General features: G+C 41.5%; 3 protein-coding genes across 4 annotated transcripts in view; 2 read left to right on the forward strand and 1 right to left on the reverse strand.

Moving 5' to 3' along the window:
- Nucleotides 1-12,326, forward strand: part of tubgcp6 (tubulin gamma complex component 6) — a 71,532-nt gene extending 59,206 nt beyond the window's left edge. For both annotated transcript variants that reach the window (XM_080737643.1, XM_080737644.1), the window contains exons 23-29: nucleotides 1,314-1,455; nucleotides 2,119-2,313; nucleotides 5,026-5,158; nucleotides 6,212-6,291; nucleotides 7,476-7,609; nucleotides 8,723-8,916; nucleotides 9,899-12,326. In XM_080737643.1, the coding sequence (XP_080593769.1) occupies nucleotides 1,314-1,455; nucleotides 2,119-2,313; nucleotides 5,026-5,158; nucleotides 6,212-6,291; nucleotides 7,476-7,609; nucleotides 8,723-8,916; nucleotides 9,899-9,990 (970 nt within the window). In that variant the 3' untranslated portion in view covers nucleotides 9,991-12,326. The remainder of the gene's footprint in view (nucleotides 1-1,313; nucleotides 1,456-2,118; nucleotides 2,314-5,025; nucleotides 5,159-6,211; nucleotides 6,292-7,475; nucleotides 7,610-8,722; nucleotides 8,917-9,898) is intronic.
- Nucleotides 12,327-22,634: 10,308 nt separating this feature from the next.
- On the reverse strand, nucleotides 22,635-79,457 carry appl2 (adaptor protein, phosphotyrosine interaction, PH domain and leucine zipper containing 2). Its single transcript, XM_080736792.1, has 21 exons — nucleotides 79,334-79,457; nucleotides 72,355-72,453; nucleotides 71,811-71,870; nucleotides 68,026-68,097; nucleotides 65,887-65,974; nucleotides 64,895-64,936; nucleotides 63,580-63,638; nucleotides 61,886-62,032; nucleotides 56,140-56,222; nucleotides 54,169-54,321; nucleotides 47,961-48,149; nucleotides 47,433-47,475; nucleotides 45,579-45,635; nucleotides 41,873-41,967; nucleotides 37,614-37,775; nucleotides 36,240-36,292; nucleotides 29,034-29,208; nucleotides 27,554-27,590; nucleotides 26,389-26,544; nucleotides 25,266-25,313; nucleotides 22,635-22,927 (listed from the first exon to the last, which is right to left on the reverse strand). Exons 1-21 carry the CDS (start codon nucleotides 79,388-79,390, stop codon nucleotides 22,793-22,795), a joined length of 2,010 nt encoding a protein of 669 aa, XP_080592918.1. The 5' UTR covers nucleotides 79,391-79,457; the 3' UTR covers nucleotides 22,635-22,792.
- A 35,071-nt stretch (nucleotides 79,458-114,528) lies between these two features.
- Nucleotides 114,529-131,967, forward strand: c25h12orf75 (chromosome 25 C12orf75 homolog; the record flags this gene model as incomplete). Its single annotated transcript, XM_080737058.1, has 5 exons — nucleotides 114,529-114,571; nucleotides 125,553-125,577; nucleotides 126,871-126,906; nucleotides 131,445-131,524; nucleotides 131,954-131,967. The coding sequence occupies 5 exons, from the start codon at nucleotides 114,529-114,531 to the stop codon at nucleotides 131,965-131,967; spliced, it is 198 nt and encodes a 65-aa protein (XP_080593184.1).
- Nucleotides 131,968-144,179: the final 12,212 nt, after the last annotated feature.

Here is a 144,179-nt window from a genome sequence, read left to right on the forward strand (position 1 = left end):
TGGACTACTTCTTCTAACATCTCTTTATGCTCCATCCCCAGTGTGTCTCTGGTGAACAAGGCGGTGGTGGACTACTTCTTCTAACATCTCTCTATGCTCCATCCCAGTGTGTCTCTGGTGAACAAGGTGGTGGTGGACTACTTCTTCTAACATCTCTCTATGCTCCATCCCCAGTGTGTCTCTGGTGAACAAGGTGGTGGTGGACTACTTCTTCTAACATCTCTCTATGCTCCATCCCCAGTGTGTCTCTGGTGAACAAGGCGGTAGTGGACTACTTCTTCTAACATCTCTCTATGCTCCATCCACAGTGTGTCTCTGGTGAACAAGGTGGTGGTGGACTACTTCTTCTAACATCTCTCTATGCTCCATCCACAGTGTGTCTCTGGTGAACAAGGCGGTGGTGGACTACTTCTTCTAACATCTCTCTATGCTCCATCCCCAGTGTGTCTCTGGTGAACAAGGCGGTGGTGGACTACTTCTTCTAACATCTCTCTATGCTCCATCCCCAGTGTGTCTCTGGTGAACAAGGCGGTGGTGGACTACTTCTTCTAACATCTCTCTATGCTCTATCCCCAGTGTGTCTCTGGTGAACAAGGCGGTGGTGGACTACTTCTTCTAACATCTCTCTATGCTCTGTCCCCAGTGTGTCTCTGGTGAACAAGGCGGTGGTGGACTACTTCTTCTAACATCTCTTTATGCTCCATCCCCAGTGTGTCTCTGGTGAACAAGGCGGTGGTGGACTACTTCTTCTAACATCTCTCTATGCTCCATCCCCAGTGTGTCTCTGGTGAACAAGGCGGTGGTAGACTACTTCTTCTAACATCTCTCTATGCTCCATCCCCAGTGTGTCTCTGGTGAACAAGGCGGTGGTGGACTACTTCTTCTAACATCTCTCTATGCTCCATCCCCAGTGTGTCTCTGGTGAACAAGGCGGTGGTAGACTACTTCTTCTAACATCTCTTTATGCTCCATCCCCAGTGTGTCTCTGGTGAACAAGGCGGTGGTAGACTACTTCTTCTAACATCTCTCTATGCTCCATCCCCAGTGTGTCTCTGGTGAACAAGGCGGTGGTAGACTACTTCTTCTAACATCTCTCTATGCTCCATCCCCAGTGTGTCTCTGGTGAACAAGGCGGTGGTGGACTACTTCTTCTAACATCTCTCTATGCTCCATCCACAGTGTGTCTCTGGTGAACAAGGCGGTGGTGGACTACTTCTTCTAACATCTCTTTATGCTCCATCCCCAGTGTGTCTCTGGTGAACAAGGCGGTAGTGGACTACTTCTTCTAACATCTCTTTATGCTCCATCCCCAGTGTGTCTCTGGTGAACAAGGCGGTGGTGGACTACTTCTTCGTGGAGCTGGGGATGGAGAGACACTTTGAGGCCTTGCGCCACTTCCTGCTGATGGAGGACGGCGAGTTCGCCCAGTCCCTCAGTGACCTGCTCTTCGAGAAGGTGAGGCAGGGTTTCGAGTTGGGACGACTCAGGTGCTGTTCAGACGATGCCGTTTCCACGAGAAAATGCCAAAATGAAATGTCAGATTGATATGCCTTCCGTTCAGACGACAACGGCATTTTCGGGGGTTGGAAACGCAAAATCTTTGAAACGATCCTCCTTACGTTTCCATCTAAACAGAGTATACAGGGAATCCGCAAAATGTGTGATGTCATGGCTGACGCTGCAAAGTCGACAGCCTGTGCTGCCTTGGTGATTATGTAAACAATTGCTGAGATAGGGAGGATCGCGGACAGATGTCACACACTGCCACATAGTGCGCCACCGCCACCTAGCGACATAGCATGCACACTACATCGTTTTAGTCATTGTTGCGTCTCCGTCTGAAAGCTGGATTAAATGAGAGAACGCAAGGACATTTTGCCGCTTTCTCTATAGACCGTTGTCGTCTAAACGTTGCCTCAGACACAGGAGGATAGGATACATGGGCACAAAGTCACATTGAAAGTATTGGAACAGTTTGCATTGAAATCTTCACTTCTGAACACAAACATTTTCAAACGGGGAGTGGTCCATGGCCAAATACATATACATTTGGGGATCCCTTTTTGAGAACCACTAGCTTAATGAAGCCCTCTCTGTCTGTGTGGTCTCTCCCTACAGCTGGCCAGCGGTCAGACTCCAGGCGAGCTGCTGACCCCTCTGGTGCTGAACAACATCCTGAGCAAGGCCCTGCAGTACAGCCTGCACGGAGACATCGCCCAGGCTGCCAACTTCACCTTCGCCCTGCGCTTCCTGCCCGAGACCTTCCACCCCCACGCCCCCGACTCCCTCAACTGCCTAGAGCTACGCTACAAGGTACAAGGCTAGCGATGGGACCATAATCGTTATTATCGTTTATCACGATTAAAAAATAAATACAAACACTCACGATAATCATATTGTGGAGATTTAAATTTATCGTTAAATTATCCTCTGTCATGCACTGGGATCAATTCACCTTTTATTTGCCGAGCTGCATATTATCCGGCACCATTTAAACCCTTTTAATCTATAATTACTACTACTGGTAAAATGCACCTGGAAATAACGTACTTGATACAGTCTTTTTTTCTCTTTTTCTCTTTTTTTCTCTTTGCCAAAAGAGAAAACAACACGTTGCGTTGCGACGCGACGCGTTGTGAGCTTGTAGATCGGCTTGTAGATAGACAAATGAGCAGCCAAACTTAGGGCTGTCACGATTATGACATTTTACATGACGATTAATTGTCACTCATATTATTGCGATTAACAATTGAATTGTGTTTTTGTCGTTGACGATTACATTCCTGTTTGGCTTTTAGGCTTTGAAGTTGCACATGGCAATTATGACACATAACCTAAATATACAAAGAAATTACTGACATATTTGACAACTCTATACTTAAAAAAGAACATTGATAGTGGAAATAGCCGATCTGCTATTTCCATTACTTTTTGAAAGTGTTTGAAACTATATTAACATTCCTCAAAATGGAAACGATTATGAAAAAGAATTGCCATTACGCCGTTATGTAATAAGCCCTAGCCAAACTTAACACTTACTCGAACTGTAATCGAGGCAAAAGTTTATAATAATCGCTGTGATACTGATCCGAAGTCACATCACCCAGCTCCAGTGTGAGTAGATAAAAAGTTTGAGATGAATCGGGGTGTGTGTGTGTGTGTGTGCGCGCGCGTGTGTGTGTGCGTATGCGTGTGTGTGTGTGTATGTGCGTGCTTGTGTGTGCTTGTGCGCCAACACCACTGTGAGTGGAACCACAGTGACAGCTTTAATGTGACAAGCTGTCGCGCGGTGACGGACTGCCGTGGGGGTGGAAAATGAGCTTGTCATGCACCTAAAGTGCTTGATACTCTCAAATTGATTGGATTTGGGAGTTTTGGGTGGCGTGAACAGTGAGTAATGTCCCCCGCACACACATTGTCTTCAGCTCTCTCTCGCTCTCTCTCTCTCTCTCATCCTGTCCTTGGGCATAACTCCTGTGACCGCTCCTCCCTTATATCTCCTATATCAGGGGTCTTCAACAGGGGGTCCGGGACCCCTAGGGGGTCCTCAGCGTTACTACAGGGGGTCCTCCAAATCTTCCAGTCCTTTTTATATTAACAACTTGAACCCTAGTGTCCATATTCTGAGAACTGTAGCAGACCTACAAGAATAGCAGACCTACAAGCTCACAAACGCCTGAGACACTACTTTTGACTGAAACCAAGTTTAAAATTAGAATTGAATACTCTAAATAACAATAAGAAGCAACTGAATTTCAATGGTAGTGGATGGAGAGAAAGGACTTTTGTCCCACCAAGACACAGCAGCCAATGGGTGCGAAGAGGGGCGGGACAACGGGCGGTGAATTGTAGGAAAAGTTGAGAAAACTGGAACAAATAAATGTTGATGAAAAAGGTGATTCTCCCACACACTGTTCTTACTAGCTAGGCTACTATAAGTCAGTCTGACTCTTTCTTGTCCTCTCCTCACCTCAACACTTAGTTTTTAATCTCCCTCTCTCTCCGCACATGTTATCCATGCATCCATCTCAACTCTTATCTCCTTCCACTCCGTCTTCTCCTCTTCGCGTTTCCCCTCCTCTGCCCCATCCTTTATCACTGTCTCCTTAATAATATGCCTGGTTTATACTTGGCTCGGGCGCCGCTTCGCTCGTCGGAAATAGCCGATATACAAGCTCACAACCTTGAGCTCGGGCCTTACCCATCTCTCCCCGGTCCCTATCCTCTCCCCCTCTTTCCCATTTCTACTCTTCTATCCCTTTACTCCCCCCCTTCGCCCAAATTATTCTCTATCTCTCTCTTTCTCTCCCTCTCTCCGTCTCTCCTTTCTGAATCCATTTGCATGACTGAAGTAAAGGAAAGTGATAAATCGAATAGAAAAGGCGAAGAATTTGCTAATAAAATGCAGGCCGAGATGGTGCGTGATAACCCTCTCTCCTGCGGGGGATTTCTTACTGGAAGAAGAACGTCTCTCCTCTAAAGTTTTCTATCTTTCATCTTTTGTTCTCTTTCTCTCTCTCTCTCTCTCTCTCTCTCTCTCTCTCTCTCTCTCTCTCTCTCTCTCTCTCTGGCTCCTCACGGTGTTCATGTAGACAGCAAATTTTGATTCAGTTTAGTTTTAGTCATAGTCTTTTGAATAAAATATTATTTCGTTTTAGCTGCGATACCGCTGGTGACCAAGTGGCGCTGTTGCGTCACACACACACACATACACACACTAAGCTGCAATGCCGCTGGTGACCAAGTAGTGCTGTTGCGTCTCGCATGCACGCATGCACGGTTGCACGCACACACACACACACGTGCGGCCACCGCTCACTTCAAACTTGGTTTGAATTTAATTAACTTTCGTCAATGAAAAACGGTAGTGCAGGGCGAGACGAGGTGCGATAACCTTTTTTCTCGTGGGTGTTTTTTTTTTTTTTTTTTTGCTGTAAGGAGAACATCTCACCTCTAAAGTTTTCTCCTATATTTTGTTCTTATTCTCTGAATCTCTTTCTCCTTGTGGTGTTTCTGTTCCTCCAGGTGGACTGGCCGTTGAACATCGTCATCACAGACAGCTGCATGAACAAGTACAACCGTCTCTTCTCCTTCCTGCTGCAGCTCAAGCACATGGTGTGGAGCCTGCGGGACGTGTGGTTTCACCTCAAGAGGACGGGTGAGGAACTCTATGTAGGGCAAAGGGGTGGAAAGTTTTACTTTACTTAAAAGTCATACTTAAAGTCTCACGGAATAAAGTAAGACCACGACCGATTTTAGCCATTTTGGATTCCATAGAAGCATGCATGTCCTTTATTGGGAAAATAGCTCTACAAGCTCTCATCGCGTCGAGCTTGTACATTGATATTTTTAGATTAGGGGATTTTAAGTAGTCAGACTTTACTAAAACATCAGACATTGTTAAATCTTACATAATGTGTTAAATGTTTGGGAAGCAGCGCTAGCGTTTGTGGGGGCTCCTTTCATGCTGTTTCACAAATCGCACAAACTTTCAGTTGTCAGATTTGATCTTGCTTTAATCCATGTAATTGACACTTTGCACAGATTTCACCAAAGTCCCAAAAAAAGGGGGAAAAAAATCAAGAAGGTTATAATTGTTTTGGATTTTTCATTATAGTTTAAAGAGGGTTTGCTAAAAGTCTGGGTTTCCGAGGCTATTATTTTTGTGACAATACTTAGTTTCAGTAGTGATTCCTTCATGGTTTATGTATGCTCCTAGCAGTGGGATCAATGCAGTCCCTAGTAGATAGGACCGTTTTCTCTACTGATAACCAGACTGGAAGTTGATCTTGTTATTAGATAAAGTATCGTCACCAAAACCTTGTATCTCAGTCATTTCAACTCCCTATTTTTAAATGCCCTACTTTATAAGGACAAAAGTGATGCGTTATTTTGAACATATATTGAACATGAACTTTTTGATCAGTATTTGCTAGGCAAAATGAAAGAGTCCGATAAAGGGGCTACATGGATTCAGGGGGACTGCCCATAAGTCCGACATCTCATTACTCCGATGGTGGTTAGGTTTAGGTTTAGGCATAGTTTTACTGGCGTTAAGGTTAGGATTAGGTATCATCGGACTAATGGGACGTCGGAACAATGACACGGCACTGGATTCAGAAAGCAGGGAAAGAGGGGATACAGACGCAGAACAAAGTCTCAATCAGCATTATTCTTTATATAATATGTCCATGTTCTTGTGCCCACACAGCCCTGCTGAAAGGAGCGGGTCGCTCTGTGCAGTTCCGCCAGCTGCAGCTCTACAGACACGAGATGCAGCACTTTGTCAAGGTCAGTACATTTACTCAAGTACTGTACAATGTTGATGTATTTTTTATTAGTTACTGGAGTATTTAAAAATGTCAAACCTTTTACTTCTACTCCACTACATCTCCGAGGCAAATATTACTTTTTACTCTGAAGTTTAACAATTGAAAACTTTACTTTGTAGAGTTTAAATATTATTACAAAACATACATTAACCACTTCAGCCCTACAGTATATAGACTTCGGCCTTTTGAAAATAATCCATCTACAAGCTCACAACGCAAGCTCACATGTACAGAGCTTGCAGATCTATTCTATACATTTTGAAAACATGAAATGGAAGATTTCTGAATAACAAGCACTTTTTTTAACTTTCGGTACTTTTAAGTACATTTTGATGCCGATACTTTTGTACTTTACTTGAGTAAATTCAGAATACCAAGACTTGTGCTTGTAACAGCAGGTATTGATACTTTTACTTAAAGGAGAGTTTCTGGGTAAAATATACTCCCATACCTTTTTAAATGTCTTCTCCCAAGCTTGCGAGATGGTCCAGACACCCCATAGTCCAAAAGAAGCATTATATTCCATTTTTGATTTCAGCTTCTACTCGACCATGGCTCCATAATGGCCCGCTTTCAGTCAATGTCTAATCCGGTTATTTCGCTCGCTTCAAAGTCAATTTTTCTCCAGGGCGAAGCCATTGTTGTTGTGAAAAAGCTACTCTTTTCGAGTCTCGTTCAGCTTGAACTCCCGCCGTCTCTCGCGGGACAAGACTGAGAGTAGAGCAGCAGAGCAGCAGCAGCAGAACCTGTGGAAAGCTGTTGTCCCGCGAGAGACGGCGGGAGTTCAAGCTGAACGAGACTCGAAAAGAGTAGCTTTTTCACAACAACAATGGCTGCGCCCTGGAGAAGAAAATGCTTCGATGAACTATATACAGTACGGGAAACAGGTACGGAGCGAAAAAATTGACTTTGAAGCGAGCGAAATAACCGGATTAGACATTGACTGAAAGCGGGCCATTATGGAGCCATGGTCGAGTAGAAGCTGAAATCAAAAATGGAATATAATGCTTCTTTTGGACTATGGGGTGTCTGGACCATCTCACAAGCTTGGGAGAAGACATTTAAAAAGGTATGGGGGTCTATTTTACCCAGAAACTCTCCTTTAAAAAAAACGTGCGTCCTCCTTTCCACCACATGGTCCAGGTGATCCAGGGCTACATCGCCAACCAGATCCTGCAGGTGTCCTGGAGCGAGTTCACCGCCAAGCTGGCCTCCGCCAGCGACCTGGACGCCATCCACCGCATGCACGCAGACTACCTCAACAGAGCCATCTTCAGGTGAGGGGGTGGAAGTGCATGCAAACTCCCAAAGATGATTGAACCACTTTTTCTACTGGGGAACCACTTGCCTCTTTAGCTTTTGGGCATGTCTAATAAGGTCATATTAATAATTGTGGTTTTAATTTAAAACCACATTTATTTTAAATAAATACATAATCCAAAATAACAAAAATCTAACTCACGACAAGGGCTGTCACGACTATGACATTTAGCATGACGATTAATTGTCACTCAAATAATTGCGATTAGTGATTTAATTGTGTTTTTGTCGTTGACAATTACATTTCTGTTTGGCTTTTAGGCTTTGAAGTTGCACATGGCAATCATGACACATAACCTAAATGTACAAAGAAATTACTGACATATTTGACAATTGACAAATTGACAAAATATGAACGAAATAAAAAGAAAATAAACAAAAATAAAACAATTCAAAAAAAGAACATTGATAGTGGAAATAGCCGATCTACAAGCTCACAACGTGTCACATCGCGACACGTTGTGAGCTTGTAGAATTGCTATTTCCACTACTTTTTGAAACTTTACATTTCTCAACATGGAAACGATTATGATGATTATGCAAAATAATTGTGATTACGTCAAATAACTGCCATTAGACGATTATGTAATATTTGTGACAGCCCTACTCACAGCGTGTTGCACTGCTGCACGTTTAGAGCTTGTACATATTTTTGAATGTTTTTGAAAAATATCGAAAACATTTTTTTTTTTTTACATAAAATCTCTTTTGGAGCCCCTGGCACAAAACCTTTGAGATGGGTTGACCGTGCCCAAATACATATCGTCGTCGTCGGGTGAAAACCGTTCCTTTTGCATTTTTCATTTTAAAAATGATTTAAACTAGTGAAAAAAGCCGATCTACAAGCACACAACGCCTCGCGGTGCGAGACGTTGTGTGCTTGTAGATCTGCTGTTTTCACTACTTTTGTGCGACTGCCTTGTACGATGAAGCAGGGCTTTACTTTGCGAAAGAACATACAAATTTGAAACTTGGGAGACAACGATGATATCAATCTGAGAGTCCTTGACATGGAAAAGGTTTTAAAACCACTGGCCTAAAGACCCCCCTCCCACCACCCTCTCCCCCAGGGGTCTGCTGACGGAGAAGGCTGCTCCCGTCATGAACATCATCCACAGCATCTTCAGTCTCATCCTCAAGTTCCGTGCCCAGCTGATCGCACTGCCCTGGGACCGCCAGCAGGGGGAGGCGGTGCACCCCAGCTTCATCGCCATGCAGCAGTCCTACAACACCTTCAAGTACTACTCTCACTTCCTCTTCAAGGGTAAGGACACCTGGAGCTGCAGTCTGTCTCTAGTTATTTCACTGGAACTTGTTCTTATTTTTTGTGTATTCTCTGTGTTCACCAGCATTTCTTTAAAATGTACAGGCTGCCGTAATACTGTGGTAGATTTTATGGCTATGCCGGTGAACTGGGCGCTAAAATTCCTAAAGTTGTTTATTCTTAGTTCTCTCTTGCCCCCCATGTAGAGATGCACGATCATAAAATTATGGACGATATCCGATAACCCATATTTTACAGGCTCATATCTGTCGATACCGATTCCGATACCGATATGTTTTACATAATTATATTATAATGAAATATATATCTTATCAGAATCGGTATCGACAGATATGACACTGAAAAGTTGAAAAGCTTTCCCAGAAAACCCTGATTGAATCGTCAGCCTTCATCATTACAAATGGCTTTTTCAGCTTCACATTCAATGTGAATATTATAAAACGAAATATCGGCTAAACCGATCTGTCATTTTGATATCGGTTCGATACCGATAATGCATTTTTATGGCCGATATTGCCAATACCGATATAATGGCCCGATTAATCGTGCATCCCTACTGTCTGATGCTGTCTGGCCGCTGGATGCATATCAATGGTCCATTGTGTGACCTGGTAAGTACTGTAGTCTGTAGGTAGGCATAGGCTACTGACAGATGTATAATGGTCCTGGATTTATGAATTGAATTAGAGAGGCGACTAGCTGTTGTGCAATTATACACAGTGAGATGTGTGTGTGTGTGTGTGTGTGTGTGTGTGTGTGTGTGTGTGTGTGTGTGTGTGTGTGTGTGTGTGTGTGTGTGTGTGTGTGTGTGTGTGTGCACGTGCGTGTGCACGCGCGCAGTACAGGAAGTAAATACCAGTCTTAGTTTTTTCCCATGCTTAGTAGTTACCGTTTCCACTTAGTACGCTAAGAAACAAAGCACCTGATAAGTATTTCTTTCTGTTTTTTTGTGTTTTTCCAGTGGTAACCAAGCTGGTGAACAGAGGCTACCAGCCTCACTTAGAGGACTTCCTGCTACGCATCAACTTCAACAACTACTACAAAGACTCCTGAGTTTTAACGCATTTTCCGCCAGGTAGTTTTTATAATTCAGAAATGCAACTCCGCCAGCGATTTTCATCGCCTTATTTTGAAGGACCCACGGAAGTCACAGCTTTGGTCCGTTGAAAAAAAGCTTCTTTGGACGATCAGCACAATCTGGAAGTGGAATCCTAGATAAATGCACTTGTCTGAATTCTCTACCGTTGGTCTGGATGGAAAGCCAGATACCCCGGATGACTGCATCTCCTGAAGGATCACGGGAAATTGAGCCCTTCTTTACTGCGGGGTGTATCAGACGGGCCGTCTGATAATAAACAATTGAAAGACCGATTAATGCGTTTTGGCGTATATGGCGGGTTAGTGCGGTAACATTTTTGAAAAGGCATTTTGGCGTAAATGGCGGCCAAAGCGTTAACAGTACATCGCAGAAAGCAACAACGTTGGGCATTAAGCTTGTGAAACATACGGTCATGCTTTTTGCCTTCCTTTCAACGCACAAAGTATGTTTTTGTACAAGCACTGTATATAATATGTGGCCTAGATTATTTTTGAAAAATATATCCCTTCCAGGTGATCCAAGAGTCTTAAAGCATTATAAACATACAGTACAAAGCTGCAACCCATTCAGAACGGGTACACATTATAGTGTATCATTATTTCATGCTTTAACTATTGAAAAATAGCAGATATACAAGCTCACAGCGCGGCACCGAGTGCCGCACTGTGAGCTTGTCGATTTGCTATTTTTGACCCGATTCTATAAGTGTCTTTTGAATCCTTCTAAGATTTTTTGAAAAACCTATGTTTCTATGTCAGCAATCTGGCCAGCCATCATCAAAGAAAAGGTCCTTTTCACTTAACTGGAGCTCAGTTAGTCTGTTCTTGAGAGACTGCTATGTCAGTGGTTCTCAAACCTTTTCATGTAAAGGACCCCCAAAATGATATGAATTTGGCCACGGACCCCCATCTCAAAATATTTAGTTCCAGGGACCACCCAGAAGCAAAATTTGAGTTACAAATGTTCGCTTAAAAAATACATATATTCAAAGATTTGCAAATATTTTCACGACTTTTTCAAAAAGAGTGCCGCGCTGCGAGCTTGTATATCTGCTATTTTTCACTGGTTAAAGCATTCAATAATTCTAGGCCTAAATGGGTTAAAAGTCCCACTATGTAACTTTCTAATAACTACAGTATATAGAACATTATGCCCCCATGCAAATAAAAAGTTGCATTTATAAGCTATAAATACCACCCTCTCCTCTGATGGGGATCTCACTGCTGGATACAGGTGCAGTGGGCAGCTCTGACATCACGCTCTGACATCACTGTGATATCAGGGGAACCAAATCCCTTTTATGCCGATATATGGAGATCCCTGTGATGCTAGGGGAACCAAATCCCTTTTATGCCCATATATGGAAATATGGAAACCCTGTGATGCCAGGGGAACCAAATCCCTTTTATGCCCATATATGGAGATCCTTGATGTCATCAATATTAAGCCCATATCTGTGAATATATATGGGTACCAGGGGTCTCCATATATGGGTAACTGGTCCGATATACATCACTGGCCAGATGGCTAAGACATGGCGCGACCTCGCCCTTTAGGGCATGGTCGCTTTTTGCCATTAGGCGTCTTACTGGTAGTTACAAAAATGTACATAGTGGAGCTTTTGGTGTGAGCTCAATAGTTGGTTGTAAGCTTAGGTAACCTGGATGGATGGACAGTAGGGGGCGATGATTAGAAAAGGAAATAACACGCTCTCCATTGTGTTGCCAACACTGGGCTGATCTACGTACAGTATGTAAAAGTAATCAAGCCTCTGGCTCTGGTGAGCCACTCGCCATGCCAATTCCAAGCTTGCCTGCCAATTCCAAGCTTGCCTAGCCTGTGGGCTGTGTGTAAAATAATAAATATTTCATTGTAGAGAAAATAAAAATGCAAGAGTGCTTTAACCATTCTGTGGTACGGTATTTTGGTTTTAAATGTAGCATTGTTATGCCTTTATTGATAGGATAGTGGGTTGACAGGAAATGGGTAAAGAGATGGGGAGTGACATATTATGCCAAAGGCCTTCGGGACTTGAACCGCCGACGCGCTGTCAGGCTACATTGGAGTCCGGGTGCACGGACCGCTACGGCAGTGGTCCGTGCCCCAGAAATGTAGCACACATAGGCTACATGAATATTGCATTAACATGCATAACAGCATGTAGGCCTACTGTTTTCCTAACTGTGCCTTTAAACAGCTTAAAGGACGACTTCAGACATTTTCAACCTATCTTTGTACAATTGGTCCTCACTAATTATAATATGGCACAATGTTTGGACAGTGGAGGATAACTGGCTGTACTGTGACTTGTGTCCAGGTGCATTTCCACATGAACGAGCGCTTTGAAACTCCAGAGGGACATTTTGATGGGGCAGTGTGTCCTTCCTCATAAAGCTGTTTTTTAAATTTCTTTTAGCTGAAAGCACCTTTCTGAGAGGCATTTGTATCGTCCAGCCAAGCCTGATAGATCTTGCGAGGGAAATGAGCAACCAGGGAAATCCAGCCTATTTGAAAATAGCTGGCTGATCTTTGTTGCGAGCTTGTAGATTGCTTGGAAATGTATGATATCTCTTGAAACATTTTAAATGCGCACATTTTGTATGGAGGGGTCCCCTATTCATTTGGGGGTCCTTGATATGAAAATGTTTGAGAATCACTGGTTTAAACAACATTATAGGAAGTAATAAAACAACTACACTTTAGAAACAAGCCCCAAAAAAAGAACGCAACCTGCTGCCACCAGTATTTACAAGCAACCTTTACAGAAGAAACATTGGCTGAGCACTCCGGAAAAGATCTCCTTGAGTAGAAATGAGTTAAAAGTTTTGGGAGAGGAGCTCCTCATCATCAAGTTCAAAAGCTTTTGTTAGAATTGCAACATGGGCGCAAAGATGGCTGCCAAACGGACCCTTGAGACGATACTATTTCAAGTTGGGAATATCAAAATACCTTTTACTAAGACGCCCTTACAAAGTTAGAAAAAGATATATTCATGGGGGATTCATTGGGGACCTTAACTAAACCCATCTGCGTAGGAAAGTGACATTGATGAGAGGAGTTTCTGACGAATTTCTGCTAGACAGTGGAGCGGAGAACTCTGCCAAAGAAACGCTGGACATGAAGAGTGCTTGGCTGCCGGCTAGAGGAGCTCGCTCCACCGCCAGCCTTTACCGTACATAAGGAAGGTGCTGGCAGCTACAGAAACACTTCATGGGGACACGAGGCCCCCGATAAAGGTGTGCCAACTGTTTCCTTCTGTAGCAGCTCTTAAAACCAGCATGAGAGAAAGGGAAAGTAAAAATAAATGTCAGGAGTTTTTCTTTTTAGTTTTTTTCTTTTTAAATAAAAGAAACGTTTTAAAAACTCGGTAACAGAAACAAGTTTGTTATTTTGTTGTGAAACTTCTCTAAATAGCGAATTCACTGTCATTAGAGGATGACCCATTTTCAACTATCTTCCTATAATTGGTCCTCAGCAGGCCTGGAATTTCGTCATTTTAGGGACAAGGCCACTTCGCCTTTGGTGTTTTGGTGCCATTTTTTGAGGGCATAAAGGCCAAATGGCAGGGCAGGAAGGCCATCAAATAAGACACGATTTTAGTCCATTGAAAGAAATTGTTGAATTTAAGGTCTAGGGATGATAACCTAAATTTCAGTGAAATAGATAAATGATGGCATTTACAATCTGATCCATGCTCAGCCCTGCATCAAACAAAGACACTGGATTGGTTTAAAGATGGGGACTAAGATTTCAGAATCTCAACAAAAGTAACTGGTGTCTACATATTGACAAGAAAGAGAAAGAGGAGAAAGTGGTACAGTCAGCTCATCTGAGGGCTGTGGACCGTTCACCCGTCTACCAGTGATGGAAATGTCACTTTTTAACAAGATTTCAAATTTCAGTAAGCAGACCATCAGGGGCGTTACTGGGGCCCAAGGTGGAGGGGCCCTAATAACTTTATCTATTGAAAAATAGCAGATATACAAGCTCACAGCGCGGCACTCGTGCCGCGCTGCGAGCTTGTAGATCTGCTATTTTTGAAAAGTTGTGAAAATGTGTGAAAATCTTTGAATATATGTATTTTTTAAGCGAACATTTCTATCTCAAATTTTGCTTCTGGGGGTCCCTGGAACTAAATATGTTGAGATCGGGGTCCGTGGCCAAATACATATCATCTTGGGGGTCCTTGACATCACGATTTTTCAAAAATAGCAGATATACAAGCTCGCAGCGCGGCACTCGGTGCCGCGCTGTGAGCTTGTATATCTGCTATTTTTCAATAGTTAACATTCATGGGGGGCCCGCAGTGAATCCTTATACCCAGGGCCCAGAATTTGGTGTGACACCCCTGCAGACCATACAGTATGATACATTACGTCGATAGATGATTTTTAGTTCAAAGACATTAACAATCTGTCTTTCACATTCTGGATAGCCGGCCCTTTAAAATATACTGCACTAAAACTTGTATGCAAGAAAATATAGTGTTCAAGGTGCAACTTTGTATTTTCAAGATTTCAAAGGTTTCAGAGATTTCATTTTGTCATGCTCATATAATGTATGTCTGTCCATGAATGAAGCGGCAACCAAACATAGAATAATGCCGCTTGTTTTAGTTTGTTGTAAATTAATTCCTTAGGCCTATTTCATCATACAAGAGGGTTGCACAATAATAGCGAAAGTAGATCACCTATTGTCACTATATATATACTGTGTGTGTGTGTGTGTGTGTGTGTGTGTGTGTGTGTGTGTGTGTGTGTGTGTGTGTGTGTGTGTGTGTGTGTGTGTGTGTGTGTGTGTGCGTGTGCGCACATGTATGTATGTATGTAGCCTATGCATGTATGTATGTATATATACCGTATATATATATATATTTTAATGTAGGAATCTCGGAAGTAATGTTGGAGAACCCAGATTGGTGCCCGCTGGGCTGAATATCACCATTGATGTCCAGTTGTGCAATACCCGTTGTATCCGTCTGTCTGGCTGGCACTATTTTATGCCCATATATAGTGTTCCGTGTCCAGGCCAGTCTGTGATGTCATCTCCAAATTTGGCACTGTAGTGATGTCAGTCAGTATGGTCAGTTAGGCATGGTGACGACACTGTTTAGTATCAGTGATGTCAGCATGCAGACAGACGGTCAGACGGCGGACGGACAGACATTGTGCAATCTCCAAATTTGGGCATCGTTTCAGCATGCGGCTGTTACCATGGTGATGACACTGTGTAGTATCAGTGATGTCAGCATGCAGACAGACATTCACTAATATATATATATATATATGTCACATCCATTAATCGCAATTGAGGAAAAAGTTAGATAATTTTTACTGTAGACTGTATGGACAGAAGAAGCAGTGAAAGCCCATTGGAATTCAGTGTGGGAGCAGTCATGGATTTTAACAGGTCAACGACTCGCCCCCTCACTTTGTTCACGTTCCATTGTGATTAGAATTCATAAGGGGTGAGTGACGAGAAAATTGTTTTTTAGTTGTTATGGGGTTCAAAACTCACAATCAACATTTTCACTGTCCATTTGAATTCTAAAAGGTGGGTTAAATATTACTTTCCTGATTGATTCCTCATGTCAGCATGGCACAAGACATAAGTCGAGGGTTTATATCAGCATTTTCACTGTCCATTTGAATTCTAAAAGGTGGGTTAAATATTACATTCCTGGTTATTTCTCCATGTCAGCATGGCACAAGAGATGAGTCAAGGCTTTAAATATGAAAGTTATGGGGTTCAAAACTCACAATCAACATTTTCACTGTCCATTTGAATTCTAAAAGGTGGGTTAAATATTACTTTCCTGATTGATTCTTCATGTCAGCATGGCACAAGACATAAGTCGAGGGTTTATATATGAAAGGTCTGGAGTTCAAAACTCACAATCAGCATTTTCACTGTCCATTTGAATTCTAAAAGGTGGGTTAAATATAACATTCCCGATTGTCCTCCTGTGCCAGCGTGGCTCAAAAGATGAATCAAAGGTTCATCTATCAAAGGTTGTAGGTTCAAAGCTCAAACAAAACTAAAAGTCAACTCAAATAAAACAACTCAAACAACAACAAAAATCTCTAAAGTACAAGAAAGGTTGAAGTAAAGACTTGCAATGGGGTACAAACATAATTACACACTAACAAATGCCTAAAAAAAAACATACAATAAAAATAATTAATTATATAATTAATTAATATGTTAATTTCCTAAACTCCTCCCCCAAGAGGGGGGCTATATCTATGCTCCACCTTATGCTCCACCTTCTCCTACCGGAGTTAAAAGAGGGCGTGAAGAAAAGGTTAGGCTCCTCCCTCTCCTACCAGAGCTAAAAGAGGGGTTGACGAGGGAGGTGGGCTGATTCCATGCGCTTCGCCTTAAAAAGACCAAATTTAAAGACTTTCCAACAGTCAGATTCAAACCCACAACTTTCAGGTTGTGAGTCCTCTGCTTTACCACTGCACCACCAGGATTTTCACACTAATAACATGTCGGAGGTTATATTTATAGTAAAAAGGATAGCCGACAGGTCAATAGATGAAAATCCACAGCAAACACCTCTACCCCTGACAGAGTGACTGAATCTACTAGATACACCCTCTTATGACCAGGGTTCATTATGACAACTGCAATTTAGGTTCTTTAAAACCATCTTATTAGAACATCCAGATGTACACGTTCATTGAAAGCACATTTTATTATTTTCAGATGATCAAGAAAGACTATAGCAGTTTCAACCAAGTTATTTTTTTAAAATGTTTTTTGTTAAATCAAGTGCATTTGCGGTTTTCACTTTTGAATAAAAAATATGACGATGTTTGCAACTAGTTTCTCAATGTGGTATCATAACCATAGCTTCATTGATTATCTAAATTAAGTTTATTTCGAGAACACTTCTGAACTGCATTGCTTTGAGCTGTTCTAATAAATTACATAAATTGAAAACTACCACTTCCATTTTATGTATTTATTGCAAAAAACACCAATTATTTAAACAAACAACTGATAGCTGTACTGCAAACAATTTAGCCTCACAAGAAGGTATGACATTATTTTTTTAGCATGACATTGTGACATTTTTCATAGATTACTCCCATAAAACATACTAAACCCCTTTTAGTCAGGGAGGGTGTGACTCAAGTGTTAGTCAAGAGGCAGAGTAGATCTAATAGATAATGTTTTTTTTCCATCAAACACAGGATCACAAGAATAAACATAGGCATATATTGAGACCACTAAATCGTAGCTACTGCTACTGAACACTGTGTAAGCATTTAACTACTGGCAGAGATCTCAAGAAACTGAGGGTTTAAAATACTCACAGGGTTAACCAGACACAGGTGAACACAACTGACAATCAACACAGGGATTGGCTAAGAGACTAACAGGACACAGGTGGGGAAAACTAGCAAGCACAGGGAGGTGAGATAAGACGGTAACAGAGTAGAACAGGAAAAATAGGACTATAATGCCTACGGAATGAAAGGAACACAAGAATAAAAAAAACAACAGGACACACTGAAATAATGGTACAAAATAAAACAAGGTTTTTTAACAACACTAGCCAAATGTTAAATTTCTCTAACAGATTGCATCCTAACATTAAGCAATATCGGACGCACATCAACAGTTATATGATTAAGACCTGTGTGCTCTTCCATGGTACTGACTAACTAGTAACTACTATGGTGATGGTTATTGGCAAGTCTTTTCCATGCTTCTGTGGCAGCAGACCTATGTCAGTGGTTTGTAAGCTCATCGTTTGCGGTTCTAGACCACATTTGTCTTTGATACTATGGCGCCACGCTAATCTTTTCTGTATCGTTCCAATTTTAGCATGGCACCATACTTGTCTTCTCTGTATCGTTCCAATTTTAGTACCACTTTACCTCATGGTTCCACCTCATATAGGCCTAGTCTCAATAAAATATAGCATCCCAAAAAGTATCGCCCCCTTCTCGAGGGGGTCCAATAGGAAATGGGCCCTGGTGTGACATCACACCAGTCCCCTTTTCAGGAGAGAACTGTTCGGACACACTCACTCAGAAAATCACAGAAATGAAAACCAAGCCTTAAAGTTAATGAATTGTATTTTTTGGGGTGGAAAAATACACTGGGAATAATAAAAATAAGACATTTTTGGGCATAAAACGACAAGGGCGGAATTCAAGTGTGACTCGCATCACGGCAACCACACTTCTTCTTTCTATTCTATTCATGAAATTACTGAGAAAAATATCAGAGCCTGCTTACCGTCCAGAACATGATGAAATACTGTAGGTCTGTAGCGGTGATGAACAGGCAGTAGACCAGTTTGTGATTTGAGGCATTTTGTCCAAAATGGACCAATCTTAGAAACTTTGAAAGCCAATCTCAGCCAATCAGGATGGAATATGGACAATCAGACAGATCCATGTCGATCACATGACTGTAGAGATACTGTCTACCGATTTGTGTGATTTTTGGACAAAATCTGTAGGAGTAGGCCTACAAAATCTGTAGGACTTGGTCAAAGTTGATCCCATGTCAAAGCGTGTGTATGTTCGCAAACTCTTAATAACACCATATTCTACAGTTTTTTTTTGTGATGTCGCTTGCCTAGATGTTTGAATGTTTATGAACCACAATGGAAACAAGCTTCTGGCTTTTCAGTCATAATCCATTTTATCTGAGATTAATTAAGCCTGCCTGGGGAACAGGAGGTCACAGGTTTGATTATTAGCTCTGGCAATGTGTCAAGGTTTTCTCAACATCTTGAAGAATCTTTCTTGACACATTTTGATGTATTTGTATTTGATTATAATACAAATCTTTCTCATGGCATAACATCTTTTCTGATCTGAAGGTCTGCAGTCCTTGATGTTTGAGAACCACTGTGCTGTTGGGAGAAGCAGGCTATCTCAGTGGATAGAGTCACTGCAGACTGAAGATTAGATAGCAGGATCAAGTCTCAGTCCGGACAGTGATAGACTGTCTCTTAGCACTGAAATGTACCCCTGCGGACATAATTCAGCTGGGAAAAGCTGAAAATGCCATTTCCCTTTAAGTCACCCATTTTTTAACTTGACCAATTTTACTGTAAACACCATGCTGGTGCTGGAGGAGGCAGAACAGGAATATTGGAATTTGGCTTGAGATATTTTCCTTCCATTTGTGACCAGCAGAGGGGGCTGTGTTCCCACTATCAGCCCAAATATGCTCTGTCCAGATGTGAATCGTTTCTAAACAGCAAAACAAACATGGAAACATGTTTCTTTTTTGTATATTTGAGTCATATTCCTCAGCCTTGTTCAGACTTTTTTCAAACGCAAATCTTGTATGGGGATCCCATTCCCTGGCACTAAATATTCAGATGGGGGTAAACATTGAAATAAATATTGACAGGGAGTTTCTTCCTTGGCCTACTGTCATGTGCAAAACACTGACTGATCCAGAAGTGGGTGAAATTACCCACAAACACTCACACAAGCTACAGTTTAAGTTGAGTTTGTCGTCTAATACATTCCAAAGGTAATATTCACAAGTTTGTTTAGTTTCTTTCTTGTATACATTATATTAATATAAACAAATAACAAATGTACTGTAGCCTATAACCATGAAAGTTACAAGATACATTTGCATTTCTGAGTGAAACACACATTGTGATAGAAATAAAAGCCATGAACACAGCAAATAGCTACAAAGTTTCTCCAACTTTTTAATTGTGTATTTTCCATTCACATGCATTGACAGCCGATCAAAGCCATTTGATTCACTGTGTGTGAATTAACTCTACTACACATCCTTTTGTGTATTTTTTGTATTACTTTAATTGAAATGTTTTAAGATCCCCGCACAAAACAACTCCAATAATGCCGCACTCATCCACCCTTCAAGACACTTAAGTATTAATTTCAAGCTATGCAACAGTCAATGCCTTGCAAACAATAAGGTTATGGACGTTTGAGTCTGAAAGTTCTCTTACTATATCCTTCATCGTATACTAATAAATCATACAACCCTGTTAGTGCATTCTACTGCAATCTCACCTTTTTACACCTTTCATTAAATAGCTATCAACAATGGAAGTGCAATAACATTGTCCTCGAGAGAAATGCCAAGAAATATAATCACACAATCCAGAAATATCTCATGACAAGTTGTAGTTGTTGATGTATACTGTAACTCGTGTATTAACCTGTACATGTACAATACAGGGTCATCTTTTCCAAGAAGACTGAAAATAGACTTTGTAAACATACGTACGCTGAAGCAAAGGGGCTAAGCAATATTAGCTCCACCAGGGAAAAAGGACAGAATAACGCGCCATCCCCACCGGACATGATAACTATAACCGTATCTTATTATATTTAACCATTGTTGCGACCCGACCGTAGGTCGCAGTTTAGTATACGAACGGTCACAGCTTGACCGTGTCTCCGTCTATAACGCCTGTGGTTCCCATGACACATCACATCATGTGACATCACAGTGATGTCAGATCCTCAGAGCAGGGATCTCCATATATGGGCATAAAAGGCTGACACATCACTGTGACATCACAGGTGACTTCACAGTGATGTCATCGCAGGGATCTCCATATATGGGCATAAAAGGGATCTCCATATATGGGCATAAAAGGGATTGTATGTATGATGTCAGACGACAGAATCCATATATGGCCAAGACAGATGGTGCTTTTCTCCCTTAGGCTTATATCGTCGTTGTCGGGCAGAAACCTTGTGTCTCCAAGTTTCAAATGTTTCGCAAAGTAAAGCCCTGCTTCATCGTACAAGGCCGTCGCACAAAAGTAGTGAAAATAGCCGATCTACAAGCACACAACGTCTCGCGGTAAGAGGCATTGTGTGCTTGTAGATCGGCTGTTTTCACTAGTTTAAATCATTTTTAAAATGATAAATGCAAAACGAACTGTTTTGGACATACAAGGTTTTCATCCGACAACGACGATATGTTTTTATATTGTCAGTGTGAACACTGCCAACCACTATTTGATCACAGAATTTTAAAACTATATTTTTATAGTTATAGTTACAGTATAGTACTCGGTGTGAATGGCCCTTAAGACATTAATAACACCCATTACAGCGTCCCTTTATTGTAACAAAAATAAGAGTCGCTACCAACCCAAAAGGCCTACGCTGAGGCTCACCTTGTACCGTCGACGGTACAATGGATTGTCCATTAGAAGTGCTTTTCTTTTTTTGGTGTCCAGGACAGGCATCCACCTGCCGGTGCCTAGGACCACCTCTCACATTACTCATGCAGGCCATCTCCAACCCCGGACCACCAGTTTCCTTACCTTAACCCAGCGTTTCTCAAACTTTCACATTTCAAGGTCTCCCCTTAACTCTGGCAGTGTACAAATGGAACCAAATGAACCTGTGAGGGTTCATTTGGTTCCATTTGTACACTGTCAAGAGTTACAGACCTGTATGGGTCAATTTAGACCCCCATAAAGGAACCCACAGAGTCCCTGGAATCCTCTTTTATTTGAGAACCTCTGCCTTAACCCATGTAGACTGGAAAGCATCTGTGTCACTTTGGATTTTTACCACTTTAGCCATTGTTTTATACTTTTGCTATTCAAAAATAGCAGATCCACAAGCTCACAGCGCGGCAGTGAGTACTGCACTATGAGCTTGAAGATCTGCTATTTTTTGAAAAATCATGAAAATGTGTGCAAATAATGTTTTTAAAGCAAAAACGTAAATCTTTCTCGAGGTCCCTGGAAGAATGTATTTTGACATGGGGGTCGGCAGGCAAATAGATATAATTCTAGGGGTCCTTGACATTAAATTGAGAACCACTGATATAGAAAGATTATTATCATAAAGACATTTTTAGGTATTTTTCAGGTCTTAGTAAGAAAACGGGTAGTCCGGAATCCTCCTTTAAGCACATTACTTAGCGCCGCTGTCTGGGCAGAAACCTCATTTGGTGTAGAAACAGGAACTCTGTTTGGCCCCTCCCCTTTCTTAGTCCACTTCCTGCACCCGGTACCTCTGTGTTCATTCCTATACTAACTACAACACAACATGTTTAGTGCAGTGGTGCCTGAAAGGTAATGGGTTTTGGACATAAAAGGTTTCCAGCCGACAGACAGCGACGTTAACGCTACTCGGAACAATAGTACTAGGGCAGGGGCGTCACAAGGGGGGGGGAAGGTGGGACTGAGTTACTAGGGCCCAAGGTGGAGGGGCCTTAATTATTTTATACTTTAGTTATTGAAAAATAGCAGATCTACAAGCTCACAGCGCGAGTGCCGCGCTGCAAGCTTGTAAATCTGCTATTTTTGAAAAGCCGTGAAAATGCATGCAATTCTATTTGTAACTCAAATTTTGCTTCCTTGGAACTAAATATTTTGAGGTGGGGGTCCCCATTTTGGGGGTCCTTCACATGAAAAGCTTTGAGCACCACAGACATAGAAACGTAGGTTTTTCAAAAAACCACAAAGGATTTGAAATATTCAAAGACTTTTCATGATTTTTCAATAATAGCAGATCTACAAGCTGTGAGCTTGTATATCTGCTATTTTTCAATAGTTAAAGCACAAAATGTGAGTGAATCCTTGTACCCAGGGCCCAGCATTTGGTGTGACACCCCTGACTAGGGTTAGAGGATTGGAGGAAGGCAGGGTTTTTTGGGGAGACTAATGACCCCAGGGAAAGACTTCTCCTTCTGGCCTGAGTTAAGGTTAAGACCATTGGGGTCTCGGTGGCTTCTTGTCCTGTCCAGGGTTATGGGTGGAACGCGCTAAGCCTCAGATTCCAGGTCCTCCGGTCCTGAACCGTCGCAGTCCGTCTCTCCCGTCTCCGATTCCAAGAGGAGGAACTTGCCGTCGTTGGTCAGCGGCATCGTCTTCATCAGCTGCGCCAGCGCCTCCGGATCCTGAAGGGTACAACCGGCAGGAATTCTTCCATTATAACAGTGGTTCTCAACCTGTGGGTCGGGACCCCCAGGGGGGTCCCCAAATTATTTTGGGGGGTCCCCAGATGATTAACTTAATGTGCAACATTGTTTTCTCACTCAACAGTAAACAAAATGTTATGTCTCAACTCTTAGTGCTCATCAGGGTGGGGGGTCCCCAGTTAAAATGTGATTATTTGGGTGTCACAGCCTGAAAAGGTTGAGAACCACTGCATTACAAGACCCACTATTTTCAGAAAGGTCATCGGGAATCGGATCTGTGACACGCTGTCAGGCTTATTAGAGCCTACATGCGGTTGGTTATGTTTGTAGAGACTGACGGATCTTTGTGGAATTTCTTGAATTAACTCATTTGCTGCTATTTTAAACTTAAGGCATGTTTTCACTACAGTTACGGAATCTTTCCTGCAAAATAATTAGCATAATGATTTTCAACTTGCCGGGAGTTTAGTTTTTTGGGTGTTTTCACATAAGCAAAAATGCTGGCATAGCCATAAAATACCTCGTTTGCCAGACTTTGCGAGAGAACTAAGCAACCAGGTGTACGAAAATAATCCCCAAAAAGTGATATTATCTAGGCCACACGAGCACTTTAAAACTACACGCATCAGCTAATTGAAAATTACCGATCTACAAGCTCACAACAAATAAAACAAAACCAGCAACTATCATATACAAGCAACTTTACGGAAATGAAGACAATGCAGACATGGCAACACTTGGACTGAAAGACCTGAAGAAAAAAAAAAAAAACTCTCCCCAGTTCGATGCGTTCACTGCGGTGGCATCGTTGCCTGTCCTGTCTCTTCTCTCTCTCACTCTGAACGCTACAAATGGATTTCCTTAAACAAAATATTCTTCATGCTCAGCAACAACAACACATAAGGTCCGTTCAGAAAGGATCTCATCTAATGCAACGTGTTGCACCTGTGGGCTTTAGATTAGCTGTGGTCTGTGGACTCGCTCGCTGCTCAAAAGACTTTTAGACTAATCATCACACGACAACGACGATAAACTAATGATGCACCTTTTGTTGAGAACAGCTTCTTTCTTTCGGAACCTCCCCAGTCCCTCCGCAGATAGCGGAGGAAGAGGTTCCAAAAGGAGCTGCCGTTAAGAAATCATTGCACTTTTGCAGGCAGCCAGCCATGGTCACAATGCGACTCTACTCTTCTATAGTCTAAATAATTATATCCCTAATGCAAGGTGAAGCTGTATTATATTTCTACTGTATATCCCATTCACATTCAGATCGTTTTCAATCCCAAATACAATGCTTTAACTGTTATCATTGGCTCTTTACACCTGCTTGTCAAAAAAACGTCAAAAATAACGGTATGCGTTTTCACAGAAGGGAAATTTGTATTCTCACGGTACTTTCAGCAAAAATTACTAGGTATTTTGCCGTCAAATTTCGGACTCCAAAAATCCCGGAAGACAAAATAAGTGGCCGTTTTCACATGGCGTGAATTTCAAAATTGCCGTCATTTTTGACAAGACTTCCAGAAGTTTTGCTCATTGAAAACGGGGCTATAGGCTGAACTGTTTTCCTGCCAAATTGTCCTTACCTTTTAACGTGGGCACGCGCACACATCGTGCACGATCTGTGCGCGACTCATCTAGTAGACGTGTAGACTCGGTGACAGCTTTCGAATAAAAAAACCCCCATTGAAATAGACATATCCGTTGCCACGCTGTATCCCTGCTTATCCGCCAGTGTTTACATAAAAAAACATTGGAAACAGCTGTGCGCTATGGTAACACGTGGACACGTTCGCGCACATAGCAGACGATATGTGCGCAGATCATATGCCAGGCAGGTAAAAGAATCAAACAAAAAAAGAAAACGCGTGAAAAAATACCATTCTATGGCCGTCACCTCACTTGTTTACAATGAAAAGCTATGCGAACGGAGCTGCGATTGGACCTCAGACCGGATATGGAAACCGAGATCCGGTCCAAACGGGAAATACGACCGGATACAGTTAGGAGGCGGGCCTAAAGAGCCAGAATCGGCTATAATCAGCGACCATACTTTTAATCGTTTCATAATGATTAAAGCTAATTAAATCTTCGGGCTCCTCGGGCATCGCAGATTGGAACAGCGGGTAATCTCCGGTTTCGACGGGGATCGCAGGAAATTAGTTAAAGAGACTGTTACAGGATATCTTTGAGCTAAGTTATTAGTGAATTATATGGTAATCAAAAATCGAATTCTCATTTATACTCAAGGTGTTTAAATGAATAAATGACATTTTAAAAAAGGTAGAGGTTTTCTGAGAAGTTGTTGGGAGTTTACCTTCTTGGCTTCTATAATATCCTTCCCCAGGCTTATTGTATAACATATCTGTGGAAGAGGAAAACACAATTATTACATATCATCTAATCGCAATTATTTTGTAATCATTGTTTCCATATTCAAAAAAGTGTTCCAAAATAGTGGAAATGGCAGATCTACACAAGCTCACAACGGGTCATAATGTGGCGTGTTGTGAGATTGTGTAGATCTTCTATTTCCACTATTAATGTTTATTAACTAATGAAAGTATAAAATAATTATGCCAGTCATTAGGTTGTGTCATATCTGCCATGTGCAACTTCAAAGCCTAAAAGCCAAACAGAACTGGTATTTTCAATGTCAAAAACACAATTAAATTGTTCATACCAATTATTTTTTATTATTAATCGTCATGTAAAATGTCATCAATCGTGCCAGCCCTAAAGTCAAACAGGCTCAAAGAGCAACTGAAAGGCAGGATAACTGAATTTAGCGAGAGAAATAGGTCTTTGAAAACAAGCCTACAAATTGTAGATCGGCTATTTTCAAAGAAAATAAAAATGAAAATTGTGGAATATTTTCAAATCTGCACAAATCATGTATGGAGGACACTGGTACAAAATATTTTCAGAAGGTGTGTGTGTGTGTGTGTGTGTGTGTGTGTGTGTGTGTGTGTGTGTGTGTGTGTGTGTCAGGGGCGTCAATAGGGTATGGGGGAAATAAAATAAAAGTTACTTTTAAATATAAATCCATGAATGTCTCTCAGTAAAATAACTACAAATGCAAAATGTAACAAAATGGTCACTTTAACAAGGTATTATAATTATATTCTCCACACTTGTATTCTCCCAATCTTGACATATTCCCAGGTTCCGCAGGTCAGCTGCACAGGTGCAATGCATTATTGTTAATTGTGGCACGTTTACTAACATGCCAAGTTTAGCTGCACTTGAACAACCGTTCCAGGCTGCCATATCCAGCCCAAGAAACCGTAGAAACCCAGGTAAAAAACAGACAAAATCCGTGAGAACTCCCATCTTTGCCATACTCTAGCTTTTGCTGAACTGACGCCACTGGTGTGTGTGTGTGTGTGTGTGTGTGTGTGTGTGTGTGTGTGTGTGTGTGTGTGTGGGGTGGTGGTGACCTTCTCGCCCTCCGTGTTGCTCTCGAAGACAAAGGCGCTGTAGGAGGGCTCTCCCTCCTCTCCGCCGTGGCTCCAGTCTCTGCCCTCCACCACCAGACCCATCAGTCTGCCGTTCTCCTGGTGGGCGGCGAACTGGCACACCTCCCCCAGCTGGAACTGATGAGAGGGGTGGGCAGATGGAACCAGATTCACTTCACCCATTAAAACAGTCACCCAAGGGCGCAAACCAGGCTACCGGAACGGTCTCTACCTGGCATTCTTAAGCTCCTATCATAGTAGGCACTGCGGTGATAAGCTATCCACCGCGGTGTAGTCTTTTTAAGTCATAAAACTACAACATCACATCATTACTCGCGGTGAAGAGCTATCCACCGCGAACCCCGACACATCTCTGTTTTTACTATCAGACAGATCTGCCCATCACCCCGTTCACTGATTGGTCGATCTAGACCAGTCAGTCACAGTGATAGGACTTCACTGTGACTGACTATGATGGCCTCCACTTGTTTTCTCACTTTAGGTGGATAGCTTATCACCTAAAATTTGCTGTGAATAGCTCTTCACCCTGGACTCTGATAGAGGCTCTAGACGTAACCTCAGTAAACTAAACCTAACCTTAACCTCAGTGGAATGGTGCCAAAATCTAAGCCTAACCTCAGTAAAACTATGCCCAACTGTAAACATATTTCTAACCTTATCCTCAGTAAAACAATGACATTGATTGACATTGACATGCTGATGCTGTTTGGCTATATGTCATGTGCTTCAAAATAAGAAAATACGTCATATAGACATATGGATTATGCTCATGGTGTCTAGAAAAAGAAGCACCTGTTTCACACTTTTTTGTTGTTGTTTATATTTGTGTTACATTTAGGTAAAAAATCCAAGGGACAAGGGAAAATCCAGGACAAAACCGTACAAAACCCAAAATGTTGCACACGCTCGCCCAGCATGAGGAACCAAGCCTGTCTTGCACCCCCCTGCTAGCAAAATCACCTATGCTTCCGGTTATCAAACTAACTGTGAGGGGTTGCTTACGTGCATGCAATGCAGTGGACAAAACACAAACAGAGAGCTTAACATTTTCACTTTTTTATATATATATATCTAGGCTCTGGAACAGTTGGTGCCAGTACTTACTAACTTATTTTGCAAAACTTACGCTTATTCTTGTAACTTGAGTCTGAGGGTCGATCAACCTGATGAGAGGAAGACAAAATGGAGACGGTTGAGCAGGGGTCTTCAACAGGCGGTCCAGGACCCTCAGAGTTACTACAGGGGGGTCCTCCAAATCTTTGTGTGACTTTTTTTCTCCTTTTTTATATTGACTTTGAACCCTAGCATTAATATTCTGAAAACTTTAGCCAAAAATAGCAGATCTAAAAGCTCATAGCTTGAGGCGTTGTGAGCTTGTAGATCGGCTAAGAGGTTTGGTATAGAGGGGGAAAAGAGCAGACTAAGTACAGAGTGAAAGGTCAAGTTTATTAAGTATTGACGGTTCAAGTGGTTAAACATCTGAAAACACAAATTGACATGAATCCAAAATACACTGATGGTTGTGCAGTCAAACAATGAAACTATATGGAATCTATGAAGAGGTTGTGGGGGACCCTGCTTCATCTCTCTCTCAACTAAGGGGTCCTTGGCCTGAAAACTTTGAATACCCCTGCAGTTGAGGGAAGATAGTGATGTTCGGTAATGCCACGTTCACCTTGGTCACATCGTTCTCTTTGCTCTTTTGCTTTTGCACTCTCTTTCTTTCCTAAGTCATTATTTCTTGTTATTTTATCTTTAGATGTGTTGTTTTCTGTTGTTCTGCTTTATTGTGTATATATATATATCACTGCATTGTCTGTAAGGATGCCGAACAAAAATAACTTTTACTCTTATGTACCTGTACAAAAGACGTAACAATAAAGTACAACCTTGAACCTTATCTATCTGAAATTGAATCTAGCTCAACTTATTTCTAGCTTTGTAGCTTTTGTTGCAGCTACAAAGGAAACATCAGATGTATCTTTGTGTCTTCATGTCACTGGCTTCCAAAGAAAAATGAATGGTAGCCTGTATCTTTGTAGTTGCCAGTGTAATCAAAGACAACTTGTCCTCTAACAGTAATCCATAAAGTCTAATTTATGTTACACAACAAACAAACCGATTGATCCTTGCATAGTGTGTGTGTGTGTGTGTGTGACGTGTGTGTGTGTGTGTGTGTGTGTGTGTGTGTGTGTGTGTGTGTGTGTGTGTGTGTGTGTGTGTGTTGGGGGGGGGGGGGGGGGGGGGTTCTGGATGGAAAAGTATTCGTCTTGAATAAAAACCCTTAACAGATATACTGTAAACAACGTACATACAGTACACAGGCCGATATACAGTTTACTGCATATACCGTATGAGCCTGTTGATGATGTTATTGTCTTTTGCGTCCTCCCCACTATTTATTATAACTCAAAACCTTGGCACCTTGGCAACTACTTCTGCACAGTTTCACCAAGGAACCTCATTCAAACTGCAAGCCATTCAGCTTACTGAAGACGCGTGTGCTTGTTCATGATGCTTTGAAATGTTTTGTAATTTTTGGAATATTTCACTTTAAAAGTTAAAGGGTTAGTATGGTGCCCGGTTCTCTGTACTCCAACCTCTACCTGAGAGAGCTGCTGGTGACCATGAGGTGTGACTCGGTGGTCTTGAAGATGTTGTGGATGGCCCGGGCGGCCAGCACCTGCCTCATGGCCTCGTAGATCACCTCCCGGTTGTCTCCGCAGCGCACCGCCATGGAGCCCAGGAACTGCACCACAAACACCTGCTGCAGGAGGGAGTCTGCAGCACCAGAAACAAGGAGATGGAGCAAGGGAGGACAACTTTTATCATAGAGGAGGGTAGGGATGGGACGATAAGCGATATTATCGTTTATCGTGAAAATCGTATTGTGGAGATTTAATTTATCGTGATATCGTCCTCTGTCATGCGCTGGGATCAATTCACCTTTTATTTGTCAAGCTGCATATTCAGTACCACTTAAACCCTCTATAATTGGGAAAAGGTACTTACAATATACGTACTTGATCGTCTTAAAAAATAGCCGATCTGCAAGCTCACAAAGCGACGCATTGTGAGCTTGTAGATCTGCTATTTTTTTGGCAATAGTCGATCTGCAAGCTCACAACGCGACGCATTGTGAGCTTGTAGATCTGCTATTTTTTGGCAAATGTTCTGCCCCAGGATTATGGATTTTGATTATCGTGATAAGATCGTAAATCGCAATTTATTTTGTTACAATAATCGTGATATGAAATTTTCATATTGTCCCATCCCTAGAGGAGGGCCACTATATTCCCACACTCAATCCAGTGGGCCACATTGCATATACTGTCTGACAGAAACCTTGTATCTATTTAACTTTTTCCATTTCAGGAGGGACGACCATTAGGTTGAATGGGCTTTATTGACAAGAATGAAGCATACAAGCAGCAATATAGCACATAGAGATAAGCAGCAAATACAGCAGCAACTAATGACATGAGCAGCAGATAGCATAATGAAATAAGCAGCAAGCATGGATAAATGCAGCACTATCTAAACTTCAAGCGGAACCTAGGAGTGGCATATGGATTCTACCATCGGATCAGTGTACCGCGGGTCACGATATATATAACGTTATATCGTGAATTAAGCTCTCCGTGGACACATGATCCGATACCCCCAGCGGGGATAAGCATAATCCATTGAGGTGGACGCTGGGGATGGCGGTGGGGCAGCGTTGAGCTTAGCAACTGACTATAGCTGTGCAGCTAGGTCTAATGTACTCTGGGTAAAGGGGGGGGCTGAGGCCGCTGGCCCCCGCCCCCCCGGCGCGCTGTCAACCCTTAGCTCGCCCCTCCTGAACTAGCTACGTCATGACTTCCTGCGCTCAATTTCAGGAGGGACGACCATTAGGTTGAATGGGCTTTATTGACAAGAATGAAGCATACAAGCAGCAATATAGCACATAGAGATAAGCAGCAAATACAGCAGCAACTAATGACATGAGCAGCAGATAGCATAATGAAATAAGCAGCAAGCATGGATAAATGCAGCACTATCTAAACTTCAAGCGGAACCTAGGAGTGGCATATGGATTCTACCATCGGATCAGTGTACCGCGGGTCACGATATATATAACGTTATATCGTGAATTAAGCTCTCCGTGGACACATGATCCGATACCCCCAAAGAAAGGACCCACGCGGGTCCCCCCCCAAAACACGCAATGCTTTAGAATCCATAAGGCTCCTAATCATCGGTGAGGATGATTTGTTTCCGCGGGCCTAACAGCTTGGACACTGCTGTGACCAGAAGCGCATATAACTAAACTAACCTATCTAAGCATACAAAAACATTGCGCCCAGCACCCAGAATACTTTATTAATTTATATACATTTAATTTTTTTATTTTTTATTTTTATGCATTTTATATTTTTTATACATGATTTTTAATATTCTACCACCCCCGACCACCTTGCTTTGCTAGGGAAGAAAACCTCCCACAGTATACATGGCTCCGCCTGAAGCGCCCTGATTACTCTCAGCTTGACGCAATCAGTCTTTAATCGACCGCTGGTTCGGTCACTCCAGCGTCGCCTGGCTGCTCATGAGCCTCTGAGCTTGGAGAATCTCTGGCCTGCTGAACCTGATGTAACGCACATAGGCTGCCGATGACCATCGACCCAGGGACTGGATTGTAGCCGAAGGCACCAGAAGGGCTGCTGAAGTTGCTGCTCCGATACGCAGGGAGTGCGGCGTGTAGAGGGGCCGGCGCCAGGCCTTCGCTCTGGCACAACGCCTTCAGCTTATCAGCGAACCAGGCTCTTGTCATGGGCCTCCCCTCGGTGGTGCGAAACAGTGGATCATTAGGAGCTGACATCGGCCGGACCGCCAAATATCTCGCCATGGAAGTGAAAGGACAAAAAAGTGAGTTAGTTTTTGCCACCACTACCGGCGTGCCTACGCTAAATTTATCAGTTTTTGACTTTTTTAGCAAAACAGTATAATGCGTATCTTCCATTACTAAATCAGAAAAGCAGAGGCCCTCAGATGGGTCGAAAGTCAGGGTGCTCGCCGTGTATTCCCCGCAACGTAGGAAAGCATAGAAGGCGAATAATAGAACAGCTTCCAACATGACATTAATGTGCCATGCGAATAGGCCTCCCCTTAATTTCCCCACCAACCTGTGAAGCACCGCTATAGTGATAGGTAAGCGGCTATCATTGCCTTGAGTTCGCTCCTTCTTGATGCCGTTGAGCAACAGGTGAATGGCTGGGTTGCTTAGAATACTTGGTACCGTCGGGTCACGGCAACGGAGATGGAATTGAATGCCCGAAATAATTGCTTTAATGGACCCGGCCTGTAACTTCCTAGATTCGAAAGCATGAACTATGAACGCACACACCATTGGGATATTGAGGGGAAGCAAGGGACATGCAAAACGTTCACAAAAATTGCAGAAAAACCACCATGCTGAGTCATAGGATTTAATGGTGCTTGGGGCAAGGCCCTTACGCATGTATTTCTCTGCGGCCTCCCATAAGGAGACCAGGGGCCTTTCCTGAATTAATCCAGCGACATCTCCGCGAACGGTGGAACCGCCAGGCCTCTGGCTGCGGCCTCCGGACATAGCATGCGGAATTCCTGGAACTTTAAACGGGACAGAGCGTCAGCAATACGATTTTGTTTGCCTGGAATGGACTCTGCCCGCATGATGAAATTGTTCTGCAAGCCTAGCCAGGTAAGGCGTCTTACGAATTTATTAATAATGCTAATTGAAGAGCGCCCTTTATTAATAACTTGAACTGTTGCTTCGTTATCGCATCGAACGGAGATTTTCCTCCGGGCCCACTTGTCTCCCCATAGGGAGGCAGCTACAACAATGGGGTACAGTTCAAATAATGCAATAGATTTACAACCTTGAGGTAGCATTAGCATTTCATTTGGCCATGAACTGGCAAACCATTCCCCTTTAAAGAATCCCCCGAACCCGACGGAGGGGGCCGCGTCCGTAAAGAACTGCATGGCTTCGGAGGCCTCCTCTTCCTCATTGTAGAAGAAGGAGATTCCGTTCCATTGAGCCAGAAACAGTGACCAGAACTTGAGATCTGACCGGCTCCCCTCGTCTAATTCAATAATATCTGAGAGAGCCTTTTTTCCCTTTGATAGGTCGATTAATCTAGACACAAACGAGCGGCCGTGGGGAATAATGCGCATCGCAAAGTTAAGGTGACCTAGCAAGGATAGCAGCGCCCTTTTTGAAACTGCTGGCGCCTCCGCTGTTTCCTTAATAATCTCTCTAATTCTTAGGAGTTTCTCTAACGGCAAGGCGGCCTGCATTAGAACACTATCCAGCATGATTCCTAAGAATTCGATCCTAGTTAAGGGGCCGACCGTTTTTTCTTCGGAGAGCGGCACTCCGAGACTATTGAACACTTTGCGCACTGTCTCAATACCTCTAGCGGGCGGTGCATTAGCAAAATCAATAGTTAGAAAATCGTCTAACAAGTGGAGAACGAAGGGGAGTTTAAACGTGTTATACAAGATCCAGCATAGCGCTTCCGACAGCGTGTCGAAAATGCGGGGGCTGCTGCTGCACCCGAACGTTAGCTTTACCGCAAAATACAGTTTAGAACGCCATTGAATGCCAAACAGGTGCCATTGTGAAGGGTGTAACGGCATAACTTTGAACGCGTCCACAATGTCCGCTTTAGCCAGCCAGGCTCCTGGCCCCGCGGATTTTATCATCTGAGCAGCCTGATCTACTGAAGCGTAAAAGAGAGAAAACGGTGGCAGCGGTATTAAACTGTTAATGCTAGGAACGGTGCCACCATGCGGGGCGGAAAGGTCGAAAATGAGGCGTTTTTTCCCCGAGTATTTCCGAGTGGCTAGCCCTATGGGGCTAACTCTGAACACGCCAAACGGCGCTTCGTCGAACGGACCTATTAAGTGCCCCTTTCCCTTCTCTTTCGCCAGGAGAGAATCCACTATGGATGGCTCCGCGAGAGCTGACTTGAGATTATTGCACACATGCGACACATTAGGCAACCAACAAAGCCCCGCTAGAAACCCCTGAGTCAAACCCGTAACCAGATATTTAACCCAGCATTTGTTCGGATGGTCTGATAAGGCAGCAGAGAGAGCCGGCACGTCCACTGGAGTTGAGGGATGCATCTTTTATATTTTTTCCCACTCTTGGACTCCGGCCTCGTCCTCCTGGGACACACAGATTTGGGGTGGCTGTCCCCGCACCAGCTGCAAGTATGCATATATTTGCATTTAGGAAATGTACAGACATTCTCATTGAACTGTATACACAAAGGAATATTGCGAGTAGGACCATACGGCACCTGCTGTCTTGGGTTCGCTGACTGCCCGTACCCCATCTGCGGGTGCTGATTAGCGGGCGGGAAGGATTTGGGCTTACTAGCCGGATTCTGGGAACCGGTCTTGGGGCATAAATCGGTCCTGTGGCTGTGTGAGTCACAGACCGAGCATGACAGCGGCGGGTGCGCCGTGAAATGTCGGCTAATCAGACTAAGGTCTTGAACAGACCAATCGATGCGCTGGTTGAAGCGCTGAATGTGCATCGCTGCCTTCGAGGAGAAACTCTTGTGATACTCATAGAAGAGTCCTCCCCCATAAGTGTAAGCTAAGTCGGAAATTATGGACATGTAGGTGTCCAACTCTGCCCTGCGCTCCTGATAGAACTCGCACATAGTATCGCGATAAACCCCAAAGGCCACATTAAACTCCGGCAATGTCAGTGACTTAGACAATCTAGGATCGTTGTCCTTCAGAATAACTGAAAAGTCCCCGCAGTCGAGGAACCTCTCAGCCGAGGATTCAGCGGCGCATAAGAGAATCTTGACCAGATTCACATCCTGACCTGCCAACACATTTAGAGCATATTTAGCGGTGGTTTAACCCCAGCCAGCAATAGAGCCAAACAAGCGGTGCTTATTTACCTGCGAGAATCTGGCTTCTCAGCGCATCGGGGATGGCAGCCGCCGGGGAGATGAACGGAGACCCCGCTGCTGGCGCCGCGACTGCGGTTCCCAGATTCCTGCGAGGGATGAAGGGAGCCTCGCTGTCCCTCGGTGGAGCCCCGCTTGGCCCTGAACCTCCGTTGGACGGGCCTGCGCCGCTGTATTCCAGCAGCTGGATGCGCTGGTTCATCCCCGACAGGGTGGACTTCAGGTCCGCCAGCGCTAGGAGCACCTCCACGCTCGCGCCTTTTCCCCCGAAGCCGTCCTCGCCGCCGGCGGGGACAGGAGTGCTGCCGCTGGGTGCGCCGCTGCCGCTGGGTACGCTGCTGCCGCTGGGTACGCCGCTGGGTACACCGCCTTTCTTCTTTTTCGGTGGAGCCTGGGTGTCGGCTTTTGCAGGCCTCTTCCCCTTGCCTTGCCCTTTCCCCTTGCTCGCCGGGGGCTCTTCGCCGGCTGATTTGCGCGCCGCGCACATAAACTGGAACAACCCCTCGTGGCCGAGCCCCATCGGGGGTGACAACCCGTTTACATACAGCTCATCCAGGATCCTATGCACTGGCCAATCCGATGGGTTCAGCGACTGGTGCAGCCTAGGACTTCTGCGAGGAGTAGCTGGTTCCTCCTGCTGAGCTGGTGGGACCCCGGAGTCCGGGATCATCTCGACTTCCTCTCCCTCACCCTGGGGGTCTTCCGGATCCGACTGAGAACTTCCCGACATGGTGAGTGGACTAAGAAGTAATAATAAGTAATAAACAAAATAGAAAAAGCACCTCATTGATCTACTGATCAGCGACCGCGCAGGCTGGCTAGCCTGGTAGCAGCTCCCGACGACGTGGCAACGTTTGTAGCGATTAGCTCTCGTAGCAGCGACCTCCGTGGCAGCGTTGAGCTTAGCAACTGACTATAGCTGTGCAGCTAGGTCTAATGTACTCTGGGTAAAGGGGGGGGGATGAGGCCGCTGGCCCCCGCCCCCCCCGGCGCGCTGTCAACCCTTAGCTCGCCCCTCCTGAACTAGCTACGTCATGACTTCCTGCGCTCAATAGATGAATACCCTACTTCACCACACGAAAGTAGCAAAAATAGCCGATCTACAAGCTCAAAACGCAAAATTTGTGACGCGTTTTGAGCTTGTAGATCTGCTATTTTTGAATTGGAATCCTGAATATTTTTTTTTTGCTATTTTTGATTTGGAATCCTGAAAACTATGTTTTTTATTTCATTTCAAATGCATTTAGTTATGTTAACTTCATGAACTTAAATACAAATAAAAAAAGACAAAAAAAATACTAGTCATAAAGCTACTGATACAGTATAGAGTGAAGTAATCAAAGCGGGTCAACCGAAAACAAATTTATGCCAGTATTCTATATTAACCTGTGGGCGGCATTAAGTGAAGGTGGGGGCCGCATGTGGCCCCCGGGCAGCCAGTTGCCCATGTATGAGATAGAGGAAAAAACTTTTGCCACAATGCAGGAATATCTTTAGTACCAAACATACTGAAAAATGTCCCCACCACAATGTGGTGTGCCTGGCTCTAGGAAACCATTCATTTTGCCTTCATTGAATTACACACATAAGACACATAATGCACAGTGAATAATATTGTCCACAATCATGTAAACCAGGCCTGCAAATATCAATTGCCCCTAATGTAAAAACACTAAAACATGCACAAACACAGGAGCAGAAGCACACGCACGCACGCACGCACGCACGCACGCACACCTAAGTACAAGCTAGAATTAAATTGTCACTCCAAGCACAAAGCTAACATGAACACTTCTAAGACAAGATAATGGTGTACACAATAAAAATGCAATGAAATGCATTAAGCTTTACCGTCACTTTCTGGGGAGCAGTCATCATCCGTCTCTCCAAAGGGATTTGTGCGCCTTTCAGGAGACAGACAAACACACACACACACACTATTAAACCCCTGCGTTGGGCTTCCTGGAATGAATTTAATAACCATTACAAGGACAGCTTTCAGGAAATTAGCTTAATCTAAACCTACTCACTCTCACACACACACACACACACACACACACACACACACACACACACACACACACACACACACACACACACACACACACACACACACACACACACACACACACACACACACACACACACACACACACACACACACGTTTCTATTACTGTACTTCTGAGGACATTAATATTTTAGGATGGCTATTTTATGAATGAAATGTTTTGGTATTTATGGGTATTATTAACTCTTAGCCAGCCAAATCGCCTTCCATCACCATTTTGAGGAGGCCCAGCCAGCCAGATCGCCAAACGTTGCCTTGGGGATCATTTTCTGATTTTTTGGGTATTTTTTTGACATTTTTTGAGCTATAAATGACCATTCTAGGTTCATATAAGCTTAAGCTATGAAAATGCGATGGAAATGACATCATCGATGACGTAACCCGGAAGTCGTTCGGCCATAACAAAGCATAGGCCTTTCCATAGCATTGAAAGCTGACGTTTTTCTTATCAAACTTTACCATATTTAGACGGATTTTCATTCGGAAAAAAATGGCAGGCTGACAGAGTGGTCACTCAGGAGCAAAAACGAGTGTACACGGCGTGCGCAGGACGTGCACGCGCTCCAGGATCGCTCCCGTTCGGCGGACCGGGAGCCATAATGGCGGCTCCATAGGCGGCCATTATGGTCCACATGCTGTCCAGGCTGAGTCCAGACTGCAAGACCTAATCGTTGGGCACACTCTAGTGGTATAGTACGTGTACTACATTCTGCAATTATATTATCCCTGCTGGGTTAGGCTACTGATAACTTGGAAATTAATAATATTCCTGGCAGTATAGGCGCACAAGCATATTGTAAATGGCTGTGTATGTGTTTTAAAAGTAAGCCTAAAGCCAAAAAGTGGCAGATCTACAAGCTCACATGTGAGCTTGTAGATCGGCTATTCAGATCTGGAAGGTTTTTGTAGTATATTTTGACCTTGTGAAATGGGGCATTCTGCACAATGAGTAATTTTACTTTTGTTATTTTAAGTACCTTTAGATGCCAATACTTTTGTACTTTTTACTCAAGAACATTACCGGACTTTTACTTGCCTGTGTTACATTGCAGTATTGACATGTTTACTTAAGTAAAACATGTGACTACTTTTTTCCTGCTCACAAGTATGGTAATACACGTACAGGTACTCATGCGTGCACACAGCCCACTCTCACCTTCCCCCGCCCCTGTTCTGGTCCTGGAACTCTGAGGCGGGCAGCATGATGTCAAACTGGATGGGGGTGCCGGGTGCTATCAGGTCGTCTGCCTCGAGAGGGGCGCCCGCGTTCTGAGAAAAGTCACTGCTGCTGCCCTGCACCACACCTCCTGGCTTAGCTCTGTCAGGAGGGGAGGAGGAGATAGATAGATACTAAGGGTGTAACGATACATTTTAATAGTGATTTGATACATATCACGATACATGGTTGACGATACGATACATGGACTATATTGGTTAATTCATGGCAATACGATACATATAAATCTGTGTGAAAGGTGTGGATAATGCAGGTTTTTAGGGGAAACCTGTATTATTATGAATATAAATAAGTAAACACAGTGATTATCTGGCAAATACATGGACATTGTATTTGAACACATATGGACAAACCTGCACCTTGACATGAACCCAGAGATTACACACATGTATCGATAGACCAGTGTAGCTACCGGTATATGGAAAAGAAAAGTAATTAAACCCCTCTTTTTAAAATGTTCTTCTTAAAAATGCTAAATATAATGCACAAGTAGGTAGTATCGATACAATCAATTATTTGCACTACCGATTTGATACGATACAAAATCATACTGCATCGATATTTCGATGCAGTTACTATATCGTTACACCCCTAATAGATACCTTTATTATCCCAAGGAGGAAAATCAGTCACGCTGAGGCGTGAAAAAATCACACCCGTGTGAACTGAGCGGTGGTCGTGGAGGCTGCGCAACAGCAAAACAAATATATATATCCATCATCCATCTGTGTGTGTGTGTGTGTGTGTGTGTGTGTGTGTGTGTGTGTGTGAGAACAACAGTGCCCCTCCCTTAACATGTGTGGTCAGAAAAGGTACTGCAGGCTTGAGGCTACATACAGACACGGACGGCCGGACGGCCGGACGGACGGATACCCACACACACGGCCACGTATAGGAGACGGTGTGACCACCGCTCAAAAAGTACTGTTGTGTACAGCGGGAAAACAAAGCAAAGAAGAATCAACAATAGGCCTACAGAGCAGTCGTAAACGCAGGTAAAAACCTAAAAAAGAATATGAAGGACAGTCAATTCTTGAAAAAGGAATATAAATTGAATTGATATACAAGGCCTCAATGGAAACAAGGACTTTTTTGTTTGATTCTTCTCATAAATAGTGGAAATAGCAGATCTAAAGTACAACCTCAGCTTGTATTTCTGCTATTTCCACTATAACACATTTTGAGTATGCAATATTAAATATGGCATATTTTGGCCATAATACATTATTTTCATTACTGGCATCGGTCATTGTCAGTTTTTTCCCCCGAGCAACTTTTGTTTACAAAGCCTAAAAATCCACGCAATCATTTATATGGAAATTAATCGTCAAGTAAAAAATTGTGACAGCCCTATACTGTACCTTAAAGCATCTGTGTCGCGTTAGACTTGAACTGCTTTAACCATTTTATGCTTTAGCTATTGAAAAATAGAAGATCACACCCCGAATCCATTTGGGTCCCCATCCGGAACGAATGGAGGTACATTTATTGTAATCACATTTTTATCTTGGTGAATGTGACAAAAAACTAAAAATATTATTGAACTCATGTTTCCATGGGGTGAGTAATCAATAGAGAAAAAAAAGTCATTTTGGGGGTGAACTACTCCTTTAAGTGTCCCGCGAAGCTTGGCCAGTGTGACCCTGAGCGTACCACACACTTTGACCGCTTATTGGCCACGTTTCAGAGCCTGGATATTTAGTGGAGTACAACACACTTTGAGCGATTTGTGCCAAGATGTAGGACTAGATGTAGGCCACGCTTCACGTCCCGGACAAAGCCAGATGTTGGCAGAAGAATGGTCTGTAACCCTCTCAGAGTTACAGACCTGTAAGCCCATACATCCTAACAGAAAAGTCCTATCATTAAACTCACCAACATTGCAGCTGTACGGAAAGCTTGAACTATCCTCTTTCTATCTGCAAAGTGTTTGTTTCATAAAAATCCACCGTAGACATGTTATGAGTTACCTTCTGTCAATAAATTGCATGCAGGTGATATTTTTTCTAAGTGCAACGTCCTGCTGCCTCCTGCATTATGTGTAATTTAGAAACAGGTGTAGGGACCGTTGCATGATTACAAAGTGGTTAAAATGATGATTGTGACGCTATATTAACCCATGCATTTATTTCACATAAACAGAGCAGACCGTCCTCACTAGATATTGTGAAGTTGGAAACAATTATGTGCAGTTATGTGCAGAACGGAGGACACCGACAAGGTTGGGTTGTAGCTCTTTGTCTACCGTATGGTGGGTAATTGGCATAGTTTGTGTTTTAACGTTTTGCTTAGGAGCCACTGCTCACAGACGTTTCAGAACTGTGATTATATATCCAACTTTAACGAACTCTACCATTTTCCTTCGCAGAGCGACATAAAAAGGCTGCTTTTCCATAATCATAAGAGCTCATTTCAGTCTAAAAAGTTACACAATCTACTTCAAAAGAAAAGGCCTCTCTCCCTTTTCCCTCGTTTAAGCACACTCTCTCACAAGTTATTGTTGTTGCCACTGTGAGTCGGAACTGACTTGCGTCTTGAACCTTTTTCTCACTAAATAAAAGCTACGTATTTTTCCCCACTGAAAAGACCGTCTGTCTGTAATGACAGACGCATGACAAGTCGAGTTGGGGATGTGAAAACAGTGACAAAAGTGTTTGTGTGATTGGAAATACATTGGGAGGAGAAACAGAATAGAAGAAGGAGAAAGTAGTTCAAGGCAGAAGGTTATGTTGACCTTAGACCCAGGGATCCAAAAGGAACCACAAATAGCAAACCGCTTCTAGCTGTGGCCCACATTTGCTGAATGGTTGAACCATGCTAAGACCCCTAGCATCCCCACTGTGACACATTGTCAGCTTGTACAGAAGATTGGCTATTTCTGGTGAAGAGATTTGATGTTGTCAAACTGTTCCTGGCCAGAATGTCCCATTTCAAGTTTTCGAATGTATAAAAAATCTTTTGAAAATAGCAGATCTTCAAGCTCACAATGTGTCGCATCGAGACACATTGTGAGCTTGTAGATTGGCTATTTTCAAATGGCCGAATATGTAGGTTAATAAGTGATTACCGGTAATATATGTTTTGTAATAATAATCAAAATCTACAAATTAACTAGTAACTAAAGTTTTCAAATAATTGTTGTGGAGTAAATATTTGCCTCTGAGAGTATTGGAAATTGGAAATACTCCAGTAATGTAAAAAATAACAAAGAAATTTACTTTACTGAGATGACAATAACAAACAGAAGGAGCCATGTGTACTCATTAATGTGCAGGTCATTTTCAGACCTCAAGAGGGCACACTTTCACTTCAAGCGTTTGAACTTGAACATCATCACGCCCCACCCATCTGACATTTGTGTTGACTAAGTCAACTGTAGTTTGTTTACTAAAATCTTATGATAACTAAATAATTTCTGATGAATACAATTAAATGGTGATATATTATTTGGTGATTTGATGATATACAGTATATTTTGAACACTGGAGATAATGCACTCTCAACATTTCATACTGTATATAGAACATTGAGCGATGTGCTTGATTGATTGATTACATTATTAGCAGTTTGCAAAAAAAAAAAGCACAGCTGGTAGAGTTCCACACAAAGGGATGCTAAAAGGATAAAACCAAGAATGCACTATGGCTCGTTTCCATTGGGGTCCTGTGTATATAATTCATTGAAATTTAAAGCAGGGGTCTTCAACGTTTTCAGGCCAAGGACCCCTTAGCTGAGAGGGAGATAAAGCAGGGACCCCCCCTACATATTGTGTAAAATTGTGTTGCAGACTTTCATAGACTTGTTTAACAGCATCTATGTTGGATTTGTGTTAATGTGTTTTTTCAGACATTTAACCACTTAAATCGGTGATACTTTGTAAACTTAACCTTTCACTCTGTACTTGGTCTGATCTTTTTTTTAAACCTCTACACGTATCCTATTTGGCAAAAATAGCCGATCTACAACTTCACAGCATGAGACGTTGAGCGCTTATAGATCTGCTCTTTTTGGCTAAAGTTCTCCTTAGAATAGGGATGCGAGGGTTCAAGTTGTTCATTTAAAAGAATTATCCTATGACGCAAAGATTTGGCGGCCCCACTGTAGCAACTCTGAGGACCCCCTCGGGGTCCCGGACCCCCTGTTGAAGACCCCTGATTTAAAGACAAACAGTGCCTCACCTGTCAGGGTTGGGCGAGCCCTCCTGCCTCTTCTCAAAGCTGGTGATGGGAGTGACCGCCTGGATGGCCGTCTGGTTCAGCCGGATGGCCACAGCCTGACCGCAACAACAACACAGAGAGGAGCATTATTGTACTTCCACCATGTACTTATCCATGTGCAGGTTGTTTTTAAAACCACAAGGGGGCACACTTTCACCTCACGTTTGAAACAGTTATGTACTGTATTATATAGACCAGGGGTTCAAAACCTTTCCTGGATCAGGGTCCACCTGTAAGGTGTGTATTCTAGGTCAGGGGTCTTCAACGTTTTCAGGCCAAGGACCCCTTAGCTGAGAGAGAGATGGTGCAGGGATCCCTACAAGCTGTCCATATATTCCATATAGTTTCATCGTTTGACATCACGATTATCATTGTATTTTGGATTCATGTCAATTTGTGTTTTCAGATATTTAACCACTTGAACCGTCAATACTTAATAAACTTGACCTTTCACTCTGTACTTAGTCTGCTCTTTTTCCCCTCTACACCAAACCTCTTTGCCAAAAATAGCAGATCTACAAGCTCACAACGCCTCGCAGCGTGAGCTTGTAGATATGCTATTTTTGACCAATTAACCACTTAAAATAACATGACCTTTTTTTCTTTTCCATAATTATTATTATTCTTTTTCTCTTCCATGTCATCAGCGCCCACACCCTAGGAGGGGTTGGCGAAAGGGCCTTTCTGTGTGGTGTTTCCACGTTCTCCCTGTGTTCCTTAGGGTAGGTACCCTCACAAAAACATGCAATAATCATGGCCATGGCCTGTCTGATGGAGGGGAAAAAAGCTGGTTGGAATAGCGTGTTCCTTCCACGCGCTACGTCCAACCGGGGAAACTCCCCCCTGTCAGGTGATAAGAAGTGGTCCGTCACTCTTCATGTACTGAAGCAAGCATGAGCTCAGTTCGGGGCTCTCCCCAGGTTGGCAGAGGGAAGGTAGCGCACACACACACACACACACACACACACACACACACACACACACACACTTGAAATCAAGGTCAAAGTTGAGTCAACCTTCACAGTTGTTATGGAATTGAATGGATGTGTGTACAAGAACAGATAGTGGAGGCCTTATCTGTGGACAATAGCAACTTCCCTATAATCAGAATTAAACCTTGTGCAAACACACACCCTTCTGAGATTGCAAAAGAGGAAATAAAGTACATGCACCGTACTTCTGTAGTGTATGAATTTAAAACATGTTGTCGTTTTACCACCCCGATTTAGCAGATTTTCAAGCTCACAAGTTGGTGTCACAAGGGTCAACAAAATGTGTGTTTAGAGAAGTTGTCAAAACTATCGTGGAAAACATACCAGGGAAAGATAGATATCGTCGCCATCCGGCAGAAACCAGCGAAATAAATTTATTTTGTATTTGTTTTTTCAGAAATCAGTGCTATTGAACACCCTTAACGTCTGTGTGTTGGTTAAAATGTAAAAAAATGTTGAACCAATGAAAAGTAGTAAAAAGCGCTTCAGCCAAAACCTCTTAACTCCACTTGAGCTGGATGATTTCTATTTTCCTGAAAACTTTACATTTTGGAGTGGTTTCTGCACAATAGCAGAGATACTATACATATATATATATATATATATATATATATATATCTCCACCTGTTTCTACGCTAATTTACTGCAGAATTATGTGTGGGTCACATCGGGGGAACAGCTGACATACAAGCTCACGTCGCGTCGCAGTTGCTACGATTGTGAGCTTGTAGATCACACTCGGCTGCGACGCCGGAAGTGCCGCACACCTTCTGCGCAACGCACGATGGGACGTTGGAAACTTGTGGATACAAAATAGTCGTATTGTTAACACATTCCCCGCCATTTAACAATACCTTCGTACTCTATGGTGCCACTGGTCTCCATAGACTTCCATGTAATTCATAGTGCACGGATCATGCACACCCATGCCTAGATAATGCACCACGTGTGTCCACATTGCTCACAGCTTTCAAACAAAAAAATCCGAATGGAAATCCGTTCAGGCATTCATGAGATACAAGCCATTATGTTTTCCTAAAATGTAAACAAAGATGGCTGCCATGTTTGATAGATGGGGTTGCTATGGGGGTTAAACATGCAATTTCGCGATTTCTATCATGCCTACTACATTTTTTGGGGTCCAAAAAATTTTTTGAAAAGAAAATTTTTTTGATTTTTTTTTTTTTTTTTTTTTTTCAAAATGGCGGAAATTCTCGGGACTATCGGGCCTGGCAGGGAAAGACATTGAAATAATCTCGGGACTATCGGGCCTGGCATGCAATGAGTTAAATGGTGCATTTATATAGCACCTTTATCCAAAGTGTTAACAAATGTGCATTGTGCATTACATTTCCCCCATTCACACACACACACACACATTAACACAAATTCATACACCGACGGTGGATGCCATGCAAGGCACCAACCTGCTCATCGGGAGCAGTTAGGGGTTCAAAGTCTTGCTCAAGAAGAGCAAGACTTAACCCTAACCCTGGAAACAGGGGGGAGCGGGCGACGGAACCGGGGATTCCCCAGCAGCCGCTCTAGTTCCTTAAGAGTCTGTGAGTGCATCCAATTTGTAAAGATTTTGAACAAGTGTTCACATACATGCAGAGTAAAGGGCTTTGCACACAGGACCGTTGTGTTTCTTTCCGTTTGCTGCATGATTAAAACGCATTGGATTTGGTGTGCAAGGCTGTGCAGAATCCACACTGCGGATCCGAGAAAGGAGTCATCAAACATATAATTTTCCAAACAACTCACTCACGCTCTAACGCTCTAACGCTCACGCTTATCTACGTTTATCTATTCACTCGCTTCAGCAACTGATCCCAAAGTTCACATGGTATTGGCCATTAGCATTATACCAACGGTGACGGAGCCCGAATTTCATTTCTCCCAAATTAAAGCTGTTTATTAGCGTTTTCTACTGTCTGTTGCCAGAGTTACGGTCTGTTCCTCCAGGCCATGGGATCTGGAGCCCCACACACACAGCTCCCTCTCTCACAGTTAGGAATGTGCATTCTCTCAGGAATGTGCGCTCTCTCTCTCTCTCTCTCTCTCTCTCTCTCTCTCTCTCTCTCTCTCTCTCTCTCTCTCTCTCTCTCTCTCTCTCTCTCTCTCTCTCTCTCTCTCTCTCTCTCTCTCTCTCTCTCTCTCTCTCTCTCTCTCTCTCTCTCTCTCTCTCTCTCTCTCTCTCTCTCACCAGGTGCGTTTGATGTGTGTCTCATCTTCCAACGGGTAAATAAATATACACTCCTCCATGAGCTGCTCCTTACATTATGATGCTCTCACGCACGCACCAGTTACAGTAACTTTCCCCACAACCCACACTCTGCACATATTTTGGAGCACACATCTTTGAACGGGTAAGGTCTAGTAAAAGGAGTCAATGAGTTTTACCGCATGCGACAAGACGCACGAATCGAACTGGGTTCGATCGGGAAAAAAAACGCACAGCCGCAGCCACCTGCCGCATGGCAAATTCGGAGCCGGTGTGCATGAGGTCATAGAGAATCATTGTTTTCTTTAAAAAAATGAAATTGTCTGTTTTTTCCCTGCGAAAGCGCGTCTGTGTGCAAAGCCCTTAAAGCTTACGTTATATTCTGATCTACAAGCTAACAACAACGCAATGCGTCGTCAGCTTGTAGATCTGTTATTGTTGGACACATTACCTCCGGGTTGTCCGTTAGGTAGATCTGTCTGGAGATGTTGTTGACGGTGCAGATCCACTGAGGAGGAAGCACAGAGACATCATTAACACTGCTCTCCACCAACACATGACACCTCCAACTAGGGATGGGACGATATGCGATATTATCTTTTATCGTGATAAAAACACTTGATTTGATTTATCGTGATATCGTCCTCCGTCATGCACTGCACAATAATCGTGATATGAAGTGTTCATATCCTCCATCCCTAGTACTACTAGCAAAACACTCCTAGTACAAACTAATATGTGTCACCACCACCAGAGATGTAAGACAACGAGGGAGATTAAGGACATTAACAAGGATTTAAGGGTGTAACATGTAATCAACATAATCAAACATTGATGTATAGATGTGCTATACATCACTGCTCTTTTCCTGAAATTTTCCTGCAAATGCATTTTTTCACTGTTTTCTTTCCCTGTTTTACTTTTCAAATTTGTATGCAGAACAGAGCTTATATTTCAGAAACTAGCAAAAATAGCTGATCTACTATCTCAATTTTCTGCAAATACCCTGAAAATCTACTGTCTTGCCAATGGCAGAACGTGTGAAGTGTTGAAATGGCACATCTGCAGGTGGGACAAAATGTATATTTTTTTCTTAAAATCTTCTTTAAAAATAAAACAAATCTATAAGCTCACAAATATATCGCATTGTGCCTAGGCCTGTCCTCTAAAGATCGACGAATCGACGCGTCGCTTTAAGCCCCGGGAATCGACGCCAATTGTTTGAGTCGAGGAGTCGAAAATATATTTTTTTTTATATCACCAGTTAGCCTACTACTGCAGTGCACTGCTGGACTGGTGTCATGTACTTCCAATTGAGAGATGTAGCAATTGGCGAACAGTCATTTATTGTCTCGCACTATAGAGCCTACTAGCGTAGGGGTGAAAGTGAGACGGAACGGCCAGAACCGCCGCATCGTTAAAACATTCGGAGCCGGGACAGTGTTCCGTTAAGAGGAGAAGCACGCTGTCAAAATCCCATATTAAATAACCTGCCACAGCACAAACGCACGTCCACGAAGTAATTAAACAATCTACTAAAGTCAAATTAACATACACAAGTGTAGGCTACTAGTTACATTTTCTAATTAAAGTGCTTCTGAATTGTTCCAGTGTTGTAAGTAATCCATGATGATGTTTGTTAAGCTGTGTTTGCGTCCATGACATGTCCACACTGACTGCTGGCTCTAGCGGGAGCTGTGCCTCCCGCTTTTTATGATCCGTTTCTGAAATGAATCCGTTCTCGACACCGACTCATTACTCTGTCAGTGAATGGTGTCCCGCGACTGCGGACTGGATCCCATTGTTCATTTAAAAGAGCCGTTCAAGAGAGCGGAATCGTTCGCGAATGTCTCATCTCTACTGCACGGCAGTGCACCGAGACGGGGCAGAGTTGAACAGCGCAGATGTTTTATTTGTTTTAACCAGTTTTAACGGTGTTGTACATTGCTATGCAGATAACGTTTGTGCTCGCGCACCGATATCACCGAAAACACTGTGTATTCAATTCATCTTAATGTATTATTGTGTTATGTTGATGTGGACGTTTAAAGCAACACTTTTTTTTTTTTTTCTTTTTTTTTTTTTTTTACACAAAGTAGACTATAAAACGATTCGTCGACGCGTCGGAATGAACCCCACGACTCGAATCGACTTCAAAAATCCCGAGTCGAGGACAGCCCTGATTGTGCCTTGTTTTAGTTTTTCAACACAATAATCGGAACGGATATAAGAAAATGAGTTACATCAGGCAGATGTAAGACAACAATCAGACATGGTATGTAAAGATGGCCACTATGATGCTCACCTCCTCATATTCCTTTTTACTCTCCGCTTGTAGAATCATTGACCTGGAATGACAGGGAACGAGAGCTGAAGGATGTCATCTCAGTGAGGGAACTCAACACAGTGTGTACTAGTGCGATGGAAGGTTTTGACTTTAGACCCTCCAGAAAAAAACCCGTGTGAAAATCCTTGATTATGGTGGGCTAAAATCCTTGATTTTGGGTTGAAATATGCAGGGGTTTTATGTGATTTTAGGTGGTAAAATTGTTATGAAACATGCATAAAGTTGCGAAATATGTGATCATGTTATGAAAGTTGTGAAATATGCTGGGTTTTATGTGATTTTCTGTGGTGAAATATGCCTGAAGTTGCAAAATATGCATACAATTTTGAAATATCCTGAAAGTTGCGAAATACGCAAAAAGGCAACTTTTGAAAAGAATTGACCCACACAAAATCTGCACAATTTGGCCGATTATGCAATCGTATAATCCCATTTACAGGGTTCAAAGGCACACATGCGCCTGCCCGCCTGCCCATCCGTCCATACGTTTTGCCCGAGGGCGAGGCGATCTGGAAGCAGTAGCGTCTGTCCTCACACTCCACAGCCATGACGGAGCTGTTGTCCAGGTCCAGCACCATCCCCCCGGCCACCGCCCCCCTCGGCTGGCACATCAGGTTCCCTCCCTGGGTGAAGAAGTACAGCCGGTCCCAGGCTGTAGTCACCAGGCCTACCTTACTGGAGAACCAGAGAGAGGGAGGGAGAGAAGTAGAGAGAGAGAAGAAGAGAGAGAGAGAGAGATAGAGGGAGAAGGAGAGAGATAGAGGGAAAGAGGAGAGACGAGAGTGTGAAGGGGGACATGTGAGAGAAACAAGAGACAGAAAGTGAAATGAGTTAAGAAACAGAAAGGTAGAGAGTGGAACAGAGAAGTTCTAAGTCAAGGTCACAGCAGAAGGACCCAAATGGAAACACGCCATAGGCTAATAAAGTATTCACTCAACATTACCATTTCTGTGATTCAGGAACTCATCAGGTAGAGAAAAAAACAAATACACACACAGCTACGTATAAGAATGGTGTGACCACCGCTCAAAAACATAGATCTCATAATATTATCGTTTATGAGGAAAAGCTTTTAAAAGGCCTCATGAATTTTCACTCCGGCACCATACAGTATTCTCTAACGTATGACTAAACCAAAGTACACTTCCCCTTCTTTTCGTAAGGTCTTGTCAGTTACTGTTACTATTTTAAGCTCAGGTGTTCTTGTCCTACAATGAGGATTCAGACCCTTCCATTGAGAACAGACGCACTGCGGAGGGACCCAGCTCCATTTGCAAAGCAAAGCAGAGTGTCATTTACCCGCTTTCTTTAACCCCTTGGATGGCAAACCACAACCTCCGCCCCTGATTTCTCACATGGCCCTCCTCTAGCGCCACCATCTGGACGATTTTTGCAAAACACATTTTTGGACACTGTTCCAACAGATTTTGCCCTAACATCACGCAAAGCCGTACACAGTATCTCTAAAGTCATGTCATCAACATGGACCTGTCCCATTTCCCATATTCCCTCCTGATTGTCTACGATTTCCTTCAAAAGTTTGTGTATGCAACCTGATGGTCACTCATCTCCCGATTAGGGAGTCTTACTGGTAGATTATCCGTTTCCACTATTATACGTATTTCGGTAACCTAGTATCGTGATTTGAATCGTATTTTGAGTAGAGTGAATTGTATAGGTACAAGTGGTTCAAAGTATGGCATTCTACAGAAACCTTTCCTCTGGTCTCGTCGACATTCGTCAACGACAGCGGGTGTTGTGAGAGCGAGAGACAGAGTCTGACAGCTCTGGCATTTCACTGAGTCACACTGTGGACGCGGCAGCTGCAGCTCAGCACTCTGGAGCCAATGAGGAAGTAGGGATAGGACGATATGAAAATGTCATATCACGATTATTGTGACAAAAGAAATCGCGATTTAAGATATTATCGCGATAATCAAAATCCATTATCCTGGGGCGGGACATTAGCCAAAAAGTAGCAGATCTACAAGCTCACTGCTGCGACGCGTCGTGAGCTTATAGATTGGCTATTTTTTTCGCAGAGAGATTTGTTAGAGAGCGAAAAAAAGACTGTATCAAGTACGTATACTATAAGTACCTTTTACCAATTATAGAGGGTTTAAATGGTACCGCATATGCAGCTTGGCAAATACAAGGTGAATTGATCCCAGTGCATGATGGAGGACGATATCACGATAAATTAAATCTACAACGATACGATTATCGTGGGTGTTTTTTTATCGCGATAAACGATAATATGGCGAATCGTCCCATCCCTATAAGGAAGCCTTTCCTCCCTCAACATATCAGCAGAGGAATAGGCTGACGGCACATTACTGTCACTAGAACCTGACCCACCTCGTCTGGCTGGCAGTGGTGGAATCACATCTTTTTACTTATAGGCTGTATTGCCTTATAAGAAAAAATGCTTCGAAAATGAATTTCGTTCCCACCTCTGGGTACTACTCGTTCACTGCATTTTTGCATAGACAATACCCTTGTGGACTTTGGGTTAAAAGTTCTCCGCACAAAACCTGCACAACTTTTGTCGCCAGCCAGAATTTTAGGGGCGTGTGTGATAGCAATTTGATTGATTTTCAGCCATTTATGGCCACGGTGTACTGTTTTTTTTGTACCTTTCGTTACTCAGTTGGCTGTGAATTTTTTTATGTATGAGACATAAGCTTTTAGCTAAATTTACAATGTGTATGTTTAATTTTGCTGGGTGCCAATCACATACATTGAGGCGATTTCTTCAACAGATTTGCTACATTACATACAAATTCGCATATGAGTATACTAAGGCACCAATACTAGTTTCAGATGTTAGGTATGTATTTATGACTTTTGAGAAAGATTTTGTGTTGCCAAAATCAATACAACAAATTTTATAAGCAAAAACAGCAGCACAAGATTTTATTATTTTTTTTGTTTCACTTTAAATACATTTCTGGCTGGTGAAAAACATTGTGCAGGTTTTGTGCGGAGAACTTTTTGTTTCTTACTTACTATCAGTGCTTAATTTGTGCCGGATCAAGCCGGATCTTGTTCCGGTACCTCACTTTTTCTGACCGGCACCTATTTCATTGGATCCGCCACCTATTTGATTTTGAATCAAGGATCCGGGACCTTCCCTGTCAATAAAAATCTATAAATAAACTGTTTTTTTAATCTATGTTCTCTCTGTTTTATGTTGTTCTGGTGTGACCCTTGTTTGATCATTTTTTTAATATTTGTATGCGTTTTAATCTGAAAAACAAAAGAGGGGTTTGACAGACATCAATCACTAGTTGTTTTGTTTCCGCCTCGGTCGCACGCTGCACTGCACACTGCACAGGGAGTTTACCATGGAGTTTACCGGGCAACAAAACAATACGCAAGCAAGCGGCTGCTAAAATGTCAAAGCGACAGACTAAACTTTAACGTTCTTCAAACCAGTCGGTCAGCCAGACCCCAAACAGGCCAAAGTTATTTCGGCAGATAGCGACAGGCCGACAGCACAGCAGCAGCGGGGCTCTGTGCTGTAAACAGCGGCACAGATGAGGAGGAGGAGGAGGGGGCAGCCACTGGCATGATGACACCCGATGACCAGCACGGGGAACGAGAGGAGGAGGATGAGGAGGATAAATCAGAGAGTGAGGACGAAGGAGGTGGTGAGGAGGACAGGACAGCAGCGACAGGTGAAAGGGGGCTCCTTACTGCAGGGGGGATTTGGACCGAGGCTCAGTTCAATGCCTTAAAAGGCTTTTAAGCACACGTTGTTAACTTGCATTTATCTTGTGCATTGTTATTGATTTAGAGCCATGAGTAAATGCTGTGAATGAGTGTAAAAATGTCCCATCGCTGCGTGGGTATGATTAGCGTGAGTCGTGACATTGCTTGCTCTGTTGCTCAGGGACAGCGCTGTTTTGTGTGTGTGTGTGTGTGTGTGTGTGTGTGTGTGTGTGTGTGTGTGTGTGTGTGTTGATGGACAGTGAATGGACAGAGAAGTGAGAGAACGTGTCACCCAGTTTAGGCTTGCTTTTTTTAAATAAAACTTCCAGTCCTAATTATAGGCTATGTCCCCTCCATTGAAGGGAAACTACATTAAATGAAGACTGGAGGACAGGAGAGCCAGTGAGAGTACTGTGAGACAGGAGGGGAGACCTTTGTGACGATGAAGAACTCATAGAACTGATTGCAACATCTCTGGAAAAAGATGTCATGTGTCTGAATTTGCAAGCATATAAAGAGGATTCAGTTAGTCATGGACAAAACACACGTGAACAAGAAAAGGAAATGCATACTTGTTACACAGGACAATTAATCAGATTGAATCTGAATCTGCTTTTGTTGGACTGGACATTAGTGATATTACTGTTGTACACTGATTTTGGTTAGCAACAGTGAGTTTGGCACTTTGGCTGTGTGTGCAGTGTTCTTACAAATACATTTTCACTTTACTATTTTGATACACCACACCTCTGTTGAAACAGATAAGATAATTATTCTATTGCACTGTGCAGTAGTGCTGTTTATATATGGTCATCTATGTTTTCGTCCTTCCAAATAGAGACTTTTTTGGCTTCTGTGATGCTTTATTGTTGACAGTGATATATACTGTATATATATATAGTAGGGCTGTCAGTCGATTAAAAATTTTAATCCCATTAATCGCATGATTGTCCATAGTTAATCGCACGATTAATCGCAATTAATCGCATATTTTGTATTTGTTCTAAATCTACCTTAAACAGATATTAATACTCATATCAACATGGGAGTAGACAAATAGCCTACTTGCTTTATGCAAATACAGCATATTTATTATTATTTGGAACAATAACAAATAGTGTCCATAATAGGCCTAACAAACATAACAACTTGAGAAAATATCTGCTTCCATTAGGACAGATTAATAGTGAAAGGACCACCTCTCATCGAGGTGCTGCATGCCTGAAGGTCTATGACCAAAAGCTTGCACTTTATTAACTGAAAATAAAGAACATGATTTTGCACACTTTTGAGTGTGCGGAGGCTCCCTTAAATCTTTCATTAGGAGAGATTTAAAATAAACTTGTTATTCAATCACTAAACCTCAGCATCCCTATTCTAAGGGGATATTCACCAAAAGTTGCAGATTTAAAAGCTCATTACAAGATGCTACAAGAGCTTGTAGATCGGCTATTTTTGGTGAAGAGAGTTGGTTTATAAATATAACTCAAGTACAGTGCAACTCAGGGGTGTTTTACAAAGCAAGCATGAGGCATTAGAGGGTCTGAATTGGTTTAACTGAAGTAATATTGATACATTCTAAATATTATCAAAGTATTCTGAGGCACCCTGGACTGGTGTTATTGGGCACCCTAGTTCACTATGAGAAACCCAGCTGTTCTGATGTAGAGTGTACTAGAGACACTGATGGCTCGTTGGAGATGTGTGGCACACAAGCCATAGTCAGCCAGACTTGCCGGATTTCAGACGGATTTGGGCCATAACAGGGCCCAAACCTGTTTGCCACTGAGGCAGCCAACTGGTGACAATCTTAACTGCTAACCACTGTATGTGGGTTCTCTGGCCGTTGTTGCAAGCATTTGGTGGTCACTGTTAGCATGTTGGTGCGGGGGTCTGGGGAGGCAGAGCACTGTATAATAAAGGACGTCGTAGGCTACTATGTGCTCGTGTACAAGTTGAAGCGCTCCTGTTCTTGGGAGCGTGTGTGTATCTGGGGCTCGCGCTGTCTGCAGATGTGCCGTTTCAACGCTTCGGTATTTGATGCGCGCGACGCCGTGAGTGGTGATATTGTGGTTGTCTGCTGCAAAAATCTCCGCCGTTTTGTCTGTCTCATACATAGAGTTATGGGGTCTCATACTATGACTAGCCCTGCTGCTAGCCGCATCTCTCACTGACTGACTGTTGTCAGCGCATTCGCTTCCTCACTCTCTATACTACGGAGCGCACCGAGGCTCAAACATCAGCTGCGTTAATCGCACGTTAAAAAAAATATCGGCATTAAAAGGATTGTGAGTTAACTAGTTAATAGCGCGCTAAATTCGACAGGTATAATATATAGTTAATGTGTTAATGAAAATGTACACCGGGTGTGCGTGCGTGCGTGCGTGCATGCACGTGTGTGCGCGCGTGTGCACGTGCGTGCATGTGCTCGTGTGCACGCGAAACCTAGGATCCCCCACCTTTTCATTGACAAATTAAGCACTGCTTACTGTCAATATATCTTTGTTATGAAGCAAAGTTTATGGGGTGGGAACGAAACCGAACGATAACAGCCAGAATATTTTGGTTGGGCAGGATCAAAACTAAACAGAAAATAAATCTATATAACATACACATAAACTGAAATTTGTTTACGGCTTCAGAAAGCGGTCAACATCTGCACCGTGCATTCCAAAATCTTTTTTGAGTCGAAACTAAACGCCGAAATGTCAAGGCGCCAACGTGATGTGTGTGCAGTCAAACACCGGTCGAATGATAACAACGATGGTCCAATTATTCTGCTCTCGCAATGTCCCTCCCTTTTCGAGATAGCAAATAAATGGGACTGCAGGAATCAACGGCACACACTTACAAAACCCCTCACCCGCCCCACCACCACCCCCCACCTGGAAATGCCACCCAGTTAAATGTTGACATTTTCCCCTGGGGGTTTTGAGACAGGAAGGGGGGGGGGGCTGTTAATGACGGCGATCAGTCTCACTTCCTGATGTTGAGGTAGCCGGCCTTCTGGATGAGGGCGCGGTTGACAGGCTCCTCGTCTCTGTCCGGCATGTAGACTGTGTCCTCCACGGACAGCAGCTCCCTCTGGGAGGCACGCATGGCCTCCGCCTCCACGTCCAGCTGGCCCTGGATGCTGTCAGTCACAAAACAGAGAAGAGAGAGACGGGAGAGTGTTTTTGCAGGTCTTTCAGTCCGAGTGTATCAAAAAGGAAACTGGGTTAGGGCAGCGGAAGCTTGAGATTGGCTGCGCGGAGGTGCCGAAAGCCGAGGCGTCAATTGGGTATGGCAAGGTATGGCAGCTGCCTTACCTTCACAGGGGAAAAAAATAAATTTACTTCTTAAAATAAATTCATCATGTCTGTTGCTAAGGTATGGCAACGAGTCATGTTGCCATACCTTATCTTTTGCAGTCAGGTGGGACCTAACCTTAACCGCAACCTCAGTAAAACTAACGCTGGTGAATGCTAACCTGGTGAAATGCTAACTTGCCGATGCTGGTGAATGCTAAACTGGTAAAATGTTAAACTGGTCGGACCAACGGCGCTTAACCCAGTTGCTTTTGAGACACTCGGACTGAAAGACCTGCAAAAAACACTCTCCCAGAGAGACAGGCTTTATCCCCAGTGGTGGACAAAAATAATTCACGTTTTCTTTTAAAGTATCGATTTGTTAAAAGTAAAAGTCTAGGATTCAAAATTCACTTCGGTGGAAAACAATACAAAGGTATTGGTACCAAAAGTGGAAAGGACACAATGTCCCCATTTCACAAGTTCAATACATACAAATCTTTTGAAAATAGCCGATGCACAAGCTCACAGTGTAGATCGGCTATTTTCAAATGGCTGAAATGTATATAAGGCTGAAGAGGGTAATGTATGTTTTGTAATAATAATCAAAATCTACAAAGTAACTCAAGTTTTCAAATAATTGTAGTGGAGTAGAAGTACAACATTTGCCTCCGAGATGTAGTGGAGTAGAAGTAAAAGTACTGAACATTGGAAGTTCTCCACTTAAAAAAGTACCTTTCCACCAACTCCACTGAGATCAGCCAACTTTTGGGCAGTGGTGGAAAAGGTACTCAGATCTTTTCACTAAATTTAAAGTTTCAATGCTGCAATGTAGAAAAACTGTCACAAGTAACAGTCGGAATTAAATTTTACTTGAGTGAAAGTACAAAGGTTTTGGTGTCAAAATGTACTTGAAGTACCAAAAGCAGAAAGGACTCATTATGCAGAATGTCCCCTTTTCACAAGTTTTCAAGTGTATAAAAATCTTTTGAAAGTAGCCGTTCTACAAGCTTACAACACATTGAAGAATTTCAAATTCTTTCCAATATGGCGTCTATGCATAGAGCCTATTGATTTGAAAATGCTGCACAAAATCTGTGTCAAAACATCAGCAATCGGGTGGTCTAGGACACTCCAAAACCGGGATAGAAATCGGACCCAGAAACCTCACTCTATCAAATGCTACAGTTCATCACAGCATCAAATACAGTAGAGCAGGGGTCTTCAACGTTTTCAGGCCAAGGACCCCTTAGTTGAGAGAGAGATGAAGCAGGGACCCCCACAACCTTTTCATAGATTCCATATAGTTTCATTGGTTGACAGCACAATTGTCACTGTATTTCGGATTCATGTCAATGTGTGTTTTCAGATATTTAACCACTTGAACCATCAATACCTAATAAACTTGACCATTCACACTGTACTTAGTCTGCTCTTTTCCCCTTCCAAAGCTCTTTGCCGAAAATAGCCGATCTACAAACTTTGGCTGAAGTTCTCCGAATATGGACGCTAGGGTTCAAGTGGTTAATATAAAAAAGGAGAAAAAAAGTTTCTCTCACACAAAGATTTGGAGGACCCCCTGTAGTAACTCTGAGGACCCCCTAGGGGTCCCGGAGCCCCTGTTGAAGACCCCTGCAGTAGAGAGACAGAAGCGTGGTCTTTACTTTTCTGACATGGTGGATACAGAGCTCAGAAAGGTGTCCATCTTCTTGGTGACCAGTTCCATACCTTTCTTGATGAAGTTAACCTAAGAGATGTGGCAAAAGTTAAACCATTAAAACAAATCCTAAAAGGTTTCTGAAAAACGTATGTTTCTGTATCAGTGTTTCTCAAATACTTTTCATGTCAAGGACCCCCCAAAATTATGTATTCGGCCACGGACCCCCCATCTCAAAATATTTTGTTCCAGGGAGTCAGGGACCCCCAGATGCAAAGATTTGAGATACAAATGTTACATCCTTAAAGATTTCAATACATTTTCAGGATTTAAAATAAATAATAATAATGCAGATCTACAAGCTCATAGCGCGTCACCAAGTGACGCGCTATGTGCTTGTATATATCTGCTATTTTTGAATAGACAAAGTATAATGGTTGAAGTGGTTAAAAAATCTAAAATGACAGAGAAACTTCCACGGTTTCAATGGGTTGTTAAACCATGTGTTGAGCTCAACATACCAAAACCTAAAAAGCCTCTTCAGTCTTCACCCATTTCCAACCCATCTTCATATAATTGGTCCTCGCTAATGCACATTGTAGGATTGGACCATTTCTCAAGCAGCTAGCTACTTCCAGTTGGGAGTTATTTACCCGAGTAGTAGGGACATGGAAGTACAGTAAGTGTGTGGGTGCGTGCGTGCGTGATCCACCTTTTATTTCTAATTTTCTGTTGGGAGCGGAAGCATTATTAAGCATAGAAAATTGTGGGAGCCAACACAAGAGACTATATTTCCATTTATCTAATGCATATTTGTTATCTGCTGCTATTTGATGTTTCTCATTTGCATAAGAACTATGTCACATACGTGTACATCACACATGTGTATGTGTTATATCTCTTTTGATATTTGATATTTTTACTCATACTTTAACTCTCATTCTTGCACAACCAGGCTTGTGATGTGATAATAAACTGTTGAAGTTAGCTAGGCTGTCACAACAGTCAGGATAGGGTTGGGCTTCAAATCAATATCACGATTATTTCAAGCGTTTGCCTTGAGTAAAAAAAAAAGAAAAAAAAAGAAAAGCAGAGTTTTAGAGCTGCAATCTTTGTACAACAAAGTGAAATACAGGCTTAAGTGGTTATCGACTTAGTGGATTATAAAAGAAATGTAACATTTCTCTGTGTCCATTTGTTGACGGATCACACACACACACACACACACACACACACACACACACACACACACACACACACACACACACACACACACACACACACACACACACACACACACACACACACACACACACACACACACACACACACACACACACACACACACACACACATTAAAAAATGCTTCTCAATTAGTATACACTCACAGCCAGGTTTATTTAACCAAAAAAAGCCCTCAATGTCAGAGTTTGACCTTGACCTTTGACCGTTTTAAAAGTAAAAACAGCATATCGTCGTTGTCGGGAGGAAACCTCGTATATCCGAGTTCTTTTGCAAGCAGATCTACAAGCACACAACGCCTCGCAGTGCGAGGCGTTGTGTGCTTGGTGTGATTGGCTGTTTTCACTAGCTTAAATATTTTTTTAAATGATAAATGCAAAACGAACGGCTTTGGATATACAAGGTTTTCACCCGACAACGACAATATCTATCTCAAGAAGTTATAGTAGATCGATATGCCCATGGATGCCATGAAAAAAAAGGGTCCGGTTCGATAATCCCATGCAAAGGAAGATTGTTTTGAATGAAGGCTGCTTCAGAGTTTGTTTACAACAGAGTGAATGAGAGCTCACACACGCACATGCACGTGCACACATAGACGTTAAAGGGGGCTTGAGCCCCTGCCCTTCTTAGCTGTCTGTAAAAAGTGCCCTCTCCAGACCATGAATGCAGTTTTTACAATGGTGAAAGAAATGCAAATGCCCCCCTTTCCATGCCATACCTGAAGCTAGCAAGGCAAGAGAATTGCCTTGTCCAATCACTGCTGAACTTGAATGCAGCACCTTATCTTGGAATAATTGCCCTCTCTGTGTAGAAATCCATGCCGTTAAGCCACGTCTCCAGTATTGACTTGATGATGCTTAGTTCAGTGTGGTATCAAGCACCGAAAATAGCCGACCTCCAAGCTCACAACCCGTCGCAGTGCGACGCGTTGTGACGCGTTGTGAGCTATTTTCGATACTTTCACCAAAAGGCCCTTTCAGAAATTTCAGCCCCTGCCTCTCTAACATTCTCAGCAGGTCCCTGCACACACGCACACACAGTTCTGCTTAGCTCATTCTCTGCCAAAAAAAAGGAAAAAAATAACTTCTTTTCACAGATTATTTGGGTTGCCCACACCGTCAATCACGTCTTTTGGGGGGAAATTCTAAGTGTGGTTGCACTGACACGAGTCGTGAGGAATCCAGCAAGTAAGCGAACAGCTCCATCTGGTGACGTCATCAAAAAAAAATTCGCCGTGTTGTGGTTTTCGCGCCGTGTTTGTGAAAACAGCGCATTTTCAATTGGCCATAAGAAGCGAATGCGTGGCCCAAAGGACTCTTTTTGTTCTTTCTTCACGGCAGCACAAAGAGTGTGTCCGGGATCAATCGGGGATCGATCGAAAAATCAACTTGAAAAAGGTAAGGAAAAACTAAAATAGCTGGCAGAGGTCAGAGATTTGGTTAAATATTATTTGCAGTGAATGAGTTAAACTTGGCCTGAATGGTCAGCAGCATCTCGTGGACAACTCTGTTGGTGAAGTGTGGAGATGATGGTTTGTCATCAGAATATCTAACTGATTGAATCTCTTATGTGGTGTGGATAGGTTGGTGTGTCTTCAGATTCCATAACGTACTGAAACCCTTGTCACACTGTTTACAGACAAAGGGTTTTTCTCTGCTGTGTACACGCTGGTGTGTCTTCAGGTTACCTAGGTCACTGAAACCCTTGTCACAATGTTTACACACAAAGGGTTTTTCTCCTGTGTGGATACGCTGGTGTGTCTTCAGGGTTCCTATCTGACTGAAACCCTTGTCACACCGTTTACACACAAAGGGTTTTTCTCCTGTGTGGATACGCTGGTGTATTTTCAGTTTACCTAGTTGTCTGAAACCCTTGTCACACTGTTTACACACAAAGGGTTTTTCTCCTGTGTGGATATGCTGGTGTGTCTTCAGGGTACTTAACATACTGAAACTCTGTTCACATTGTTTGCACACAAAGGGTTTTTCTCCAGTGTGGGTACGCTGGTGTGTCTTCAGGTGGCCTAATAAACTGAAATTCTTGTCACAGTGTTTACACACAAAGGGTTTTTCTCCAGTGTGGATACGCTGGTGTGTGTTCAGGTTACCTAGCTGACTGAAACCCTTTCCACATTGTTTGCACACAAAGGGTTTTTCTCCAGTGTGGACATTCTGGTGTCTGTTTTGGTGACCTAGATGACTGAAACCCTTGTCACACCGTTTACATTGAAAAGGTTTTTCTTTGGTGTGGATATGCTGGTGTTTCTTCATAGTCGATACCTCAGTGAAGCTCTTATCACATATGAGGTTTTCCTTCCTGTGTAAGTCATCAGATGTTTCTGTACTTCTCCTGGCTGAGATGAAGTCCTCACATGATCTTCGTTTGTCTGTGTCTCCTTGTTCCTGGCTGGTTACAAAGGAAGATGAGGGGAGCTGTCCATTTCTCATCATTTGACAGTAGAGGTTGTTGTGGCTCCTCTTCATGTCTTCATGGAGGAGGACCTGAGATGTGAAGGCGTATGGAAACTCAGGAGACCTCTGTCTTGAAAGATTGGTTCATGGACACCGCTGCCGGCACTTGGACTGTTAATTGGAAGGCGTTCTTTGTCTATTGCGGGTTGGAAGGATTTCGTTTTGATATATTCTCTGTCGATCCCGTCTCCCCCTCTAGTTGTCTCAGACTCACACTGACTCTTACAGTACACTATGTATGTAAAGACTCTCTCCTGGTGGAATTCAGACAAAATGTGTTGTTTAAAAGCTGCGTCACATCTTATTCAGGCTGACCAGAGCTCTGGTCTGATGTCACAAAACAAAACTGTTGACATCATTCCTAACAACACCGATTTACACAGACACAGTTGCAATTCATCCATCTGTGAATTTGGCATTGTCTGATATTATGACTTTCAACATGCATTGTTTTTGAAGCGGTGAAAACCGCTTCCAATGAGTGTCCCACGCCCATATATGGTCATTTCAGTCCAGAATGAACAGGTTTTTTCAAAAACAAAATGTGTGTTTCATGTCCATATATGGTCATTTCAGTCCAGAATGAACAGGCTTTTTCAAAAACAAAATCTCTGTCACCTCATGTCCATATATGGTCATTTCAGTCCAGAATGAACAGGTTTTTATCTGTCCCGTACGTCCAGAATATCAGTCCAGAATGAATAGGTTTTTTCAAAAAGCAAAATGTGTGTCCCATGTCTATATATATGGCCATTTCAGTTCAGAATGAACAGGTTTTATCTGTCCTGTACGTCCAGAATATGTGTGTAGTGTCCCTCCCGGTCTGATGATTGGATACTTTGAGGATTGGTCAAGCTTCACATGATAATTCGGCCCTCCATTCTTTATATATTCATTCAGAATATATAAATAATGTAGAATTCAGAATATATAAAGAATGAATAGATAGATCACAGAGTCCATAACTGTATAGATGTATAGATCACAGAGTTCATAACGCTAGAACACATAGAATAAAAGTTCAACGCTTCACTTCGAACCGAGGTTTGATTTTTTCTATAATCTGTAATCTATAGCAATGTGTTTTCCTCAGCGTTTTGCCATAGCAATATGTGTGAATGCGTAGCCATATTACATCACCAATTATCTGTAGCCACCTTTCCTCAGCATTTTGCCATAGCAATGTGTTTTCCTCAGCGTTTTGCCATAGCAATGTGTTTTCCTCAGTGTTTTGCCATAGCAATATGTGTGTGTAGCCATATTACATCACCAATTACATCCTAGACCTATATCCTAGTCTTTTTCCTCAGCGTTTTGCCATAGCAATGTGTGTGTGTGTGTGTGTGTGTGTGTGTGTGTGTGTGTGTGTGTGTGTGTGTGTGTGTGTGTGTGTGTGTAGCCATATTTCATCACATTACATCACCAATTATCTGTAGCCACTTTTCCCCAGCGTTTTGCCATAGCAATGTGTTTTCCTCAGCGTTTTGCCATATGTGTAGCCATATTACATCACCAATTACATCCTAGACCTATATCCTAGTCTTTTTCCTCAGCGTTTTGCCATAGCAATGTGTGTGGTGTAGCCTGTATTACATCACCAATTACCAATTGAAGACGTTATGCAAGCACGACCACCGCTCACTTCACATTGGGTGTGATCTTTTTTTGAATAATTGGTCGCTGGACGAACACATCATCGTTCAGGGGAGGGTGTGGTTGCATCACCTTTGCTGTTACTTTCCACTGTGTTTTCATCGTTATTATTATTATAATTTTTATAATTTTTATTTTTTAGGGTACCTACCCTAGAAGACGGGGAGAACATGCAAACTCCACACAGAAAGGCCCTTTTTGTCAACCCCACCTAGGGTATGGGGCACTGGTGACGCGGAGGAGAGAACACACCCCTAGCAGGAATTGACCCCAGGACCTTCTAGCTGTGAGGCGACAGCACTACAGACTGCGTCACCGTGCTTGAGTGTACTCGTGCCGTTTTGCATTTCTATCAAATAAAACAGCCAATCAACCAGTAGGTACCTGTGACTGCGTGTATCCCAGCATGGGCTCCAACATGGCCACTCTCTTGCGGTACTGCAAGGCGTTGAGGGCACAGTAATACTGCATGGAGGCCTGGTGCTGCTTCCTCCTGGTGTAGGCCACCTCTTTCACCATGTCTGCCTTTATCTGCTCAAGGCACAGTTAAAGGCATTAGTATGGAACGTTGCCCTGTGTTTACATAACAAAACAATGTACACATATATGTTTTACCCCATCATTTCCCTTTTTACCAGCAGTTTACCTGCAGAAAAAACACCTTCTAGGCCTGCTTGGTCTAGTCTACCTATGTTTTTTTACGATTACTATTGCTATGCATTCGATGTATACTTGTTGATGTATTGATGTTGCTGCATTGACGTATTACCTTGCTTATTGTAAATTGCTCTGGATTAAGAGTGTCTGCCAAATGCCTACATTGTAAATTTCTGAAGGGGTAAATGCATGTTTTGTAGTAATAATAAAAATCTACAAAGTAGCTAGTTAATCATTTTTCAAATAATCTTAGTGGAGTAAAAGTGCCTCTGAGATGTAATTAAGTACTGAAAATGGGAAGTACTCCAGTAAAGTAAAAACACCTCAAAAGCGACACATATTGTGAGCTTTTCGAGCTGCCATTTCTGGTGAAAGTTCCCCCCACATTACTTGTGTTGGGGTTCAAGTAGTCTGGTAGGATTCACCTCGAAACATGGGCTACAGATTGTTGTAGTGTTGTTGGTTGGTTTCTATTCTGATGTTTTGAAGGTTTGCCCAGGGCTCTACATCCGGTATTGTCCCAGCTCAGATTCTGAGCCTGGGACAACTTCCTGGCCAGGAATATCATATCATTATATCAATATGTATATCATTATATCAATATCATTTGGCCCAGAGGTTCTTCTTGCCCCCCTAGTGGCGAAAAAAAGAACTTCTGGGAACTCAGATTGGCGGTAAAGCGTGCAACCATATAATACGCAGAGATGCGAACACCACAGAAAGGTGCTCCTCAGTGCAGCCATGTCCCATTTGATGTGCTTTTAGAAAGCACTCCAAGTGCATTACCAGCACATTATACTGCCCTGCACCTTCCAATCGATGAGGACACACTCACTTAGCGGAGCCAAGCACTTCATACAGTAGTCAGTCCACCAAAAGGAGCGCAACTCAACTGCCCAGCTCTAGGTCAGGGGTCTTCAAAAGGGGGTCCGGGACCCCTAGGGGGTCCTCAGAGTTACTACAGGGGGTCCTCCAAATCTTTGTGTGATAGAAACCTTTTTTTTCTTCTCCTTTTTTTATATTAACCACTTGAAGCCTGGTGTCCATATTCGGAGAACTTTAGCCAAAAATAGCAGATCTAAATAGCAGATCTACAAGCTTGTAGATCGGCTATTTTTTGCAAAGAGCTTTGGTGTAGAGGGGGAAAAAGAGCAGACCAAGTACAGAGTGAAAGGTCAAGTTAAATAATTATTGACGGTTCAAGTGGTTAAATATCTGAAAACACAAATTGAAAGGAATCCAAAATACACCGATGATTCTGCTGTCAAACGATGAAACTATATGGAATCTATGAAAAGGTTGTGGGGGGTCCCTGCTTCATCTCTCTCTCAACTAAGGTGTCCCTGGCCTGAAAACGTTGAAGACCCCTGCTCTAGGTGCAATTTTAGGACATTTTCACAAAATAATGAACAGTATCTTACCTTCTCACTCTCCTTCTTCTTGGGCAGCCGGCTGTACTTGACCATGGCGGCCTCGTGTTCTGGAAGAGGTGAGGGTTAGCGGAGAGGGAGGGGAGAGTGGAGAAACAAACCCAAAGGACAATGAAGAGAGAGAGAGGAAGTAGGGCAAAGGGCAATGGATGAGAGGATACAGGCAGTGTTCATTTCGTCGATTAACTTGTTTTCACTGATGAAAACTAAATAAAAACGAAATAAAAACTAAGCTATGATGACTAAACTAAAGGTGCCTCCACACCGAAAATACTACAGGAGACTTGTTCAAACTGTTCACAGACTGCAAAGAACTGCAAAGAATTGCAAAAAACTAAGCACATTGAATTTTCCAGCCGACTGTATGCCGACTGTAATTACTGTACAGTTTTGCGCATGCGCACTGTGTTGCCATATCGGCTCGTTACAAGCGACTTTGATCCTGTTTTCCTATAATGTTTCTAGTTATGGGTTACTTTTGTTTGGGCATGTTTCTGAATTGTAGTTGCTTATTTGGCCTTGCTTTCAACATTCTTTTCGAAAATAGCTAATGTAATAGAGCTCAATAGGTGAAACTGGACGCTTCTTTAGGCTTTGTTTTCATAGACCTGGTCGCTTGTTTAACTCACAGAATCTGGCAACCGGGGAGCAGAAGCAGAGATGCTTCCTGTCCAGTGTTTTCTTCTCCTCACACCAAAACAACACACATCACTATTACTAGCGTTGCCTTGGAGTTGATTAGTATAGGAAATTGAGAGTTGAGATTGTGAATATGCTATTTAGTTAAAATGTGCAACGGGAAAATGTCTCTGGCTTATTTAGGCTTGGTTTTGCTGCAGCAGTAGCAAACTAATGGTCCATTTACAACTCGCTACAATTCACCGACGTCAAGGGGCGACTCAACAAAACTGAGCAAGTCCAGTCTTCCAGTTTTCCGTCGATAGCGTTCCCGACCCGCTGCCGAAAACCTACCGATGAGCTCCCGTTCGGCAACAGACGCTTTCCGCCGCTATCCGCCGCCGATTCGGCCACGAATCTGTTTGGTTAAAAGTGGCCTTAAGACATATTGAAAATGTCATCAACAAATAAAAACTAGACTAACATGTACTGGAGAGGAGAGAACTAAAAGACGAGTCACTGTGTGCCGCTGTGTTCGGGTGTTGCACTCTGAAAATAGCAGATCTACAAGCTCACAACGCATCACATCACGCTGTGATGCATTACAAGCTTGTAGATCGGCTATTTTCAGCATGCAACCAAAAACCAAAAATCAGGCTTTAGGACTTTTTTGTGAGTCAACACTTACCATCACTGGCAATGCCAAATATCTCCCTCAGGGTGCTGATCTCTGAAATGATAGAATGTTAATGTTAAAAGAAAATAACAAGATCAAAAGTCAAATTAGACCAGTTGAAAATGATGTGTGTTTGTAATAAATACACACAGAAAGTGACACAAATTTATAGAATCAAGGTTCAAGGTTGTCATTTATTGTTACATCTTGTGCACAGGTACATACTGACTGTAAGAGTAAAACTTATTTTAATTGGAAAACTAAATTGGACAACAATGTGGCAGATTGTAACAGGTAACTTTAGTTAATTTACTAACAAACACTTTATGAAGTCATAGAACAGCGATTTGGAAATGCTGAAGAACTGCTCAATATTCTTAGTCTGACACTCGGCCTGAATTTTCATTTCGTTTCACTCCATTATTCAGTCTGAAAGCCCTCTCGGTGCGCGGGTGCAGCCATGTTTTCTGAGATGGGGCGTGGCCAAAGTGGCATTCTTTACTTGTAAGGGAAGGGCACGGTCAAACCGCACTTTTATTCTACCTATGAGGGTGGATTCTGCCAATGCATTTCAATGGGAATGGAGTGTTTTTTTATTTTGTTTTTTGTGCAAAAACAACCTCCGACAGAACTTAAAACGAAGATTTGTTCAATGCAAACTTATAACACAAACTGTCTCAGTATCACGTTCAGTCTCTGTTTATGTGTCGTTTGTTTGTGTCGCTCTTCTGCGACCTGGCGTTTCCCAAGGACCCTAAGCACAACGGCGGGGGCCAGTGGTGGGCAGCGCTTCGCTGTGTTCAGCTGGACCGCTGAGTCGGCTCATGCGACCGTCGCTAATTCGAATGACACCCGCAAATGAAAATAGGCTAAATTCTCTTTATCTTAATGCGAATTTCTGATAATTCGCTTGCTATTTTCGAATAAGCTTTATGGAAACGCAACTAATCTCTACCTTGCAGCATTTATACTTTGTATGGCCACTGGCCACTGTATGCACCTACCTGTGAGGTCCTTCTCTCTGAACTGGATCAAGGGGAAGACCATGCTGTCGGCCATCTGGGTGGCCAGAGCGGAGTGGAGCGCGTTCAGCTGGAAAACAGATACAGCATGAGTCAGATTACGCCACGAGGTATTAAGCACTGTACAGACAAGTGAATATAAATACCCACAAACACCCCTGGGGATTTCAATTTATTTTAATGTGTTACACTTGCTGCCAATTACTACTACAAAGAGCTGCATAAATCATATCATATGCAGCGTGGGCTTAGTACAACGCGCCCGTGCACACACACACGCACACGCACACGCACACGCACACGCACACACACATTATCATTACAGTGCTCTTAGCTAGAGAGCATTAAAAACAGCCACGCACTCTAATATTCAAACTCAAACCACACATAAACAAACCGGTCAGGAACTGCTAATGCCTTTCAATGATAGACAGATTGCAACTCATCTAACACGAGCCACGTTGAATGATTTAGCAAAGGGCCAAAAGGTCACAGGATTTGTTTCAGTAGAAAAGCTGTTTTCTCACAGTGTGATGCTGCAGTGGTGGGATGTTCTCACCGCTAAGTAGCAATAGTCATAATCAGTGGTGGATGGCGGATGCGACGCGTTGTGAGCTTGCAGATCGGCTATTTTCAAATGGCCGAGGTATAAGATAGGGCTAAAGTGGTTTATGTATGTTTTATAATATAATCATTTATATCTGCAAAGTAACTAGTAACTAAAGTTTTCAAATAAATGTGGTGGAGTAAAAGTACAATATTTGGATACGAGATGTAGTGGACTAGAAGTGAAAGTATTGGGAATTGGAAATACTCAAATAAAGTACAAATAACTCAAAAGTGTACTTAAGTACAGTACTTAAGTAAATATACTTAGTTACTTTACACCACTGGTCATATAATATTTAAAAAAAATACTCGTTACAGGTAATACACCTGTATTCAAGTACTCAAATCTTTAAAAATGTATGAAACATTCTTTTTGGAAAATAGCAGATGCACTTTGAAATTGCAATGTTGTTGAAATGTGCTTTACAAGGCCTTTCCTTGCCTTACAAGCTCACCATGTGTCGCATCAGTCTTGTTTGTTTTGGTCTGTGGTGGAAAGTACGTTTACTCAAGTACTGCACTTGAGTAAATGTACCATTTTTACTTGAGTGTGTCCAATATACTTTTACTTCTACTCCACTACATGCAATCGCATACATTTGGAAACTTGTGAAATGGGGCATTCTGCACAACAAGTACTTTTACCTCCATAACACTTGACTATATTTTTAGACATACTGTGTACTAGGGATGCGGTATCGGTACTCGTGGTATCGGTACTCGCCCCGTTACCGGACTATTTTGCGGTATCACAAAGCACCCGAGTACCCTGTGTGTTTCGCCACTTCGCCTTTCTCTCTCTCTCTTAAAGTATCAAAAGTAAAAATACAAAATGTTTGAGCATAGCAGATCTAGAAGATCATGCACAATACAGGAATTTCTATGGGCTTAACCTGAAAAAAAAAGTGAAATGTGTGGCAGTTGTGCCATGTTCTGGGAAAGCAATGCAATTTAATGTGTTATATACAGCCAGAAAGTGAGGAACATCTGATTAAAAAAAAAAAAAAGAAAAGAAAATGTAATTTAAAGACATTTTGTATTATTAATTGTACTCATATCGGTACTCGGTATCGGCGAGTACTCAAAATGAAGTACTCGTACTTGTACTCGGTCAGCAAAAAAGTGGTATCGGGACATCCCTACTGTGTACCGCTTTGCGTGATTTTAGTTTGGCATGGATAGGGGCTACGGTGGCAGAGATATGAGTAGAGGAAAAGTGTGATGTGATGTGACGTGACAGACAGACAGACAGACAGACAGACAGCCGGTGGAGGTTTTACAATTCGCTTTAAAAATGCATACCGGTATATTCAAAGCTTTGCACATATTTTCACACCTTTACAAAACATAGCAGATCAACGAGCTCTGTGAGCTTGTATATCTGCTATTTTTCAATAGCTAAAGTGTCAAATAATGTCATATCTTAATGGATTAAGTCCAAACTGTGAGTACTTCTTTCCACCACTGCTCACACACAAACACACGTGATTGAAGCGCTAGTGCGTCTCTCACCTCCTGCACAGTTTTGGCGAATTGCTGCAGTGTCGTGATGACCTCCTCGTCGCCCTTTCCCAGAGCAAAGTTCTAAGCAGACAAACGAGTAAGCAGGGAGAGGAAAACAACATTATATCATGATCCAACCAACCACCAGCCTATACACCCTGGAAGCTATGATGGTGTAATGCAGGGGTTCCCAAACTTTTTTGTCTCAGGGCACCCCATGAATATTTGTTTTAATCCGAGGCACCCCTACATTATAATTTTCACTCCCAGCACCTTATATTTATAGCATATCGTCGTTGTCGGGTGGAAACCTTGTATGTCCAAAACCGTTCGTTTTGTATTTATCATCTATAAAATGTACTAAACTAGTGAAAACAGCAGATCTACAAGCACACAACGCTTCGCGATGCAAGGCGTTGTGTGCTTGTAGATCTGCTGTTTTCACTAGTTTTGTGCGACAGTCTTGTATGATGAAGCAGGGCTTTGCTTTACCAAAAGACCTACACATTTGAAACTTGGAGATACAAGGTTTCTGCCCGACAGTGACAATATTTTAGTGATTATGTTGCGAGGAAAACGTTGAGATAATAGCCATTTTGGTTAGAACTGACTGAAAATAACTTTGTACTTCAAAAAATGATACTAAATCTTTTTTTCAAGTGTCCAAATAAATTCCAAATATTATCAAATGATATCGCGGCACCCCTGGACTGCCGTCGCGACACCCCGGGGTGCCCCGTCACCCACTTTGAAAACCCCTGCTGTATGCATTTCATGTGATTGATTTGCATCAATTTAAACGGCTGTCTTTGTTATGAGACGTTCGATTTTATATATAATATTGTCTCAGTGGGGTGAAAACCTCATGTCCAAAACTGTTGCTTTTCAGGATTCAAACTCAAAAGCATCAAAAGTAGCAGATCTACAAGCTCAAAACGCATCTCTTCGCCCCACGTTTCGAGCTTGCGGAATCTGCAACTTTTGATGCTTTTGTGTGACATTGTACTATGATCAAGTAGGACATTCATTTACGAAAAAACACCAAAAGTTCAAATATGGAGATAAGTAAGCCATTAACCACTGTTTCAGGGTTGTGAACAACCCTGTAACAAGTGGTAAATCAGCCAACAACCCACAACCCTCGAATGGTAAATTGCTTTTCTACCACTTCGACCATATAAATGAAAGAAAACACAGTTGTAACTTGCAAGGTTATTGTGGGCTCGCCTATAAGGCGAGCACACTTTAGATATTGTCATTATTTATTTATCTATCAGGCAATCAGTAGACGGGATCTTCGGTTCCTTTCTACTCCTACATACTTAGTGAGAAAATGAAAATAAAAACATCAATGTGTTCAGTTTACAGTGGCGAAGTGTGCTATTATTTTTTATAGCAATCGGCCAAATGGTGGCGCTGTAGGAAGCCTTCGAAAGTGCGATCTTTGAACAGGTATAGCTCATGCTGTGTTATACATACAGCCATGAAACCTGTATACACTTATGCGTCTCCTCATGCCGAACAACTTTTTCCCTCTAACTTTTGACCTCTGACCTTTAGGTCTCCCACAATTCGGAATTATATGAAAAACAGTAAAAATCTATCTCCTCCTGGGATTTTCGCGTCAAGTGCACAAAACTTTTTTCACATGAACTTTGGACCAATACGGTCAGATTGATCAACCAGATTTTTTTTAAAGTGAAATATAATTTTTTAATAATTTAATCAATATTGCGGTTTTATGCAAATTATTCTTCGGCCTCTAAATCATACATGCAAAGGTACACGTTCATGGGATTTGGCAAAGATGTGGAGGGTTAGTCAAAGTATCACTGAAACCAATTTTATTCCAATCGGCCAAAGGGGGGCGCTATACGAAGCGTTTGAAAATTCAAACTTCAAACGGGCATAAGTCATGACTCGTTTCGTTTGAAGACATGCAACTTGTTATACGCGTGCTTTGACTCGAGCGGAAGACATCTGTGTCGTTGTTAAGTAAGCTCCGCCCTTCGATTTTCCGCCATTTTGAGCAGTTTGTAAAACGCGTAAACCCGCTTTTATTCTGGAATTTTCGCTCCACGTGCACAAAACTCTTTTTTACGTGAACTTTGGACCGATATCTAAAGATCTGTCAGATCGGATTTCTTTAAAATTGAAACATGCTTTTTTAAATAAATTCAATGAATATTGCAGTTTTATGCAAATTATTCTTCTGCCTCTAAATCATACATGCAAAGTAACATGTTCATGGCATTTGGCAAAGATGTAGAGTGTTAGTCCAAATATCACTAAAACCAATCTTACCCCAATTGGCCAAAGGGGGGCGCTATATCATTTTGAGCAGTTTGTGAAATGCTTAAACCCATTAGGATTTTTTTTTTTTGCAATTTGCATGAAACATTCTACACACAATCTAAGGACCTTTATCTAATATGCCTATGAAGTGCACACACACAAAAAAATAAAAAATAATAATGAATATAGCTGCAAGCAGCGATAAAGTGGCCAAAGCCAAAAACACCTCAAATCATGAACACAGCCTGCAATGGGTGTGAAATCTTGCAAGCACATTCCCAATAGGTCAAGGAACAGATACCACCCTTCTTACATTGGCCTGTTATAGCGCCACCAGCGGGTCAACTTTTGCACAACACATTTTTCGAACAAAATGGACCAATCTTTGACGTCAGTAACGTCAAAGAGAGCACTGCCTGCGATCTTGACATTTTGTACTTTTATAGCCATTGTTTTCCGGCTTGAAGCGAGCCCACAATTGTTTCGAAGGAACAATATTTTTCTAGTTTAGTTATACAACTGCAACACAACAGTGGGCAGGGTCCATGAGCCAACTCAAGGTTGTTGACTGATTTACCACTGTTTTAAGCCAATCATAATGTGACCACAAAAAGTGGTAGAAAGAGATTTCTACAATATAGCAACATACCTTTTTCAGAAACTACTAGGATTTAAATTCTGTCTCAGGTCTTAATGGGTTAAGCGACGGAACAGAAAGAGGTCGATTTTTCTAGGGCGAATAATATCATCAACCCCTTATGAATGACAAAACACCAAAAATAAAAGTTCGCCATGTCAAGTCGCTACGATTTGGGCCAAAGCCTGGAGGAGCAGAAAACAAAGACCTTTCGGTTCTGCCTATCTGATCTGTAGACCAGGGGTTCCCAAACGTTTTTGTCTCAGGGCACCCCATAAATAGTTTTTTAATCCGAGGCACCCCTACATTATAATTTTCACTCCCAGCACCTAATATTTATAGCATATCGTCGTTGTCGGGTGGAAACCTTGTAAAGGTAAAACCGTTCGTTTCCATAAAATGTACTAAACTAGTGAAAACAGCAGATCTACAATCACACTAGATCGGCTATTTTCACTAGTTTTGTGCGACAGTCTTGTATGATGAAGCAGGGCTTTGCTTTACCAAAAGACGTACACATTTGAAACATGGGAATACGAGGTTTCTGCCCGACAGTGATGATATTTTAGTGATTATGTTGTGAGGAAAACGTTGAGATAATAGCCATTTTGGTTAGAACTGACTGAAAATAACTGTGTACTTCAAGTTTAAAATGATACTAAATATTTCTTCAAGTGTCCAAATAAATTCCAAATATTATCGAATGATCTCGCGGCACCCCTGGACTGCCGTCACGGCACCCCAGGGTGCCCCGTCACCCACTTTGAAAACCCCTGCTGTAGACGATCGATAGTCATTTCCGAACAGCTGAAACAAACGCTATTGTTCCAGAGTGCTCTCAGAGGTACAGCTGATCAATTACCTTCTTCTCATATTCCAACAACTGCCGGGAGAGCTGCTCTGTGGCCAATCCCATCTCACTCTGACAGGGGGGGGGGGGAGACAGAGAGAGAAAGTAAGTCAGCATTAAGCTCATTAACTCATTGGTTCTCAAACATTTCCATCAAGGACCCACATAACTCTGAGGGTACAAATGGCAATGGTGTAAAGAAACTAAGTACTCAAGTGCTGTACTTTTTTTTTTAAACTTTCTTCAGTATTTACATATTTTCAATGCTTTTACTTCTACCCCCACTACATCTCAAATGAGATTTTTACTCCACTGGTTATTAGTGACTTTGTAGCTTTTATTATTACAAAACACACTAACCAGTAACCATGACTTTAGCATTTGAAAATTGCAGATCTACAGGCTCAAAATGCGTCGCAATGCCACACATTGGGAGCTTGTAGATCGGTCATTTTCAAAAGATCTTTTAAACATTTTGAACTTGTGAAATGGGACATTCTGCACAATGGCTATGTGTGTGTGTGCGTGTGTGCGTGCGTGCGTGCGTGCGTGTTACCTGAGCACCGAACACCCTCTGCATGGACTGCAGCAGCTGGTTGGTGTAGTCTGTGAGGGTCCCCGCATCCTCCTCGAACACGCTGAGCAGAGAGCGAGTCTGTGGAACAATACACACACTCTGTTAAGCCATGACATTAGAGCAGGTGTCTTCAACAGGGGGTCCGGGACCCCTAGAGGGTCCTCAGAGTTACTACAGGGGCTACCTCCAAATCTTTGTGTGATAGAAACTTTTTTCCCCTCCCTTTATATATTAACCACTTGAACCCCAGCGTCCATATTCTGAGAACGTTATCCAAAAATAGCCGATCTACAAGCTCACAACGCCTTGCAGCGCTATTTTTGGCAAAGAGGTTTGGTGTAGAGGGGAAAAAGAGCAGACTAAGAACAGAGTGAAAGGTCAAATTTATTAAGTATTGACGGTTCAAGTGGTTAAATATCTGAACACACAAATTGACATGAATCCAAAACGATTAAACTATATGGAATCTATGAAAAGGTTGTGGGGGTCCCTGCTTCATCTCTCTCTCAACTAAGGGGTCCTTGGACTGAAAACGTTTAAGAGTCCTGCATTAGAGGATGCACAGTACAGTAGACCTAGTTGAGGGTCTGGGCAAAGAATCCTTGGGAGTATAAAAGTGGTGGGCCTTTTACGGGTCGATTGTCCCCTCTAAAGGGGTCCGTCTGTCTTTGTTGGATTCACTAATTAATGTGCATTTTCAGACATTTAACCTCACTCAATACTTAGAATACTTGACCTTTGCCTAATTGGCTCTGTACTTGGTCTGGTCTTTTAACCTCTTGCTCACAACGTGCCGATTGTGCCGTGCTGCGACGCCCTGTGAGCTTGTAGATATGCTATTTTCAGCGAACGTTCCCCCGGCCCCGGAATAGGGATGCCAGGTTAAGCTATTAATCAAAATGGTAATTCATAGAATAACCTAAGAGAATTGATAGTTGCAACCCTATTGAACTTTAAATACAGAGGCATATTAATAACGAAAGTGTTTTGGGAGGAATAAAAAAAAGGTATGATTTGACAGGAGTTCCTTCCAGTTATCGTGGCTTTCTCTTGACAGGCGTGGTGACAAACAGGTATGTACTGTAGGTAGAGAACAATGAAGAACACGCCCAGTGGCTTTAGTCCATTTACACTTTGCATGTATTTGCAGACCTGAAAGAAAAGCCCATTTTAAACCAAATAACACTGACAGAGTTGTTGTAAAAAAAAATAAAAGCTGAAAGTCTGAGGCTCGATAATTAGAAGAATGACCGGTGGGCTTTATATTACTGGAATACAGGTTGTGTTAAGAATAAGATTAGCTTATGCAACAAATGGCACAGAGTGGAACATAGTCCACTTGTGTCTTAGTAACAAACAAGCTAGTGTATACTGCTCTGTCCTGGAGCCTCTGCTGTGAAGGAGAGCATGCAAAGAACATGCCTCCAGTGTTTGTGCCACTTATGTAAAGAATCAGCTGTGTGTGGTGTGTGGTGTGTGTGTGTGTGTGTGTGTGTGTGTGTGTGTGTGTGTGTGTGTTGTACAGTGGACCTCTGAAAAGACCTGTATAAGCTACTTGAACGCAAGAACGCTCGCCTCACAAAACACCCTCACCCCGGGTCAAATCCAGCGACATCGAAGCGGTCGGACCCACAAATCCGCTGACCTCGGAATGCTCTCGGCCGGGCCCACCAGGTTTATTTCTGGTCACCACCAGGACTCGAACGCGTTTGACGTCCGTATTCTCCGTAACATGCATTCGGGGGTCCTTGGCGTGAAAACGATTGAGAGTCACTGAGCTACTACTGCCGTACATGAATAGAGAAAATAACCGGCCCACAAACTCACACAATGTGAAAGCAGAGATGCTCCGATTGCGATTTTTGGGGCCGATACCGATCAACTGGAATCAGTATCTGCCGATACCGATATTCCCGATCACAGCTTTAAGTCCATAAATTATTCTTTTTATTGTGTTACTGTAGCAGCATTTGTATATTTAATGATTCTTTTTACAAAACATTGACATTGTATATTAGGTATAAACATTAGGAGATTGCAGGTTGAGGTAATTTAGTATCCAATTCAACTTCAAGGAGTTGAAGCTGAGGTTACATTCAGTCCCACAGATAAATATTGTGAAAATAGCTGATCTAGCTTGAGATCGGCAAAGCCGATACCGTTCAAAGCCGGTAGAAGCATTATCGGCCGATCACGATCACTCACCAATCAATCGGCACATCTCTATGTGAAAGTGTTGTGAGCTTGTTGGTCTCCTTTTTTAATTGAAATTTGTTGTTAATTTGTGTCTATAATGACTAAATAACCTGCCCAAAATAGGGACGCCAGGTTGAAAGTGGTTAAGGCTGCAATGAGTGCAATCCATAACTTTCGTGTCATATTCATTGGATTCAAACCTGAGTCTCGAACCACAACCGTTTACTGCCATGTCAAGACAAAATCCCTTCTTGGCCAGGGGAGATATTACTCTTATGAGCTTCAGGCAGTACAACGTGTTGTCAACCAGTCCTCTACCAGCGATACCAGGGTCTAATGTATCAATGCAACTGCAGGTGTGCTAGTAGTATTGTATTAGACTACTCTACCATACAGATTGTTAAAACGGCATGTCACACGCAGCATTTTATGAATACAATGTAAAAGTTGTTCAGACTCCAGTCAACATGGTAGAGTATGTTAATACAACATAACTTATACAATCTGTATAGTAGAGTATGTTAATACAATATAACTTATACCATCTGTATGGTAGAGTATGTTAATACAATATAACTTATACAAAATGTATGGTAGCGTTTGTTATTACAATATAGCGTATACAATCTGTACGGTAGCATGTTAATACAATATATAACTTATACAATCTGTATGCTAGAGTATGTTAATACAATATAACTTATACAAATTGTATGGTAGAGTATGTTAATACAATACTAACTTATAAAATCTGTATGGTAAAGTACAGGGCTACAGGCCTGGAATTATGTCATTTTAGGGGCAAGGCCACATGGCCTTTAGTGTTGTAAATTGTTTTAGGGCACAAGGCCAAATGCCGGGCAAGAAAGTCATCAAATAAGACAAGATCTATTAGTCCATTGAAATAATTAATTGAATTTAAGGGTTAAGGATGATTTAATACGTAGACTATCTGCAGTGAAATAAATAGTAATATTTACAATCTGATCCATGCTAAACCCTGTACCAATCAAAGTCACTGGATTGGTTTGAAGATGGGGACTTCAGAATCTCAACAAAAGACACCGGTGTCTACATGACAAGAAAGAGACAGAGGAGAAAGTGGTGCAGTCAGCTGGGGCATTAAGGCCACTGTGGCCACAGGGCATGCCCATTTCTTTTTTAGGGGCACAAGACCAAACTGAGGGGCATCGGCGGCCACGGCCTTCATGGCCTCCCCGAAATTCCTACCCTGGTGGAGTATGTTAATACAATATAACTTCTACAATCTGTATGGTTAGACTATGTTTATACAATAATAACTTATACAATCTGTACGAATATAACGTATAGAATTGGGGTTGTTGTATTTTGTCTCCCTGCTCTTCTATTGAGACATTTAGATTGTGTCAAAGGGTCATGTCTCACCTACAGTAGACACACAGGATCGGACATACATTCTGACCTGATGGCCAATATCAAATGTGTCCCCCGAGCAAGCAAGCTCAATGGTAATACATGCAGGGACGTGCTGGCCATTGGGAAAAGCGGGACAACTCCCGAATGGCCGGTTCATTCCCGGCCGGCACAGGCCGGCCATTAGGAAAAAATCACACCCGTGTGAAGTGGAGCTGTGTGTGTGTGTGTGTGTGTGTGTGTGTGTGTGTGTGTGTGTGTGTGTGTGTGTGTGTGTGTGTGTGTGTGTGTAGATCATGTGTACCGATTTTTGTGACATTTGAAGAAAATATGTAGGAAAAGGAGCAAAAAGTGTGTTTTGGAGAAAATTCAAGATGGCGGAAAATCTATCCTGGCGCATCCAGGAATCCAGGGAAAAAATAATTTTAATTTTCCGATCTACGGTTCAAGAGTTACGGGGCAAAACGTAAAGTGGGCCGTTATAGCGCCACCATGAGGCCGAGTGATGTAATTATTTTTCGATTCATTCTTAAAATCATTATGAATCTCCTCTCTGAGGTTTGAAACTGTAGCTCCTATGGTTTACGAGAGAAAAATACTTGAAAGTGATTTCTTGCATTGTCCCATTATAAGTCAATGGGGACAATTAAGCGTCGTTTTTTGCCGATTACGTCGGCATGGTAAGGCGGATCGGAACGAAAGGTAATAGAACACCATTCCCGGCCGAGCCGCACATTTTGATGTATATATTGCGCCAGTGGCGTAAATGGTGCGGCACTAGTTACGCGCCGAAGTCAGGCTACATACACACACACACACACACATACAGACACACAGACCCACACAGCCACGTATAGGGAGCTGCACACAGCTCCAAAAATAAATAAAAAATGTCGGCCTTCGTTCCATTTCGGGGGCTGGGCGGCCAACAAAGTAAATCGTCACTGTCGGGCAGAAACCTTGTATCTTCAAGTTTCAAATGTGTAAATTTTTTTCGCAAAGCAAAGCCCTTTTACAAGGCTGTTGCACAAAAGTAGTGAAAACAGCCGATCTACAAGCACACAACGCCTCGCACCATGAGGCGTTGTGTGCTTGTAGATCGGCTGTTTTCACTAGTTTAATACTAGTTCACTAGTTTAAATACAAAACAAACGGTTTGGGACATACAAGGTTTCCACCCGACAACGATAAAATATAACTTATTGGCCCACTGGCTTGTCACTTGTCATGATCTGAAATGGCAAATCTTTGAGTAGCAGCAGCGCAATAGAGAGATTTCTCTCTATAGCGCGCAGTGAGGGCCTACAACTCTTTTTCCCGGGCTGAATCAGGGGCCCAGCACGTCCCTGAATACATGTCAGCACTTAGCGCAGGAAGCCGGGTTCAAATCCAGGGTAGAAGAGGAAAGCCACAGTAATACATTTGTAATCATTCAAATAAAGTCCCTGTTTAGCTGTAACCGGCTTTCAAATGAGTTTCCTACATGCAAGTGAAGTCAGGAGGTCTGGTTCTTTGTTGATGCATGCTCAACTTGTCTAATGTGTCAGCCAGGACAGTGTCATCATCATTGAAGATCAGGGACGTGCAGAGAATGTTTGAGAGGCAGGGGCTGAAAACGCTGCGACGCGTTGTGAGCTTGGAGGTCGGCTATTTCCGGTACTTGTTACCACACTGAACTAAGCATAATCAAGTAAATACTGGCAATTCTTTCAACATAAAATGCTGTGTTCAAGTTCAGGAGAGTTTAGGACAAGGTGATTCTCTTGGATGCTGCCATCAGATACAGTATGGCAACGAAAGAGGGCATTTGCATTTCTTTCACCATAGCAAAAACTTAGCTCCTTTCGGAACCGCTCACTCCACTGCTACGCAGCTCCGAGATGGGGTTCCTAATGGACGCATTCCAGAATCTTCCGGCTGGGTAGACGATCCGCCGTTAGCGATCACTTCTTACCTTTGGTGAACATTCTATCGAAAAAGTGACAGGTTTCTGCTGATCTATAATCGTTTTACTTCTTTATCGTGGAAGAAAATCGAAGCACTGGGTTGAAATAAAGACTTTATATAGCTCATTCGGTCAGCCAGGCCCATGTTTTTGACATTCCGGAAGTTGCGCCCGCATAGGAAAACATTACTGCCTCCCCTGGTCACGTGGTATACACACAACGGGGAGAACACAGAACCGGCTGACCTAATAGCGATATAAAGTCTTTATTTCAACCCAGTGCTTCGATTTTCTTCCACGATAAAGAAGTAGAACGATTATAGATCAGCAGAAACCTGTCACTTTTTGGATAGAATATTCACCAAAGGTAAAAAGTGATCGCTAACGGCGGATCGTCCACCCAGCCGGAAGATTCTGGCATGCAACCAGTAGGAACCCCATCTCGGAGCTGCGTAGCAGTGGAGTGAGCGGTTCCGAAAGGAGCTAGCAAAAACTGCATTCATGGTCATTGAGAGGGCACTTTTTACAGACAGATAAAAGGGCAGGGGCTCAAGCCCACTTTGATGTCTATGTGTGCACATGCCTGTTGAAGATGCACATGATGATGCATTAGAAGCATGTATGGCCTTTATCCAGCATGTATCACATTGAATCGACCTACATGATGCAACTCCAGCACACTCCGTGAAATAAATATATATTTTCAAACAACAACATATAGCCAATGAGCAATAATACCAATGTAAATATGCTCTCAATTCACAATCTATCAGTAGCCTTCTCAGTACCCTGTTGCTGCTGGTTACTAGACCAGTTCAAATGGAATGGAATGACAGTGCTGAAAGACCCCCTCCCACTCACACACACAAGCTATAGGGCCCACTGTGGGTCCAGAAAGGTCTCGGCCAGGGAAAAACTGATCGAAGACGCGCAGGACAGATCAGATCAATAGTCAGGTTTACAAGGACAGCTGCTATTACGAGCTGACAGCCACATGACATCACATCGCATGACGGGTGTCGCTTGCCTCCCCAAAAAGAGAACAGATCTATGACGAAGACGAGCTATGATGATCAGTTCTTTTTGACGCGCGACACCGTCGTACTAGGGAATGTAGCTTCATATGGGGATGGATGCGCCCTCCGCCCAGTTTGATCTGGGAAGAGGGAAGCCCTTTTCTCCAGGCAGCGACACGCAAACAGCCACCAACAATAGCAATTGTTCGTCACTAAAAACAGGCCGCGACTCGTCAGCAAACGTCGGAAGGAACGCATCAGCCACAATAATAACAATGCTGCTGTCATCGCCTACTAAGCGCCTACAATGGGAGCACAGTTGACTGCCAGCCAGCAGCTTTTCCCCACACAAAACCATGTCTTTTTTCTTCACCGTCGTGTTATTAAGCACACTTAAAAGCCCTACCTGAGGACTGTCCTGTAAAGCGTCCTCTAAAAGCAATTTGTGATGAACAGCCGGCATCTTGTGTGTCAGCGGCGGAGAGGGAGAGAGAGAGAGAGAGAGAAGGGAAGGGAAACAAACCGGAGGCTTGAATTATTTAGACTGTTGTGGACTACGTTTCCCAGAGTTCCGTGGGACAGTTTTGCAGACGGTGCTTCTGGCCTCAGAGCATCCAGTCAGCAGTATTTAAACACCCCGATCTACTATTAATAATTGGAAAACGTAAAAAAAAATTATAGATGCATTATAATAAGTTATAGTGTATCATAATCACAGTTATAATCCATTAATGTATAATTAATTAGGATAGTTGTAATACAAATGTATATTGTATTATAATCACAGTTAAAAGGGTCAATTTGTTTCTTACCTATTTTGTGTAATCGAAAATGAAGATATTTTTAATTATGTGTGGTGTGGTGTGGTGTGGTGTGGTGTGGTGTAGTGTGTCGTGTAGTGCAGCAATGTGCGTTAAACCACGCGTATAGTCTGCCTGCCTGCCTGGTATGTGTGACAAATGTCATAGAACAATTTGGTTCTCAAAGTGGGGTTTGCCGGTCTGGGGACCCCCAGGGCCAGGGGTCCTCGAGGGAGTTCCAGGGGGTCTCCAGCTAAATTATGTTAGGAACCAAATGGGGTTGGCAAAAGGGCCTTTCTGTGTGGAGTTTGCATGTTCTCCCTGTAGCCCCCTCACAAAAAACATGCAGTAGGCCTAATCCCTGGTCTGCCTCTCCCTAGCCAGCCGGGGCGCCTGATGGAGGGGAAAGGAACTGGTTGGAATAAGGTGTTCCTTGACTTCCTTCCATGCGCTACGCCCAACCGGGAAACTCGGTGTCAGGTGAAAAGAAGCCGCTTGGACTCCAGAAGGAAGCATGAGGTCAGTCCGTTGCTCTCCCCAGGTTGGCAGAGGGAGAGCAGCGCCCATGATTACATTAGACAATTGACACAGGGTGAAAAATGGGTTACAAAATGGGTTACAAATAATAATAATAAAAGTGTATAAATGGAACCAAATTGACCCGGGTCTTATGCCTCATTCACATACAGAAAAGCCAAGCAATGCAAAACAGCTTTTAAAATTCCCAAGCTGGAAAAAAAAGCTTGGAATTTTTTAAAGCTGGTTTGCATAGAGAATACATTGAATTACCAAGCAAACCAATTAACATTGATTTTACAATAGGCCTACAGTCTCTGTAGTCTAATGATGGTTCCTGAAATTAAAATGGTTGAGAATCACTGCTAGTAGAGCTGTAAACAATATATGCAGGTCCCTGGAATATCTTTTTAAATTGGGGTCCTCGGGATAATATGTGTAAATGTGGGGGTCTTCGACATGAAAACGTTTGAGAACCACTGGTGTGCAGTATGACAGATATACAGGAGAGCAATTGTAGGTTTCTACGAATATATTTCAGTGACAACAGTGCCCTCATCCGGGTATAGGACGAACTGCAGGTGATGCCTACACCCTTATGAACAACGGTGGTCAGGGCCATAGATAATTTTCGATCAATAAAACTAAACCATTAGGTCTATATTTTGTGTGGCTACTTTTACAACCCAACGATATATTTGTGCCTGCTCAGGGCTGTATTTGACTGAAAAACGCTGCAGGAAATAACTGCCAAATTAAAATAAACGACAAGTCTAGATGAATATGATGACAGATGCTGTGGCCTTGTTGTTTGTGTGCATTTGAAATCACATGTACTTGCTAAGCCTAGTTAAAGTAAGTCATCACCTGAATCCTCTCATGCTGTGTTGCTGTCCTCCCCTGGACATCATTGCAAAAGGTATGCACAGTGGTGGAAAGTAAGTAGGCCTACATGTATTTGCTAGTAGCCTACTCAAGTAAAATTTTAGTATTTTTACTTTACTGGAGTATTTCCAATTCCCAGTACTTTTATTTCTTCTCCACAGATCTCATAGGAAATGTTCTAGGCCATTTACAATTATTAGAAAACTTTAGTTAGTTAGTTACTTAGATGTATTATCCCAAGGGGGAAATTCAGTCTTCAGTAGGGCAGATTGGTGCCAACTGCCTTTCAATCTTCCCAGCTATCTAGGCTACATGTGTGTGTCATAGACATTTTTCTTGTTTTCTTGTCTTGCAATCATGCATTCATTCATTGGCCACTTTGGACTTGACAACCCTATTTTGGACATGCCATTATGGGCGAACATTTAAAAAAAAATGATTTGTGCATGTGAATCCTCCAATCCACCTACTGTAGGCCTACATGTGACACGTTTTGTTTTTTTTCCCTGCAGTCATCATACATTAATCAGCCACTTTCAACTTGACGGCTCTAAAGTCATTATAGGAGAACATTTTCAAAAATGTATTTTTTTAGCAGATCTACAAGCTTTTTTTCCCCACCGTCGTACTGTTGTGTTATTTTTGTAATGTTTGAAATAAGGCTTAATTTGACACTTTATTTGCCACTCTATTTCTTTTTTTTTCTTCTGAAATTCGCCTCTGTGTGTACAGGAACAATCATCATCATCATCATCATCATAGAGCAACAAGGAAACAAAGCATTACATTTGTGATGCCATATAATGGGAAATGGAAATAGTATATTGATATAACCTTATTACACGGCTTGGTTGAATGCTTGATTCTGATTGGTCAACCACCGAATTCAGATGTGTGTTATTACTGGATAATGACCGCCTCGCCCCATAACAGACCTCTGTCTAATCAAAGACTCTGCTGCTGTGCCTCATGAATTTTATGCTGTATCCAACATGACAGCCATGATGTAAACAATGTCATTTACAACTAAATGTTGCTCTCAAGAATGTCTTTCCAAACATTTAAACATTTGAAGCGAGAAATAGACCAAAAAAGGATTCTATTTGTTTAACACTTCCTTGTTTTCCGAGGCGACTGATTTGTGCTGGGTGGACGGCCAGCGCAACATAGAGTTCTCAAATTCTGCCCTAACTCGACCCTACCCGACCCGACATTTTCGGTCCGGCTAGGGCCTAAAATGTATGCTAATTAGTCGGGCAGGGCCTTGGGCTCATTGAATTCTTTTTTTTTTAAATTATTATTATTTTATTACTTTTACTCTAAGTGCTACAGTCAGCTGGGGCATTAAGGCTACTGTGGCCTCAGGTCATGCCATTGGTTGAGGGGCACAAGGTCAAACTGAGGGGCAATGGCGGCCATGGCCTTCATGGCCCCCATGAAATTCCTGCCCTGGATAGAGTGTTTTTTAATTGCCCTTGCGTGGTGCGGACACCTTGCATTTGTCTTCTATGTACCAGGGCGCCTTCAATCGAGAAAAAGTATTTGAAGCAGATAAATGCTTATCAGCCTGCAGACATAGTTCGGTCGGTGTGACCGTACCCTGAATAATAACGTGCTCGACATGAGCTTTAATTCAATTCAATCAATCAGTTCTTTTTCGATCTGCACCAAATGTCTTTGGCAAAAATGATATATTATATAATATTTTTTGTGAATGTTCCCTCCAGAATAGGGATATTGGGGTTCAAGTGTTTATAAAGTTATTATCAATCTGTCCTAATGGAAACGCATATTCTCCTTGTGACATACAGGAGGAAATGTTTTTAAAAAGTACGTACCGTAACATGACATAAATGGATGGTGGTAAAAGTACCAATGTAATACCAGGAGTGCCACGGATGAAAAGGTTATTTAGAGGGGTGCTCTAAGATGAGAACGTTTGAGAACCACTGCTCTAGATTGCGGAATCTCCCATCTGCACAACAATATACAGTATATCGTCACTGTCGGGCAGAAACCTCGTATCTCTAAGTTTCAAATGTGTACGTCTTTTGGTAAAGCAAAGCCCTGCTTCATCATACAAGACTGTTGCACAAAACTAGTGAAAACAGCCGATCTACAAGCACACAACGCCTCGCATCGCGAGGCGTTGTGTGCTTGTAGATCTGCTGTTTTCACTAGTTTAGTACATTTTATAGATGATAAATACAAAACGAACGGTTTTGGACATATCCACCCGACAACGACGATATATAAATAATCCTTGAAACTTGAACCTAACCCACAATATATGGTAGAAGCTGTGCCATAGTGTCAAGTCAACAAGGGATATCAACATCTAGTCCCCAGATGACAAATAAAGTGACAATGTAGGGTCCTTTAAGACATTTTTAACGTAAATCTAATTATAATAATGGAAAAAAAGGTGAATAGTGGCAAATAGTGACAAAGCGCTGAACCGGAAGTTTACAGAATGCATTGGAGTCTATGGGGATATAGTGACATTTCAAGTGATTCAAAAGTAATCACAAATAAACTATAGACCTACTATAAAAAAAATGGTCAAATAACATAGCTCAGGTTTAGAGTGGCCGGCAGAGCGGCCAGATGGGAACCGCGAAGTTCCCAGTTCGATCCCGGGCTCCCCCAGAGTCAGTGTCCTACACAACAGATCAGGGTGTTGCTCACTGAAAAGAACAGTACGTTTTCAAGTTGAAAATCGGTTATTTTTAAATGAAGCATGAATGTAATGAGGGCCAGAATTTAGTTATTCAGCCCCTGGAATGTTATTTAATAAAGACCGCCACTGTAGTTCAGACAGATAACTTGAGTGGTCAGGTGGTGGATGTTACCTAACATCCCCTTCTAATCCCAGCAGTTCACTTTGTTGGCTCTGTTGTTCTCGATTAAAAAGCCCTTTGATTTTGATCACTCGGTCACCGCTCTCTCGTGTTTATAGTGACACTAGTGAGGAATAATGACAGCCATTAAAGCAATTTGAACCACATTTACACATCATTACGATAATCAACTTACTTGAATGAATGCACAAGGATTGGGGGGCGATGTGTGCGTGCGTGCATTTGTTTAGGCTTCAAAGCAGGAGCAAGCCTAATTCATTATGTACTCGACAAAGTATATAGGCTTGCGACAAAGTTAGTTTTTGGAGCGGTGTGAAACACAGCTCCGCTATGGGCAGCAATGTGTGTCCAGTGTCCCACAACTGTCCGGTTGAGTTTGAACAGGATCTGCGCATGTGCGACTTTACCCCACACACACACACACACACACACACACACACACACACACACACACACACACATACACACACACACACACACACACACACACACACACACACACACACACACACACACACACACACACACACACACGTGACTTGGTGTAAAAAATAAAAAATAAACGGCAGCGAGAGGGAGACGGGGGGAGAGGAGGGAGAGAGAGAGAGAGAGAGAGAATCGTATTTCAGAGAGAGAGAGAGAGAGAGAGAGCTGCAAGCTCACAACGCCTCGCGCAAGACGCACACCGAGGTGTTGTCTGCGTGAAGATCACCTGTTGTGTGTGTGTGTGTAGTCCGTTAATAACAACTAACAAGCATGGTATGTTGGCGTATCTCGAGTCGACCCCCTCTGCTGTCTGCGTCTGCCCGTGATAGCCGCTAGAGTGGAGGCTCACGAAGCATGCAGCCACCGTAGCGAGCCACGGGCAATCAAGAATTGACACATGTCAATATATAAATAGGTGAAAAAAGTCAGGGACTTTGAACAGTCTATCCAAAATATCTCTGTTCCATCTATTTAGCATGCAGCCACCGTAGCGAGCCACGGGCAATCAAGAATTGACACATGTCAATATATAAATAGGTGAATATATTTATATATTTTATATATTTACCTGGAACTGCTCAAATTCACCGCTCCACTTCGAACCGAGGTTTGATTTTTTAGGTTAGTTGTGGGCGTGTGTATCGTTGTAATCACCTGGATTCAAAACATCTGACGCTCAACCAAAGGGGAATCCCCCAGGAGAGATATTAGACTTCTGGCCTGGTCTGATATGATCCCGTTGTACTCCCAGTCTCCAACATGGGAACCCCAACATTGAGCCAGAAGTTTACGGAATGCATTGGCGTAAATAGTGACATTTCAAGTTTCATGAACCATGTGACTGGCGCTGTTTCTGCTATTTTTGAAGAAAAAAATTGAAAGTTTGTGCAAATCTTTGAAAATATGTTCTTTTAAAGCTATTTTTTTTTCATGGCATGCATGAGTCTGAGGTGACGATGTTTGCTATTGTGAGTGCCAAACATGTGATGGCTTTGTTGTTCATATCAGAGTGTGGGTGTGGGAAGTCTGATGATCTTAGAGGCATGTACGGGTGATAATGAAACGTTTGTTTCTGTTTGGACAATAGTGGGCAAAGAGACCAGACTTTACCAGCTTGTGCCTTGTATAGCCCAAAGCCTTGTATTAGAGAGTTCTGCCAATGAGTGGTCAGAAAGGCTCTAGTCCACATCCTCCTGGTGGGGGCTCCTCACTGGCAGGTGAGTCAGTAGGATACAACAGCTTGGGGAATAATTCATTGGCATAAGGACTAAATTGGGGAGAGAAAGGGGTAAAAAAACAAACCAAAACAAGCTATAAAAAATAATTATGTGGAAATTACCTAAAATGGGACGGCTCGCAATAACTGCTGAAAAAGAAACTGTCTGGATTCGAATCCATTTTGGCGCTTTTAACGGTGATGCTGCTTTCAACTGTCACCAATCAATGTACATTTCTGAATATTGGGGGTGATTTCCATAATTCATATCTTTTTCCACATTGTTTGAATTTCCATCATTTCAAATCATCTTCTGTTTCAAGCAGGCACCACCGACCGATACACCAAAAAAACACATCCCATACAATCCAACGTTGTCTCCACATTTCTTCCCCTTTTAAACGGGAAAACAGTGCGCGTTTGTTTCACTTTGGCCGAGTGTTAGCGTAACATAACTCCAAACGGAACTCACATGACACGGCTACAGTATCGGAAAGGGGACTAGACAAGATTTATCGCAGGGTCTGAAAGCTGACCTAAGCGTGACCCCGCGAGTTCTCATGAAAAGGTTGTTTGTTCAACATCCAGTGGCTTCTCCCTGTAAAAAAGCAGTGGTGTAAACTAAAGTAACAAGGTACATTTACTTAAGTGATGTACTTGTACAATTTTGATGCATTTGTCCTTTACTTGAGTATTTCCAAGTTCATTTAGGATCCATATATTGTACTTTTACTCCACTACATGTATTTGAAAACTTTAGTTACTTTGGAGATATATAAAGCCCTATTTTATACCTAGGCTATTAGAAACTAGATGATCTACAAGCTATTTTCAAACATGTTGTACTTTTACTTTTGGTAGACTACTTTATACACTTTGATGCCAACACTTTCATATTTGTATTCAAGTACTATTTGAATTACAGACTTTTGACTTTCTACATTGCAGTATTGATACTTTTACTTAAGTAAAAATATTGAGTACTTTTTCCACCACTGCTGTCAAGACAGACAGAGAGAGAGAGAGAGAGTGCTTCCGAACCCGAGCTCACATGAGCGCTCGGCCAGCTGTCTCCCTCCTCCCTAGGCATAGATGCACGCCGCCAGGGGCGTCACAAGGGGGGGAAAAGTGGGACTGAGTTACTAGGGCCCAAGGTGAAGGGGCCTTAATTATTTAGCAATTGAAAAATAGCAGATATTGTATACAAGCTCACACAGTGCAGTACCGAGTGCCGTGCTGTGAACGTGTAGCTATTTTTGAAAAGTCGTGAAAATGTGTGCAAATCTTTCAATATAATATGTATTTTTTAAGCGAACATTTGTAACTAGAATTTTGCTTCTGGGGGGTCCCTGGAACAACATATTTTGAGATGGGGGTCCGTGGCCAAATACATAGCATTTTGGGGCGTGGCACTCTGCAATCTGTGCCACGCCGTGAGCTTGTAGATCTGCTATTTTTCAATAGTTAAAGCACAAAATAAATAATGCGCTCCCAGTCTAAATGGGTTAAAGCCCCTCCCCCTATGAAGAACATCCATGGGGGGCCCGCAGTGAATCCTTGTACCCAGGGCCCAGAATTTGGTGCGACACCCCTGCACGCCGCTGCCGCTCATCGTAAACAAGGGGATGATTAGCATGTAAAGCGCGTTCCGTGATCTCCATTCCCCGCGGTGTGTCACACACACAAGCTGATACATCGATGAATAATGCATTATAATATATAAAAAAGATATGCTTAAATTCATATCATTTTTTCTCCTCCCCCTTCACCCACTGGAGTGAAGCCATCCGACTTTGCAAAACGGGAGGTGAAGTGAGCCGACGATCAAAGTTCGCTGCGCATCATGTAGTGTAATTACCGTAGGAGCTCGCTGGGGCTGTGACGAAAGCAGGCAATGGTCCTGAAAGATACATAACGTATCTTTTGAGTGTTTTATCAACACAAAGCAGCTCTACGGTTTACCCTATAACTCTATGGGTTTACCCAGAGGAAAGTAACTAATTATTTACTCAAGTACTTTTAATTTACCAGAGTAATTTTTTTTCTCAGCTTGTAGATCTGCTATTTTCAAACATTAGTAGGCCTATTTTTACTTTTTCTACTTTTACTTTTATTCCAATACTTTTGTACTTTTACTCAAGTACATTTAGATTTTTTACTTGTAACAGAGTATTTCTATATTGCAGTATTTATACTTTTACTCAAGTAATGAATGTGAGTACCACTGGTTTTACCTCATACTATAATCCAACAATAACAGTAGGCCTAATCATAATAATAATAATAATAATAATTAATTGGCTAATCATTGACAGCAACTTAAAAAAAAAAAAAAAAAAAAAAAATCAGTGACCTCATTTTGATTGAATAGTCATGATATTTGAATATTCATGATATTTGACATCTATCTATCTATCTATCTATCTATCTATCTATCTATCTATCTAACCATTACGGCCAAGACCCTTGCAAATTAATGCTGTCCTTTGCCGCAGCGTGATTCACACTTGCAAGGGAATTCCGTCCTTGTCCCTTTTATGCACATATATGAAGTACCCTGGTGTCATAAATATTAAGCCCAAATCTGGGAATGCCCATATATGGACTTATTGTGTCAATCTCATGTGGTCTATGACATCAGACATCTATGATGTGAGACATCAGTCATCTCCATATTTAGGAAAATATGGCTTTTGGCCAACTTAAACAACCAACCAGGCATTGGCTGTCTGTCTGTCTGTCTGTCTGTCTGTCTGTCTGTCTGTCTGTCTGTCTGTCTGTCTGTCTGTCTGTCTGTCTGTCTGTCTGTCTGTCAAAATAAAAAAAGACTCCACAATAGGTTTGTTCACAATTCCAATTGGAATCAACTCACATTATCCAACTGTACATGTGATAACAATTTTTTAAGGTTTTATTGTAGAAAGTGCCTACAGGTAATATAGTAATAATATAGTAATATAGACTTTCTATGGAAAACTTCCTTCATAGGTTTGTTCACCATTCCAATGGGAATCAACTAACAATGTCCCAATATACCTCTGATAATAGTTTTGTAAGGTTTTACAGTGGAAATGTGGAGTAATATAGCTCCAAAGTGGCCTATACAAGTACATATTTTAGACGATTTCTCTAGACTTTGAGCATTAACCAAAAAACTTCCTTCATAGGTTTGTTCACCATTCCAATTGGATTCAACTAACAATGTCCCACTGTACCTCTGACAATAGTTTTGTAAGGTTTTACAGTAGAAAAGTGGAGAAATATAGCTTCAAAGTGGCCTACAACGCATATATTACTTTGGCTATTTCTCTGGACTTTGAGCTTTAACCAAAAAACTTCCTTCATAGGTTTGTTCACCATTCCAATTTGTATCAACTAACAATGTCCCACTCTACCTCTGATAATAGTTTTGTAAGGTTTTACAGTAGAAATGTGGAGTAATATAGCTCCAAAGTTGCCTACAACGCACATATTTTAGACACTTTCTCTGGACTTTGTGCATTAACCAAAAAACCTCCTTCATAGGTTTGTTCACCAATCCAATGGGACTCAACTAACAATGTCCCAATGTACCTCTGATAATAGTTCTGTAAGGTTTTACAGTAGAAAAGTGGAGAAATATAGCTTCAAAGTTGCCTACAACGCACATATTTTAGACACTTTCTCTGGACTTTGTGCATTAACCAAAAAACTTCCTTCATAGGTTTTGTTCACCATTCCAATTGGAATCAACTAACAATGTCCCACTGTACCTCTGATAATAGTTTTGTAAGGTTTTACAGTAGAAAAGTGGAGAAATATAGCTTCAAAGTTGCCTACAACGCACATATTTTAGACACTTTCTCTGGACTTTGTGCATTAACCAAAAAACCTCCTTCATAGGTTTGTTCACCAATCCAATGGGACTCAACTAACAATGTCCCAATGTACCACTGATAATAGTTTTGTAAGGTTTTACAGTAGAAGAGTGGAGAAATATAGCTTCAAAGTGGCCTACAACGCACATATTTTAGACACTTTCTCTGGACTTTGTGCATTAACCAAAAAACATCCTTCATAGGTTTGTTCACCATTCCAATTGGAATCAACTACCAATGTCCCACTGTACCTCTGATAATAGTTTTGAATGGTTTTACAGTGGAAATGTGGAGTAATATAGCTTCAAAGTTGCCTACAACGCACATATTTTAGACACTTTCTCTGGACTTTGTGCATTAACCAAAAACCTTCCTTCATAGGTTTGTTCACCATTCCAATTGGTATCAACTAACAATGTCCCACTCTACCTCTGATAATAGTTTTGTAAGGTTTTACCGTAGAAAAGTGGAGAAATATAGCTTCAAAGTTGCCTACAACGCACATATTTTAGACACTTTCTCTGGACTTTGTGCATTAACCAAAAAACTTCCTTCATAGGTTTGTTCACCATTCCAATTGGATTCAACTAACAATGTCCCACTGTACCTCTGACAATAGTTTTGTAAGGTTTTACAGTAGAAAAGTGGAGAAATATAGCTTCAAAGTGGCCTACAACGCACATATTTTAGACACTTTCTCTGGACTTTGTGCATTAACCAAAAAACATCCTTCATAGGTTTGTTCACCATTCCAATTGGAATCAACTAACAATGTCCCACTGTACCTCTGATAATAGTTTTGAATGGTTTTACAGTGGAAATGTGGAGTAATATAGCTCCAAAGTTGCCTACAACGCACATATTTTAGACACTTTCTCTGGACTTTGTGCATTAACCAAAAAACTTCCTTCATAGGTTTGTTCACCATTCCAATTGGAATCAACTACCAATGTCCCACTGTACCTCTGATAATAGTTTTGAATGGTTTTACAGTGGAAATGTGGAGTAATATAGCTTCAAAGTTGCCTACAACGCACATATTTTAGACACTTTCTCTGGACTTTGTGCATTAACCAAAAAACGTCCTTCATAGGTTTGTTCACCATTCCAATTGGTATCAACTAACAATGTCCCACTCTACCTCTGATAATAGTTTTGTAAGGTTTTACCGTAGAAAAGTGGAGAAATATAGCTTCAAAGTTGCCTACAACGCACATATTTTAGACACTTTCTCTGGACTTTGTGCATTAACCAAAAAACTTCCTTCATAGGTTTGTTCACCATTCCAATTGGATTCAACTAACAATGTCACACTGTACCTCTGACAATAGCTTTGTAAGGTTTTACAGTAGAAAAGTGGAGTAATATAGCTTCAAAGTGGCCTACAACGCATATATTACTTTGGCTATTTCTCTGGAATTTGAGCTTTAACCAAAAAACTTCCTTCATAGGTTTGTTCACCATTCCAATTTGTATCAACTAACAATGTCCCACTCTACCTCTGATAATAGTTTTGTAAGGTTTTACAGTAGAAAAGTGGAGAAATATAGCTTCAAAGTGGCCTACAACGCACATATTTTAGACACTTCCTCTGGACTTTGTGCATTAACCAAAACACTTCCTTCATAGGTTTGTTCACCATTCCAATTGGTATCAACTAACAATGTCCCACTCTACCTCTGATAATAGTTTTGTAAGGTTTTACAGTAGAAAAGTGGAGAAATATAGCTTCAAAGTGGCCTACAACGCACATATTTTAGACACTTTCTCTGGACTTTGTGCATTAACCAAAAAACCTCCTTCATAGGTTTGTTCACCAATCCAATGGGACTCAACTAACAATGTCCCAATGTACCACTGATAATAGTTTTGTAAGGTTTTACAGTAGAAAAGTGGAGAAATATAGCTTCAAAGTTGCCTACAACGCACATATTTTAGACACTTTCTCTGGACTTTGTGCATTAACCAAAAAACCTCCTTCATAGGTTTGTTCACCAATCCAATGGGACTCAACTAACAATGTCCCAATGTACCACTGATAATAGTTTTGTAAGGTTTTACAGTAGAAAAGTGGAGAAATATAGCTTCAAAGTGGCCTACAACGCACATATTTTAGACACTTTCTCTGGACTTTGTGCATTAACCAAAAAACATCCTTCATAGGTTTGTTCACCATTCCAATTGGAATCAACTAACAATGTCCCACTGTACCTCTGATAATAGTTTTGAATGGTTTTACAGTGGAAATGTGGAGTAATATAGCTCCAAAGTTGCCTACAACGCACATATTTTAGACACTTTCTCTGGACTTTGTGCATTAACCAAAAAACTTCCTTCATAGGTTTGTTCACCATTCCAATTGGTATCAACTAACAATGTCCCACTCTACCTCTGATAATAGTTTTGTAAGGTTTTACAGTAGAAAAGTGGAGAAATATAGCTTCAAAGTTGCCTACAACGCACATATTTTAGACACTTTCTCTGGACTTTGTGCATTAACCAAAAAACTTCCTTCATAGGTTTGTTCACCATTCCAATTGGATTCAACTAACAATGTCACACTGTACCTCTGACAATAGTTTTGTAAGGTTTTACAGTAGAAAAGTGGAGTAATATAGCTTCAAAGTGGCCTACAACGCATATATTACTTTGGCTATTTCTCTGGACTTTGAGCTTTAACCAAAAAACTTCCTTCATAGGTTTGTTCACCATTCCAATTTGTATCAACTAACAATGTCCCAATGTACCACTGATAATAGTTTTGTAAGGTTTTACAGTGGAAATGTGGAGTAATATAGCTCCAAAGTTGCCTACAACGCACATATTTTAGACACTTTCTCTGGACTTTGTGCATTAACCAAAAAACTTCCTTCATAGGTTTGTTCACCATTCCAATTGGTATCAACTAACAATGTCCCACTCTACCTCTGATAATAGTTTTGTAAGGTTTTACAGTAGAAAAGTGGAGAAATATAGCTTCAAAGTTGCCTACAACGCACATATTTTAGACACTTTCTCTGGACTTTGTGCATTAACCAAAAAACTTCCTTCATAGGTTTGTTCACCATTCCAATTGGTATCAACTAACAATGTCCCACTCTACCTCTGACAATAGTTTTGTAAGGTTTTACAGTAGAAAAGTGGAGAAATATAGCTTCAAAGTGGCCTACAACGCACATATTTTAGACACTTTCTCTGGACTTTGTGCATTAACCAAAAAACCTCCTTCATAGGTTTGTTCACCAATCCAATTGGTATCAACTAACAATGTCCCAATGTACCACTGATAATAGTTTTGTAAGGTTTTACAGTAGAAAAGTGGAGAAATATAGCTTCAAAGTTGCCTACAACGCACATATTTTAGACACTTTCTCTGGACTTTGTGCATTAACCAAAAAACTTCCTTCATAGGTTTGTTCACCAATCCAATTGGTATCAACTAACAATGTCCCAATGTACCACTGATAATAGTTTTGTAAGGTTTTACAGTAGAAAAGTGGAGAAATATAGCTTCAAAGTTGCCTACAACGCACATATTTTAGACACTTTCTCTGGACTTTGTGCATTAACCAAAAAACATCCTTCATAGGTTTGTTCACCATTCCAATTGGAATCAACTAACAATGTCCCACTGTACCTCTGATAATAGTTTTGAATGGTTTTACAGTGGAAATGTGGAGTAATATAGCTCCAAAGTTGCCTACAACGCACATATTTTAGACACTTTCTCTGGACTTTGTGCATTAACCACAAAACTTCCTTCATAGGTTTGTTCACCATTCCAATTGGTATCAACTAACAATGTCCCACTCTACCTCTGATAATAGTTTTGTAAGGTTTTACAGTAGAAAAGTGGAGAAATATAGCTTCAAAGTTGCCTACAACGCACATATTTTAGACACTTTCTCTGGACTTTGTGCATTAACCAAAAAACATCCTTCATAGGTTTGTTCACCATTCCAATTGGAATCAACTAACAATGTCCCACTGTACCTCTGATAATAGTTTTGAATGGTTTTACAGTGGAAATGTGGAGTAATATAGCTCCAAAGTTGCCTACAACGCACATATTTTAGACACTTTCTCTGGACTTTGTGCATTAACCAAAACACCTCCTTCATAGGTTTGTTCACCAATCCAATGGGACTCAACTAACAATGTCCCAATGTACCACTGATAATAGTTTTGTAAGGTTTTACAGTAGACAAGTGGAGAAATATAGCTTCAAAGTGGCCTACAACGCACATATTTTAGACACTTTCGTTGGACTTTGTGCATTAACCAAAAAACTTCCTTCATAGGTTTGTTCACCATTCCAATTGGAATCAACTAACAATGTCCCACTGTACCTCTGATAATAGTTTTGAATGGTTTTACAGTGGAAATGTGGAGTAATATAGCTCCAAAGTTGCCTACAACGCACATATTTTAGACACTTTCTCTGGACTTTGTGCATTAACCAAAAAACCTCCTTCATAGGTTTGTTCACCATTCCAATTGGTATCAACTAACAATGTCCCACTCTACCTCTGATAATAGTTTTGTAAGGTTTTACAGTAGAAAAGTGGAGAAATATAGCTTCAAAGTTGCCTACAACGCACATATTTTAGACACTTTCTCTGGACTTTGTGCATTAACCAAAAAACTTCCTTCATAGGTTTGTTCACCATTCCAATTGGATTCAACTAACAATGTCACACTGTACCTCTGACAATAGTTTTGTAAGGTTTTACAGTAGAAAAGTGGAGTAATATAGCTTCAAAGTGGCCTACAACGCATATATTACTTTGGCTATTTCTCTGGACTTTGAGCTTTAACCAAAAAACTTCCTTCATAGGTTTGTTCACCATTCCAATTTGTATCAACTAACAATGTCCCAATGTACCACTGATAATAGTTTTGTAAGGTTTTACAGTGGAAATGTGGAGTAATATAGCTCCAAAGTTGCCTACAACGCACATATTTTAGACACTTTCTCTGGACTTTGTGCATTAACCAAAAAACTTCCTTCATAGGTTTGTTCACCATTCCAATTGGTATCAACTAACAATGTCCCACTCTACCTCTGATAATAGTTTTGTAAGGTTTTACAGTAGAAAAGTGGAGAAATATAGCTTCAAAGTTGCCTACAACGCACATATTTTAGACACTTTCTCTGGACTTTGTGCATTAACCAAAAAACTTCCTTCATAGGTTTGTTCACCATTCCAATTGGTATCAACTAACAATGTCCCACTCTACCTCTGACAATAGTTTTGTAAGGTTTTACAGTAGAAAAGTGGAGAAATATAGCTTCAAAGTGGCCTACAACGCACATATTTTAGACACTTTCTCTGGACTTTGTGCATTAACCAAAAAACCTCCTTCATAGGTTTGTTCACCAATCCAATTGGTATCAACTAACAATGTCCCAATGTACCACTGATAATAGTTTTGTAAGGTTTTACAGTAGAAAAGTGGAGAAATATAGCTTCAAAGTTGCCTACAACGCACATATTTTAGACACTTTCTCTGGACTTTGTGCATTAACCAAAAACCTCCTTCATAGGTTTGTTCACCAATCCAATTGGTATCAACTAACAATGTCCCAATGTACCACTGATAATAGTTTTGTAAGGTTTTACAGTAGAAAAGTGGAGAAATATAGCTTCGACCTGGTCAGGGTACTAAAGTATTAAGTACTAAAGCAATTTTTTAAATGTGTGATTCATATTTGTCATTATTTGATTTGGAACCGACAAAGGAAAAACATCTTTAAAAAAGGTATTTTTCATTTTTTTACCACATTACGAATATCAAAAAATTGACCAATTTTTCCAATTTTCTAGCTTGCAAAAAAATCAGGAAAATGCTTCAATTTTTTAAATGTGTGATTCGGCTTTGTCATTATTTGATTTGGAACCGACAAAGGAAAAACATCTTTAAAAAAGTTATTTTTGAATTTTTTACCACATTACGAATATCAAAAAATTTACCAATTTTTCCAATTTTCTAGCTTGCAAAAAAATCAGGAAAATGCTTCAATTTTTTAAATGTGTGATTCGTATTAGTCATTATTTGATTTGGAACCGACAAAGGAAAAACATCTTGAAAAAGGTAATTCTTAATTTCTTACCTCATTACAACAATCAAAAAATGGGCCCATTTTTCCAATTTTCTAGCCCACAAAAAAATCAGGAAAATGCTTAAAATTTGCTCAATTTTTTGAATGTGTGATTCATATTTTGACATTATTTGATTTGGAACCGACAAACAAAAAATAGGCCCATTATTCAATTTTCAAGTCCAGGAAACAAATCGTCATCATGAATGTCACGTGACCACGTGTCAAGTCACATGGTACACAACTTCAAAATAAAAGCTGTAGGCTAGTCTAACATCCAAGTAATAGGATCAACATGCAGGCAGGCAGGGGGTCCATGAGGGGTTTACAAGGGGGTCCATGGCTGGTTCCCAAAGTGTGGTTTGGGGACCCCCAGGGTTTCTATGGCTGGTTCACAACAGCCTGGTACACGTACAGCCATGGCTGGTTCCCAAAGTGTGGTTCGGGGACCTCTGGAGGTCCATGACGGATTTCCAAGGGGGTCCATGGCTGGTTCTCAAAGTGTGGTTCGGGGACCTCTGGGGGTCCCTGAGGGGTTTCCAAGGGGGTCCATGGCTGGTTAGCAATAAGTGTGGTTCGGGGACATCTGGGGGTCCCTGAGGGGTTTCCAAGGGGGTCCATGGCTGGTTAGCAATAAGTGTAATAGTGTACATGGTTGCTATGGTAAACAAGCTGGTTGCTAGGGTAAACAGTTGGTTGCTAGGGTAAAAAACATGGTTGCTATGGATGGTGTGAGTCATGCTGGCACCCTTCGCGGCAGGAGGAAGCTGGTGCAATCGACCCCTTGGCTTGTCGGGACCCGTGCCTACTAACGGGGTGGCAGGCTATCACCTCAGACTAGAACCCGTACGGGGTGGCCGACACCAGCCCATTGACAAGAGAGAGGCCTTGATGTCCCTTTACTCTTTGATGGGGTGGCCAGTTGACTAAGAGTTTCCGTTCGGGCCTTCTCGATATTGTACAGAGTTCCACGGGAAATCTGGGGTGGCTGTTACAAAGACCCTCACTCACCTTCACGTCATGTAGCTAGTCGTTAGGTAGCCATAGTTACACGTTGAAGGTTGAATCTCCAGATATGGAGATAACCAACACATCCCTCCATATATGGAGATAACCGACGAATCTCACTAAGTCTGACCTCACAAGCCCCATATTTGGACACGTACAACATATAACTCCATATATAGAGACATAGCTGCTGACATCAGTATGGCATCACACTGCTGACATCAGTATGACATCACACCGTACACAAATGACCCTTATATAAGACCGGCATTATCTACCGACAGATTGTGGGAGTAAGATTAGGGAGTCTTACTGGTAGTGTAATAGGTGAAATAGTGTAATAGCGAAAGAAGAAGAAGAAGTGCATTACTTGTAATATTGAAATAGCATAAATGTTATTGCGACCGTTAGGTCGCAGTTACTATCAAAACCTCGACCAGCTGTGAGTCCGTCCGTCCGTCCGTCCGTCCGTCCGTCCGTCAGTCAGTCAGTCTGTCTGTCACACGTCACACTTTTGCCCTGCTCATATCTCTGCAACCGTTGCCCCGATCCATGCCAAATTTTGCACATATACTACTTGCCTGCCAAACCACAACCTCCACCCATCAATTCACACATGACCCTCTTCTAGCGCCACCATGAGGCTGATTCTTGCAAAACACATTTTTGGACACAGCTCCTACATTTTTTGCCCTAAAATCACGCAAATCGGTACACAGTATGTCTACACTCATGTCATCAACATGGATCTGTCCCATATAGCGCCACCTTCAGGCCGATTTTTTAAAACACATTTTTGAACACTGCCCTAATGCCCTATTAATATTGTAATAAGTGTAATAATATAATAGTGTAATAGTGTAAATGCGACCGTCAGGTCGCAGTTACTATCAAAACCTCCACCAGCTGTCAGTCTGTCAGTCAGTCTGTCAGTCAGACTTTCAGTCACACTTTGTCCCTTCTCATTGTGATTTTGGCTGCCAAACCACTACCCCCATTTCTCCCTCTTCTAGCGCCACCATGAGGCCGCTTCTTGCAAAACACATTTTTGGACACTGCTCCTACAAATTTGGCCCTAAAATCACGCAAAGCAGTACACAGTATGTCTACACTGTCCAAGATAGCGCCACCATCAGGGCAATTTTTTCAAACACATTTTTGGACTCTGCTTTTACAGATTTTGCCGTAAAATCACGCAAAGCGTGATTTTAGGGCAAAATTGCCCTGATGGTGGCGCTATCTCGGACAGATCCATGCTAATGTGTACCGCTTTACGTGATTTTAGGGCAGAATTTGTAGGAGCAGTGTCCAAAAATGTGTTTTGCAAGAAGCGGCCTCATGGTGGCGCTAAAAGAGGGAGAAATGGGGTAGTGGTTTGGCAGCCAAAACCACTATGAGAAGGGCAAAAGTGTGACTGAAAGTCTGACTGACAGACTGACTGACAGACTGAAAGCTGGTGGAGGTTTTGATAAGAATGCACTATTACACTATTTCACCTATTACACTACCAGTAAGACTCCCTAATCGGGAGATAAGCGACCGTTGGTCGCTTATCTCCACAAATAGGCCAAAAGTTTGTTTTACCAAAATCGTCCTGATGGTGGCGTTAGATGGGACAGATCCATGTTGATGAGATGAGTGTAGACATACTGTGTACCGATTTGTGTGATTTTAGGGCAAAAATTGTAGGAGCAGTGTCCAAAAATGTGTTTTGCAAGAAGCGGCCTCATGGTGGCGCTAGAAGAGGGTCATATGAGAAATGAGAGGTGGGGTCTCCGCGCCGCCGAGGCGGACGAATAGGTACCGGCCCCAGCTCTCCCGGTCGCTCCTAGCCCGAGTTTAGGCATTTTATGTGAGCTGCAGTGGAGGGGGTCCTCCACTGGGGGCGCCACCACTTTTGCATCCGTTCTGGAGCACCAGGAGTCGGTGGTCCCCGGGAATTCCCCGTGAGCAGCCCCGTTGGGGTGGTCTTTTTTGCACATTTGGTCATTTTTTACACCTGGGGGTCCCCCAGGGACCTGGGGGTCCCTGGAGCTCCGGGGGTCCTTCGAGGTTGTAGTTTGGCAGGCAAGGAGTTTGTATGGAAATTTTGGCATGGATCAGGGCAACGGTGGCGGAGATATGAGTAGGGGGAAAGTGTGACGTGTGACGAGTGACGTGACGGAGGGAAGGACAGGCTGACGGCTGGTGGAGGTTTGGATAGTATGAGAGTGTAAAAGTAACCTGCTAACCAGCCATGGACCCCCTTGGAAACCCCTCAGGGACCCCCAGAGGTCCCCGAACCACACTTTGAGAACCAGCCATGGACCCCCTTGGAAATCCGTCATGGACCTCCAGAGGTCCCCGAACCACACTTTGGGAACCAGCCATGGCTGTACGTGTACCAGGCTGTTGTGAACCAGCCATAGAAACCCTGGGGGTCCCCAAACCACACTTTGGGAACCAGCCATGGACCCCCTTGTAAACCCCTCATGGACCCCCTGCCTGCCTGCATGTTGATCCTATTACTTGGATGTTAGACTAGCCTACAGCTTTTATTTTGAAGTTGTGTACCATGTGACTTGACACGTAGTCACGTGACATTCATGATGACGATTTGTTTCCTGGACTTGAAAATTGAATAATGGGCCTATTTTTTGTTTGTCGGTTCCAAATCAAATAATGCCAAAATATGAATCACACATTCAAAAAATTGAGCAAATTTTAAGCATTTTCCTGATTTTTTTGTGGGCTAGAAAATTGGAAAAATGGGCCCATTTTTTGATTGTTGTAATGAGGTAAGAAATTAAGAATTACCTTTTTCAAGATGTTTTTCCTTTGTCGGTTCCAAATCAAATAATGACAAATACGAATCACACATTTAAAAAATTGAAGCATTTTCCTGATTTTTTTGCAAGCTAGAAAATTGGAAAAATTGGTAAATTTTTTGATATTCGTCATGTGGTAAAAAATTCAAAAATACCTTTTTTAAAGATATTTTTCCTTTGTCGGTTCCAAATCAAATAATGACAAAGCCGAATCACACATTTAAAAAATTGAAGCATTTTCCTGATTTTTTTGCAAGCTAGAAAATTGGAAAAATTGGTCAATTTTTTGATATTCGTAATGTGGTAAAAAAATGAAAAATACCTTTTTTAAAGATGTTTTTCCTTTGTCGGTTCCAAATCAAATAATGACAAATATGAATCACACATTTAAAAAATTGAAGCATTTTCCTGATTTTTTTGCAAGCTAGAAAATTGGAAAAATGAACCAATATTTGATTTTATGGGGAGCTAGAAAATTAGAAAATTGAGAGAAAAATGATTTTTTAAAATTGAATTCCTATTGAAAATCTAACGATACTTTAGTACCCTGACCCAAAGTTGCCTACAACGCACATATTTTAGACACTTTCTCTGGACTTTGTGCATTAACCAAAAAACTTCCTTCATAGGTTTGTTCACCATTCCAATTGGTATCAACTAACAATGTCCCACTCTACCTCTGATAATAGTTTTGTAAGGTTTTACAGTAGAAAAGTGGAGAAATATAGCTTCAAAGTGGCCTACAACGCACATATTTTAGACACTTTCTCTGGACTTTGTGCATTAACCAAAAAACTTCCTACATAGGTTTGAAGTGTCTAAAATATGTGCGTTGTAGGCAACTTTGGAGCTATATTACTCCACATTTCCACTGTAAAACCTTACAAAACTATTATCAGAGGTAGAGTGGGACATTGTTAGTTGATACCAATTGGAATGGTGAACAAACCTATGAAGGAAGTTTTTTGGTTAATGCACAAAGTCCAGAGAAAGTGTCTAAAATATGTGCGTTGTAGGCAACTTTGGAGCTATATTACTCCACATTTCCACTGTAAAACCTTACAAAACTATTATCAGAGGTAGAGTGGGACATTGTTAGTTGATACCAATTGGAATGGTGAACAAACCTATGAAGGAAGTTTTTTGGTTAATGCACAAAGTCCAGAGAAAGTGTCTAAAATATGTGCGTTGTAGGCCACTTTGAAGCTATATTTCTCCACTTTTCTACTGTAAAACCTTACAAAACTATTATCAGAGGTAGAGTGGGACATTGTTAGTTGATACCAATTGGAATGGTGAACAAACCTATGAAGGAAGTTTTTTGGTTAATGCACAAAGTCCAGAGAAAGTGTCTAAAATATGTGCGTTGTAGGCCACTTTGGAGCTATATTACTCCACATTTCTACTGTAAAACCTTACAAAACTATTATCAGAGGTAGAGTGGGACATCGTTAGTTGATACCAATTGGAATGGTGAACAAACCTATGAAGGAAGTTTTTTGGTTAATGCACAAAGTCCAGAGAAAGTGTCTAAAATATGTGCGTTGTAGGCCACTTTGAAGCTATATTTCTCCACTTTTCTACTGTAAAACCTTACAAAACTATTATCAGAGGTAGAGTGGGACATTGTTAGTTGATACCAATTGGAATGGTGAACAAACCTATGAAGGAAGTTTTTTGGTTAATGCACAAAGTCCAGAGAAAGTGTCTAAAATATGTGCATTGTAGGCCACTTTGAAGCTATATTTCTCCACTTCTCTACTGTAAAACCTTACAAAACTATTATCAGAGGTAGAGTGGGACATTGTTAGTTGATACCAATTGGAATGGTGAACAAACCTATGAAGGAAGTTTTTTGGTTAATGCACAAAGTCCAGAGAAAGTGTCTAAAATATGTGCGTTGTAGGCAACTTTGGAGCTATATTACTCCACATTTCCACTGTAAAACCTTACAAAACTATTATCAGAGGTAGGGTGGGACATTGTTAGTTGATACCAATTGGAATGGTGAACAAACCTATGAAGGAAGTTTTTTGGTTAATGCACAAAGTCCAGAGAAAGTGTCTAAAATATGTGCGTTGTAGGCCACTTTGAAGCTATATTTCTCCACTTTTCTACTGTAAAACCTTACAAAACTATTATCAGAGGTAGAGTGGGACATTGTTAGTTGATACCAATTGGAATGGTGAACAAACCTATGAAGGAAGTTTTTTGGTTAATGCACAAAGTCCAGAGAAAGTGTCTAAAATATGTGCATTGTAGGCCACTTTGAAGCTATATTTCTCCACTTCTCTACTGTAAAACCTTACAAAACTATTATCAGAGGTAGAGTGGGACATTGTTAGTTGATACCAATTGGAATGGTGAACAAACCTATGAAGGAAGTTTTTTGGTTAATGCACAAAGTCCAGAGAAAGTGTCTAAAATATGTGCGTTGTAGGCAACTTTGGAGCTATATTACTCCACATTTCCACTGTAAAACCTTACAAAACTATTATCAGAGGTAGGGTGGGACATTGTTAGTTGATACCAATTGGAATGGTGAACAAACCTATGAAGGAAGTTTTTTGGTTAATGCACAAAGTCCAGAGAAAGTGTCTAAAATATGTGCGTTGTAGGCCACTTTGAAGCTATATTTCTCCACTTTTCTACTGTAAAACCTTACAAAACTATTATCAGAGGTAGAGTGGGACATTGTTAGTTGATACCAATTGGAATGGTGAACAAACCTATGAAGGAGGTTTTTTGGTTAATGCACAAAGTCCAGAGAAAGTGTCTAAAATATGTGCGTTGTAGGCAATTTTGGAGCTATATTACTCCACATTTCCACTGTAAAACCTTACAAAACTATTATCAGAGGTAGAGTGGGACATTGTTAGTTGATACCAATTGGAATGGTGAACAAACCTATGAAGGAAGTTTTTTGGTTAATGCACAAAGTCCAGAGAAAGTGTCTAAAATATGTGCGTTGTAGGCCACTTTGAAGCTATATTTCTCCACTTTTCTACTGTAAAACCTTACAAAACTATTATCAGAGGTAGAGTGGGACATTGTTAGTTGATACCAATTGGAATGGTGAACAAACCTATGAAGGAAGTTTTTTGGTTAATGCACAAAGTCCAGAGAAAGTGTCTAAAATATGTGCGTTGTAGGCCACTTTGAAGCTATATTTCTCCACTTTTCTACTGTAAAACCTTACAAAACTATTATCAGTGGTACATTGGGACATTGTTAGTTGAGTCCCATTGGATTGGTGAACAAACCTATGAAGGAGGTTTTTTGGTTAATGCACAAAGTCCAGAGAAAGTGTCTAAAATATGTGCGTTGTAGGCCACTTTGAAGCTATATTTCTCCACTTTTCTACTGTAAAACCTTACAAAACTATTATCAGAGGTAGAGTGGGACATTGTTAGTTGATACCAATTGGAATGGTGAACAAACCTATGAAGGAAGTTTTGTGGTTAATGCACAAAGTCCAGAGAAAGTGTCTAAAATATGTGCGTTGTAGGCCACCCACTTCGAAGCTATATTTCTCCACTTTTCTACTGTAAAACCTTACAAAACTATTATCAGAGCTAGAGTGGGACATTGTTAGTTGATACCAATTGGAATGGTGAACAAACCTATGAAGGAAGTTTTTTGGTTAATGCACAAAGTCCAGAGAAAGTGTCTAAAATATGTGCGTTGTAGGCCACTTTGGAGCTATATTACTCCACATTTCTACTGTAAAACCTTACAAAACTATTATCAGAGGTAGAGTGGGACATCGTTAGTTGATACCAATTGGAATGGTGAACAAACCTATGAAGGAAGTTTTTTGGTTAATGCACAAAGTCCAGAGAAAGTGTCTAAAATATGTGCGTTGTAGGCCACTTTGAAGCTATATTTCTCCACTTTTCTACTGTAAAACCTTACAAAACTATTATCAGAGGTAGAGTGGGACATTGTTAGTTGATACCAATTGGAATGGTGAACAAACCTATGAAGGAAGTTTTTTGGTTAATGCACAAAGTCCAGAGAAAGTGTCTAAAATATGTGCGTTGTAGGCCACTTTGGAGCTATATTACTCCACATTTCTACTGTAAAACCTTACAAAACTATTATCAGAGCTAGAGTGGGACATTGTTAGTTGATACCAATTGGAATGGTGAACAAACCTATGAAGGAGGTTTTTTGGTTAATGCACAAAGTCCAGAGAAAGTGTCTAAAATATGTAAGTTTGTAGGCAATTTTGGAGCTATATTACTCCACATTTCCACTGTAAAACCTTACAAAACTATTATCAGAGGTAGAGTGGGACATTGTTAGTTGATACCAATTGGAATGGTGAACAAACCTATGAAGGAAGTTTTTTGGTTAATGCACAAAGTCCAGAGAAAGTGTCTAAAATATGTGCGTTGTAGGCCACTTTGAAGCTATATTTCTCCACTTTTCTACTGTAAAACCTTACAAAACTATTATCAGAGGTAGAGTGGGACATTGTTAGTTGATACCAATTGGAATGGTGAACAAACCTATGAAGGAAGTTTTTTGGTTAATGCACAAAGTCCAGAGAAAGTGTCTAAAATATGTGCGTTGTAGGCCACTTTGAAGCTATATTTCTCCACTTTTCTACTGTAAAACCTTACAAAACTATTATCAGTGGTACATTGGGACATTGTTAGTTGAGTCCCATTGGATTGGTGAACAAACCTATGAAGGAGGTTTTTTGGTTAATGCACAAAGTCCAGAGAAAGTGTCTAAAATATGTGCGTTGTAGGCCACTTTGAAGCTATATTTCTCCACTTTTCTACTGTAAAACCTTACAAAACTATTATCAGAGGTAGAGTGGGACATTGTTAGTTGATACCAATTGGAATGGTGAACAAACCTATGAAGGAAGTTTTTTGGTTAATGCACAAAGTCCAGAGAAAGTGTCTAAAATATGTGCGTTGTAGGCCACCCACTTCGAAGCTATATTTCTCCACTTTTCTACTGTAAAACCTTACAAAACTATTATCAGAGCTAGAGTGGGACATTGTTAGTTGATACCAATTGGAATGGTGAACAAACCTATGAAGGAAGTTTTTTGGTTAATGCACAAAGTCCAGAGAAAGTGTCTAAAATATGTGCGTTGTAGGCCACTTTGGAGCTATATTACTCCACATTTCTACTGTAAAACCTTACAAAACTATTACCAGAGGTAGAGTGGGACATCGTTAGTTGATACCAATTGGAATGGTGAACAAACCTATGAAGGAAGTTTTTTGGTTAATGCACAAAGTCCAGAGAAAGTGTCTAAAATATGTGCGTTGTAGGCCACTTTGAAGCTATATTTCTCCACTTTTCTACTGTAAAACCTTACAAAACTATTATCAGAGGTAGAGTGGGACATTGTTAGTTGATACCAATTGGAATGGTGAACAAACCTATGAAGGAAGTTTTTTGGTTAATGCACAAAGTCCAGAGAAAGTGTCTAAAATATGTGCGTTGTAGGCCACTTTGGAGCTATATTACTCCACATTTCTACTGTAAAACCTTACAAAACTATTATCAGAGCTAGAGTGGGACATTGTTAGTTGATACCAATTGGAATGGTGAACAAACCTATGAAGGAGGTTTTTTGGTTAATGCACAAAGTCCAGAGAAAGTGTCTAAAATATGTGCGTTGTAGGCAACTTTGGAGCTATATTACTCCACATTTCCACTGTAAAACCTTACAAAACTATTATCAGAGGTAGGGTGGGACATTGTTAGTTGATACCAATTGGAATGGTGAACAAACCTATGAAGGAAGTTTTTTGGTTAATGCACAAAGTCCAGAGAAAGTGTCTAAAATATGTGCGTTGTAGGCCACTTTGAAGCTATATTTCTCCACTTTTCTACTGTAAAACCTTACAAAACTATTATCAGAGGTAGAGTGGGACATTGTTAGTTGATACCAATTGGAATGGTGAACAAACCTATGAAGGAGGTTTTTTGGTTAATGCACAAAGTCCAGAGAAAGTGTCTAAAATATGTGTGTTGTAGGCAATTTTGGAGCTATATTACTCCACATTTCCACTGTAAAACCTTACAAAACTATTATCAGAGGTAGAGTGGGACATTGTTAGTTGATACCAATTGGAATGGTGAACAAACCTATGAAGGAAGTTTTTTGGTTAATGCACAAAGTCCAGAGAAAGTGTCTAAAATATGTGCGTTGTAGGCCACTTTGAAGCTATATTTCTCCACTTTTCTACTGTAAAACCTTACAAAACTATTATCAGAGGTAGAGTGGGACATTGTTAGTTGATACCAATTGGAATGGTGAACAAACCTATGAAGGAAGTTTTTTGGTTAATGCACAAAGTCCAGAGAAAGTGTCTAAAATATGTGCGTTGTAGGCCACTTTGAAGCTATATTTCTCCACTTTTCTACTGTAAAACCTTACAAAACTATTATCAGTGGTACATTGGGACATTGTTAGTTGAGTCCCATTGGATTGGTGAACAAACCTATGAAGGAGGTTTTTTGGTTAATGCACAAAGTCCAGAGAAAGTGTCTAAAATATGTGCGTTGTAGGCCACTTTGAAGCTATATTTCTCCACTTTTCTACTGTAAAACCTTACAAAACTATTATCAGAGGTAGAGTGGGACATTGTTAGTTGATACCAATTGGAATGGTGAACAAACCTATGAAGGAGGTTTTTTGGTTAATGCACAAAGTCCAGAGAAAGTGTCTAAAATATGTGTGTTGTAGGCAATTTTGGAGCTATATTACTCCACATTTCCACTGTAAAACCTTACAAAACTATTATCAGAGGTAGGGTGGGACATTGTTAGTTGATACCAATTGGAATGGTGAACAAACCTATGAAGGAAGTTTTTTGGTTAATGCACAAAGTCCAGAGAAAGTGTCTAAAATATGTGCGTTGTAGGCCACTTTGAAGCTATATTTCTCCACTTTTCTACTGTAAAACCTTACAAAACTATTATCAGAGGTAGAGTGGGACATTGTTAGTTGATACCAATTGGAATGGTGAACAAACCTATGAAGGAGGTTTTTTGGTTAATGCACAAAGTCCAGAGAAAGTGTCTAAAATATGTGTGTTGTAGGCAATTTTGGAGCTATATTACTCCACATTTCCACTGTAAAACCTTACAAAACTATTATCAGAGGTAGAGTGGGACATTGTTAGTTGATACCAATTGGAATGGTGAACAAACCTATGAAGGAAGTTTTTTGGTTAATGCACAAAGTCCAGAGAAAGTGTCTAAAATATGTGCGTTGTAGGCCACTTTGAAGCTATATTTCTCCACTTTTCTACTGTAAAACCTTACAAAACTATTATCAGAGGTAGAGTGGGACATTGTTAGTTGATACCAATTGGAATGGTGAACAAACCTATGAAGGAAGTTTTTTGGTTAATGCACAAAGTCCAGAGAAAGTGTCTAAAATATGTGCGTTGTAGGCCACTTTGAAGCTATATTTCTCCACTTTTCTACTGTAAAACCTTACAAAACTATTATCAGTGGTACATTGGGACATTGTTAGTTGAGTCCCATTGGATTGGTGAACAAACCTATGAAGGAGGTTTTTTGGTTAATGCACAAAGTCCAGAGAAAGTGTCTAAAATATGTGCGTTGTAGGCCACTTTGAAGCTATATTTCTCCACTTTTCTACTGTAAAACCTTACAAAACTATTATCAGAGGTAGAGTGGGACATCGTTAGTTGATACCAATTGGAATGGTGAACAAACCTATGAAGGAAGTTTTTTGGTTAATGCACAAAGTCCAGAGAAAGTGTCTAAAATATGTGCGTTGTAGGCCACTTTGAAGCTATATTTCTCCACTTTTCTACTGTAAAACCTTACAAAACTATTATCAGAGGTAGAGTGGGACATTGTTAGTTGATACCAATTGGAATGGTGAACAAACCTATGAAGGAAGTTTTTTGGTTAATGCACAAAGTCCAGAGAAAGTGTCTAAAATATGTGCGTTGTAGGCCACTTTGGAGCTATATTACTCCACATTTCTACTGTAAAACCTTACAAAACTATTATCAGAGCTAGAGTGGGACATTGTTAGTTGATACCAATTGGAATGGTGAACAAACCTATGAAGGAAGTTTTTTGGTTAATGCACAAAGTCCAGAGAAAGTGTCTAAAATATGTGCGTTGTAGGCCACTTTGAAGCTATATTTCTCCACTTTTCTACTGTAAAACCTTACAAAACTATTATCAGAGGTAGAGTGGGACATTGTTAGTTGATACCAATTGGAATGGTGAACAAACCTATGAAGGAAGTTTTTTGGTTAATGCACAAAGTCCAGAGAAAGTGTCTAAAATATGTGCGTTGTAGGCCACTTTGAAGCTATATTTCTCCACTTTTCTACTGTAAAACCTTACAAAACTATTATCAGAGGTAGAGTGGGACATTGTTAGTTGATACCAATTGGAATGGTGAACAAACCTATGAAGGAAGTTTTTTGGTTAATGCACAAAGTCCAGAGAAAGTGTCTAAAATATGTGCGTTGTAGGCCACTTTGGAGCTATATTACTCCACATTTCTACTGTAAAACCTTACAAAACTATTATCAGAGCTAGAGTGGGACATTGTTAGTTGATACCAATTGGAATGGTGAACAAACCTATGAAGGAAGTTTTTTGGTTAATGCACAAAGTCCAGAGAAAGTGTCTAAAATATGTGCGTTGTAGGCCACTTTGAAGCTATATTTCTCCACTTTTCTACTGTAAAACCTTACAAAACTATTATCAGAGGTAGAGTGGGACATTGTTAGTTGATACCAATTGGAATGGTGAACAAACCTATGAAGGAAGTTTTTTGGTTAATGCACAAAGTCCAGAGAAAGTGTCTAAAATATGTGCGTTGTAGGCCACTTTGAAGCTATATTTCTCCACTTCTCTACTGTAAAACCTTACAAAACTATTATCAGTGGTACATTGGGACATTGTTAGTTGAGTCCCATTGGATTGGTGAACAAACCTATGAAGGAGGTTTTTTGGTTAATGCACAAAGTCCAGAGAAAGTGTCTAAAATATGTGCGTTGTAGGCAACTTTGGAGCTATATTACTCCACATTTCCACTGTAAAACCTTACAAAACTATTATCAGAGGTAGAGTGGGACATTGTTAGTTGATACCAATTGGAATGGTGAAGGAAGTTTTTTGGTTAATGCACAAAGTCCAGAGAAAGTGTCTAAAATATGTGCGTTGTAGGCCACTTTGAAGCTATATTTCTCCACGTTTCTACTGTAAAACCTTACAAAACTATTATCAGAGGTAGAGTGGGACATTGTTAGTTGATACCAATTGGAATGGTGAACAAACCTATGAAGGAGGTTTTTTGGTTAATGCACAAAGTCCAGAGAAAGTGTCTAAAATATGTGTGTTGTAGGCAATTTTGGAGCTATATTACTCCACATTTCCACTGTAAAACCTTACAAAACTATTATCAGAGGTAGAGTGGGACATTGTTAGTTGATACCAATTGGAATGGTGAACAAACCTATGAAGGAAGTTTTTTGGTTAATGCACAAAGTCCAGAGAAAGTGTCTAAAATATGTGCGTTGTAGGCCACTTTGAAGCTATATTTCTCCACTTTTCTACTGTAAAACCTTACAAAACTATTATCAGAGGTAGAGTGGGACATTGTTAGTTGATACCAATTGGAATGGTGAACAAACCTATGAAGGAAGTTTTTTGGTTAATGCACAAAGTCCAGAGAAAGTGTCTAAAATATGTGCGTTGTAGGCCACTTTGAAGCTATATTTCTCCACTTTTCTACTGTAAAACCTTACAAAACTATTATCAGTGGTACATTGGGACATTGTTAGTTGAGTCCCATTGGATTGGTGAACAAACCTATGAAGGAGGTTTTTTGGTTAATGCACAAAGTCCAGAGAAAGTGTCTAAAATATGTGCGTTGTAGGCCACTTTGAAGCTATATTTCTCCACTTTTCTACTGTAAAACCTTACAAAACTATTATCAGAGGTAGAGTGGGACATCGTTAGTTGATACCAATTGGAATGGTGAACAAACCTATGAAGGAAGTTTTTTGGTTAATGCACAAAGTCCAGAGAAAGTGTCTAAAATATGTGCGTTGTAGGCCACTTTGAAGCTATATTTCTCCACTTTTCTACTGTAAAACCTTACAAAACTATTATCAGAGGTAGAGTGGGACATTGTTAGTTGATACCAATTGGAATGGTGAACAAACCTATGAAGGAAGTTTTTTGGTTAATGCACAAAGTCCAGAGAAAGTGTCTAAAATATGTGCGTTGTAGGCCACTTTGGAGCTATATTACTCCACATTTCTACTGTAAAACCTTACAAAACTATTATCAGAGCTAGAGTGGGACATTGTTAGTTGATACCAATTGGAATGGTGAACAAACCTATGAAGGAAGTTTTTTGGTTAATGCACAAAGTCCAGAGAAAGTGTCTAAAATATGTGCGTTGTAGGCCACTTTGAAGCTATATTTCTCCACTTCTCTACTGTAAAACCTTACAAAACTATTATCAGTGGTACATTGGGACATTGTTAGTTGAGTCCCATTGGATTGGTGAACAAACCTATGAAGGAGGTTTTTTGGTTAATGCACAAAGTCCAGAGAAAGTGTCTAAAATATGTGCGTTGTAGGCAACTTTGGAGCTATATTACTCCACATTTCCACTGTAAAACCTTACAAAACTATTATCAGAGGTAGAGTGGGACATTGTTAGTTGATACCAATTGGAATGGTGAAGGAAGTTTTTTGGTTAATGCACAAAGTCCAGAGAAAGTGTCTAAAATATGTGCGTTGTAGGCCACTTTGAAGCTATATTTCTCCACGTTTCTACTGTAAAACCTTACAAAACTATTATCAGAGGTAGAGTGGGACATTGTTAGTTGATACCAATTGGAATGGTGAACAAACCTATGAAGGAGGTTTTTTGGTTAATGCACAAAGTCCAGAGAAAGTGTCTAAAATATGTGCGTTGTAGGCAACTTTGGAGCTATATTACTCCACGTCCACTGTAAAACCTTACAAAACTATTATCAGTGGTACATTGGGACATTGTTAGTTGAGTCCCATTGGATTGGTGAACAAACCTATGAAGGAGGTTTTTTGGTTAATGCACAAAGTCCAGAGAAAGTGTCTAAAATATGTGCGTTGTAGGCAACTTTGGAGCTATATTACTCCACATTTCCACTGTAAAACCTTACAAAACTATTATCAGAGGTAGAGTGGGACATTGTTAGTTGATACCAATTGGAATGGTGAACAAACCTATGAAGGAGGTTTTTTGGTTAATGCACAAAGTCCAGAGAAAGTGTCTAAAATATGTGCGTTGTAGGCCACTTTGAAGCTATATTTCTCCACTTTTCTACTGTAAAACCTTACAAAACTATTATCAGAGGTAGAGTGGGACATTGTTAGTTGATACCAATTGGAATGGTGAACAAACCTATGAAGGAAGTTTTTTGGTTAATGCACAAAGTCCAGAGAAAGTGTCTAAAATATGTGCGTTGTAGGCCACCCACTTCGAAGCTATATTTCTCCACTTTTCTACTGTAAAACCTTACAAAACTATTATCAGAGCTAGAGTGGGACATTGTTAGTTGATACCAATTGGAATGGTGAACAAACCTATGAAGGAAGTTTTTTGGTTAATGCACAAAGTCCAGAGAAAGTGTCTAAAATATGTGCGTTGTAGGCCACTTTGAAGCTATATTTCTCCACTTTTCTACTGTAAAACCTTACAAAACTATTATCAGAGGTAGAGTGGGACATTGTTAGTTGATACCAATTGGAATGGTGAACAAACCTATGAAGGAAGTTTTTTGGTTAATGCACAAAGTCCAGAGAAAGTGTCTAAAATATGTGCGTTGTAGGCCACTTCGAAGCTATATTTCTCCACTTTTCTACTGTAAAACCTTACAAAACTATTATCAGAGCTAGAGTGGGACATTGTTAGTTGATACCAATTGGAATGGTGAACAAACCTTTGAAGGAAGTTTTTTGTTTATTGCTCAAAGTCTAGAGAAATCGTCTAAAATATGTACTTGTAGGCCACTTTGGAGCTATATTACTCCACATTTCTACTGTAAAACCTTACAAAACTATTATCAGAGGTAGAGTTGGACATTGTTAGTTGATACCAATTGGAATGGTGAACACACCTATGAAGGAAGTTTTTTGGTTAATGCACAAAGTCCAGAGAAAGTGTCTAAAATATGTGCGTTGTAGGCAACTTTGAAGCTATATTTCTCCACTTTTCTACTGTAAAACCTTACAAAACTATTATCAGAGGTACAGTGGGACATTGTTAGTTGATACCAATTGGAATGGTGAACAAACCTATGAAGGAAGTTTTTTGGTTAATGCACAAAGTCCAGAGAAAGTGTCTAAAATATGTGCGTTGTAGGCCACTTTGAAGCTATATTTCTCCACGTTTCTACTGTAAAACCTTACAAAACTATTATCAGAGGTACAGTGGGACATTGTTAGTTGATACCAATTGGAATGGTGAACAAACCTATGAAGGAGGTTTGTTGGTTAATGCACAAAGTCCAGAGAAAGTGTCTAAAATATGTGCGTTGTAGGCCACTTTGAAGCTATATTTCTCCACTTTTCTACTGTAAAACCTTACAAAACTATTATCAGAGGTAGAGTGGGACATTGTTAGTTGATACAAATTGGAATGGTGAACAAACATATGAAGGAGGTTTTTTGGTTAAAGCTCAAAGTCCAGAGAAATAGCCAAAGTAATATATGCGTTGTAGGCCACTTTGAAGCTATATTTCTCCACTTTTCTACTGTAAAACCTTACAAAACTATTGTCAGAGGTACAGTGGGACATTGTTAGTTGAATCCAATTGGAATGGTGAACAAACCTATGAAGGAAGTTTTTTGGTTAATGCTCAAAGTCTAGAGAAATCGTCTAAAATATGTACTTGTAGGCCACTTTGGAGCTATATTACTCCACATTTCCACTGTAAAACCTTACAAAACTATTATCAGAGGTATATTGGGACATTGTTAGTTGATTCCCATTGGAATGGTGAACAAACCTATGAAGGAAGTTTTCCATAGAAAGTCTATATTACTATATTATTACTATATTACCTGTAGGCACTTTCTACAATAAAACCTTAAAAAATTGTTATCACATGTACAGTTGGATAATGTGAGTTGATTCCAATTGGAATTGTGAACAAACCTATTGTGGAGTCTTTTTTTTTTTTTTTTTCAGAGAAATTGTCTAAGTAATATATGACAGACAGACAGACAGACAGACAGACAGACAGACAGACAGACAGACAGACAGCCAATGCCTGGTTGGTTGTTTAAGTTGGCCAAAATCTGGCCATATTTTCCTAAATATGGAGATGACTGATGTCTCACATCATAGATGTCTGATGTCATAGACCACATGAGATTGACACAATAAGTCCATATATGGGCATTCCCAGATTTGGGCTTAATATTTATGACACCAGGGTACTTAATATATGTGCATAAAAGGGACAAGGACGGAATTCCCTTGCAAGTGTGAATCACGCTGCGGCAAAGGACAGCATTAATTTGCAAGGGTCTTGGCCGTAATGGTTAGATAGATAGATAGATAGATAGATAGATAGATAGATAGATAGATAGATAGATGTCAAATATCATGAATATTCAAATATCATGACTATTCAATCAAAATGAGGTCACTGATTTTTTTTTTTTTTTTTTTTTTTAAGTTGCTGTCAATGATTAGCCAATTAATTATTATTATTATTATTATTATTATTATGATTAGGCCTACTGTTATTGTTGGATACTGTTATTGTTGGATTATAGTATGAGGTAAAACCAGTGGTACTCACATTCATTACTTGAGTAAAAGTATAAATACTGCAATATAGAAATACTCTGTTACAAGTAAAAATTCAAAATGTACTTGAGTAAAAGTACAAAAGTATTGGAATAAAAGTAAAAGTAGAAAAAGTAAAAATAGGCCTACTAATGTTTGAAAATAGCAGATCTACAAGCTGAGAAAAAAAGAAAATACTCTGGTAAATTAAAAGTACTTGAGTAAATAATCAGTTACTTTCCTCTGGGTAAACCCATAGAGTTATAGGGTAAAACGTAGAGCTGCTTTGTGTTGATAAAACAGACTCAAAAGATACGTTATGTATCTTTCAGGACCATTGCCTGTCACAGCCCCAGCGAGCTCCTACGGTAATTACTACATGATGCGCAGCGAACTTTGGACGTCGGCTCACTTCACCTCCCGTTTGGCAAAGTCGGATGGCTTCACTCCAGTCCTTCACCCGTGTATAAAAAAATTAAAAAAGTGGAGGCGCCCCATTGGCTGTGTTCCACCCCACCCTCCTCCCTTTTCCCACCACCCCTGGTTTCCCAGGCAACCATGTCAGGGTGGAGGAAAAGAGCAAATCATGTGAGGGCAGAGCATCTCTCCCTCCCTCTCTCTCTCTCTCTCTCTCTCTCTCTCTCCCCCTCTCTCTATCTGGCTCTCTCTGGCAGTGTGTGTGTGTGTGTGTGTGTGTGTGTGTGTGTGTGTGTGTGTGTGTGTGTGTGTGTGTGTGTGTGTGTGTGTGCGTGCGTGCGTGCGTGTGTGTGTGTGTGTGTGTGTGTGTGTGTAACCTCTCTCACACCCCCTCCTCTCTCTCTCTCTCTCTCTCTCTCTCTCTCTCTCTCTCTCTCTCTCTCTCTCTCTCTCTCTCTCCATGCTTGCTGTCCACTGCAGAGGGGGACAGTCACAGTCAGACAGACACAATAAGGGACTGAGGAGGACGCAGCAGCCCAGGGAAACCCCAGTGTAACAGAAAAAAAAGACATTCCTCTCTGACCTTCCTTCCTTCCCACCCTCCTCCTCCTCCCTCCTTTCCTTTCCATTTCTCCCTCTCTCCCTCTCTCTCTCTCTCTCTCTCTCTCTCTCTCTCTCTCTGTACCTCTCCTTCTCTCTTTCTTCTCTCCCTCTTTATGTTGTTTTGGCATTCCTCCTCTTCTCCTTCCCGTTGAAGCGGTCAGCGCTGTGAACTGCTGGACGGTGGCTTTTGGCTGACCGCTGCATCGATGCAAAAATGGGTTGTGGGAATTCCTCAGCCGCCAGCACCTCGGGAGGGGGTGAGTATAGGGATGGAGCCTGTTAATTTTTTACTGATAATGAGCACCGGTCCTTATTATCGATCCTGCTTATTGAGCCGGGCTTTTATCGAGCCCATATTGAGCGTTTTGTAATATTTTGTGGAAAGATGTGAGAGACAAATTCTGCTATCTTTTATTATTGGTCAGTTTGCTAGTGACTGAGTTTGTGGCTGACCACCATCTATGATGACAATTAACAAAAGTAAAAAATATTTTGCCTATCATTAAAACAACCATTCATTAATGTGCACGTGTTAAATTGCTTTATATATAGGAATAGTAGACCTATAGGCTACTGTAATAATGTCTTAATCGCCTCTTGTCTTGATTGTTTAAATATGATGTCTATGGGACGCTATATATGCTTGATAAATCTTATTGATACCGGGTGGCCTACTCAATACATTTGTTATTGAGTGTAACAGCTGGCTCGTGTTTCGAGCTCCATCTAGGGGTAGCCAAGTGCTGCTAGCTGCCCAGAACGTGTGTGTGTGTGTGTGTGTGTGTGTGTGTGTGTGTGTGTGTGTGTGTGTGTGTGTGTGTGTGTGTGTGCGTGCGTGTGCGTGTGCGTGTGCGTGCGTGCGTGCGTGCGTGCGTGCGTGCGCGCGTGTATGTGTGTGTCCAATCAGTTGTGTAGCCTATATTTGATCTGTCTCATGTTCAGTAGTACAGTACTGTATGTATGATATACCATTTATACATTTACACTTTATACTGTGGCTTGTTTCCATAGTCGTCCTAAGTACTTATTCAATTCATTAACACATAATAGACATACAATACTCTATAGAAATCATCATAGGAGCAGGAAAAGCATATTGACTCTATAATAGGTAAAGGAGACAACATTTAATTTATCGTGATGTTGTCCTCCATCATGCACTGGGATCAATTCACCTTTTATTTGCCGAGCTGCATATCCGGGACCACTTAAACCCTCTATAATTGGTAAAAAGGTACTTATAATATACGTACTTGATACAGTCCTTTTTTCACTCTCTATCAAAAAAATAGCAGATCTACAAGCTCACAACGCGTCGCAACGCAACAATGTTCCGCCCCAGCTAGGATAATGGATTTTGATTATCGTGATAATATCGTAAATCAGAATTTATTTTGTCACAATAGTTGTGATATGATATTTTCATATCGTCCCAGAGAGGCAAATATTGCTTTTTACCCGACTACAAATATTTGAAAACTTTAGCTATACTTTGTAGATTTTGATTATTATTACAAAGTATACATTGACCACTTCAGCTCGACAGTATGTATAATGGGCAAAGCGACACAATGTGAGCTTGCCGATCAGATATTTTCAAAGCATCTTTATACATTTGGGAACCTGTGATAATGCTGCATAATGAGTACTCTTACTTTAATATATTTTACTTGAGTATTTTTTTTTTATTACCGGACTGTGAGTACTTTCCCCACCACTGCGCTAGGAGACATCATGGTGGACCACAGGAATGACCGACTCTGTCAAAACGTTGTCCAAACTGGGAACATTTATTGTCCGGCTTTGTCCGTTGTGCTGTGTCCATACAGCCAGGATGGCACTGTGCAACTACGTATACAGTAAATCAGGCTTTAAGCTGGCCTGCTAAGGTTTCCATGGTTTCTTGACATTGGTCTGTCTTGGTCTTTGCTGGCTGTAGTGCTATTATAAGGGCGGGAGAGTGTTTTCTGCTGGTGTTTCAGTCTGAGTGTATCAAAGGGTGCGTTCGGAAATGCGCACCGGGTCTGGTTAGGGTTAGTTTTAGGCATAGTTTTACTGAGGTTAGGGTTAGGGGTAGGTTTCCTGCTGCTCCGAACGCACCCTTTGATACACTCGGACTGAAACACCAGTAGAAAACACTCTCCCTTATAAGGGCAGTGGGGCGGCAGTGGCTCAGGAAGTAGAGCGGCCGCTTGGGAACCAGTTCGATCCCGGGCTCCCCCGGAGTTGGTGTCGAAGTGTCCATGAGCAAGCCGCTGAACCCACCAATTGCTCCCGATGAGCAGGTTGATGCCTTAATTAGATGTTTCCTCCGCCATCGGTGTGTGAACGTGTGTGTGAATGGGTAAATGTGTGAACGTGTGTGTGAATGGGTCAATGAAATGCACAATGCACTGTAAAGCGCCTTGGATAAAGCCACTATATAAATGCACCATTTATCATTCTTAAGTGGCCTCCTGTGAAGTGTTCAGTTGGCGATTTCATCCATAAAGCCTCGAGGACACACTATATTACCGTCAGGAATAAGGATTACATATCAAGGTCACATTCATTCCTGTTCAGCAGCTGTTCTTTTTATTTATTTATGTACTTATATAGTGCACTTTTTTAATTCCAAGGACCCCCGTTCTGTAGGCTAACTCTGAGAGTAGGGGGCGGCATAGCTGAGGGGTAGAGAAACCGTTATTAGAGCATGAAGGGTTCCCGAAGGGTTCCCAATTCGAATCCGGGCTCCCCCTGAGTTAATGTCGAAGGGTCCTTGGGCAAGACTCTAAACCCTACATTGCTCCCGGTGTATGAATGTGTGCGTGAATGGGTGAATGTAATGCACAATCTCTGTAAAGCGCTTTGGATGAAAGCGCTATATAAATGCACCATTTACCATTTAGAGTATTCAGGTCCATTCCGTTCCATTTGAACACTCTCAAGAGTTACAGTCCATGTAAACAGGGTCCATTTTGGAACCTAAGGAACCCTGAGGGACCCCACTTTGAGAACCACTGATGTAGCGCTTTTATCCAAAGCGCTTTACAATGTAACAACAACAGCTGTGAACACAAAGTTACAAACAGAGGGAAACTGACGTTTTACTTAAGTAAAAGTATTAACACTGCAGTATCTAGAAATACGCTGTTGCACATAAAAAGTATGGTAATCACTTAATTTTACTTGAGTAAGCCTTTTGAAACGAGCAGATCTACAAGCTCGAGTTTGGTCTTTTCCAAATAGCCAAAGTTTAAATAGGGCTCTACTGGTTAATGTATGTTTTGTAATAATTCAAATCTACAAAGTAACTTGTAACTCAAGTTTTAAGTATAGTGGAGAAAGTACAGTATCTGCTCCTGAGATGTAGTGGAGTAGAAGTAAAAGTACCTCAAAATACAAAAAAGAAGAAAGAAAGAAAAGTACTTAAGTACAGCACTTGAGTAAAGGTACTTAGTTACATTACACCACTGGTCACAAATTGACGGTAAAGGCAACCAATGCAAGGCACCAACATACTCATCAGACACAGTTAGGGCAGAGGTCTTCAACGTTTTCAGGCCAAAGACCCCTAAGCTGAGAGAGATGAAGCAGGGACCCTCAGATTCCATATAGTTTCATCGTTTGACAGCACAATCATCAGTGTATTTTGGATTCATGTCAATTTGTGTTATCAGTTATGTTATCATTTGAACAGTCAATACTTAATAAACTTGAGACCAAACCTCTTTGCCGAAAATAGCCGATCCACAAGCTCACAACTCCTCGCAGCACGAGGCATTGTGAGCTTGTAGATCTGCTATTTTCGTCAAAAGTTCTCAGAATATGGTCGCTAGGACGCCGAACCAACCCAACTGTAATGTTATGGTTGCTTTGGGGCATTATGGTACAGGTGGTTATGTTACAGTAAGTACTGCAATATGGTTACAAATGGGTTTTCGTTAGGCATGTTGGTAGATAAGAAATGGTTCAGGTTTTGGCGTGGTCAAGGTCAGGGTTAGGATCTGGGAGGGGAGTTCTGTCAGTCAATGAGATCGCCCATGGATTCGGAGCTTGTAGAAATTGGTTTGCGGCTGCAGCCAAGAACTGTACGTTATTTCTACTAGAGCAAAACAAAGATAAAATGATTGGAGTAGACCTACGTGTCTCAGACTCTATATACATGATTAAAGTAACACTGTGTGTGTGTGTGTGTGTGTGTGTGTGTGTGTGTGTGTGTGTGTGTGTGTGTGTGTGTGTGTGTGTGTGTGTGTGTGTGTGTGTGTGTGTGTGTGTGTGTGTGTGTGTTGGCCTAACCTCTATATCGGTCATGGCAGCAGCCATGACCTGTACGTTATTGCTACTATAGAGCAAAATGAAGATGAAATTGGTGTATGCTGTCTCCATGTTGCTATACATTAAAGCAACAGTGTGTATTCAGACCTGTATACACACTGTATACACATGCTCCAAATTTCCATAGTTTCTTCTGGGAAATCAGCATTCATTGACAAGGTTCTCGTGACCGCCTGCGAGCACCAGAAGTACTCAGACATTTTACGTAAGTAAAAAGCAATACCACAATATAGAAATACTCTGTTGCAAGTAAAAGGACTGTGTTCGAAATGTTATTTGAGTAAAACTATAAAAGTAGTGCCATCAAAATATACTTGAAGTACCAAAAGTACTAACATTTTGTCAATCAATGATGAGTGGGAGCAGAGGAGAGGAGTCACGACTCGTGCATCCATGTCACCTGACACTGGCCCCACGGCACAGAACACACCCACCACTGCCCTTTACATTTACACACGTGTCCCTGTAGGCTACATAATATTATGTGAATGATCCATAAATAAACAACATTATGTCCCAGCTGCCTAGTACTGTCTATACATTGTGCTAACCCATTAAGACCTGAGACCAAACAGTTTAATGAAAAAACGCATGTTGCTATATCATTGTTTTTGTGTGTGTTTATCCATCATTTCGTATGAGCTACATACCGTAACTGTCACACAAAAGCTTTCGTCTTTGTCCCTTAAACACTTTCGTCTTTGTCCATTGAGCCGACTATGTGTCCCTGACTCCCTGCATTGTATTACAGCCTACTGGACAGTCCATATCTATACTGTTGTGACCCCCACATGTGCACCCTTGGATATGAATGTAAGCTTTTGTTGAGGCTTTTGTAGGGCTTTCTGAATAGCAAGGCCCCCTGTGCACTATAAGGCGTTCTGAATAGGCCCCGTGTCATGTCAGCAGACACTCAACTATTTTCTTGTGCAAAGTTCTTGTGTTGGAATGGATCATCATCATCATCATCATCATTCACCGTAATCATTTTCCAGAGACAATCCACCCGCTTTCTGATCGCCTATTATTCAGCCTAGTGCTTCTCTCTGCGTACACTTTATTACACTATATAGCACTACTACACAGCACACTGAGCAGCTGAGCGCAGTGAAAACCCAACCTAACGACTGCATGCATTCAGACAGCATGCATACAGACAGCACCCGTGAGCCCACGGGTTAAAAATGCAAGATTAGTTACAGTACCACATTTAGCTTTATAACATCCCTGTCCAATGTTCGCTGATGTGAACAGTTGTTGTGTCACTGGACTGGAGCACGCTGCGTGATATTATGATCCACATTCCACACCCGTTTGTTCTTCTTGTCGAGTCTCCGAGATAATTTTGTTAAGGAAAGCTTCTTTATTAATTAAACACACGCATGAACTACAACAACGTTGCTGGGTGTGAAGCTTGCGTTTAAAACAAAGTATTTGCCACTGTTTCACACGTTTTACTGTTGCTGCAACACTCTGCTGCTTGCTGCTGTTCTCTACAATCTCTGGGAGAGGAGCCTGCTCGACGTCGCACACGCACCTAAATAGTAGACCTACAAGCTCAAAAAGTGACAAAGATGTTTCTATGTTTCTATCTATGTTTCTAAAACATTGTGCCTAGAAATGGCATAATCCTGGATTATATTCATACAATATAATAATACAGGCCAGGGACTCTCACTGTAGGCTATTTTAGCCTACTGTAGGCTATTATTATCTTTTCATAGACTTGTTTGACGCCACTATCATCAGTGTGTGACATCTAAATTAATATTTTGTGTTTATTTGTTTCGAACGACCGTCATTTCGACAAAGGAGCGTCGGGAGGCTTAGCGACTCACCCCACAGAGGTTATGGTTAGGGTAAGGGTTTGGGTTGGGTGTCGGAAAGATGACACGTAGTAACAGCGAAGCGCTCCCTTAGTAATGATATAATCCATGAATGATTTAATCTCTTAAACCCTCAATACTTGTTAATGTATTGGCTATATAATGTTCACCTATAGGGTTGCTACTTGCTAGGGTTCAATTGGTTACTGTAAAAACCAGGTTCCTACCACAAAAATATTTGGCAGCCTCCTAGGAGTCCCTGACCCCCTGTTGAAGACCCATGTAATGATATATAATCGCAAATATATCGTATCGCTGGCAGTGTATCGAGATGCGTGTCGAATCGCCACAGTGATGGAGATGGAGATCCACACCCCTAGCCTACACAATAAACAGAGGGAGAGAAAACACACACACACACACACACACACACACACACACACACACACACACACACACACACACACACACACACACACACACACACACACACACCAATATATCTCAATGTCTAGTGGAAACAGCAACCCTCAGTCTGAATCCTCTTCTTCTTTTGTGTATCATCGTCCTTATTGATTGGTTGGCGATCACTTAGGGGAGGCCATGAGGTCGTCTTCTCCCCCTGGCTGACGTCGGCCTAGACAGGATTTGAACCACCACGCATAAGCTTATGCACTAACCACTACACCAACGTTGTTGCGCCCCATGTCTGAATCTTCGAAAGCCAAGGCGTAAAAGTGAGTTTTCAAATGTGATTTACCTGGGGAGATAGATCATTTTCCACGGGGTGGAACGAGCTTCCACCCCGTGGAAAATGATCTATCTCCCCAGGTCTTCAGCTTTGATGGTGGGACCTCATTCGTAGTTTACGGCCGTAAAGCCCGTTAATTTCTCTATGTCTTTCACTGCCGGCTTCTCCGAGTCCTACCTGTTAACGTGGGCGCTCGTCCAGTTCCCATCGTGCGTGATCGGACACTGCTCGTGTGTTCGCGTATTCCATCAGCTTCTCAAATCCGTTGAAACTTTTTCAATTGATCAATAAGTTCTCCATCTGTAAGCCACGGAGCTCAGACAGTAAGCTGGGCCAAAATAGAGGACGGACTTCCGCTTCCGGTTCAGGGACTCCAATGTTAAAGGTGTCCGCTCAATAATGTGTCCGTGTAGAAACCGATCACGGAGCATTAGTTCCGGCCTATTTTAGTTGCGCTTCGATAAAAAATGTTTTTTAATTAATTTTTATTACATTTACGGGTTCTACGGGCATGGCAGAGAAGGGGTACAAAGGGGTATTTTGATGGCAGAGTTTGTGTTAAGGGACTGGTCAGTAGACCTCAAGACCTATCTAGCGCTATTGGGAGGTAGAGGCTCGACTCAACCCAACCCAAAAACATTAAAATCTTTAACTGAATCCTGTAACGAACAGGGAGCCAGTGGCGGGAGGCAAGAATCGGGGAGGTGTGATCATACTCTCTGCCACCTTTCAAGAGGCGAGACTAACTAGACTAACTGCAGTCGATCAAACTGGGAACCTTCCGTTTCCCAAGCTGGTTGATTTTATCAACCTTCAAGTTAAAGTAACAAGTAACAAGAACAGGCGTACTGTACCGTACTTGTGGAACAGCTGTGAATAGTGTGGGGTCTGCAGTCCTTGAGAGCACAATAATAAGGCCGGGAGTTCAATGGTTCTGATTTACTGTAGAGCTTTTTCATTGTGCACTGTACTCTCCACTGTACTCTCCACTGTACTCTCCAGGCTGAATCACAGCGTCGCTGTCGCGTGGTGTCCAGACCAAAGCTGTTACTTTTCAGTAAATAAATAACCTGTGTTCCAATGGATTCAATGTAGTTATTATCTAGTCTCCAGCTCTTGTTATTACTTTTCACTCGTTCAATATTCATCAAACTCACAGACACACTTAACAACCTTCGCATGAATACATGTCCTTTCTTCAGAAATTGCAAACATGCCCAAACAAGCTCACAAGTTCACATTGTGGGCTTGTATACATGCTATTTGTGCAACTTTTGCATGACATTGTAGTAAGATGAAGTAGGGCACTGATTGTGGGCTTGCTGGAAGCGAGCACACATATGTTATCTTCATTATTTATCTATCAAGCTCTCCTCAAACATAACATAATGTATCAGTCAAGTTTTCCTCAAAAAATGACGTAATCTATCAGTCAAGTTCTCCTCAAAAATGACGTAATCTATCAGTCAAGTTCTCCTCGACAGTACAAAGGCAGGGCCCTTAGCCAATGAGATGCAGCCAAAGGGTAGATCTTTGTGCCCATACATGGTGTTACTTGCGAGCCCACACTGTTTCGTATGAACAGTATTTCTAGTTTATGAATTAATCTCTGTCGGTGGAAACCTCCTTATGACCAGAATACTTTTCAGGATTAAAATTCAAAAAGATCAAAATTAGCTGATCAACAACAACATAACGTGTCGCTTCGCGTTTCGAGTTTGCCGATCTGCTACTTTGGATTCTTTTTGTGTGACGCTGTGTGATCAAGTATAGGGCGTTAATTTATGAGAAAAATAACGCAAAGGGTTAGGGTTTAAATTTAAATATGGAGAGAAGAGGTTTCTGCCCGACAGCAACACTATGTTTTTTTCCCTTGAAATAATCGTTCATTAATCGCAATCGAGACAAAAGTTTGAAATAATGGTGATATTGACTCAAAGCCATGCTACACTGCGGACTCATGGCTTATTGAAATCTGTCAAGACAACACACACACACACACACACACACACACACACACACACACACACACACACACACACACACACACACACACACACACACACACACACACACACACACACTTCATCCAAATCACCACCAGGCCAAATGCTTCTGCTTCTTTCCCTCGCCTCTCCGCAATTATAGGAGCACTTACAGTGGTGCTTTAAGTGGCAGCCATTAAGGTACAGCATTGATTTCTCTCTGCAGCAGTATGAAAGGACAGGGTGCCATTAGATAAGGAGTTGTGTTAAAGGTGCAATGCGTTTCACACTGTTTTTGACAGTGCGCTGCTATGCTATCATTATGTACAGTATATAATAGCAGTGGTGTAAAGTAACTAAGTACATTTTACTCAAGTACGGTAGCCTACTTTTCTGTACAAATCTGAGGTATTTTATTTTTTACTTTACTGGAGTATTTCCAATTTTAAGTACTTTTACTTCTACATCTCAGAGCAGGCAATATTGTACTTTTACTCCACTGCTTTGTAGATTTTGACTATTATTACAAAACATACATGCACTTCCGGTGCATTTTAGACATGATGACTTAGAAATGGGACATTCTGCATAATGAGTACTTTCTACTTTTGGTACTTTAAGTACATTTTGATGCCAATACTTCGAAGTCAATTTTGAATACAGGACTTTTACTTGTAATAGAGTATTTCTACATTGCAGTATTGAAAACATTTGGGTACTTTTGACACCACTAATTATGTATGTAATAGCAGTGATGAGAAATGTAATGATTATATATTATATATATGATTATTGCAAAACACATTTTTGGACACTGCTCCTACAGATTTTGGCCTAAAATCACACAAAGCGGTACACAGTATCTCTAAAGACATGTCATCAACATGGACCTGATTGGCTACGATTGATACTTACAGTATCTCCCAATTAGGGAGTCTTACTGGTATAATAGCACCTGTTGGTGCGCTGTGTTGCCAAGTCTGCTGGCTTGTAAATATTTGTTGCTGGTTGCTTTTTTTTACTTGGGGCGGGGGGGCTTGTCCAGGGTTAGGCATAGTTTTACTGAGGTTGAGTTTCGGAATAGGGTTCAGTTTTGGCACCATTTTACTGAGGTTAGGAAAAAGGTTACGTTTAGGCATAGTTTACTGGTTACGTTTAGGTAGAGACCGCTCTGGTCACCGGATTTGCACCCGGGGCGACTGTGTTTTGGGCAGAGTGTTTTGGTATTCTTTTTTAAAGTGTAGTTGCTTATTGGGCTTCCCTCCTGTATCTTGTTAAGCTATTTTCAAATAGGCTTGAATTGGTATTAACTGATTGTAATGCTATTATCAACTCAAGCTGGGGATCCCCTACAGTATTATTATTATGTGTGATCATGTGGCCTAGGCGCTTTTTGGAGCTTGGTTTTTGTGCGTGCGTTTAGAATCTCACCAATACTATACATAAATAATAAATGTGTTGGTTTGGGTCAGGCAGAGGCGGCCTGCAGGGGGGGCTAGCGGGGCACTCGCACAGGGCGCCACTTTGAGGGGGCGCATGAAGAAGAAAAAGAAAAAAAAAAGTAGAGTGACGGCCGTCACGGCCCTGCAAACGATCAACTCCACTCCTTGCCTGGTTAAACCAGACCGAATACAACAACACCCCCTGGTGGTAGTGATAGAGGCTGGCAGCTCCAGGCAACTCCACTCCCCCTCCTCAGGGGATGTGATGTCATATCCACGCGCCAGTATTTATATTGAAAATATGTTGAGAGAACATCTGTTAAAAAGAAAGCATGGAGTTCGAGTTAAAAAAATGCATTAAAAAAAACAAAAAAAAAACGGATAGGGCGGCACTGGAATACCTCGCCTAGGGCGCAATATAGGTACCAACCGCCACTGGAGGGTTGTCAAAAGTGCGGCCCGGGGGCCAAATGTGGCCCCAGGACACATTTTATATGGCCCTCAGCTTCATTCCTAAATTGTATTATAAATGGCCCGCCAGCACCATCAAACAAGAATATTTTCCCAGAGTATAATTTGTCAGGATTTAATCAGGATTGTTCCCTGTTGTCTCATTCCGAAGGGGTCAAAGAAAAGCAATTTTATAGCATTTTCTTTACCTTGCACGTCTGGTCACATTTGAGTTATTTGTGTTCAGACGCCTGACAAAAGATCATTGATTGATAAATATTGATGATGATAGCAAAATAAAAATGCGGATTAAATGTGATGCATATATGAGACTTTCATGTGAGAAGATAGAGTTGGCCCTTGGGTGTTTTAATATGTTCTAATGTGGCCCCCTTTGAAAAAGGTTTGGACATCCCTGGTTTGGGTTAAATATTGATCCCTTTATTCTGTTTTCATTGCATTTGCAGGACCAGCGGAGGCCTCCAAAGAAGTGTAAGTGTTGCAGCTCTATGTGACTATGTTTGTGTGAATGTGTGTGTGACTCAAATGGTCCTTGATTGATGGTGACTCTCCCACTGTCTCTCTGTGGTCACAATTTGTAGTTCCAGCGATCCCCCAGAAGCAAAATTTGAGTTGCAAATGTTTGCTTAAAAAATACATATATTCAAAGATTTGCACACATTTCCACGACGTTTCAAAAATAGCAGATACAAGCTCGCAGTGTGAGCTTGTATATCTGAAATGGAATCCTGAAAAGCAACAGTTTTTGGACATATGAGGTTTCCCCTCCGACAGACACGATAGATGTTCTTCTCATCAGAAGAAGTGACAGACAGATGAAATGGTTCACATTGGACCGGTTGTCCTTCAACATTCATAACGTGTGTTTAACACAACCTTGGTAGAGACATGCAGCAGTGAGTAGTAGAGGGAGTATTTGCGTGTGTGTGTGTGTGTGTGTGTGTGTGTGTGTGTGTGCGTGCGTGCGTGCGTGCGTGCGTGCGTGCGTGCGTGCGTGCGTGCGTGCGTGTGCGTGCGTGCCTGCGTGTGACAGCTTGTTCTTTGATAAACATCTGAACAGTGTTCAGTTCAAGGCCTGTGAGAGCTGACAGCAGTGCAGTGAGAACACAGAACAGAAATACAAATGTTGCAATGCATTTACCACCCACAGCAGTATTTTACTTCTTTCATAATTTGCTCCACTTTCATTCAGAAAATGTTTTGATGATGAAACAACATAATGGGTCTATTGATTCCATCGCTTGGGGACAAGAACAGATTTTCAAGCTTGAAATGCAGTTCTTTGGAGTTTGCAGACAGTAAATGTGTACACTACAGCAGTGGTTCTCAACTAGCCATAAATTAGCCAACTAATTCATGGCTAGTTCTCAACCTGTGGGTAGGAAACCCCAGGGGGTTGGTTACCCAGATGACAGTAAAGTGGCAATTCAAGGACTTTTAAGTCCTTTTTAATGGCTAAAAAAGAAAACATTAATGCATAAAAGTAATCAACAAACTATACTATACAAATTGGTCAAACATTTTCCAAATTGTCAAATAATATAAGGCAAAACATCTTCAAGCTTACAACGCCACGCAGGGAGAGGCGTTAATCATCTGTGGAACCGAAAATGTAATGTCTCAACTCCTACATTCCAAGAGCTTATCAGAGTGGTTAAAATAGTATTATTTTGGGGGGTCATGGTCTGAAAAGGCTAACCACTGCACTACAGTATGGTCTGAGGTCATAAAGGCTAACCTGACCTGTGGTTTTGTCTCAATCAGGACAGAAGAGCCCTCGCCAGATGAGGAAAAAAGAAGGTATATGACAATATGTATTCCTTTTTTCATTAAATCCTCATTCAGTTTAAATCTGAGAGTGTGCAAATGGAGTGTGTCTCTGGCATTATATTGTGTGTACTTTACTGTACCATTGAATGAATGATTGAATGAATGAATGTTTTTATTATGACGCATGGTCCATAGGAAAAACATACATTTAAATGCAACAAGGAACATCAATAAAAATGGTCCAAAAGGACATGTTAGACAAGCCATTTGGACATTTTTGTCTCCGCCAGGCCGAAAGGCATGGCCGAGAATATGTTTTGCCCCCTCCCTCCGTCCGTCCGTGTGTGTGTCTGTCCATCCGTCCGTCCGTCCTTCCATTACCAGCTAATCGCTGGCACTGTTGGCCTGGTCGCTGCCAAACTGAGCACACATACTCCCTGGATGCAAATTCAGAACCTTTGCCCCACATTTTTTCACATGAGCCTGTTCTAGCGCCACCAAACACATTTTAGGACAGTACTTCAGTATCTCTACAGTCATGTGATCAACATGGATCTGTCCGGTTTTCCATATTCCATCCTAATTGGGAGCTTCCAGGATTGGTCCTTTTGAACAAAATGCCTCAAATCATGAACACAGCATGCAATTTTGGTGAAATTGTGCATGCACATTCCCACTAGGCCGAGGAAGAAATGTCACTTCAAACTTTTCAAATCAGCCTCATGATGGCGCTATAACAGGCCGATTCATGTTTTTACCTATAACTCCACCTATCAGTGTAAAACAGTCCAAAAACCTTTTTCACATCAGCCTTTTATAGCGCCACCAGGAGGCTGACTTATGTTAATACATTTTTTGATATTACCCTTTCACATATTATCCAAAAATCACGCAAATCGGTACACAGTACCTCTATAGTCACGTGATCAAGGTTGATCTGTCCGATATTTCATATTCCATCCTAATTGGCTAACATTGGCTTCCAACAAAATGCCTCAGATCATGAATGCAGCTTGTGATTCCCAAGAAATTCTGCACACATTCCCACGATGTTGAGGAACAATTGCTACCCTTTTCACATTGGCCTATATATTATAGCGCCACCAGCAAGTTGACTTTTGCAAAACAGATTTTTGGAACAAAATGCCTCAAATCATGCATGCAACTCCCCAATTTAGTCATTGTGCCAATGAATTCCCTCCCACACACATTCTGTGTTGTCACTGCTGTTGTATCCTAATGACTCACGTGACCAGTGAGGAGCCCCCACCGGGAGGACTATACTCCTACCGCCTAACAATCCCTGCTGACAGGTGCCACCCCAGCCTGTAGGAGAGCATGTGCAATGACCAATATCAACATCCCTGCCGTATCCTAAGGCTAGGAGTATCTAGTGCAACTCTTACCAGGGTTATTTATATTGACAATGATGCTATTCACAGACTCACCCAAGCGACACATTAAACTACAGTATCGTCACTGTCGGGCAGAAACCTTGTATCTCCAAGTTCGAAATGTGTAAATTTTTTTGCAAAGTGAAGCACTGCTTCATCACACAAGGCCGTCGCACAAAGTAGTGAAAATAGCCGATCTACAAGCACACTTGAGGCGTTGTGTGCTTGTAGAGTGGTTGTTTTCACAAGTTTAAATCCTTTTAAAAATGATAAATACAAAACAAACGGTTTTGGACATACAAGGTTTCCACCCGACAACGACGGTATGCATTAGGTTCCGGAAGAGCAGCTATAAAAGTATTGGACTCTTGCAGCCACAAACATTTCACTTGCACTGCACACATAGGGCCTCTTGAGTAACATTCTCATGGTATCATTAGAGGCTACTGGCTATTTGTAAGTGTTTTGTCATTCTTTGTTGCAACATCCATCTGCTTGACAACGTACGGTATAGTGTACTGCATTTATCATGGTGATTTTGCACATTATGCAGTGTACATAAAACGGGGCGTTATTGGAACAGATCTTAAATTAATTAAGTCCCTCGAGGAAACTTTACTACCATATAAATCTTGTAAGACTACCTAAAATAGTACTTTTTGTTATTATTCTAAAACACAGTAGGCCCATGATTACTCGAATAAAGACCCTTATTGGAACACAACTGATGCTACAATGAGCCATTACTGTAGCTCTTATTGCGTGGCATGGTCAATCACTGAATTCAGCGGTGTGTTTATATCTGGGTAATGACCGTTGAGCTCAATAACAGACCGCTGTCTATAATCAAAGGATCAGGGCACCTGCTGCGCTGCTTGATTTTTGCCTAATCAAACTTGGCAGCCGTGTAAACATCGGCGTCAGTTATCCCTTGCTTAATGCCTTGCAGCCTCACTAGAAGACCCCCAAATTGATATATATTTGGCTGCGGACGTCACATCTGAAAATGTTTTGTGCCAGGGATAACCAGAAGAGAACATTTCTGTAAAAAATATATTGTCACTCTCTGGCCAAAACCTCTTAACTCCTTAACTTAGATTTTTTGGCATAAATCAGGGCTATTGAACACCCTTTACGTCTGTGTGTTGGTTAAAATATTATTGAACCAATGAAAAGTAGAAAACAGCCCTTTGTTCAAAACCTCCTTACTCCACTTGAGCTCATTTTCCCGAAAATGAACATTTTGGAGTGTTTTCGTATAGGAGGTCTCGGCCCAACAGCAGAGATATGTTATCAAAATGTTTCATCTATCTGTATAGAATATGGATAAAGTGGTTAAAATGAGTGTGATGCTGTATTAACACATTTTACTGGGGACCCCCTGGAACCCACCCTTCTCCCCCACAGAGGATCCCTGGGGGTCCCCGGACCCCACTTTGAGAACCACTGCCTTATATTATGAGATCGGTATGCTATGTATTCTCGTTAATGCCGCCGTGGTCTCAAGACACCAATGTTCAGTGGCTACCTAATGGAATGCTTGCACTGCGACGCTGCAGAAGACATTAGCAGGAGGAAATTGAATTGACCTTAATGGCGACTAAAGGTCCCTTGGCCGATGTCAGTACAAGTTCAGACTTAATAGACTAATTAAGTAGACTAATAATTAACTAATTAAGTTCACATGAAATATTTATTTCCCTTTCATTTCTATCTAAATCTCTCTGATTGAACTTGGAGCTCACTACCAGGGGTGTAAAGTAACTAAGTACATTTACTTAAGTACAATTTTGAGGTATTTGTACTTTACTTGAATATTTCCTACTTCTACTCGACTACTTCTCGGATTTAAACATTGTACTTTTACTCCACTAAATGTATTTGAAAACTTTAGTTACTACTGTAGTTACTTTGAAGATTTTGATTGTTATTACAAAACATACATTACCCACTTCAGCCCTATATTCAGACTCCAGTTCATATATGATTCTTTTTGGGGGGTCCCCAGTTTAAATAATGTATAATAATATAATAATATATTATATATATAATAATAATATATAATGATTATTTTGGGGGATCGCAGCCTAATTTGGGGGTGCTTGACATTAATAGGTTTGAGAACCACTAGAACTAATTGCAATGGCCTTCCTAAGAAGATAGCTACACGCCAAACCACACCTAATTATGGGACAAATGGGCCCATATAGAGTACTTTTGATAATAATTATACCATGTTCACGCTGGGTGTGAAAATGTCCACTGCAGTGGTTAGAAACCACCAAAGCAATGATAATTGCTTGTTATGGTGGTCCTCGTAAAACGTTTGAGAACCACTATAGTACTTGTGGACTCACGATATGCCATAGTGTCGTTGTATAGAGCATCGCAGCGGAAGTGGTTTACTGGTCCCACTAAAAAATCTCCCATTCATTTTCCCCTTAGACTTTTACAAAAATATTTATAACAATTATGTTAAGCCTAGAATCAAGCCATCCAGGATGGCAGTGATTCATGAACATAAAACCTTTGAACCGATATAAAAACATATTTTAACATTGAATTATTTGATATACTAAATTTAATAAATACCCTTTGTTTTCAAAATGTTCTTTTCATAGAAACAAAGGTTTCATGTTCATGATTCACTGCCATCCTGGATGGCTTGGATCTAGGCTTAACATAATTGTTATAAATATTTGTGTGTGGGTAACTATGTATGCGTCCGTCCGGCCATCCGGCCGTGTATGTAGCCTGGCAGTACCTTTTCTGACCACACATGTTAAGGGAGGGGCGCTGTTGTTCACACACACACACACACACACACACACACACACACACACACACACACACACACACACACACACACACACACACACACACACACACACACACACACACACACACAACCGCTCAGTTCACACAGGTGTGATTTTTGTAGTGGGACCTGTAAACCACGGCCACTGCGATGCTCTATGCACCTTATAATGGTGTGTAAACAGAAAATCTCAAATTTACCACGGACAAGGCCAAGTCTTTGCTTCATGGACACATTTGTAAGTGTACGGACATATTGATGACCCCTGTTTGGGTCCCAGAGATAGAAATGTTAAGGGACACTTTTGTTGTTTGAGGGGGATCTTAATATTCTATTCTATTCTCTTCTCTTCTCAGGAACTATGGCGGGGTGTATGTGGGTCTCCCAGCAGACATGTCCACGGTGGCTACTAGTCAGTCCAAATCCACACTGAAAGGTCTGTAATACACTGTATCTCAAGTAACATCAACTCAACATTGATGTCATGTTACCAGTGGTTCTCAGCCAGTGGTTCGGGGACCACCAGTGGTCCTTAAGGGGATTCTAGTTGGTCCCCAGTTAAATGATGGAGAGCTGGTAACCAAATGGACCATAATAGTTTAGATATTTAACTCTTGAGAGTGTAAAATGAAACCAAATGGACCGTTTCATTGACATTTCAAGAGTTACATTATTGTTACTTCTATTGTGTTAGGGTAATTTTTGAAGTTTAAATATGTAAAAAGTATGTTTTACATTTCTTTATTGGAACAAGGCTTTTCTAACACAATGCAAGTTAATTTACAAGAAGTCCACACAATTAGAGAATGTAGAAGAACATTTGCCTGTTATCTCTCCTATTGTACTCCTCTCCTTTGGGTTTTAGGTCTGAGAGGCTAAATCTCATCAAATTGATTCGGTTCAAATGTCGAATAAATAATGGACCTTGATGTGGAAAGAGTTGCAAACCACAGACATAGGCAGAAACACTACAGATCTGCACTCCGAGGAGTGCACCTTTCTAGTCTGTATGTGTAATAATGACAGCAATATTCAGAGTTGGAAATTAAACCACTTTTGGAGCATATAAAAACTAAAGCTTTCATTTACTCATATTAGCTATTATGTTTGTCAACGTGTTTTATCATCTGCCCGCGCAACAACTGCCGTAATGTAGTTACAGTAAATACCACTGTAGACATCTCATGCAGTTGAGAGGAGAATATATTATATTTCTGAAATCACAACAAACTAAATAATGCAACCAAACTGCCTTGCCTTTCCCTCCTTTTGCAGATTAGCAGACATGGAAAGGAACAATTAACTTCGGGTAAGTGCAGTGGTGAAAAAAAGTACTCACCTGATTTACTTAAAGGGATACTGTCACCTAAAGGGGTACTGTCACTTTAAAAGTCATCTTAAAATATGAGTTAATATTTTTATGATGTCATTGTGGGAATGCGCAATTATAAGCCAATCAAATGAATTGACTGTACTTCGACTACTTACTGTACTGGTCAGCTGTTGTTGGGGGGCGAGGGGCAGATTACACTGTGACATGAGTTTCAAACTGTTTCAGACCACGTGACCTACTGTATCATACTATTATAATTTCGGGCCGTGTCTTTAAGTAAAAGTATCAATGACGATAGTAGCTTCGTTTTTACATAGCTTTCCTCTGTGAAACAAAAGGTACAGACGACGAACATTTTTCGTCTGGGTTTTTAGGCAACAAAACTATAATTTTTTTCTCTGCAGGATTCCGGCATCTCTTCACTCATCTGGAGCCATGCTCACTCGGATCAGAGGGGACGTGCTCGGCGCCGTCATGATCCGCATGGACCCACATGGACATTAAGGTCTCAGGCTTCTCTCCAGCACCGCCTGCCATCGATGTGTGCAGCTAAGGATGGGGGACAGCTTGCCGGGTGACGTGGGTGGCTGGCACGGCGATTATCAATCACACAGCAGGCTGGCGTGTGGACGGAATGGCGACACACAGCACACAGCAGGGGTCTGCACACAAACAAGTACACACCATCCGTCATCACTTCGCAAAGAGACAGGGTGTATGATGTATCAGGGTTTACGCGCACTCATCACCCACCGTGGGACTTAGAGTGGCGACGGCCATTTTTAGCTGTTATAGGTCGAAGAAGAAGCACCAGAGATTTTTCTTTTTTTCTTTTTCTTTTTTCTTTCAGGTGAAGGAGAAAGCTCTGGCCATGCTGCTGCCATTTGGGACTTGGCATCCAAACCAACAACAGCCCCTGTGCAATAATTGTTATAGTCACAGTTTGGCTATTTTTTTTTTTTTTCCTTTTTTCTTTTGCTAAAAACAATGGGACAAAAAAAAGGATTCGGAGAGAAAGAGAGAGAGAGATGGACAGATGGACAGACAGGATGGAAAGACAGGATCAAAGAAATCACAGTCACACCAGCGATCATCAGTCAACAATCAGCACACATATCCAACCCATGCTGCCGTCGTACATCTACATTTCCATTAACGTCAGGCCCTCTCCAATCAGGGACTCTGCTGTGCTTCGAAGACAGGGTGAAAAGGACATTGTGTATATATATATTTTTTCATTAACGTCAGGCCCTCTCGAATCAGGGACTCTCCTGGGTGAAAAGGACATTGCCAAGATGCCATCGTTGCTCAAGCCTGTAAGGGGTCCTTCGTCGAATGACAGCCTCCCCCATCATCCCCTCTCCCACCTCCAAAATGCCCTGCTGGTCACAGCAGTCAAAGCAAGGTGTTGTCAGTCAGGATCTGTCCCAGACAGGTTGCGTAACGCCTGCTACATGACTCATGACACTTGAAGGGAAAAAAAAAACCTGCTTGTGAAGAGGCCAGGCACGTGCACACATAGACATCAAAGGGGGGCTTGAGCCCCTGCCCTTTTATCTGTCTGTAAAAAAGTGCCCTCTCCAGACGATAAATGCAATTTTTACTACGGTGAAAGAAATGCAAATGCCCTCTTTCCATGTGCCATAGCTGAGGGCAGCATTAAAGAGAATTGCCTTGTCCAAACTCTCCTGAACTTGAATGCAGCATCTTATGTTGAAAGAATTGTCCTCTCTGCGTAGAAACCAAGCATCGAAAATAGCCGACCTCCAAGCTCACAACGCGTCGCACTCTGCGACGCGTTGTGAGCTTGGAGGTCTGCTATTTTCGATATTTTCACCAAAAGGGCCCTTTTAGAAATGTCAGCCCCTGCCTCTCTAACATTCTCTGCACGTCCCTGCTCATGACACTTGAAGGAAAAAACCCTGCTTGTGAAGAGGCACAGGAGGCCATCGACACACCATTCTCATTTTGATCACAAGACGCAAATACTGAATGTCAGTCTCCAAGGTATTCTTCAGAATGTGTATGACACTGATTTACTATGACACTACGGCACATTGAGTCCACTAGTACTAGTGCTTCTCTCTCAAACGTTTTGTTCTCAGAGTTACAAAACTATTATGGTCATTCAGGGCTAGCTCTTTGTACGTGTTTCTGGTCTCATTATTGTGCGCTCATTTTGTACGTCCGTGGCAAAAATAGAATTTTGATAAAAAATGTCCACTACAACCCCAAATATATACTCCAGAATGCTCGCAGTGCTGAGTGAGTGAAGGACAGTATAGCCGTCCTAACATAATTACCTGTAAGACACCTAAGGGCAGAGGGCGCAGAGGGCGAGGTTGCACAAGACGGAATTCATTATTAATATATATCGGACCAGTTACCCATAGATCCCTGATACCCATATATGGAGACCCATGTATATGGAGATATGGGCATATTGGTTGGATCGGCGGTTCTACAAAAGAATGTTTTATACAACTGTACATTGTGCAAGTACAGTAATGGCAGTAAACCAGTGTGTACAGTTAAAAGGTTTGCTAACTAATAATATGAGGCAAAAATACATTTAAACTACATATATGTACTGTATGTGTTATTGCCAAGAACCGAAATAGTTGCTCGTCTATGACCTCTTGCACACCTTAGCCGAAATTGATGCCCCAATGAGTGGCGGCAACTGTACATATTATTATATATTTATTTTTATCAAACATTTTTTGGGAGGGGACGGGAACGGACCCACAGGGCTCCTTGGGCCTCAGGAGGTCCCCACAACAACATGTGTTTATACAGTATCACAATCAGTTTAAGATATATCATAAATGTCATATACCGGTATACACACACATATGCTTGTTTGTGGTTTAGCGGTGGCGGGTGAGGGTTGGAGGGGGGGTCATTAGAGGCCAAGGTCATTTCTCAGCCACAGAAGGCACTTGACAGCCCTCTCCTCTAATGAATGTATCTTCCTTCTACCCTCCCTTCCTCCCTCCCTCCCTCCCTCCCTGCCCATGGACCCCCAGAGCTGGAGGAGGAGGGTGGGAAGTAGGCCAACTCACTTGAGATTCACTGGACGCTCTTTATACTCCAGCTTCACACAGTGAGAACACAAGGCGCTGTGTTAGCTGGACAGACATGCCGGTTAAATACTCCCCACTGGTCAGTGATGCACTGCTGCTGGAGAGAGTGTTAAGAGTGGAAGTCTTAAAGACCTGAGGCCCACTTTCACCATTTCTTTTTAATGTTAAAAAATACTAGATAGTAGAAGTACAAGCTTGCAGCGCAGCACGAAGTGACTCGCTGTGAGCTTGTACATCTTGTATAGCAAACGCCAAAATTTAAACGCAAAAAAGGAGAAAATGGCTGATCTGCAACGTGATGCTGATGCATGTATAGATCGTCTAGGTTTGATATGTTTTTGACAATTATAGGCTACACACTTTTGCCAAATCAGGATATCCCAATTCAGAGGCAATATCTATTCTCATGTTGATATATAATGTCAGCCGATGTGTAAATATCAACATTTACACAATTCATTTCCATTACTTACTACCTGTGTCAGTGTGGCCACAGGCCAGAGACACTCTATTATTGTACAGCACATTTACACTGCTGGAGAGAGACTTTATACTCTGTATTTTCTACTATGGCACATTGTAAAGCAAAAAACCTGCAGGATTCTATTAACCATAACAGGTCCGATCAAACCAACAACTTAGTAGCTGTACAGTGAGATGTTTACTGTATCTTTTTTTACGGGTTGCACTGCACTGCATCAGTAGCCACTAGAGGCCTTTGGCTTTTACAGTGCGTCTCCCTAGTTATTTTTTATATATTGTATTGTATTTATTATTTGTGTTTTTTTTTTCTTTCGTTTTTTTTTTAACCAGGACTGTTTTATCCTTTATGGGTGTTTCTCCTGCATACAATGAATGTCATTGACCCATTCCGTGTGTGTGTGTGTGTGTGTGTGTGTGTGTGTGTGTGTGTGTGTGTGTGTGTGTGTGTGTGTGTGTGTGTGTGTGTGTGTGTGTGCGTGTGTGTGTGTGTGTGTGTGTGTGTGTGTGTGAGTGTTTGCGTGCGTGCGTGCATGTGGGGATGTTATGGATGAAGGATAAGGTCTGGAGTGAAAAGTCAGCCGCATCATTATTACTTGCTAGACAGACAGCTGCACACGCTTGGCTCAGACTGCACTGGCAAATCCGATTCGTTTCTCAAATGTGATCTTTCAGGGCTGACTGTCGACGCAGTTATTAAATCTGATCTTCAGGGCTGACTGTTCATGCTGTTATTAGCAAAATGATCAGATAGGATAGCGTTGCTGTCGGGCAGAAAGAAACCTCTCATCTTATTTTGTATTACTTTTTGTGTTTATTTGTAAGTTGATGCTCTACTACTCACACTACAGCATCACACAAAAGTATCGAAAGTAGCAGATCCACAAGCTTGTCAATCATCGAATTTGAATCCTGAAAAGCAACAGTTTGACATAACGAGGTTTCCACCTGACAGAGATGAAATGTATTCAGATATCGTCGACGTACTGTATACACAATCTCTGCTTTGGTTGCTGTGTATGTAACGACATATAGGCGCGATGAGTCACGCTTAACTCACGGTCAATGAGGCAAAAGTGTGTGTATGTGACGGCACAGTACCCATCTCGGTTTCCACCTCATCAAAAACATAGCCGATCGACAAGCTCTCAACAATGTGTCTCACTGTGATGCGTTTGGGAGCTTGTAGTGCTAAGCTCGTGTGAGCTTGTACTGTTGTAAGAAAATGGCTTCAGTGAGCGTCCGAGTGTCTAGACCGAGGCATATCTTTCCTTAGAAATCACATTTGAGCTGCATTTCCAGGAATATGTGGTTCCATCTAATTCACAAAAATCCCTTTCCATGTGTTTTCTTTCGTTCAGACTTGAGAACTAGATGAATCCTATCTCGTTTCAATCTGGACAGGCCAGAAATCTGATTTGTGTGACAGTCTGGACAGAATATAGCTGTATAGAGCAGGGATCTTCTACAAGGGGTCAGAGACTCCAAAAGGTGGTCCTCAGAGTAGGTGTGTGTGCCGGCTTTCCCTGATGGTGACATTATTTTTTACATTAACCACTTGAACCCTAATATCATCCCTATATTCTGGGGGGAACATTCGGCAAAAATAGCAGATCTATAAACTGAGCTTGTAGATCGGCTATCAGCTACGATGTTTGGTGTACAGGGGGAAAAAGGCAGACCCAGTACAAAGCCAAAAGGTCAAGTGTACAAAGCCGTGAGGGTTTCAGTCATTAGATGTCTGAAAACACACACTTAACATCGATCCAACATGTACCGGATGTCTCTACTTAAGCTCTCTCTCAGCTGAAGGTGTCCTTGGCCTGAACAAAGAAACGTTGCAGACCCCTGGTCTAGTAGTCGAGCAAGCACATTGTGTCTTGTGAATGATGGTAGCTATACTGTACCTCTACTCTCTGGAATGAGAAACAGCAGACAAGCTAGGGTTCATATAATGGTAGCCTACACACTGAAGATGTCTTTCTTTTTATGCTGTTGATTGTTGCACATGATTGCTCCCATCATCTATGATGTTGTGATTGTTGTGGAAATAAATGACCGAGGTGATTGGATGATGTTCCACAGCCTAGATTCCCCTTTTTTAAAGTCTCTCTCTCTCTCTCTCTCTCTCTCTCTCTCTCTCTCTCTCTCTCTCTCTCTCTCTCTCTCTCATTCTCTGGCTCTCACTTTCTCTCCACAAACACATCGTCTCTGTCGCGCATCAACCTCTTATCTCTATATTTTGACTTATTTTTGTTACTTAATGCTCTTTCTAGACCACTGGTTCCCAAACACTGGGTTGGGACCCATTTGTGAGTCGCGGACACATTTTTATTGGTCCCTTAATTTTTTGTTTCAAAAGATTTTCAAAACACATTCCTCAAAAAGCTAAGATGTCTATGATTTTTTTTGCAGTAATTACATTAAAAAAGAAATCTAAGAAATTCCATAAATTAGAAAACAGATTTTTAAGAAGTAGTGCAAATAGCCGATCTACAAGGTGTGTTTTCACTAGTTTGGGTCCCGGGGAAATGTCTAATTTCTCTTTTGGGTCTCGGACAAAAAAACGTTTGGGAACCACTGCTCTAGCAATGACACATAAGTAGCAAAATAAATGACGATCTACAAGCTCAAAACTCGTCTGTCGCGGCACGCTTTGAGCTTGTAGATATTTTTATACTCTGTACTTTTTATTTGAATTTTGAAAGGTAACAGTTTTGTGGGACATACGAGGTATCCACCCCCCACAACGGCATGCACAGTATGTGCGCCAAAATCAGAATCCATGCACTCCTCCATCCAAACACAACACGTCCCAGTCGTCCCCATGGTTGTACAGCTCATATTATTTATGATTAAAGACTTTTATATTGTCAGTGGTGCACAGCTGTTGTGGTTTTTATTGATAGTGGTGTTTTCTTGAATATCTGCCCGCCCTTGTCCCCGCTAGGTATGCTTTCTGCAGCGACGTTACAGAGACAATGGCCAGACCAAACAAATCAAGTGAGGGGGCGGCTAGCGAAGGACATTCGTCATTATTGAACCGATCGCTGCAGAACACGATCAATCACGGCTCTTCCTTGCTGTTAATTGACTGCTTTGGGAGTCACAGGGGGTGGAGGTGTGTGTGTGAACTCGATTTCATCAGGAGTTCAAAGTATTATAACAACAATGGCAGTGCACTGGTGTGGTAACATTACTGCTCGGATGGGATACTAACAGCATTTGCGGCAGACGTGCAAAGCGCAAGAAATTACCTTTGAGCGAGTTAAATAAGCGGATTAACAATTTAACCACTCGCTCCTGTCTGAAGCCCTGTTCGGGTATACTGTAGGACAGATAGAAGTGAAATGGAATATATTGCATCTTTTGAAAAAAAGAACACCTAGATCATCTTTTGGGAGACCAAATAAGTACTTTTACTAAGAGGAAAGATTGCCTTCTGGGCCGAAACTCTCCTTTAACAAAATACAGAGATAAGAGGTTTCTGCCTATTGCACTGCTCTTAGATAACTTGTAATTTGTATTGTTCCTAGTGAACTTTTAATCTGTTTAAATTAATTAATGACCTCTTCCACTAAGGAAAGGATTCTAACCCCCCGGCTCCACCAGACGCGTCGCGTCAACGTCAACGCTGGGAACGCTCCCGTTTTAATCATTGAAGGGTGCTCCACTGCCGACGTCAACGTCGGACGCTCAAATTCGCCCCGGTTCATTTTTCGACGCCAGCACGACGCCATCTTTTTGGTGGAGCCCTAACCTAAATAAGCCTGATGGCTTCTTCCTCTCCTTGCGCAGTATTTTGTATCCTTGATATTGTTTTTATATTTTTGTTATAATAATGTGCTAATAAAACTAAACTAAACAGTATATGCAATGTGGCCCTCAGGGCACTCCGGTCAACCAAACATAGGGTTTAGTCCCTCCCAGTCCCCAAACACAGCCAGTCGACACCAGTTCTAAATCCAAAAAGGCAGCGATTTATTATAAAAGTTGAAAAGATACTGTCAGTAAATTACCTCTGGGTGAACCCCTGAACATAAAGTGATAAATGGTTACCTTAATCTTAACTAAAGAAAGAAACAAATCACCAGCAGGCTCCAACTAGCTGTTACTGTAGCATAGCCACTCACATTCAGACACCACTCACTCCAGAGTCAATCACAAATAAAAACTAAGCTATTATTACATGACTAAAACTAAGACATTATGTTGACAATTTCGTCAACAAATAAAAACTTAGGAGGTGTTACAAAAAGTTAAGGAGGGACTAACGGAGAAGAGATCCAGTATAACTAAAAGACAAGTAATTTTATTTTTTAATTAAGTAATTTTATGTTTGGTTGTGCTTGGGCGCTGCAGCGCGTTGTGAGCTTGTAGTGCGGCTATTTTCAGCATGCAACCAAGTGTGGAATCAGGCATTATGTGACACAATCAACTATAAATGTAATCAACTAAAATTTGGCTAAAACTAAATATTTTCAGATGACTAAAATATGACAAAATAGCTGTCAAAATTAACTGCCGTTGGAGACCTTGACACTGGGGGACAGTGAGTGGATTGTGGAATGTGTGGCTCCATCTCCCACAATCAGAAACACACTGAGCCACACTATACTCTGGACCTCCAGCATAATAACTGCTCTGTCTCAGACCTTTTTTTCCCATGGCTCACTTACACTGTGTGTTAATCTAAGTTGACAAAATGCGACAAATGCGACAGTGTACAAATGGAACCAATGGACTTGTTAGAACCGTCATATGACTTGGCCCCTTTCAATTAGCCTAAGAAACTTAACCCAATTGAACTGTTATTTTACTCACACACTGATATAATGGGTTTATTGATGGTTGAGATGTGGGAAAGGGATTTTGTTCTGGTGGATTTTTTAAACGCATGACTGCATGTCCACACGCAACTCCAACCTCATCAGCCAGTACGCGGACGCTGCGACAGTGATAGGCCGGATTGTCAACCATGATGGGTCTGCCTATTGGGATGAGATCAACTCACTGGCACTCTGGTGCCGAGAGAACAACATCGTGCTCAACGTCTTCCCTGCAGGCAGGCCTGCAGACCCAGGTCAACCTCCCTACTGCTCCCAGTGGCAGCCTTCGGAACTGACGGCCAGTCAGTAGCAGTGTATAGGAAATTATCATTTTGTAATGTATTATACTTTATTTATACTTGTACTTATTGATATATTTGTGCTATATTTAGATATTCTGGTTTCTATTTCATACAGTCAATCAATTTGTAGATCTAATTCCAATTCCATCACTCACCAGTCCCATCATCAGTAGTTTCACTGTTTTCCTAGGAAGGTTTTCCCGGAGACATGGGGGTCCGTGGGGGTCCGTAAAATTCAAAGCGTGAATTCAGTGAAAATACCAAAACACAACGAGAGGGCAGTGTGTTTCTGCAGGTGAACTCCACCAACTGTAGTGGCTGTTAACTGCTGGTATAGATCTTATTTTATGGATACAGTTTTTGATGTTTTTAGATTGTCTACCTCTGAAACTCTGTTCTGATTATGCCTCGGCTCAAACCCAACGTGCCACTAATCACAGTAACTCAATGTTACTGTGATTAGTGGCACGTGATATCTGCCCATACAACACATAGAAAGGTAGACGCCTCCTCTGGCTCTGGGCGTTGGTAAAAAAGGATAGGCATTTATACGCAATTGTTCCGCGTGGGTCACAAGATAACTATAAAGAAGGTAGAGTCGCCAAAACGGCTGGGCATCCGCCATTGACGCTCATGGGAGCCAAAACTGGGACCGGAAGTTGTGTGAACTGCAATGGAGTCCATGGCAGAAGGATGACAGCCAGCTGGACCATGCTTGTGAATAAATTATTTCTGAACGTTTATCTCCTTTGTCAGTTAATCGGTCCAGGAATATAAAAGAATGCATATCACAGGTTGTTTTCCAATCAATTGTTTTTTTATGTGCACACTGTATAATTTTATTGAGGCATCTAAACAGCGTCATCCTCCGTCATGTATCGTTTCTGGTAGTGTTGCCAGGTTCTGAGAAATAAGCAACCAGGCCTAGGAAAACAAGACCAAAATAACCAACCAGGGCCAGGCAGGTACTAGGCTTTTATGAGCACTTACTGCTGTATTGAAAATAACCATCAACAAGCTAATAGATCTGCTTCTATATTGGTACTTTTTAAATATTTTATTTTAATATCATTCATTTTTAATTCCTGAGTTTAACTTGTGAGATTATTTCTAAATTGCTGTATTGATTGATTACTTACAGTTTGCAGAGACAGGTACAGAGAAGTCGGCTACAGTAAAGTACAAGTTCTGCTAAAATTCTTTTTCCAAAAAAGTATATGGGGTCCTTTGTACTCAATTGATCAAAACATTGATAATATTGATGATACTTTTACTCAAGTAAAAAACGTTGGTAGCCTACCACCACCACCACTTAGAAACACTGGTTAAAACAATAAAAAGCCCATTACCTTGTTACTGCATATCCTATGCAAAGTAGCCTACTGTGCTCCATCTACTCCATCGGTCTCTTTCAATGTTATGAGATACATAAAGTGGCTTAAAATAAGACAAAAAGCTTACTAGGATCTCCTTTTAGTTTACCTTGTACCAATGATTAGGCTACAAGTAGGCCTACTGTCATAAAACTGTACGTTTTCCAGGCTTCTAATACATTCTTCAATCAAAAAGGAAAAAATAAATAAAAAATACCGGTAAGCAACTTGTTCACTTTAGAACAGATTGAACATTCGTAAGCTATATTCATGTATAACATCGTGTTTCATATGTAACATATTCATACTTTTATTTTAAACATGAATAGGCATACCTTATTGAGAATACTATCAACAATGTCAATTGTGCACAGTAAAGCCCTTTGCACACAGGCGCGTTTAACCGCACGGATAAAACGGACAATTTCATTTTTTTAAAAGAAAACAATGATTCTCTATGACCTCATACACACCGGCTCCGAATTAGCCGTGCGACGAGTGGCTGCCGCCGTGCGTTTTTTTCTCGATCGAACCCAGTTCGATTCGTGCGTCTTGTCGCATGCGGTAAAAAACTCATCACTCCTTTTATGACTCCTTTTAGGATCCGCAGCGCCGATTCCGCACAGCCTTGCACATCAAATCCAATGCGTTTTATTCATGCCACAAACGAAAAAAAACGCAACTGTCCTGTGTGCAAAGGGCTTAAGCATGTTTTATTTTTAACATAAATGTGGAAAATGTTTTAAAAGATATTTGAAGATAAATGGACATTTGGGGGGAAAAGAGTAAAAGAAATGTATTTATTTATTCATGTTCATCAATCAAGCAATAATTTCGTGGACCCCCTGCAGTACCTCCGCGGACCCCCTGGGGGTCCCCCCCCCCCCCCCCCACACACACACACACCCCACACACGATCCCAAGACGACACCTGCAACAACCAATATTTACAAGCAACTTCACAGACAAATAAGTCCAAAGTCGCTTATAATAAGCACACATGGCAACACTAAATCCTTGGCACGTTCAGAACGTACGTTGTACTCTTTAGATACCTCTATAAAATTGCACAGTGTGCACATTGAAAAGTAACATAGCAGGAAAAAAAGTTTTATATGATGTCTTTTATTTTCCAGAAGTGATTATTTGACAAAGGTCTAAGACAGTCAGAATAATTGTTTGTTGGAGGTTTGTTCATGAGCTTCTCCACGGACTTCCAAGGAATCCAATGCAGGCCACCAAACTTCCGGCCGCAGGTCTGGCTCCCATGGTGAGACGAATCTGCCGTCTGGAATTGCATGATAGCGAAAATGACGTATATGTCCCTACCTTGTTTTTAATTTCCTTGGTGGGTCACGGTCACAGAAACGGAAGTAAGGTATACCAATCAGAGGCAGCTACTCCCTCTTTCCCAGGGGCACTTGCTTTGGCAATGTAAACGTTTGCAAAGATATTTAATTAATGAAGATAGCTCATCCTCATTGGATCCACTAGAGTGCGACATGGTACACAAATCCTACAAATAGACTCCTATGTGGGCGCCGGCTCTGACGGCAAATCTCGCGCACGTCCTGTTTACTGGTGCTATAGATCCCACGAGAGTGTGTTGCTGGGACAGCTAAAGAGCAATAATAAAGTTGATTTTCTCAGTTGTTGTGTCGCTGAAAAAAGCCACTTTAGTATGACAA

This window comes from Nannobrachium achirus, assembly GCF_963921795.1.
Source record: "Nannobrachium achirus genome assembly, chromosome: 11".
NCBI lineage: Eukaryota > Metazoa > Chordata > Actinopteri > Myctophiformes > Myctophidae > Nannobrachium > Nannobrachium achirus.

Coding starts and splice junctions, on each gene's coding strand:
- appl2 (XM_080736792.1), bottom strand. CDS start 79,390: ATGCCGGCTGTTCATCACAAATTGCTTTTAGAGGACGCTTTACAGGAC. Junction 56,223..61,885: donor TGGGATACACGCAGTCACAG/GTACCTACTGGT, acceptor CACATCTCTTAG/GTTAACTTCATCAAGAAAGG. Junction 36,293..37,613: donor CAGAACAGGGGCGGGGGAAG/GTGAGAGTGGGC, acceptor GTCTCCTGAAAG/GCGCACAAATCCCTTTGGAG.